The 116,326-nt window shown below is 48.9% G+C and overlaps 7 protein-coding genes across 20 annotated transcripts; 2 read left to right on the plus strand and 5 right to left on the minus strand.

Moving 5' to 3' along the window:
- Positions 1-244: 244 nt before the first annotated feature.
- Positions 245-6,541, minus strand: TRIM65 (tripartite motif containing 65). Of its 3 annotated transcripts, XM_081270921.1 has the most exons (6): positions 5,714-6,536; positions 2,629-2,724; positions 2,157-2,390; positions 1,895-2,072; positions 1,693-1,764; positions 245-1,231 (listed from the first exon to the last, which is right to left on the minus strand). In XM_081270921.1, exons 1-6 carry the CDS (start codon positions 6,113-6,115, stop codon positions 657-659), a joined length of 1,557 nt encoding a protein of 518 aa, XP_081127047.1. In that variant the 5' UTR covers positions 6,116-6,536; the 3' UTR covers positions 245-656. The 3 variants fall into 3 exon arrangements, with proteins under 3 accessions (XP_081127047.1, XP_081127048.1, XP_081127049.1); XM_081270922.1 differs by lacking the exon at positions 1,693-1,764 and having other exon boundaries at positions 5,714-6,541; XM_081270923.1 differs by lacking the exon at positions 2,629-2,724 and having other exon boundaries at positions 5,714-6,535.
- A 1,191-nt stretch (positions 6,542-7,732) lies between these two features.
- MRPL38 (mitochondrial ribosomal protein L38) lies at positions 7,733-12,757 on the minus strand. Its single transcript, XM_081271055.1, has 9 exons — positions 12,599-12,757; positions 12,334-12,513; positions 10,670-10,804; positions 10,387-10,595; positions 9,857-9,929; positions 9,658-9,703; positions 8,540-8,698; positions 8,212-8,348; positions 7,733-8,070 (listed from the first exon to the last, which is right to left on the minus strand). The coding sequence occupies exons 1-9, from the start codon at positions 12,663-12,665 to the stop codon at positions 7,934-7,936; spliced, it is 1,143 nt and encodes a 380-aa protein (XP_081127181.1). The 5' UTR covers positions 12,666-12,757; the 3' UTR covers positions 7,733-7,933.
- Positions 12,758-16,002: 3,245 nt separating this feature from the next.
- Positions 16,003-40,112, minus strand: FBF1 (Fas binding factor 1). Of its 9 annotated transcripts, none has more exons than XM_081271496.1 (29): positions 39,510-40,112; positions 38,717-38,803; positions 37,775-37,802; positions 35,262-35,355; positions 34,201-34,252; positions 33,607-33,657; positions 31,493-31,634; positions 30,818-30,895; positions 30,220-30,339; positions 29,794-29,929; positions 29,532-29,665; positions 28,677-28,779; positions 27,146-27,598; positions 25,932-26,033; positions 25,515-25,603; positions 25,267-25,346; positions 24,319-24,573; positions 24,064-24,164; positions 23,715-23,921; positions 22,545-22,652; positions 22,320-22,459; positions 22,120-22,238; positions 21,539-21,661; positions 21,271-21,456; positions 19,972-20,148; positions 19,764-19,901; positions 19,559-19,676; positions 18,189-18,307; positions 16,003-17,588 (listed from the first exon to the last, which is right to left on the minus strand). In XM_081271496.1, exons 2-29 carry the CDS (start codon positions 38,717-38,719, stop codon positions 17,505-17,507), a joined length of 3,540 nt encoding a protein of 1,179 aa, XP_081127622.1. In that variant the 5' UTR covers positions 38,720-38,803; positions 39,510-40,112; the 3' UTR covers positions 16,003-17,504. The 9 variants fall into 9 exon arrangements, with proteins under 9 accessions (XP_081127622.1, XP_081127623.1, XP_081127624.1 ...); XM_081271497.1 differs by having other exon boundaries at positions 39,475-40,112; XM_081271498.1 differs by having other exon boundaries at positions 39,441-40,112.
- Positions 40,113-44,021: 3,909 nt separating this feature from the next.
- On the minus strand, positions 44,022-68,923 carry ACOX1 (acyl-CoA oxidase 1). Of its 4 annotated transcripts, none has more exons than XM_081271057.1 (14): positions 68,793-68,923; positions 68,194-68,353; positions 54,213-54,373; positions 52,128-52,235; positions 50,053-50,172; positions 49,797-49,912; positions 49,199-49,368; positions 47,298-47,460; positions 46,555-46,745; positions 46,141-46,320; positions 45,910-46,015; positions 45,651-45,794; positions 45,338-45,544; positions 44,022-44,826 (listed from the first exon to the last, which is right to left on the minus strand). In XM_081271057.1, the coding sequence occupies exons 1-14, from the start codon at positions 68,899-68,901 to the stop codon at positions 44,776-44,778; spliced, it is 1,986 nt and encodes a 661-aa protein (XP_081127183.1). In that variant the 5' UTR covers positions 68,902-68,923; the 3' UTR covers positions 44,022-44,775. The 4 variants fall into 4 exon arrangements, with proteins under 4 accessions (XP_081127183.1, XP_081127186.1, XP_081127185.1 ...); XM_081271060.1 differs by lacking the exon at positions 54,213-54,373 and adding an exon at positions 61,663-61,823; XM_081271059.1 differs by lacking the exons at positions 68,194-68,353; positions 68,793-68,923 and adding an exon at positions 61,663-61,792.
- A 207-nt stretch (positions 68,924-69,130) lies between these two features.
- On the plus strand, positions 69,131-87,288 carry TEN1 (TEN1 subunit of CST complex). The gene is made up of 5 exons (XM_081271062.1): positions 69,131-69,269; positions 72,325-72,530; positions 76,725-76,822; positions 79,260-79,417; positions 86,862-87,288. The coding sequence occupies exons 3-5, from the start codon at positions 76,734-76,736 to the stop codon at positions 86,981-86,983; spliced, it is 369 nt and encodes a 122-aa protein (XP_081127188.1). The 5' UTR covers positions 69,131-69,269; positions 72,325-72,530; positions 76,725-76,733; the 3' UTR covers positions 86,984-87,288.
- On the plus strand, positions 87,283-92,538 carry CDK3 (cyclin dependent kinase 3). Its single transcript, XM_081271061.1, has 8 exons — positions 87,283-87,411; positions 87,970-88,095; positions 88,430-88,507; positions 88,578-88,698; positions 88,813-88,983; positions 89,077-89,178; positions 89,458-89,661; positions 91,743-92,538. The coding sequence occupies exons 2-8, from the start codon at positions 87,980-87,982 to the stop codon at positions 91,863-91,865; spliced, it is 915 nt and encodes a 304-aa protein (XP_081127187.1). The 5' UTR covers positions 87,283-87,411; positions 87,970-87,979; the 3' UTR covers positions 91,866-92,538.
- A 183-nt stretch (positions 92,539-92,721) lies between these two features.
- EVPL (envoplakin) lies at positions 92,722-109,643 on the minus strand. Its single transcript, XM_081271056.1, has 22 exons — positions 109,488-109,643; positions 107,097-107,196; positions 106,580-106,734; positions 106,374-106,500; positions 105,465-105,590; positions 105,225-105,263; positions 104,913-105,074; positions 104,725-104,832; positions 104,535-104,630; positions 102,863-102,985; positions 102,383-102,529; positions 101,986-102,140; positions 101,715-101,812; positions 101,303-101,451; positions 99,773-99,951; positions 99,554-99,692; positions 99,233-99,426; positions 98,789-98,939; positions 97,502-97,585; positions 97,292-97,402; positions 97,103-97,195; positions 92,722-96,403 (listed from the first exon to the last, which is right to left on the minus strand). Exons 1-22 carry the CDS (start codon positions 109,610-109,612, stop codon positions 92,957-92,959), a joined length of 6,108 nt encoding a protein of 2,035 aa, XP_081127182.1. The 5' UTR covers positions 109,613-109,643; the 3' UTR covers positions 92,722-92,956.
- Positions 109,644-116,326: the final 6,683 nt, after the last annotated feature.

The following is a 116,326-nucleotide window of genomic DNA, read 5'->3' on the forward strand; positions in this document are numbered from 1 at the left end:
GTTCAGTAATGGGAAAATAAATTTGAGCCATTAGAATGTTTCTTGGAGGGCTGGGGATGTGGCTCAAGTGGTAGCTCGCTCGCCTGGCATGCGTGCGGCCCGGGTTCGATCCTCAGCACCACATACAAACAAAGATGTTGTGCCCGCCGAAAACTAAAAAAAAAAAAAAATAAAGATTAAAAAATTCTCTCTCTCTCTCTCTCTCTGTCTCTCACTCTCTTAAAAAAAAAAAAAAAAAAGAATGTTTCTTGGAGTCATTTGTGGCTCACTTGCCCACGTGCTGACCGATCCTTCCATCTGATGGTCTCCTGGCGGGTAAACTAGGGCTGAGAGATCTTGTTTGGTCCCACATGCTCTCCTGGAAGGCTACACGGGTGCTGCTCGAGTGTGCGAGGCCCAGGTAATGCTAAGAACTAGCTTCTGCTCGGGGATAGGGTCTCCTATTTCACCCCCTTCTGGCCCCTGTTCCCTTCAAAGTAGCTAGAAAAGGAAACTCAGTTGGGGCTCCCCATTGCCTCCCTCTGACTCAACAGAGGCCAACGCCTTGTTGTTTTAGACTCTGGCCTCAGGTCCCCAGGTCAGAGGCTGGCCTGCACCTGGGCATACGAGGCACAGAGGTACCTGTCCATAGCCAAGAGTTCCATCCTGTGCCTTCCTCAGCTGAGACCTGAGCTCTTTTCCTGGGACCCTGGAGGGAGCTCGGCTCCAGGCTGATGGCACAGGGTGAGGGTCCTCCCCTCCAGGAGCCAAAAAACGGGGCAAAGGGGCCGGTTGAAGAGGGCATGGAAGGTGTGCAGGAGCTTAGTCTGCGGCTCCAGGCTGTAGAAAGCAAGGCAGCCTGAGGTCAGGTCCAAATCCATGCCCACCAGCCGCCCAGACAAGCTGGGGAGGCGCTGGACCTCTCCCTTGTGCCAGGCCTGGACGCTATCTTCCTGTATGCAGAGGCCCCAGGACGAGGGTCCACGGCCGATGTTGTCTGTGTGGGCTCCCTGCTTGCGTCGCATCAGTTCTGGGTAGGCGACGCCCAGGGTCACTGAGTGGCCAGAAGTACGCACCTCCCAGTAGTGCCGTCCAGCCTGGAAGCTCTGGGAACACTGCACCTGCCAGAGCTCAAAGTTCCCTGGCCGGGCTGGGCCCTGGGGCTGGCGATGGTGCTTCACCTGCTGGTTCTGGTGGGACAGGAGGAAGTGGCGATTGGCACTATCTGGGTCAAAGGTGAGATTGCGATAATCTGTTGGGGAGAGATGGACAGAAGTAGGTAAAGGTGCCATCCTATCCCCAGGGGCGGGGGGTGAGCAACCACCAAATGTCTGCCAGGCTGAGCACTGGGTGTCTTTGCAGCATTTAATTCTTACTGCTTCTTCGGAGGTGGAATCGTCTATGAGCTCCATTTCATAAGTGAGAAAACTGAGGCTCACGGCTCACAGATAAGCTAACTGGGTATCAAGTGAGAGACGAATCATGATAGATTAATGTCTATGTGATCAGAATCTGTCCTTTAACACTATGCTGGTTGCACCTGCTGCAGGGTGGATGTGGACGTGGTGTGTATCCTGCAATAGGTATGCACGGGAAGGACCAGAGGACAGATGACCCACACAGGGCAGTCACAGCAGGCGCCTGCTGACACGCTCACACGTATGCACAGACATGCATGCACAGTACACACAGACAGGCGTTGGGCCTCCTTACTCTGCCAGAGTTCCTTCCTCAGCGGACACAGCATGCGTGTGCTTGGGACCTGTGCCAGGGGACGCGGGGCCTCTAGGGAACAAAGCAGTATTAGGGGAATGGATGTGGAGGCCAGCAAGGCAGACCCCTGACCTTTTCTGCCTCTTAGTGGGAGGAAGAGCTGGGCCCAGACAGGTAGGGGGAGGTCTGGGGTCAGCCTTACCCACAGGGCCCGAGTCAGCAGCCTTGGCTGGCACTCTGGAGGGGTGCCCCTCTTCCAGGAGAAGGCCACAAAGCAGGCTCAGCAACTCCTTTAGGTCACTCAGCTGCTGGTCTTCATCCCACTGTGGAGGGGTCAGTGGCCCAAGGGGTTCTGGGGGCTCAAAGAGCTGCTGTGACTCCTGAGAGCCCCAGCGAAAACCACAGTGAGCCCAGGTACAAGGGCAGGGAAGCCTGGCCCCGGTCCACTGCCCTCAGGCTGGTACCTGCAAGAAGGTCTGGTCATCCACTTGCTCCAGGAGACCCTGTACCCTGCGGCCATATTGAGCCAGGGCCTCCAGGTGGCTGTGCAGCCGCCGCTCCTCATCCTGGGCCTGTGTCAGTGCCTGTGTCTTGGCAGTCTCGATGCCTCTCAGCGCCACAGCCCTCCGTATCTCCAGGGCCTGCAGCAGGCAGCTGAACTTGCCAGAGACCACCGAGATCAGATTGCAGGCTGAGTTCTGTGTGGGCACAGGAGGAGCATCAGGGTGGCCAGGGCCTGAGCCACGCCAAGGCAGACCTGGGTTCAGGTGTAGGATGCGGAGAACCTCTTCCCCCTGGGGCAGAATCCTGCCTAGGCCCTTACTCCCTGCTGCCAGGAGGTGTTTTCAAGATGGCTCACATATCCAGGGACCATCTGGTGGCTGTCCACAGGACAGTGGGAGGATGTAATGGGATGACCACTGGCAGGCCTCCTACCTGGATCTGGCTGCTTTGTTGCTGCAGCTCCTGGAGCTGGGTCTTGGCCTGAGTGGCCTGCTGCTGGGTGATCTCCAGCTTGGCTCTCAGCTGGGCCTGTGGTGCTCATCCAGGGGATGAACAAGAGAGGGCCAGAATTGGCTGTGAAATCTCCCTGAGACTATCACCACCACCACTAGCAGAAGCTGGGCACCCTCTGCATGCTGCCCAAATCTGGGGTGACCGGAGGGTTAGCACACAGCAGCAGCCTCAGCATAAGCCTAGAAGAGCAAGGTCAAACTCCAGGGAGGCCTGGACAAGGCCTCAGCTTCCACTGTTGCAGATGGTGCACGGGCAGCACAGAAGCCTTGGGTTAAAGACCCAACTTCCAGTTCCTGCTTCACTTTTGCCTCTTGAAGTGTGAGCAAACTGGGGCAGAGCCTCTACCTCTGTGGGCAATAGCCTCTTCTCCACCCGCAAGCAACAGATGGGAGCAATCCTGCTGGTGCAGGAAAACCGTGGGGAAAGGGCATCTGACAACGTACCAGAGCTGTCTGACAAGTGGGTGCTCCGGTGCCTATGGGCCCAAGTGGGAGGGGGACCTCTATTTGGCTGCTCTGATTCCCTTGAGGAACAAAATGTGTTCTCATGGGAACAGGAGACCATGCTGATGCCAGGAGTCCCTGTTCCCTGGCCACTGCTAGGACTGGTTCCTTGTACCTGGTCAAGAACCTTACTACTCGATTCTGCTCCTCCCAGTACTGTTCTGAGGTGGGACCAGTATCCACTGATATGAGGAAACAGGCCCAGAGCGGCTGACAATTTGGTCAGTTCTCAGAGCTTTCTAAGTCTAATACTTGTGGCTTCTGCCCAGACCTTCTGCCTCCAGCATTACAATCCGCTGGGGATGTCCAAAGTGAGGGGACAGTCCCTCTTGGCTCACTCAACCCTCCCTGAAGGACAAGCCTCTGTCCCCTTACCCCTTGGGTATTCTCTCCAGCCACCCCATGGCACTCCCCTTTGCAGTTAAACTCTGCTCCTCTGGACCATGTGCCATTTGGCAGAATCTCCTGCCCTGGCCCTGCTCCTTGTAGCAGTGGTCTCATGGTCTCTGCTGCAGACTTGGGGGCCTAGCTCAGTCTCCTGCGGCTGCCATGAGCAGAAACATCTCACCCTCATTCTCAGTGGCTTCAGCAGCCACATGGATCACCTTCCAACAGCCTTCTTTCCATCTTAGCCACTCACTCCTGTGACCTCATGATAACCCTAGCCCCAGATCCAAAATCTCTATTCCAGGCATTCATTTTCTGACCACCACCTCCTGTCCCTTACTTGTTCCAGCCCATTTGTCCCCCCATCTTCCTACCTTGGCATGCCCCAAGTAGGCAACCCTCTGCCTCCCCGTCCAATGGGCCTCCTGGCCACCATGCACCAGCACCCTGCCGCTCCTTAGAACACCCTCTGTCTGCCCCATCCCCAGATAATTCATTCCAACATCCTCCCTGCTGAAATGGCTATGGGCAAGGGCACCGGACACTAATGGTGTCAACCTGAAAGCCATTTTCATCCTCTTACCTCCTAGCAGCATGGAGCACCCCAGATCACATTCTCCTTCCTGCAACCTACTGTCCCCTGCCACCATGCCAAGCACTCTCCCAGGTAGCTCCTGCTTGGTTTGATCACAGGCAGGGCTTCCCCTATCCTGGGCTCAGCAGAAGACCCCACTCCTTTCCGGGACCATCTTTCTCCTTCTTGTTCAGCTTTCCTTGAGATCGCAACAGATGCCTATGATCCCTCTCCTGGTTTGTCCAACTGGTGTCCCCAGTCCCAAACTCTGCTCTCCACTCACACTTCTCAGCACACTTTAGCCCCAGCACTTGCTCAAGACAGAAACCAAGCCCCACAAGGGACTGTGACTTTTACTCATGGATTTTCTCCCCTGACTTCAGCTTCTCCTTGTCCCTAAATTCCCATTGTGGACCTACCTACTTGGGTCTCACCTCCTGCCCGCTCCACACCCCAATAGGGATCAATCTTCACAAAGCTGAAGTGGGATCTCATTGATCTCCTGTTCCAAGCCTGCAAGGGTTCCCCACCTGGGTTTCTACAGAGAGTGGGCTCCTCACCAGGCCCCACTGCCTCTCATGGTCTGGCCCCTGCTGACCTGGAAGGCCTCCAAGAGTGCCTGTTCTTTCCCACCCACTGACTGTGGCCCAGGCTGCCTGGTCACCTGGATGCTCTTCTCCAGATCCTTCTCCTGGCTGGCACTCCTTCAGCCCTCAAGGGTCACCTAAAGGCCACTTCCCCTCTCTCCTTAAGGCCCCCTTAAGCAGGGTTGCCTTGTTGTCTATTGCAAGGACACACTTTCCTGTAATACAGCTTGCTGTTCAGGGTGTTGCTGGGTTTTTGTATGGATGGATGGAACCTAAAGGCCCTTTAGCACTCAGCTACATCCCTATTCTTTTTATTTTATTTTTAAATTTTTAATATTTATTTTTCAGTTTTCGGCGGATACATCTTTGTTTGTATGTGGTGCTGAGGATTGAACCAAAGCTGCATGCATGCCAGGCGAGCGCGCTACCACTTGAGCCACATCCCCAGCCCTATCCTTTTTATTTCTGAGAAAGGGTCTCAATAAATTGCGGAGGGTCTTACAAAGCTGCAGAACTTGCGATCCTCCTGCATAAGCCTCCTAAGTTGCTGGAATTACAGGTGTGAGCCCTGGTGTTTGACAATATATTTAGGTTTTAATGGGACCTTGACCCCTTAAGTGGATTCTAAGCCTCAGACTTATTTATCAGTATGCTCCCCCTCCCCTCATACTGCAGGGGTTCTGCGCATTTACTGCTGAACACGACATTTAACCAGGGACCGGGAATGGAGTAGGGGTCCACTCTAAATCCCCTGGCTTTGCATTCAACCAACCGGAGGGCTGTATTGAGCAGCTCCGGAGACCTGGTGAGCCCTGGCGAGGGCTGGTTACCCCATAACTAAGTCTGGGTCTGCAGCCTTTGCTTCAGCCGCCCAGCCCAGCCCGCCAGCGCAGCGCCGCGCGTCTGCGAGGTTTCCAGGCCCGGCCCCTCCCGCCCGGTCGCCGCGGCGTCACCTCGCGCTCGCGGCGCTCAGCGTCCAGCAGCGCCCGCTCGTGGAGGTCACAGTCCAGCACGGTGCAGGCGCTGCACACGCAGCGGCCCTCGGTGCGGCAGAAGAGCTCGAGCGGACGCCCGTGGCGCGGGCAGCGCGCCCTAGCGCCGGGGTCCGCACGGGGGTCCGCGCCGGCGCCGGGGCGCAGCAACTCCAGCAGGTCGCTGAGCGCCACGTTGCGGCACAGCTCCGCGCCGTCGGGGAAGGGCTGGCGGCACTCGGGGCACTCTTTCTGACAGCGGCGCCAACAGTCCTGGATGCAGGCTCTACAGAAGTTGTGGCCGCAGGGCAGAGTCGCCGGGTCCCGGTAGAGCCCCAGGCAGATGGCGCAGGTCAGCTTGTCCTCCAGCTGCAGCGCGGCCATGGCGGAGGCAGCAGGAAGGCCGGCCGGCGTCTCTTAAAGGGACCGAGACTGCTGCGGGCGTGGCTACCGCGGGAGGAGCCAGCACCCTGCCCAGGAAGACAACGCACCCACTAGGGCAGGTGCTGGGCACCGCGGGTCAGACCCTTGCGTGGTCCTTCTCTGACCGACAGCCTCCCACTTCCCTAGGCGTAGCCAGGGCTGGAGGTTCTGGGCCAGGGACCATCAAGGAACCTCATGCGAGTAGACCCTCCTTCACCCCCGGCAAGCTTGGGCAGTTAAATAAATTAGACGTGTGGGACCTGATAAGAACCCCAGGGCACAGCTAGAGCCCAATAAATGCTCCCTCCTGAGCGGAGGCGCTGTTGCACTTTTTCCTGGAACTGTGTTCCCAGGCACTTGCCAGATTGGGGCGTCTCCCTTCTCCGGGTTATGAGTAACTTTTTTTTTTTTTTTTTTTTTTTAAGTAAACAGTTAGATGGAAATTTCTGATAACCAAGAAACCAGTAAAGTTTTTTTTTTTTTTCCTTCTCCAAGGGCCCCTTTAGAGGACACCGTCACCCTCTAGATGCTGGGCTTCATATGACCTCCTGTTAGGGTGAGTTCCTGGTCTGGAACTTCAAGCTGTTCTGGATGCCCCCCCCCCTTTTTTAGTTGTCAATGGACCTTTAACTTCTTGCTTTTTATGTGATGCTGAGAATCGAACCCAGTGCCTCACACATGCTAGGCAAGCACTCTACCACTGAGCCACAACCCCAGCCCCTGTACCCCATTTTTATTGGGTAATCCAAACAAACATTTCCCCTGTGGCTGAGCAGAGTAGAAGGGGCCTGAGTACTTGCCCATGGCCACCCTGGGCAATTGTGTGGTCAAGTCAATAGGGTGGTAAGGGGGCGGCCACACTTCCTTTTACCAAGCAAGCCTGACATGCCTGAGATGCAGCACCATGCCCTCTACAGTGATACCGTTATCTTTCTGGAAAAGGTGATAGATTCCCCCCTTGACCTTCTGCAAGACGACCTTTGGGGGGGGGGAAACACCTAGCCATCCAGTGAGCCATCCAGGGTCTTGGTCTGGAGTGGAGATTGGGTCAGAGGTCTCTGCAATGAGTTGCTGCCTTGCCTGGTCAGGTATTACATCCCAGGTATGGGGGCAGGAGTTTGCCACCATGCAGAGGCAGTGATGCTCAGGGCTGGCATAGCTCAAGAGCTTATGGGTATATGAATACATGACCAGTGTAACTCGATATCATGTATAACCCTAAGAAGGGGAAGTCATACTCCATAACTAAAAAGAATTTTAAAAAGGAAAAAAAAAAATGGGGCTGGGGATATATAGCGCAGTTAGTAGAGAGCTTGCCTTGCATGCACAAAGCCCTAGGTTCAATCCCCAGCACTGAAAAAAAAAAAAAAAAAAAAAAGTGGGGGTGGTGGGGAAGAGCTTATGGGACTAACCAAGGCCCACTGCCCATATCTTCTTCTGTGTCTTCTGAAGCCACTGGATCATAGTGCTCTGACCCTATCTGAAGGTGGAGGTGAGAAGAAACCTTCTTCCACCCATGAAGCAGTACAGCTCCACCAGGGAGCTCTGGCTTCTCCTAGAATACAGACCCAGACCAGCAAGAGCAGAAGTCATCTTTATTCACACCCTTCCATTCCCACCTGACAACCTCCTTTGCTCCCAGCCTTGGGCCTGATGGGACAGGCCTATAGAGGAGCTGCCTCAGGCAGGGACCAGAACCCCAGAGCTCAGACCACAGGAGCTGTCTTTCCTGTTCCTGCCAGTCCAGCAGACCCTCCAAAGTGGGTACACTATGACCCCTCAGTAGATGCCATAGGTAGGCTCATGACTGTCCCTATACCGGTCCAGGTAGCGCAGGGGCTGTCGGTGCGGGAAGCGTTTCTGCTTGGGGTGGTAAGGGGGCGGCCGCACAAACTCAAACACGGGCTCCCGCATGTCTGCAAGAAAAGTGAAGGACCCAGGGGTGGACTCCTGCCAGGGACTGCCCACCTGAGGGGCAGCATGCCTGCCAGGAGCCATCTCCAACCAAGGCACACAGGAAAGGTTCATGTGCTCAGGCCCACCTCGCTCCCCCTTACCCAGAAGCTGGTGGAAGGTTTGGGTGACTGAGTCATCCCAGCGGCACTGAAAGAAGGCCAAGCCAGCTGGAGTCATGGCTTCCTGGTGTTTCTTGTAGAAATCAAAAGTGTGGAAGGTCCTCTGGGCCAGCTGGTAGCTGTAAGATGGGGAACATCTGAGAGTGGGAGGGGGCACCAGAGCCCTGCCCCCTCATAGGCAATCTTCCTAGGGTTGGCCTGGTGTACTGTTCTACCAGTCTCAAGGTGTAGGTCAAATGAGGCCAAAGAAAGAGCCACCATCTTGGGGGAGCTGGTCTGAGGTCTGGGACGTGTGTGGGGTACAAATTACCAGGGTGAAGGGCGGGTGTCTTCGGAGAAGTCGATTGGCTTGTCCTGCTTGAAGAGCAGAAAGGCGAAGCGGTGGAAGCCGGTGCCTCGGGCAGGGAAGGGGGGGAGATAAGGACAAGTCTCCTGTCCTTCAGTCACTCTGTTGCCTGGGATGTTGGTTCTGGTTGGAGGGAAGTAGTAATTAACTGCCACTAGGAGATGGCAAGAACACCTTCAGAATGTAAACCTTAGAGGCTGATGTCATTCCCTGTGGGTACAGACCCTGACCAATCTCTAGCAGAGCTCTGTGACCCCCTCAAACATAATGCAAATAGGTGGAGGGAGCAGGAGGGGCCCAGAGGCTGAGGACAAGGCTTCCAGAGACCATAAGGATGACAGCAAGGCCGAGCAGCCCATTTACCAGGACCTGGGAGCCAGGGGGTCTGCCCTAGTCATTCGGGCTGGAAAGCTGCACCACCTTTGGGCTGACTCTCTGAGGCCTGAGGGTCTGGTCACGGAAGAGCTGGCCTGGCCTGGCACTGGGGTGGCAACTTTACCTGCCCAGGTACAACTCTCCAGAGGGTTCTGCTCCACAGGCTGGTAACTGCAGTTGAATGAAACCAGCCTCCCACTTAACTGGCTTTAATTACCCAGAAGTCTCAAAGCTGGGGTCGTCTGCCTGACCTCCCCCTGGCCTAGTGTTCAGAGCCAAGACCCACCAAGAAAATGAAGGGCACACCCGTCTGAATTGCCTGGGGAAGGAAAGCCCAGCGGCTCAAGACTGTTTGGAGATGTCACAACTGCCAGAGGCCTCTCCCAGTTCTTTCCCCCTTAGTCACAGTGCCCCTCAGAGTAGGTAAGAAACATGGTGGCAACATCCCAGTTTTACAGGAAAGGCTGTGGGTTCTGAGATGAAGAGGCTGTGGGAGCCAGCCGACGGCCACTGCTGTTTCCTTCCTTACTCATCTTCAAGGGCCCCTGTGCTTTCAGGAGGCACAGGTGAGAGGTAGGAGGTTAATTCAAAATCCTAATGTTAACCTATGGTGAAGCCAATTCTGAAATCCAGGGGCTGTTCTTTCCAGGCTCCCAGGGCCTCTCTGCAATTCCCTGACCCGCTCCCACTCCCGACCAGATACTCACAGCAGCCAGTGGACGTATTCTGCATCTGGCTCCAGCAGGTGTCCATCTGCATAGAAACACACCTCACTAACCAGGGTCCTGATTCTCCTCCCCTGGAAGGAGGTGATACTGGAGCTCTCCATCTGGTCTTGGCCCAGTGCCCTGACCCAGGGGAGGAAGAAAGGGGAGGAAGGAGGCTCAGTAAACCGCAAACACCTACCCAGATTGGTAAGCAGCAGTGTCCACATGGAACCCTCATCTGCTTCATAGGTCACCTCTGGGGACTGGGCAGCCTGGCAGGGAGAGAACAGGAGAGCTGCCACTCCAACCAAGGATAAGCTGTTACAAACAATTTCTTTCTGGAAGGCTGTAGCTTGAGGGGGGTCTTGCAGAAGGCAGTGTCCATTCTGGCCTAAATCAGGCCTCTTGACAGCTGCTCAGAGGCATGTAGACAAGGATGCTTACAGAAGGAGCCCTGAAGAGTTGTCTGTCGTGAGATCTAAATGCAAAAGGGACCATGTGCCAAGAGACAAGGCCTGGGACTAAACTCTAGACAGTAGCTAGTCCCAGGAATGTGCAAAGATGGAGCTTCTTTTTCCTGTTTTTTATTGTCTTTGTAACTGTTTTGTGTTTCCCAGAAAATAAAAAAGACAGAGAGAACCACAGAACCCCACACCTGGGAGCTGTGATGGTGCAATGGGATGTGTCTGTGTGCACACAGGACTGGGAGAAGGGCACGCTGCGTGGTACCTCAGTTGGAGTCACTTCATTGCCATGGTACACAGGCATCAGGTCCTCTTCGCCCACAGCATAGGCCACACGCAGGGGAACCCAGGGCACGAAAGTGGCACCGTGGAACAGGTCTCGGTAGAGGCCGTAATACTCAGCCAGGCGCTGCTTGTGGTAAGGGCCGCAGGTCCTCTCCCACTCAGCTCGCACAGCCTCCAGGGGGATGCTGGCTGGGAAGGAGTGAGGCCAGTTGGATGCAAGGTGGGGACAGGGACCACCTAGGACCCTTCCTGTCAGGGCTTACCTGTGCGGAGGCGAGCAGCCCGCTCTTCTTCCACATTGGCCCGAAGCTCCCTTAGGACCTGCTTCCGTTCGTGTAACTGTTGGGTCCGGCAGACCTTGGGTGGAGGCAGTCCAATGTCAACTTTGTCTTTGGGATCTGGGGAGGAGTGTGTTGGAGGAAGCAGGATTACATCTCTTGGCTAAACTGCTGCCCCTACCTAGTTCTACTGCTCTGTAGTTCCAGCCTCTGCTGCTGTCCTTCTCTTTGGTTCACAAAACTAAAACACACTGTGCGGTCTGCTTTCCAGATCTGAACAGGGCCCCACTAAACAAAACGATATAAGGTGAAGTTGTGGGGCTGGGGATGTGGCTCAAGCGGTAGTGCACTCGCCTGGCATGCGTGCGGCCCGGGTTCGATCCTCAGCACCACATACCAACAAAGATGTTGTGTCCGCCGAGAACTAAAAAATAAATATTAAAAATTCTCTCTCTCCCCCTCTCTCTTTAAAAAAAAATAAAGCATGGAGACATTTAAAAAAAAAAAAAAAAGGTGAAGTTGTGTTTTCTGATGTCCAAACTAGGTCTCACTGAATCATTTGGGTCATGGAAAATTGAGGCAGATGTCATAATTACAGTTAGGATTCACAGTGGGCTATGGACATGCACCTGTGTCCTTAGTGGAATGAACAGCTGATGTCAGAAGGATCAAAGAAGCACTTCTCACCTTTAATGGGGAGATAAATAGCCTCAGAATTTTGTTAAAATTCAGATTTTGATTCAGGCCCTGCATTTCTTTCTTTTTCTGGGTGGGGGTGGAGGACTGGGTATTGAACCTAAGTAGTCTAACACATCCTGATCCTTTAATTTTTTTTCCTTCAATTTTGAGACAGGGTCTCATTAAATTATGGAGGCCGGTCTCTAACTTCCCATCTTCCTACCCCAACCTTCCAAGTAGCTGGTATTACAGGCCTGAACCACCACACCAGCACACTTTGCCTGCGGTTCTGGTCCCAGAACACAGTTTAAGTAGTAAAGCCCTGGAGAACTTTCAATCTATCACCTTTATCTATTTACATGATAGGCAACCATGTATTTATTGAGCCCTCATTGGGAATGGTATTAGTGTAAAAATTTCTGTATCCTTTAATCCTCATAGAAATTTGGTGACAAAGCCACAATTATTTCATTTTACTCGAAGCTTAGGGACATCATCGAAAGAGGTTGGGCTGCGGTTTAAATCAGGCTATCTAGTATGCCTGTAAGCATCATAAAAACTGCCTCTATAAAAGCTTCCAAAAAAGGATGTGCTCAGTAAGAATGAGTTCTTTAAAGGCTGGATTCCTGTTACCCGGCCCGGGGCTTTAATTTAGCAAGGCACCGCACACCTCGTGCTAGGAACCGTGCGGGTGCAAGGATCCAAAGGTGGGCAAGTCAGGCATGATCTGCAGGGCGCTTGCTAGATGCGGAGACGGGAAAAGAGCACCCAGTGGCCAGAGCTACGTGGAGCACTTTAGGAGCACGGAGAGGAGTCCCAACCCGGAACGATCAGGAAAGGATTTTAGGAGTGGCTATTCTAGAAGCTGGAACTCTGACCCTTGTTGGGGTGCCCATCAGGAGGCTGAAAGGCCAGGACAGGCTCGCCCGGAGCACGCCGGCGGCTCCTCCCCGGAGGTCCAGGGTCCGCACCTGTCTTGTCCCCGAAGTACTCCCAGTAGGTCCGCCACCAGTGCGGGGCCCGCGCCTCCTGCTCCGCCCGGCGTCGGTAGCGGTCGAAGCTCCGGTACTTCTCCAGCCGCTCCAGGTTGCTCACGTCGATGTCCGCGTTGGGCATCGGCCCCAGCGGGGGCGTCCGGCGGCTCAGGGCGGCTGCGGGTGGAGAGCGGGGCGTCACGGGGGCTCCGGCCCGGCCGAGCCCCAGGTCGTCAAGAGCTCCCGGCCCCAGGACCCTTACCCGAGGTGCCGAAGCCTCGCCAGGCCCGCCTCCCGCACAGCGCGGCTCGCCACCAGGGCGCCGCCATCTTCCCACAGGCCGACGCGGACCTTCGGAGCCCGCCCAGCGCCCGCCCCTGAGGCCCCGCCCCGGCGCCGGACTCCTCCCCCTCCGGGGCCGCCTCCGGAAGTGCCCGGGGCCGGCCTGCGGTGAAACGCGAGCGGCCACCAGGGGGCGACGCAGCCTGGCCTTGAACCGCGAACGGGGCTCTCAGCCTCTGCGGCGCTTCCTGCGCTCTGGGGCGCTGGCGGGCGCGGGGACAGTGCTCGCATGGCTTCCGCAGAGCGCTCGGGCTGAAGTTCCCGATGTAAACCTTCGCGTCGCTCTTGTAGTTCCCTCACTTGTGCCAAGAACCAGGTTATAATAGTGCTCACCTCGCTGCTAGGGGGAGGAAATGAATTAACATTTAACAGAATACGTGCTAGGCCTGGATCATCTCCAGCTTGCATTATCCACGCAGCAGCACAAGGGACCTGTTCACCCACACACAGGATCAGGGCTTAGCATTGCTCTGGGATCCAGTTCTAACAAGGTAAAACTTGGTGGCCCAGGTGATATGGACCCTCGTCTACCCCTACCCCAGTCCCTCTGTCCTAGAACAACACAAGTTTCCAGCACAGCACACCGTCTGTTCTTCCACAGTTTGCTCTGCAGGCCACAAAGCCTTTCCACACGCTATCACTTCTGTTTTTACCTCCTCACGTTTCCCTCTGTGGCCTGACTGCCTTGCAGCACCAGTAGAATGGTCCCTCTGGGAAGTCTACCCTGACATCTCAAATGAGGGCTGGTGGCATGGTCAGTTGCTCCGGCACCAGCAGAAGCTTGACCCTCACACTCAGACTGAAGTGGACGCAGGGGTCTCTCCATCCAGTAGGAAGTGGCCATACCTGTTTCCATACATAGCAAACAGCTAAACCTCTCACCATCACTTCTACTTTGCCTAACAGCCTGTACCTGCTGTCTGCTAAGCTCTGAGGGAGATTGACAGGCCAGTAACACCCAGACCTGCTGTTAAGGAGTGGCTGCTGTGAAATTCCCACCGATACACAGTGGAACAGTGTTGGCCCAACTGGATTGTGCGTAGTCACTGTGGTCTCCTTGGCTGTTTTACCTTTTCCTTTTGTTTCTGAATCCTCTTCTATGTGCCTGTAAAGCCACCTGGGTCCTATGCAGGGTCTCCAGCAGCGCTGAGGCTTGCTGCTCAACCAGGTGGCTTGTACTTCCTTTCTTATTCTCTTCCAGCATGGAAGGCCCTAAAGAATGGGACTTACTTAGAATCCAATTATTTGAGGGGCCTAGCATGGATTATCACGTGACAACTTAAAGCATATAATACACGTGAACAACTCTTGAAACTCGAAGCAATGGCTCCACCAATATTTCTCTAACAGGAATTAAGCATTTGGATTATGACCTTGAAGGAAATGTTACAATATTTTCCTCTGGTGCTGGGGATTGAACCCAGGGGCATTATACTCCTGAGCTACACCCCAGCCGTTTTTAAAAATTATGAGACAGGGACTTGCTAAATTGCCCAGGCTGGCTTCAAACTTGTGACCTTCTTCTGCCTTAGCCTCCCAAGTAGCTGAGATTACAGGTGTGTACCACTGTACCCAAAAGGAATTGTTATAGTTGTTAATAGGGTAAGACTGACCAATAGATACTGACTCATGTATGCACTGTATGCAGCCCTCTACAATGTCTGTGGCCTGGGAGAAAGAAATGTATTAATTAGGCTACTTACATAGCAAACAGCTAAATGCTGTTTACAGCAACACTGAGCAGTTCCCAGCACCAAGGAAAGTGTTAGTCAAGTGCCTGTGGGATGTCTCTACTTGGCCATCACAAGAGCACTCTCTCATCATGAGTGACACTGTGGTCACCCAAGTCAGGGATCTCAGGTTCTCCTTGACACGTGACCCATACCCAGGCACCGTATTCCAAAGGGGCACTTCTGTGACCCCTCATGGACATACAGGGTGATCTTGCCCTCTTTTCCCTCCCCCACACCCTTGCAGTATTCTAACACTTTCTCTGTCCCCACTTTGCCCTAGTGTCCACCCCACAGCCACAATGGGTTCTCTAAAATACAAATAAAACTCTTCAGTGAATACTCATTTCCCTGAAGATAAAAAAGTTCAAATACTTTAACAAGATATATAAAGCTGCTGGGTGTGGTGGCACATGCCTATAATACAGCAACTCCAGAGGCTGAAGCAGGGGAATTGTAAATTTAAGACTAGCAATCAAGTAAGGCCCTAAGCAACTTATCTCAAAAAAAAAAAAAAAAAAAAAAAAAAGATGTGGCTTAGTGGTTAAGTGACTCTGGATTCAACCATATTACCAAAACAAAAAGCCATCACCTCTACCTGCTCCCTAGTTCTAAACTCTTGTTACTATATCCTGAAGGCCAGGGTCCTGGGTTGCCCTGCACCACACACCCTGTGTGCTACAATGTCTGTGGTCTGGGAGAAATCTTCCAGTTGACTACAGAAACACCAGCTGCCAGGTGCACACCTGTACTCCTATCTGCTCAGGAGGCTGAGACAGGAGAATTTCGAGTTCAAAGCCAGCCTCAGCAACGGCAAGGCAGGTGCTAAGCAACTCAGTGAGACTCTGTCTCTAAATAAAATACAAAATAGGGCTGGGGATGTGGCTCAGTGGTCAAGTGCCCCTGAATTCAATCCCCAGTACCCAAAAACAAAGCAAACCAAAACAGAAACAACAGCTGTCCCCATAACTGCCCATGGATATACCCCACCTTGACTCCTCTTGCTACATCTGGCTCAGACCTGGTTAGGAGTGTTGTGAGAACTGAATCCTAGGCTTTTACAAGCGATTGGCGGGCACATGATGCTTCCCTCCTCAGGTGGACACCAACTCGGTAAGTGGAGGTAAATAAAGATTTTGTCCTTACAGTGCACTGTGTGGTATGCTTCTCTAGGGGGTGGCAGGAAGGATGTGGCTGAGAGTCTGGGGTTTGGGAATCTGCCTGAGCAGAACTCAAATCCAGGCTCTATTACTATTTGCTGTTACTTTGAGCAGGGTATGTCATCTCCCTGAGTCTCAGGTTCTTCATCTTTTTTCTTTTTCTTTTGAAACAGTGTTTTGCTAAGTTACTGAGGCTGAACTGATCTTGTGATCCTCCACCTCAATTTCCCAAGTTGCTGGAATTATAGGTGTGTGACATTGCACCCAGGTAGTTTCTTCATTTTTCAAAAAAAATATTTTTTTAGTTGCTGATGGACCTTTATTTTATTTGTTTATATATGGTAGAATCAAACCTAGTGCCTCACACATGGTAGGCAGGCTCTCTACTACTGAGCTACAACTTCAGTTCCGGTTTCCTCATTTTGAAGCAGGGATGGTAATACTACCCACTTGAGCTTTCTGTCCTGACAGATTGCAGGTGCTGGAGGGGAAGGACTTGGCCAGAGGAACATGACAAGTTGGCTTTTTATAGGAATGTTTGACTGCTCTGTGAGGCTTGTTTTCCAACAAAGACAAGGGATACAAAACAAAAATGTTCTAAAAAGTAAGTACAAATCCTGATGGGCCTCAGCAAATTCTAAGAATTTAATCATTAAGAACATGACAGTTTATAGGCTGGGGTGAAGCTCGGTGATAGAGCACTTGCCTAGCATTTAAGAGGCCCTGGGTTTATCTCAGCCCCCCCCCCCAATTAAAAATGAAAAATACAATTACTTGGGAGGCTGAAGCAGGAGGATGACAAATTCAAGTTCAGCTTTGGTAACTTAGTAAGACTCTGTCTCAAAATAAAATAAAAGGGCTGGGGATATAGCTCAGTGGTAGAGCTCCCCAGAATTTAATACCCAATACCGTAAATAAGTGAGTAAGAAGAGCATAGTCTAATGTGTTCAAGACCAAAGCTACAAACTGTTGGCAAATAAATTAGGTCCCTCTGAAAGCTGTTCCAAAGAGCAGAGAGCTACAGATGGTACCACTTCTCCCTTGTGTTCTCCTCCTCCGCCCTCCTGCTTACTGGGATGGCTTCCTCTGGGATGCAAGGTGAGGAATTGCTCCTGCACAGAAGCAGTTTTAGCAGCAACTGCAATTTTATTAGTCGACTTGATTTGTCCTGGGTCTGCTGGGTACAATGAGTACCCCTCCAGCTGACCTGGGCACACGGCCTGTACATACGTGGAGGCCAGCAAAGGCGCAGGTGGCAGTAGCAGTGCATGGGGACCCATAGGTCACCTTTCTCCCCTCCAGGGACAGAGGCTCTGGCTGTCTTCCTTCCCTGTCCATTTCCACACCCCCAACATCACCCACAGTTCCCTACTCCTGCTTCTGGTGAGGGCCTAATTGAGGAGGAAGAAGCTGGAGGCCAAAGTTCATGTTGAGCTGGTCAGCCACTTGGGCAGAGCTGAGAATGAGTGGGGGTGGAGTGGCTGGCTGAATCCCAGGAGCTCATCGAACCCTGAGAAGAATCTGGCATGGTGCCCTCCCTGCCCCCACCAGACCTCCCACTCACTTGCCCAGGAGGCCTTTGTCCATGTCCCCATTAGGGAGGGGACCTCTCAGGCAGAGAAGGTAGAAGGCTGTTCATGGTACTTCCCCCAAGAAAACCCCTGCCTCTGAAAAGGCCCAGGCACACAGACCTGAAGTGGCTGCCTATGGTTGAAGATGGTGGAGCTTGCTGCCTCCTCAGACCCTCAGACTGGAGCCAGAAGTCTGTGATGAGGCGCCCTCAGCTCCTGGGGGCTGTTGCACGTCAGAGCCCCAGAGGTGCAGGGCTAGCAAGAGCACACAGGCAGGCTGTCCAGATGGAGGGCTCTGGCAGGCCCGGCAGCGTGGCAAGGGAGAGTCCAGGGTCCAGGTGCTCGCCGAGGGGCACCAGTCCATGTTAAGTGGAATGGGACGTCATGTTGTAGGACGCATTCTTCAGGGCGTTCAAGAAGAACTGCTCATTCTCCAAGAAGTCCCGGTCCTGCCAGGCAGATTCGGAAAAGAGCTCACACTTCCATGCACTGAGAGGGGGGCCAAACAGCCCTCACTTGGGGGCTCCCTCTCCCAGTTATTGGCCGGCTCTGGGGGGCACGGTGGGGGCATGAAAGAGCCCAGGCGTAGAGTGAGGCAGACTTTGGTCTCAGTCCTGGGAGGCCACTTGTTAGCAGTGGAACTGATTTCCAGCACATGACCTCTTGTCTCCGAGCCTCACTTTCCTGTTCTAATCTGGAGATAAGAATCTCTCCCATGTAGAGCTGAGTGTGGGTGAAGTTGCTGATCCACCTAAAGCCTGAGCGTCAAGCCCAGCACATAGGACATGCTCCCTGAGTGGCCACTGCATTCACAGGCTGTCGGGAGGTTTAACTGAGATGACATTTGCCAGCTGTTGCATACAGAACCTGGCCTAGAGCAGAAGCCTCCAAGTTGCATGCCAAGTAGTCTGCCTTCTGAGTCTCCTCCAGGAGTTGGGGTCAGCGCTCCCCAGAGCTGTGACATGCTCCCTGATGCCTCTGCCCCGAGCTGGAGGGACTCTGCATGTCACCACAGTGAATAAGAGGACTCAGGCCCAGTGGACACTCACCTGCTCGGCTGTGTGCTTCAGCAGCACCAATTTGGCCAGGAGCTTCGCAGGGCCCGGGCTGGCCAGCAGCTGGCTGCCCTGAAGGGTGGTGGGGGCGGGAGTCACGAGAGCTGAGAAGGCTGAGGAGGAAGTCAGGGCCAAAGTGTTGGAAGGAAAACAGGGCCGCATGGCTGTACCGCAAGGCCTGCTCACGAGCTGCCCACTAGTGGGACTAGACCGATGTTCACATGGCTCCAACTCTCAAAAGCCTCTAAAAAACACTCATGTGCTCCTATCTGACAAATCTGTTTCTAAGAATTTATTCAAGGGAATCAGTCGGACAAAGGAGCTAAGATGTACAGAGAGGTTTCCAGGGAGGCATTGCTCACCCTAGTGACGGAAACCCTCGGTGTGGAACAGCCTCAGAGTGGAAAGGGACACTGATCAAGAATGTTAAATCACCGACAGGAAGACACATTCCAGACGTGTATCGCTGAGTGTAAAAGCCAGCTTCTAAAACATATTCCCAATTTTGTTTGAAAACATCCATCAGTCTGGAACATCAGGCACCAAAATGTTCTAGTGGTTCCCCTGGACTGGAGACTCGGATTGAGTGTGATATTGTAAAAAGTTTCCCCCTGTATTTCTGACTTATTTCTCTAAAGTTAACATGCATTAATTGTTTAAAAAAATAAATAACAAGATGACTTTAAGACTCAGGCAGCACGGTGGCACACATTTGTAATCCTAGCATCTTGGGAGACTGAGGCAGGAGGATTGCAAGTTTGAGGCCAGCCTCAGCAACTTAGTAAAACCCTGTTTCAAATCAAAACAAACAAAACCCCAGAAAAAAACTAGCACTAGGCACAGTGGTGTACACTAATAATCCCAGTGATTTGAGAGGCTGAAGCAGGAGGATTTGAAGTTTGAGGTCAGCCTCAGCAAGTCAGCAAGGTGGTGCATGCCTGTAATCCCAGTAACTCTGGAGGCTGAGGTAGGAGGATTATAGGTTTGAGGCCAGCCTCAGCAACTTAGTTAGACCTTCTTATTTTTTTTAATATGTATTTTTCAGTTATAGCTGGACACAATACCTTTATTTATGTATTTTTATGTGCTGCTGAGGATCAAACCCAGGGCCTTGCACATGCTACGTGAGCATTCTACCGCTGAGCCATAAACCCAGCCCACAAGACCTTATCTAAAAATAAAAAAGGGCTGGAAATATGGCTCAGTGGTTAAGCAACCCTGGGTTCAAACCCCAGCACCAAAAAAAAAAAAAAAAAAAAAAAAACCATTGCTCTCTCACTTGAGCAGCTGGAGGTTAGCCAGCTCCTCTTCTGCCCCTGCTCTGGGCTGGCAGAGCCCCATTCCTTCCTCGTGGAGCCACTTACCACCCAGGCTGGAGGCTGCTGGGCCCTGGCCTGTTGAGAACAGCCCTGGGAGGCTGGAGGGCAGGTCTTGTCGAGCACGGTCCAGCTGTAGCCTCTGCTGTGCCAAGCTCAGGTGCTCCTGTCCCCAGCCCGAGACAGGAGAACTCAGTGGGGCGAGCAGGCGGCTGGGCATTCGGACAGGAGGAGGGGAAAGGGGGAGCCTTGCCTGATGTACATGCCGCTCCTGCTGCTGCAGCCGCTCCTGCTGCTGCCTAACGGCCTGCAGCCGGGCCTGTTGCTCAGACTGCAACTGTCGGGCCTCCTGCAGCGCTTGCTCACCCTCCTGGTACTTCTTAGAGGCCACCTGCAAGGAGGTTTCAGGGTCAAGGCCAGGGTCAGAAGATGTCCCAAACCCACACACCTTCCAGCCTCACCTGGCTCATGTGCTCCACCTCCTCAGCACGGCGCTGGAGACGCAGGCTGGCAGCTCTGACCCTCTCCTTCTCTTGCTGTAGCTCCTGCCGCTCCCGATCCACAGCCTCCCTCTCAGTTGCCAGCTGCTCCTCCTTGGCCCGGAGCTCACTGGCCCTGACCCTTAGCTCTCCCTGTTCCTGGAAAAGGCAGAATCTTCTCTGCATCCACCTCTTAGGAGCTATAGCAAGCTGTGCAGCACCCGAGGGTCCCCTCTACCTACCCTGCTTCTGGGGCTTCCAGGATGGACCAGAGAAGCATGAGGCCAAGCTGGGGTGCTCCCCAACAAGCTGTATAACTGCAGCAGGTTCACCTCTGAACCTCAGTTTCCTCATTTCTAGACTATTGAAGTCATAGGAGCTAATGAGAATCAAACCCAAGTCCTCTGCCTGCTAGGCAAGCACCACTACACATCCTCAGCCTTTTTTATTTATTTTTATTTTTTATTTTTTGGTATTGGGGATTGAAAAGAGGTACTTTGTCACTGTATCACTGAGCCACATAGCCAGCTCTTTTTGCTTGCTTCTTGTTTGTTTTTTGGGGGTAGTATCAGGGATTGAACTTAGGGCCACTGGGCCACTGAGCCATATCCCCAGCCCTATTTTGTATTTTATTTAGTGACAGGGTCTCACCAAGTTTCTTGGCACCTCACTTTAGCTGAGGCTAGCTCTGAATTCCCGATCCTCCTGTCTCAGCCTCCTGAGTCACTGGGATTACAGGTGTGCACCAGCCCACCCTGCTCCTTTTTGTTTTTTAAGACATGGTCTAAGTTGCTTAGAACCTCACTAACTTGCTGAGGCTGCCCCTGAATTTGTGATCTTCCTGCCTTAGCATCCAGAATCATGGGTATTATGTGTGGCCTTAGCCCTTATTATTTTGAGACAGGGTCTCAGGAAGTTGCCCAGGCTGGCCTTGAACTTGAAATCCTTCCACCTCAGCCTCCTGAGTAGCTGGGATTACAGTCCTACACCACCATGCCAGGTTCTAATGAGAATTAAATGAGGAAAAAAGTGTATAAAATGCCTCTGGGGACGCAAGGGAGTTACTGTGGTGACAATACTTGTTTGACCACTGCACTCTAAGTATGTCATCACTATGCTCTCATTTTGTAAGCCCGAAGCTGACGCACCTAGGAGGAAGGCCACGGCTGCTCTGGAGGCTGCCTCACTCACGCCTGTGGCACTGGGACAGATGCTCTTGCCCAGAGGGCCGACCTCTCAGGGGTCTGTTAGGAGGAGGCTCACCTTCTCCAGCTACCCTACCTTGGCCAGGCTGATGAGAGTGCCCTCCCGCCGGGTGTCCACCTGCAGTGCTCGTTCGGCCTCACGCTCAGCCCGCTCCTTACTCAGCTTCTGCTGCGTGAAGAACTCAGCCCACTCGGCTGCCAGGCGCCGCCTCTCCTCCCCACACTTCTGCATGACGGACTTCTGCTCCTCCAGCAAGGCGCTCTAGATTTGAGGATGAGGGCGTGGTGAGCGTCTTGTCTGGGTGTAATGGTGGGTCAGCAGCTGAGCCTGGTGCTGGACTCACCTTGGCCCTCTCCAGCTCTTCCCTTTCTATGGCGATCTGCTGGGCCAAGACCTTCCTCTGCTCCTCCAGAGCACGCTGCGTGGACTCTGCCTTGGACTGCTCGGCATTCACACGCCAGCGTTCCTGTTATGATCCAGCACAAAGATAGAAAATGTCGGTCCTTTTTAAAGAACAGAGCTTGCTCTTGTATTTGAATGTACATTAGACGTGCAAATGAATCTGTCACAACTAAAGAGGTTAAATGACATTTAGTGACATTGAGTGGGCAAGAGCATCTGTCCCAGTGCCACAGGCGTCATCTGACATGACAGATCTGGGTGACAGGAGGAAAGAAGCACAGTTGGTGGGGGAAGACGTGGAGGGGCCCCAGGGCCAGTGGCCAAGGAATTAAGTGATAGGTGGCCCAGCCAGGGAGACGGTGTGTGTTCAGGTGGGCAGTGCTCAGGGCAGGGCAGAGCTGGGAGACACAGGCAGGAAGGGCAGGAGGAACACTGAGAGGAGATCTGGGCCTGGGCGATTGCAGGACTCAGGAAGCAGGTCAGAGGGCCGACCTCCCAGGGCTCTGGTAGGAGGAGGCTCACCTTCTCCAGCAGCCGGCTCTGCTCACTTAGCCGGGCCTCCATCTTCCCAATGACCTCTTGCAGCCGAGCACGCTCCTCCTCCATGTCCTGCTGCTGCCGGCCCAGCCGCTCCTGCAGTGCTGGGTGGCCCACAGGGCGCTCACTGCCTGCCCTCCTTCCTCCTGAGGGGAGCCTGGGCTACTGAGGTGGGGATAGGGTACCTCGCAGCTGCTCGTCCTGATGCCGGATTCCCAGCTCCCGCTCCTGCGAGGTGGTGAGGTGTGAGGCCTCCACGCGGGAGGACAGCTCATTCAGGCTGCTGGAGAACTTCTCCATCTGCTCGATGATGCCATTCAGGGACCTGGAGGGTGATCCATCAGGGAACCTCAGCCTGCGGAGGCCCAGGCCCGGCCCCTTGGGTGGGCAGTGCTGGGTGGGACACACACCGTGTGTGGGAGGTGGCACTGGTAACTGCATCGATCTCTCGGTCCTTCAGCAACTTCAGTCGCTGCAGCTGCTCCTCATGGTCCTTGCGCATTTCCAGGATGGATGCCCTGAGGAGAGGGTGGCAGAGGCGGTTGGCCCAGGGCCCCTCTAGCAGAACCACACAGACGGGATGTGGGGAGAACACCCTGACAGCTCTTCACAGAAGCAGCCGCCTCTGCGCAGTCCCTCTGCCTCCTCCTCCCCCAGACACTCAGTCTCCATGACTTTCCTTTTTTCCTTTTCATACCAGGGACTGAACCTAGGCATTTTTAACCTAGGTTCAGATGAGCCACATCCCCAAGCCCCTTTTAATTTAACTTATATTTTATTTAGAGACAGGGCCTTGCTAAGTTGCCAAGGCTGGCTTTGAACTTGCAATTCTCCTGCCTCAGCCTCCTGAGCCACTGCGCCCGGCTTCCTGACTCTTCTATCTCATCTGTCCTGGTGCCTCAAGGCCATGTGCACCAAAAGATTCCTCCTATTATTAAGCAAAGTTCACTTTTCACAGAGTAAAAGCTGTGTGCCTAACCCCTGTGTCTGGTCCATAGGGCCAGTCTTGTTTTTTTTTAAAGAGAGAGTGAGAGAGGAGAGAGAGAGAGAAGAGAATTTTTAATATTTATTTTTTAGCTCTCGGCGGACACAACACCTTTGTTGGTATGTGGTGCTGAGGATCGAACCCGGGCCGCACGCATGCCAGGCGAGCGCGCTACGGCTTGAGCCACATCCCCAGCCCCATAGGGCCAGTCTTAACAAGCCTGCTCAGGTACCTTTTCTTGGTTCATTCTCATCCAGAAAGGCAACCAGATCAACACACCAGCAATGATAAGCACAGCTTTCCCACGGTGGAGCTAGTCACTAGTCTCCATGGGAGAGGTGGTGGAGTAACCTAGCTTGGCTGGGTCCTCTGGTGCTTGCTGCTGCTCTGCCCTGCATCCTGGAAGGCTACACTCCTTTGGCTTTTGCCCCTCCTGCCTCAGAAGAAGTGGCACCCCACTCAGGTGGGCCAATAGGCTGGTGTGCTTAGCACTGGTCCTCACCTCAGTGGGCCAAAGGGAAGGACTCAAACCCCATGCAAAGGCTGCAGAGCCACAGCCTGGGGTCACTCCATTATTGCTCTTCTCTGCCCTCACCGCTGTAGCTCCCGAAGCCGCTCCATCTCCTGGTCTTTTTCTTGTGCCGCTGCTGCCAAGCGCCGCTGGTGCTGGGCGGTGAGCTCGGCTCGGGCCTGCTCAGCCTCGTGGCAGTGAGAGAGATACTGAGCTGACAGCTCCTCATTCTCTCTCCGGAGCCGCTCCTCCCGTTGCTGGTATGATGTCTCTAGCATCTTAATGCGGCTTCTGCCAAGAGAATACCCACCAAAGGGCCTTTCTGAGCATATCAGCATGGTCTTGGGGTTCAGTGAAGAGATGCAAGCAGCACTGGGGCAGGACATCAGCCTGGGGAGACCGAGGCAGACCACAGGAAGGAGCTGCTAGGTACCTATGTGCATTCTCAATGAGCTCCAGGTCTGCCTGGTGCCGCTGCTGTAAACTTTCCAGCAGCAGCTGGTGCTGGGTCCGCTCTAGTTCCAGCTTCCGCACCTAGGAGACAGTGGTAAGTCAGCATGCCGCCGGGCGAGAAGTCCTTTGGCGTCTATGCCCCATACCATTTTGTGTCTGTAGTCCTCTTCCCCTCTGGCAAAGCCTCTAGCCCATTACCCCTGGACTCCCCCCACAGATGCCCAATGTCCCTTACCTGAACCTCCAGCTCTGCCAGCCGTGCGTGGCTCTGCAGCAGCTCTGCTTGGAGCTGGGCAGTGCCACTCTGAAGCTGCGCCTGGGCTGCCAGGAGCTGCTTCTGGTATCCCACACTTGGCAGCAGGCTCTGCTCCAGGGGCTCTGGGAACAGGGACTGCAGGGGAGGATGAGAGCTGTCCCATGTCAGGAGCTGAGCTTGGCTACCTCCCGGCCCTCTGCTCACTGGACTTCCTGGCTTTCCCCTCATAGGTGGCTGCAGACAGGGACAAGACCAGGACAAGGTCTTGGAGAGCCCCAGGCCCTGCCACTGAGCATTCAGCAGCATCTCCCCATCCAGCTCTGGTCAGGCAAGTAAGTGTCCCTCTGTCCCCCAAAATGACATTCTCCCCTTGGTATCTCTAGCTTCTGAGACAAGAATCAGTCTTAGCTATGACAGTGGCCCTTTCTGTTGGGCCAGAAACCCAGGTGGCCCACCTATGACACTGGCCCTTACTGTTGGACCAGCCACTAATCTGCTTTCTATAAGCCGCCCCTCACCCACTGTCTTCCAGGAGCACTATCCTGGGTGCCACACCTCCCAGGCCCAGGTGTCAGAGGTGTCTGCCACACCTGGGCAACAGAGCTGGAGGTGTGGTGGGAGGATGGCAGAGATAGAGGAGGCTTTCTAGATGGATGCGGCCCTGCTTTCTGAATGCAGCATTCCTGGCCGTCCCAGCCTGGCTCCCTATCACCTGCAACTCCCTATCGATGCTGGCAGATTCACCCCAACACCACATGGGCATCCTGAGGCTAAAAGTTCAAGAGAGCACTGGTGAGGTGTGCCACAGTGTTCTGGCTGGTACTACGCTGGGCATATCTGACACTGCTTTCCCAGAAGGTTGTCACAGCCAACTCCTGGAGTTGACTTTGAATGTGGATGACTTTGAATGTGGCCTAAGACCTGTACCTGTTTGTCCATGATCCCTACCTTGACAGGTACAGAGAGCCCAGTGGGTTCCTGAGATTTGGGGAAACAAACCGTAGGCTCTGAAAAATAAACCGCAGAGAAATGATCAGGAGGCCCAGAGGAGCCCAGGGCTCTCTGCCTTGCTCTGTTCTGAGAGTCCCTTGTTACTTGGTTTCCAGGGGCCTCAAAGGAGCTCCAGGCTCCTCTTCCTCACCCAGGACTAAAGCCCAAGTAAAGCAGAAACAAACCGGTGCCATAGGGGTCTCCAGAGGCTGTTCTTCTCTTTGGGTCACCTGCAGGGAGGGCCAAGGGAGAGTGGCTCCAACTCTCGAGGGACCTGCAGACACAGGGACAGGGCAAGGTAAATAGTGCTCTATGCAGGACACAGGGAGATAAGGGAAAGGGTGGCAGCAGGAGTCAAGGCGAACTTCAGATAAGTAACTTTTTACTAGGAGAGCAGGATCTGGCTGTGCTGGTGGCTGGTAAAGGAGATGGGGACACAGCCTGCCGCAGATCTGCCATGGGTGGGCCTGACAGAGACACTGAACACTACAGTCAGTGGCCACCTGGGGTCCCAGCATGGCCACCTGCCATCTGTCTATGGGGAAGGAGGCCTGGGCAGGCCCTATTGCCTCACTCCTTCCCAGCCCTGGCTGCCGACATACCCTGTGATGAGGGGCCTGGCAGCTGGTATTTCTTGTTCTGTTGCTCCTGAGGTCCTTCCCACAGCTGCCTGATCAAGCCCCTGAGTGCTGGTGACAGGTTGACTGAGGACAGCACATGTTAAAGGCGAAGGTGACAGAAGGTCCAGGTTAGGCTGGATGACCATGGCCATGGATGAGCTCCCAGTGTGACACTTGTGGCACCCCCTCCTCTTCCTGCTTCTCCTTGGCCTTCTGTTCCCACCCTCATCTTGAGGATTCTCCCAAGACTGAGCTCCGGGAATGTGTGGGCTGCCCTTCCCTTCCAGAACCACCTCCCCACCTTGGTGGCCATAAGGCAGTGACTGTCCATGGACTGACAATGGCACATCACACACACCGCAGTTAAGTTCAAGTTCAAGCCTGTCTCAGTCCACTTAGCTCCATTCAGCCTTAAACCACAGCTCTGCCCAGTCACCCCCAGGACAGCTGCCTGTCAGCTACTTTCATGTTATTCACACCCCTCTCTGGGCTTGCAGGGCAGTAAAGGTCTTTCCTGTTTGGGTCACAGCTCTGCCCTTGGCTTCAGGTCAAAGTCAAAGTTGTCCCCGTCATCACATTCAGCCCAGGGTGTGGTGATGTCCCTGTGCTCTCACACGGCTCTCCAGAGCATCTCCCTGCTTCCTCTGGACTCAGCCCTGCCAGGCCCTTTCATCTTCCTGCCCTCAGAGGTCACTCATACCCTGCCCCACCAGCTGGCTACTCTGTGGCTACCTAGGAACTGTGTCTTGGCCACCACGTCTTCTCAGACATGCCCCAGAGCCGCGACCATCTCTACCCACATGCACTTCAGTCATTTCAGCTGGGCTGACAGAAACACTGACAGTCACACACTGGGCTTCCCTTCCCAGCCAAGAATGCCGTGGACAGGGCCCCTGCTCAGGAGCAGAGGACGGCAGAACCTGCCACCTCAGGGCAGGTCTTCTCCTGCCTGATCCAGTAAGTCCCTACTGCCAAGGCAGGGCGTGTCTATCCATAGCCCCAAGCCCTCTAGCATCCATGCCTGGGCAGGTGAGCAGCCCTCTCTGCTGTGCCCAACAGGAAGAGAAGCAGAGCCGAGAGTGGCCCATGGCATACTGCTGACATCTCCCACAGAGAATGTGGCAGGCGAGATAAGAAAGCTGGCCCTGGAGACCCTGCCTGGGCCTTCTCACAGATACAGCAGCCCAGGCCCGTACCTGGCTGTTCCCACTGAGTTCGGACCCTTATAAGCCTCAGCATGCTCCTCTCTGGCCACACCCTGGGACTTCTTCCTAGACAAGACATGGCTCAGCCAATCCTCCTCCTCTCCCGCCTCAGACTCTCGCAGCTTGGAGGACTGGATGGCTTGGGCAGACAGCCCTGTATTCTCTGCTGGTGGCTTTGACCCTGAGGAGGGCAGCCCAGATGGGGCAGAGTTTGGGTCTAGGGCTGAGTGCTGGCTCACAGGACCAGGTACAGAAGGTGTGGAAATGGCCAAGCCTCCCCGACAGGACTCTCGGGTGGGAGAGGGAGGCAGCAGGTCCAAGTCGTCATCCTTGAGGCCCAACCAGTCAGCTCCTCCCTTCCTGGGGGAGATTGGGCTGGAAGCTGCTGGGGGACTTTGTTTGGTGCCTGGTTCTCCCTTGGGGTCTGGGCCACCTTCTAAGACCCTGTTGCAAGACAGAAAGAGCGGCATCAGGCAGGGGAGGCACCCTGTCCCAACAGCCCCTTGCCAGTCTTTCCCTGTTGTCGGGAGTAGGGGAGGTGGGAGGGTGGACTATGAGGTCCACAGCAAGGAGTCAGAGATGCCCAGCAACTCCGCACAACCAACATGAGGCCCAATGAGCAGGCCCCGGGATTAGCTCCAGGGGCAGGCACTGGCATGCTCTATGCTATTTAAGGATGTGGCTCTGGGTGACGTGCTTGCCTAGCATTCATGAAACTCTAGGTTTGAATCCCAGAGTGGCAAAAAAATAAAAATAAAAAGGAATATTCTGGGACTGAGGGGCTGGGGACAATGAAGCTCAGTAGTAGAGCATGCGCATAGCATACATGAGGCCCTGAATTCCATTCCCAGCACCAAGCGGGGAAAAAACATTCTGGGATTGGGAAGAAAAATCCATGTGGAGTAGTTATGTAGCTGGAAAGAGAGAGACCGACAAGGTCAGGGCAGCAGAGCTGATCTTGTTGAGCCTGGTGAAGGGCAGGACGAAATTCTCTGTACTGTTTTATAACTTTTCTAGAAGTGTGAAATTACTTCAAAATACAGTTTAACATATATACTGACAGAAAAAGAATTCAGACAATTCCATCACTGATTTAATCTTCTGTTAAAAATCAGGAGGCTGGGGCTGGGGATGTGGCTCAAGCGGTAGCGCGCTCGCCTGGCATGCGTGCGGCCCGGGTTCAATCCTCAGCACCACATACCAACAAAGATGTTGTGTCCGCCGAGAACTAAAAAAAATATATATTAAAAAATTCTCTCTCTCTCTCTCTCTCTCTCTCTCCTCTCTCACTCTCTCTTTAAAAAAAAAAAAAAAAAAATCAGGAGGCTGATGGTCAGGGCCAAATCCAGGATTGAGCTTGTCTCCACCCTTCTGCTTGAACTGCTGGGACCAGGCAGCCTTCTCTCCCTTCAGCACCCACAGAGCCTTGCACCCTGCCTCTCCCCACAGGGCTGTCAGGTAGGATGGGAAGAGCTGCAGGGACCTGCCTTTCCAGAGGCTGGCCTCCCCAGGCCCTGCTTACCTGACAGACTGTCGCCGAGACTGTGGACCCTCGGAGGAGCCCACAGTGGGCTGGTAGGCCCCAAAGATGAGGTCCTCATTGTACCAGCTGTCTTCTTCTTTGTCTGTAAAAGAAGGTGCCTGTGACCATGACCTAGAGCAGAGGAACTGGCAGCCCTACATGTAAGAGAAGCAGAGTGGGGTTGCTCTAGAGGAAGCCCTTCGGCCGCATGAGAACATCTGGGGACTGTGGAGACACATGGCCAAGCCCTTAAGGTCAGGCCCAGAATGCTGTGTTTCATAAGAACAAATCTCAACAGATGGCTGGTGGGATGATGCTTTGAGAAACACTGGTCCTGAGAAATTTTTAAGACATGAGCTGCTGCCTATCAAGACAGTCGAGCCAAGTATGGTGGCACATGCCTGTAATCCCTGTGGCTCGGGAGGCTGAGGCAGGAGGATTGAGAGTACAAGGCCAACCTCAGCAAAATCGAGGTGCTAAGCAACTTGGTGAGACCCTGTCTCCAAATAATATAAAAAATAGGGCTGGAATGTGGCTCAGTGGTTGAGTGCCCCTTGAGTTCAATCCCCGGTACCCTAAAAAAAAAAAAGAAAAAAAAAAAAGAAAGAAAGAAAAAAGAGGGTAGAGAAACCAACTTAAATAGTAATTCATAATCAGATAGCATGTACATAAAGCAACAGGATGTTGGACAGGACAAGGGTAAGAGTTATCTCTTGACACTTCTGTCTCCGTTACAGACGTGTTGATCATGTGTATGTGTCATGACAACATGTCATGGTGCCAGTGTGGTAGAGACCAGGTTTAGAGGTGCCTTCCCCTTCCCTCCTGTCCCATCCTGCCCCTTGGCTTCCTCACCCTGTGGTTTCTGATATTTTTTGTCTAGTTTGAACTCTCTGTCTTGTCCGGGACTCGGATGAACTAGGAGTTTTGAGGCTGTGCTTCGACCCAGCAGTTCATCCAGCTTGGAGCGAGCAGGGCGGGGCCCTTCCCTGCAGGATGGGATGTGGGGAAGGAATTTGTGGCAAGGAGGCTCCCAGGGGGACCACACTGTCCCCTCTCTTGAGCTTTTCTTGAGGTGGCACCACAGCCAGGATCCTCCACTCATAATCCTCCTTACTGGTCACCCATCTGTCTCTTCTCTCCCTTGGGGCTGTCTCCGAACCCCAGGGTAGCCATGATGTCGTCCCCATCATCAAACAGCAATTCCTTCTTTCGGATGGGAGTGTCCCCAGGAGTTAGAGGAATACAGGGACCTAGGAGACAGAACCAGGATCCAGGCCTCAGAGACTTCTTGCTCTCTATCATGACTGATGGGCCAGGAGGCGGGTAACAGGTTTACCTGTCTGGTTGGCCTATAGGACCTGACTTCCCCACACTCCTAGGCCCATGCTTCCTGCTCCCTGCTTCTGGAGACTGAGAACCTTTTCTGGACTTGAGACCTGTGGTCCCACCCTGCTGAGATTCCACACCAGAAAGTTCAGTAAAATTGTCTGTTTTCAACAGACTCTGCCCCCAGGATGAGGAACAAGCTCCTCCAACTCACCTTGCTCTCTGACTGGGATGGGACTTCTGTTGGAAGCTGTTTTACTCTCTGTCACAGGTGGCTTCTTGGCAATGTCTTCTTCCTCATCAGAGAGAAGTCCTGCCAATGGGTCTTCCAAGTCTCAGAGCCAAAAGGGAAAGCAGAAGTTAGACTACAGCACTTTGTCCAAGAAAAACAGACCTGGGGCTGGGGCAGCTACCCCAGAATACGAACAAGCTCTTTAGCACTACAGGGTACAGCCCACTGCAGGAGGCTATGACACAGAGACAAAGCTCGCACAGGGGGCGGTGGGCAACTCTGACTCTACTAGCTAGCTGCAGGGGCTCCTGGAAATGTCCCAAAGGGATCAGAAGAGAAGTAGAGCACTGTGTAGATTTTCCTACACTTCAGAAAATCTGCACTTTGATACCTGGTTTCCTTGCAAGTAAGTTCCCCAAATGCCCTGGCCAATACAACCCAGCTCACCCCTCCTCTAGGACTGGCATCAGGACACCAGCTCCTCCTCTGATACACAGACTTGACCTCAGGCAAGCAGCAAGCATTACCCTGGCTACTCTCAAAACCCAGTGTCTAGGAGCAGAACTAGGGTTTCTGGTACCTCCAAAGGAAAGCTTCCTATACTGATGCCCAAAGCTGCTGGGAGAGGTGGTTGGCTGCTTGGTGGCAACTGTGTCCCCTAAAGGAAGAAGAGAGAGAGAAATTGTGGGACTAGGTCTTTCCTGGCTGAGGTCCTCCTCCACACCTTGGACTAGCGACCCTGGGTGGGGGATACTTCATCCTAGGAAGCCTGAGCCCATGGGCACAGGCACAGCCATGGAAGAGTCCATACCCATTCTCACCCAGGCTTCTGGCAGGGAAATGTGGTAAGAGGCCTGCTGTCAGCCCCTTGTCATGAATCACTCCAAACAGACGGGGAGCAGGGATCGGGGAGCAGGGATCGGGGAGCAGGGAGAGGCAGAAGCTACCGTGCAACTTTCCTTTTTAAAAAGAAATTATTATTCTCGAAGGTGCTGGGTATCAAACCTAGGACCTCATGTGTGTCAGGCAAGTGCTCTACCACTGAGCTTCACCCAGACCCCACTTTCCATTTTAACTGGAAAAGCTCCTTGAGGAGCTGCACATGTTGAACTTAGAGGAAATGGAACCACCCCCTACCCACCTAACACACACACAGAGAGGCACAATTAGCCTTGGCCTCTCTGTCCCAAGCTGAAAAAACCCACAGGACATGTGCGTCCTTGTAAGCACCTCTGAGGTACTGTCCTCCACTCACCCTTCTCACCAGCTGCGAGCCTGCTGGCAGGTCTGGGATTGCTAGGCAGCTCCTCTTTCCCAGAACCCTTGGTAGATGTTTTGCCAGAGGCTGGATGAGACCTCTTCAAACCCAGGATATCGGCGTCCATGTCATCTAGATCCTAGACAATAGGACAGTGGGGCACAATGCCTGGGGAGATGCTGTGGTGTGTGCTCAGTGTCCCCCTAAGGTCTGTGTGAAAGGCTTGGCCCCAGAGTGGTGGTCTTAGAAGGTGGGGCCTTGTGCAAAGTCCAAAAGTAACTGCGGACCTTGAAAGGGACTGTGGGACCGCCATTCTCTTTCTTTGCTCCAGTTCCAAATGTGACCATTTGCTCTCACACATGTTCCTGCCATGATGCGCCACCATCTGGCACCCTCACCTCACCTCATTGGAGGCCAAACCAATCCCCGCCTCCACCTCAAACTGGACACTGAGCTTCCAAAACTGTGAGCTAAATAATCCTCTTCTCTTTATAAGTGAGCTGTCTTGGGTACTTTGTTGCAGTAATGTAAAGTTGGTAGTCAGAATGGGAGGAGGGGTGCTAGCTAAGGAGGGGGCAGGCACCTGGGGATGAACTATGGAACAGAGGAAAATAAAACCCTGTTGAGAAAAATAGTGAGTTTGGAAAGAAAATGGAACTGAAGGTGAGCAGAGTGGAGTCAGGGGCCAGGCTCATGGTCTGGGAATAGGAGATTCAAAATCTCCACCAAAAACAGAATCAGAGGACCTGAGGGTCATGCCTGGGACTATGGCCTGCTGAGAGCCAGAGCTGAGTCAGAATGGCCCCTGGCATTTTGGTAATAGTATTGGTTGAGAGGGGAGCCATTAAGATGATGCTGAATTGATTCAATTGTATATTAGACCTTTACTGTCTGCCTGGGGCTCGTTACTTTGGAGTTCTTGTGCTACTCTGGAGTTCTCGCGGGATTCCTGGAGAGTTCGCATTGGTTGGGGTTGGGGAAGTGCCGGAGGAGGGATTTCCGGTTGGTGGTTCCCGGAGGAGCCGCGTGGCGTTCGGGGAGCGTGTGTGGAGTGTGCTGGAGGAGTTCAGAAATAAAGTTTGTTCCTGCTTCAGTGGCTCATGATTTGTGCCCAGCCAGACTGCAGCAATGGCCAGCTGGCCTGGGGGAGAAAAATTTCAGACTGAGGTTAAAGAAGCTGAATCTGGAGCCAAGAAGGGAATGGATGCCAAGTCTTTCGAGCTCTACAGGGATGGAGCCAAAAGCTCGGCCTTCACCCAGAGACTGTGACAAAATGGGGTAAATGGCTGGGCCATGAAGCCTGGAGTCAGAGGGCAGGCTGCTGCTGGCTGTAGGTGAGGGACAACCAAGCCCCAGAGCATTGTGTGATCATATTCTTACACATGGTTCAGAATTTATGTCTTAAGATTCCAGTGTAAAAAGATCAGCTCTGGGCTGGATGTGACGAGAAGGGGATACTAGTTAGCAGGGACGTGGACAGAAAAGGTTAAGAGAAAAAGTTAAGGACAGGTCAAGAATAGGCTTTAGAGGGGACATGATCTCCAGGTGAGTCTCCAGGTGGAGGCTGGCCCCATTTAATCAGAGGCCTGTGGTACAGACTTTCCAGTCTCCATATAGCAGGAAAGCTCATTATATGCAGGGGAGCAAAAGGGCAACAGTTCGGAGGAGAAGGTACTGGGAATGGAATTGACCAAAGTACACGTATGAACCTGTAACAAAGAATCATACTATTATATGTAATTATAATGCATCAATAAAAATTAATTTAAAAGAAGGGTAATAGCTCAGGGGTACCTCTGTTCTTGCACTAGGAGAGGGTCAGAAACACAGGTGGAGCCAAGTGCAGTGGTGCACGCCTATAATCCCAGCTGCTCAGGAGGATCATGAGTTCAAAGCCAGCCTCAGCAACTTAGTGAGACCCTAAGCATTTCAGTGAGACCCTGTCTCTAAGTAAAATAAAAAACAGGGCTAGGGATGTGGCTCAGTGGTTAAGTGCCCCTGGGTTCAATCCCCGGTACCAAAGGAGACATTAGAGGGAGAACACAGCCATGGTATAAGGCAACAGTGCCCCATCCCAGCCCACCCCTGGGGTCTGGGAACTGTTTCCCTACCTTCATGGTCTGCAGCAAGGCCTGTGGGTCTGCCTCTGACACATCGGAAATCTAAGTCCACAGGAGGCAAGGATGCAGATGAGAGGCACATTAGTCAAGGCCCAGTAGCACTAAGGGATCTAGCCCCTGTTACCTTGCTTCTGTGGGAGTAGGTGGCTTAGCAGGGGTACAGCTTGGACAATAGGCATAAACAGAAGGGTCCCTTGCCCTCTACCCTTGGGGCTGTAGTGAAGTTAAACTTGCCCAGCTGTGGAGCCCCGTAAAGTGCTGCCACTTTCTGTTCCTCCCAGTGGAGAGGTCACTTCCATCACAGGACCTGAGCTTTACTGCTTCCCAATCATGTGACCAGACCATGTGGAGCTTCTTACAGGAAGGGCAACATCCAGCTCCCACAGTTGCAAGAGGCCTACCTTCTAGCTCACGGTTCTGGTTGGTCCATGCGGCAGCCCTTGGGCATTGTTTTGCTTTAAGAACAAAGTGACTTTGCCAGGATTTCTACACACTTCTGTGAGAGGCTCCTTGGCCACCATACCAATCTCACTGTTCTCAGGGATAAGCAGAGAGGCTAAGGACTGGGAACTGGGCCAGGCTCACCTCAGCATCAGCTTCTACCAGGGTATCAAAAACATTGTCTTCCAGGAGGGACCTGCAAAGAGATGGGTGCAATCAGCACTAACCCCTCTACCTGGGCAGGTTATTCTAAAAAATGGAGAGTGAGAACTTAGTGATAGAGCATATGGTTTGCACATATGAGGCCTTCAGTTCAATCCCAGCACCACCACCAAAAAAAAAAAAAAAAAAAAAAAAGGGGGGGGGGGCTTAGAGAACTTGGAGAGATTTCTCCAAGAGGACAAATATGCAAAAAGGAATTCATGAGGGCTGGGGATGTGGCTCAAGCGGTAGCGCGCTCGCCTGGCATGCGTGCAGCCCGGGTTCGATCCTCAGCACCACATACCAACAAAGATGTTGTGTCTGCCAAGAACTAAAAAATAAATATTAAAAATTCTCTCTCTCTCTCCCTCTCTCTTCTCTCACTCTCTAAAAAAAAGGAATTCATGAGCACCTAGTGCAGTGATTTTTCTTTCTTTTCTTTCTTTTTTTTTTTTTAAGTGATAGAGACCTTTTAAAACCAAACTGTTAGAAACAAAAGGAGGCTGGGGATGTAGCTCAGAGATACAGCACTTGCCTAGCATGTGTGAGGCACTGGATTTAATCCTCAGCACCACATCAAAATGAATAAAAGACCATCAATACCTATAACTAAAATATTAAAAAAAAAAAAAAAAAGGAAAGAGGAAGACAACTGCTGTAGCTAAAATGAAGGTAGAGGGTGGAGCACAACAAGGTTCCTCCCTTATTGCTCATCTGTCAGGAGAGTGAACACAACTTGAAAATTACTGATCTGGGCCAATCCCCTTATTTTGAGCATAAGAAAATTGAAGCTCAGACAGGTTCAGGAACTGCTCAATTTAACAGATAAGGGACCAGAAGGCTTGGCTTCTGACTTCCAAGTCAGTTCTCCGTCACTCCTCTAGGGCCCTTCAATAACTGGAAGTTAAGGAAAGAGGGTAGAAGTTCCCAACCTCAGCAGCAGGCATGCACCAGTGGGAAGTGGGCTGGATGGGCCACGATCCCCAGGCCGCCCCAGTGCTCACCTTGCTCTGCTCTTTGAAGAAGGGAGCCCCTGAGGTGCACGTGTGGAGCCTCTGGTATGTGAAGTTAGTTCAACAGGCTTCTCAGGTAGTGCCACTGGAACAAGGGACGATAGAAAAGAAGTTGTTCGGTTACAGAGAACCGAGTTGAGATGAAAAGGATGTCAAGTGCCTGCATCCAGCTGTCTCCCTGACCTTCCGAAGGAAAGAAGGACAGTTTGGAGGAAGGAAACTGGTGCCAGAGGCAGGTCTCAGTGCTTACCTTGGGGAAAGGAGTGGTACATTTCCAAGGAAGAAGTCAACCCTAGACATCAGTGTGTGTCACATGAAGGGCTCAACCCAAGCCAAGCCAACTGCACCCCAGGGTTGGCAGAGGGCACCTGACTTTGTGAGTTCTCTTTGCCAAGTGGGGGAGGCTAAGCCTCACTGTCCCCAGTGAACTTTGCCCAACCCAAAGTCCTGCTCCTCAGCACAGCAACACAGACACAAAGGGTAAGGGGCCAGTCTTCAGAATATATCAGGAACTACTACAACTCAACAAGGAAAAGCCAAAGAACCCAGCTAAAAATGGGCAAAGATCTGAACAGACACTTCTCCAGAAAAGGTAAACAAATAGCCAATAAACACCTGAAAAGATGCTTGCCATCATGAGTCACTGGTGACATGCATGTCAAGGCCACCGTGAGATACACACTCTACACTCTCAAGGATGCTTATGAGCAAAAGGGTGGGAAGCACTGGCAAGGACATGGGGAAACCAGAACCCCCTCACGCTGCTGCGGGGAAGACACAAAGACACAACTGCAACAGAAAGCAACTGGTGGTTTCTCAAAGAGCAAAACAGAGTTACCATAAGGCCCAGCAAGTCCACTCCCAGGTTACACTTGAAAGAACTGTAAGTACACACAAAAACCTGTCCACAGTTGTGCACAGCAGCATTATTCATAGTAGCCAAAAATGGAATAACCAAATGTCTTTCACCTGATGAATGTGGTATACCTGCACTACGGACTATTCTCTAGCCATAAAAAGAAACGAGAAGGAGGCTTGGTGGGAGGCTGAGGTAGGAGGATTCCAAATTTAACTGCCAGCCTGGGTAACATAGCGAGAACCTGTCTTAAAATAAAAACTTAAAGGGCTGGGGATGTGGCTCAAGTGGTAGTGCACTTGCCTGGCATGTGCAAGGCACTGGGTTCAATCCTCAACACCACAAAAAGATAAAATAAAGATATTATGTCCACCTAAAACTAAAAAATAAATATTTAAAAAAATAAATAAAAATAAAAACTTAAAAAGCTGAGAATGTTGGGCTAGGGATGTGGCTCAGTGGTAGAGTGTTCACCTAGCATGTGCAAGGCCCTGAGTTCAATCCTCAGCACCCCATAAAAACAAAATAAAGATATTATTGTGTCCAACTACAACTAAAAAATATATTAAAAAAAAAGTTGAGAATGTGGGCTGGGGTTGTAGCTCAGTGGTAGAGCACTTACCTGGCATGTGTGAGGCACTGGGTTCGATCCTCAGCACCGCATATAAACAAACACATAAAATAAAGATGTATCAACAATAAGAAAAAAAAAACTTCAATTAAAATAACTTTCTCAAAGGATGCTGGTGAAGCTTTTCAGTAGAACCTCCTTTCTTTTTTTTTTTTTTTTTTTTTTTTTTTTTTTAAAGAGAGAGTGAGAGGGAGAGAGAGAAAGAGAGAGAGAGAATTTTTTTTTCTTAATATTTATTTTTCAGTTCTCGGCAGACACAACATCTTTGTTGGTATGTGGTGCTGAGAATCGAACCCGGGCCGCACGCATTCGAGGCGAGCGCGCTGCCGCTTGAGCCACATCCCCAGCCCTAGAACCTCCTTTCAACTTGCCTCCCCCAAAACACACTGGCCAACATTCAGTGTTCTGGACTCTGAAAAGTCCAGTATGAGTCTTTGGGAAAAGCATCCAAATTTCTAGGCACATGCAAGCTTCTTTCATGCCAATAGCTTCCTTGTACCTTTCCACCTGACACACCCCCCCTCAGTGGTCTGGACATACCTTCCCTGGCCACTTCCTGAGCGAGCATGTCGGGGAAACCAAGGTCAGAACACTGAATCAGTTCTCCCACTTGGTGAAAGTGCCTTTACCACACTTAACCCCAATCAGGTCGCCTGAATACAGGAGCCAATGAGAAGAATTTCTTCCAAAACCTCATTTCTTTTCTTCTTCTTCTTTTTTTTTTTTTTTTTTTTTTTGGTGGTGTAGGAGAGGGAACCAACACACAAGGCAAGTGCTTTACCACCAAGCTAACCCCCAGCCCCAAAAACCTCATTTCTTATTTATTTCTGAATTTCTCTTAAGAGCCCAAAAGGCAGAATACTGAGTCCCTAGGAGCACACAGGCTGCCTGTGGTCTTAAGGGAGAAACAAGACTCTCACCAAGAACATTTAAACAGACAGGTCTATGTTGTGTTGGTACCAAAGGGAAAAAAAGAGACACACTGGCTTAAGGATGATGTTCCATCTCTCTACTGACCTTTCAGTCCCTTCTTGGTTTTGGATGCCTAAAAATGGGAAAAACAAACAAAGAAACAAATACACATACACATTAACAAAATCAAATGGTGAACTGGTGTTGAAGCTAGAAAAGAAGAATAGTTTTGCTTTAGGAAGAAACACCAGTGGCATTTTCAGACAGAATTTCCTTTATGTTTTCTTGTGTCTGACAATGGACTTATTCAGAACATAGCAAGACCCGCCACTAAGCAGCAGTGGCACCCATAAGTGGACAGAAATTTCTTCTTTTCCCTGATTTCCAAATACCACATGCAAACCCTCACAGCTGGGATACAATATGACTGGAAATGTTTCTTTCTATTCCATGAGCCTGAATCCTCAGTACTACTGATGGTTACTTAAAAAATGCTCCCAGCTGCTGAGTGTGGTGGTGCATGCCTATAATCCCAGAGACCTGGGAAACTGAGACAGGAGGATTACAAGTTTGACTCCAGCCTCAGCAACTTAGTGAGGCCCTAAGCAACTTGGCAAAACCTTGTCTCAAAATATAAATAGATAGATAAATAAGACAGGGGATGTAGTCAGTGGTAAAGTGCCCCTGGGCTAAATCCCCAGTACCAAAAAAAAAAAAAAAAAAAAGAGCTCCCAGTTGGGCTAGGGATGTAGCTCAGTGCTAGAGCTCTAATCTTGGGTATGTGAGGTCCTGGATTCAATTCCTAGTATCACAAAACTAAAAATGCTTCCAGCTGTACATTCAGAAGCTCAGGAGAAAATCTGCTGTAGTTTAAGTCTGCGAACTTGATATCAATGCTTTTTCTTATCACTCTTCTCTGGGGATCACATCCTGGTCCTTGCCATGCATCTCCCAAAGCATTCCATACAGTCAAAATTTGGGGGGCCCAGAGTGGGGTGAAGGGATGGTGTTCACATTCCTACACATCTTCCTATGCCTTTTGCTTACCATATCAGGGATCTTGGGGGCTGCTTGAAGGTCCTTCACAGCACTGTCCAGCTCATCTGAATTCTGCCCACAGCAGGTTCATCCTCCCTGATGAACAAAATTGAAGTGGTTGCTTAAAAACAATGTAGCTTTAACAGAGCTTGACTCCTAGGGTTATCAAGGTTTCTTCCACTTTATACATTCAAGGGGACAAAATCTACTTCCATACATTAGAAGATTCTTATGGGAGGCTGGGAATGGTGCCTGTAATCCCAGCAATTTGGGAGACTGAGGCAAGAGGATTCCAAGTTTGAGGCCATCCTCTACAATTTAGAGAGGGCTTAAGCAACTTGGTGAGAACCTGCATCAAAATTAAATAAATAAACAGGGCCAGGGATGTGGTTCAGTGGTAAAGTGCCTCTGGGTTCAATCCCCAGTAACCACTCCAACCCCCCAAAAAAATTTCCTTATGGGAAAGTGATTCAGATGAGAAGCAAAGTATTCTGGATAATACGTATTCTGAATAATTGAACAAAGTGCAGTGGTCAGTGTCCTTACACTAAAAAAGGATGTGGAAAATAATAGGGACCCACTTCAGAAAGGTGGGTGTCTGGAAAGGTGGCCACTCCCTTCCCAGACAACATTCAAGATTACTTTCTAGACAGCATTGGGCACAAAGCGCAGGCTGTGTTCTCTGGTTACCCCTTGACTCGATTTTCACTGATGGTGGAAGATCTCCCCTCACCTTAGCTGTACCTGGAAGTCTTCCTCAGAATTACCTGTCTCCCTCCAGCTCCTCTTTACGGAAACCCACCTTCGCCACGCCAGGTTAGAAGGAGTCAGAGGCGGTCATGTCTGTTTCCCGGGTGTTGGCCTGTCCTGGTTTTAGAATGTCACGTTTATATATAGGGGTTTGAGACAAAGGCCACTTGGAATGCTTGTGTTTCAGTTTCTTTGCAGTGGCAACTTCAGCGACCCACAGGTCCAAACGCGTTTTGCTCATAACAGGGAGACTTCTGTCCCAGCTTCCCAGGCGGCGGGAATTTTCTAGGAGAGGTTTGTAAAGGCCCAAGGGCTCCAGAGCAGCGTCGCGTCAACCCGTCTACTCGGCCAGGTCCACGTCAGGCATTTTTTTAAGCCCCGAGCCCACCCAAGCCAGAGCCCTTCTCAAGGTCCCTCGTCCGTGACACTGCGTGCTCAAAGCGTCGCCCCCGCGCGCCCAGCCCGTCCCGACCCGAGCACAGCCTGCAACCCCCAAGCCCCTGAGGTCCCTATTACGCGCCGTCCGCTCACAGGCCCGGCCGCGGGGACCTGGTCGGGCCAGAGCCGCTGATTACGGTCTCACTCAGCCCGCCCGACGCAGCCAGGCCTCCCGCTCCCGGCCGCGCCGTCGCCGAGGAGCTTCAGGCAGCGCGAGGCATCCTGGGAGTTGTAGTCCGCGCCCGTTCACCCGAGGACGGAGGCGTCCAGAGTCACGCTTCCCAGCGTGCCCCGCGGCGAGCCCGTCCCGGGCTCCGCGCGTTGCTAGGCGCTGCCAGGCGCTACCAGGACGCCACTTGGGGGAGGGACACTCCCGCTCTCGGCGCTGGGAGGCAGAGCATTCTTTGTCCTGCGCTCTGCGGAGGACTCACTAGTGGCGGGGTAGGGACCTGAGAAACGTGTTGGCGGGTGAATCCTTAAGTAAATTTTGTACTATCCCACGCCCAAAGCTTGAAGGGAAGTGACTGTGACTTTCCTGTTCATTGATCAAAGTTGCGCAGCCAGGATGAAACCCAACAAAAAAGACAAAAACTTTTTGTCTGTGCTTTTTATTAAGGGTTACTCAGTTTCACAAAGCAAAATAGGAGTAGTGGTTTGGCTTACTCTCAGATCAAGCAATACTGGAGGGTCATTGCTATCCCATGATTCCCACTCCCACCCCCACAGGATGGTCAAGCCAGGGTTGAGTACGAATTCCAGCTAAATGCAGATTAAGTAGGAACCAAGATTAAACCAGTCATTTAGTTGAATCCATAGCTACTGGAAATTAGATGTTTACCAACGAGTCAGCAGTCTGAATATTATGTTAATCACACATGTGCTACCTAGAAATCATCTTATGAAACAGTCAACAGTATTGTACCAAAACATTTTTTTGTTTGTTTGTTTGCTGAGAATTCTTGAAATTACTCCTAATTGTCCTTACAGTCCCAAGACAATCAATGGCTCACTTAAATTTAAGGCAAAACAAGGGATGATGCAGTAGCTCAGTGGTGGAGCACTTGTTCAACATGTGTGAGGTCCTGGGTTCCATCCCTAGCACTAGAAAAAAAAATTAGACAAAACATCCTGAACCTTGGGATCTGCAACCAGTAAGTGGTTTGTAACCCTAAAGCAAAACTCATTATATATTCATACTATCTATCATAGATCACATGACTAGGCACTGAAAAATTTTGTGTGGACAATTGTAAGCAGAACCCTACCACCACTATTTTAATTTAATGAAGTAATTTAACTAGAGTAATTTGTTTTAATCATATAAGAATGCAGTACTGAATGCTAGCTGATTTTCAACTGCATCATTTCATGAAAACCATCAAAACTTATCTAAAAAGAATCAACAAGTCTTGGTCTCGGGCTCAATTTCCAAGCATAGTTACTGCTTGAAGACAATCTGTAATTCCAGGTATACCCTCCACATATATAAAAGTTGACTGGTGTTACAGACCATGTGCAACTAATTCACTTCCTTCCTAATAAGATGGATGGGAAGAACTCAGAAAAAGGGGGGGGGGGGAAGAAACTGAGCAGCAATTGTCCAAAGACTTACTGATCCCAGAGAATTCCAGGATGATGGAGAGTTGTATTTCTCCAAAGCATTATATGAAGAATTAAGACCTAACATGTTAGCTTTAGGAACTATAAAATGCCTGCAGATATGTGGAACCTGAAATCATGTGAACATAATTAATATCATAATTAAGCAAATGTCCTTAAGATTAAAGGCCACAAAGGCTTGGGACCAACTTTTTTTTTTTTTTTTTAATATGGAACACTTCACAAGTTTGTGTCGTCCTTGCATAGGGGCCATACTAACTTATATAGTTCCAATTTTAGTATATGTGATGCCAAAGCAAGGACTCAACTGTGCTTGGAGGTCACTAATGTCCAAACATTGAAATACCTTGGCATTCATCTATTGGGGCAATAAATGAGGAAGAAGTTCAATTTCCATCCATTTAAAATAACAAATATCCAGTTAGCGTCAAAATTTCATTTTTAAAAAAGGTTTAGTATTATCTAGTAGAAAAATCTCATTAATAATATTCATTTACATCTGCTACTTGTTCAGTCATTGCTCCTTTCTTGCTCATTCTTAGCATTACCAGGAACTTACAAACCTACATTTAAAATTTCTTCATAAGTTAAACATATTTGTATGGCATGCTTTTCCAATAGTACAAATCAGAGATTTTACTATATTTTTAATCTTTGATTACATTGCACAAAGTTCAAGACAAAAACATTCCAATATTAAGAAAAATACTAGTATCAAATGTCATAGTTAGTTTTAAAATAAAACTCAAGATGCTGAATGAAGATGACTTTGTGGGCCCACAATCTCTGAAATCTGCTAAGACTGATCCCAGCTCTATGTAGCTGGATTAGGTGGGTCAGTTCAGACACCATAAAATGCTGCCTATAAATGTTCACCTGTGAATACAGCATTTTAACACTAATTCTGATATTAACTCCTTTTTTGTGTTTGCTAGGAACTGAACCTAGGGCCTTGCACATGCTAAGCAAGTGCCTCCTCTGAGCTATATCCCCAGCCCTTTTCATTTTCTTATTATTTTAAAAGAGAGAGTGAGAGAATTTTTAATATTTATTTTTTAGTTCTCGGCGGACACAACATCTTTGTTGGTATGTGGTGCTGAGGATCGAACCCGGGTCGCACGCATGCCAGGCGAGCGCGCTACCGCTTGAGCCACATCCCCAGCCCCTCATTTTATTATTTTTAAAAATATTTTTTAAAAACTTAGCAAGACAGGAACTTGCTAAGTTTCTTGAGCAAATGAACCTGCAATTCTCCTGCCTCAGCCTCCCCAGTAGCTGGGATTACAGGCATGCAACATGCCTGGCAATTCTACATTTAACAGGTTAATATGGAGTCATATAATTCATTTCTTAATTTTCCAGAATCTGAATTGTCAATATACAGCCAATGAGTGACAGTGCAACTCTTCAATCGTAACACAATTATCAGTTCTCAGAGAGAAAAAATTAAGGCTGTGTCAATAGACAGTATTTCTGTTGTAACCTAAAAGTCTCACTCATATTACCAGCTCCCGTGGGACAAATTATATGTCAGGTTCATAGAAGGAAATTGTTTCCATTGAATTTATTATCAGAAACTGTCCTAGAAACTTTTTCATGAGTAAGGGATCACAAAAAGCCTTAAAAAAAAAAAAAAAAAGATTAAGTGGTTAGCACAGTGCCCATGCCTATAATCCCAGTTACTTGGGAGGCTGAGGTAGGAGGTTTCAAGTGAGGCCAACCTCAGCAATTTAGCAAGATACTGCCTAAAAATAAAATAAAAATGAAGAGAGCTGGGAATGTAGCTCAGTGTAGAGAGCCCCTGTGTTCAATACCCAGTATTGAAAAAAGAAAAGAAAAAAAAAAATCAAGTGATATTTTTTAACATTGATTTTAAAAAAAATTTCATTAAAAGGTATATGTTTAACCTTTATTTTTATTTTTTAAATTTTTTCAAATATTTATTTTTTAGTTCTCGGCGGATACATCATCTTTGTTTGTATGTGGTGCTGAGGATCAAACCCGGGCCACACGCATGCCAGGCGAGCGCGCTACCGCTTGAGCCACATCCCCAGCCCATATGTTTAACCTTTAAATACAGAATGATTGTGCAAATTAGATTTCAACTGGAAGAACAATTTAGCAACTCATATAAAGCTCCTTGAAACATACAACAAAACCAGATAATAGGAAACAATCTATGGAATTTTCATTTACCCTTTAGTCGTTTCAATTATATTTTCTAAACAAAAATCAGAACACATGGTTTGTATCAAAGGGTTTTTCTGGGTATAAGTGGTGACCTAAGTGAAATTTTCATTTATTTTTCTAATGCCAAACACTTAGTAGCCTCCAAGTATTTTAATGGCTTATGCCTAGAAGACAGAACACAAAATCTGGATTGTCCCAGGAAATCTAGTTAATAAGGTCACCAAAACTACAGCAGTGCCACAGCTGCATGCAGATTCTGCCTATATGTACTCTACTAAGGAATGTTTTCCTCCCTTCTTCAGTACCTCTTTCAGAGGAATGCAAGAGGGAGGGAGGGAGGGAGGGAGGGAGAAGATGAACACACTGACTGAGGCCCCAGCAATGCCCATAACTTTGCTATCTATTCCTTCCCAAGAAGCTGAGGACAAAAAAGAGTCATAGTGGTGATGAATTCTTAACTAGTAAGACAAAGAGGCCTCTTGGAAATGCTAATGTGGGTCAGAAGGGAGCAACACATCAGCAAAGGAAAGAAGCACACATTCACTCGCATTAGGTTTTCTATTATTCCTTTCCCCATCCCACTTCTTCAGTCCTACTTTTTAGCCAGTCCTAGTAGGAGCAACAGGTCATCTAGCAGGAAAGCTTGGAAGGATTTTGCCCCACTTAAAAAGTACTTTTGCTTAAACACACTTAAATAGCCCATGATTCCAGTGATTAGCAATTAAAATTCAAAAAATAATTAAGTACTTAGTAGATAAATTCTAATTATCAAAAGTCATGACCTAACGGGGATCAGCAGCATTACAAATGGAAGTCACACTGCCATTTCTTTAGTTTTTTCTGAATGCTTGAGAAGTCTCTTTCAGTGTTAATTGCACTTTTTTCAATTTAATCTCTGAAATCTGTTCATTATTTTCTTCATTTATAAAAAGAGAAAAAGGGCCAATTTATCATTTGTTCTACAGCTATATGAATGTGATAAAGATTCTGCACAGATGTGTGCCTTGGGTAGGAGAGAGAGATGCACACAGCTGCTTTCTGGAGCCACCGTAACTTGTCCTTCTCACACTTCAGAGCTTGGACTGCAGTGGCTTCAGGTGCTTGTGGTAAGATTCATGGACCTGTAGAGAAAGGAGAGGGCAGAAATACTGTTACAACCTTGCCATATTGCCATGTAAATAGCCTACTTTTAATGAGAAGTTATCTGGGCTTCACTTGGATTCAGATTCAAATTAGGAAGAAAAAAAAAAACCTGAGTCAAATTGAGCAGATATGGACTCGGAAGGCCAAGACAGAAGGATTGTAAGTTCTTGGCAATTTAGCAAGATTCTGTCTCAAAATAAAGTGTTCAATTAGTTATTAAATATTCAAGGAAATTAAAACCCTGTTTATTGTGGGAGTAAACCAGTTCCTTTCTGAATCTGTTGCTCAAATAAAGTGGCCACAGTGCTTTTGGGCTTTCCAGAGGCCTTTTCTACCTCATACTGAAAAAAAGAACTTCAGTGGGCTGGGAGTGTGTCTCAGTGACCTAGTGCTTGCCTTGCTAGCATGCATGAGACCCTGGGTTCCATCTCTAGCCCTACAAAAAAATAAATGAAGAACTTCAGAAGGCAGAAAGAATGTGTTTCTTACCTCTGTTTGGTTCAGTGGGGATTTCTTGGCCCACTCAAATAAGTTTTCATACACATTCCCATCGTAACGGCCAAGAACAGAGCCCAGCGTCACATCCTTAAAATCAAATGCATCAACCAAAGCAACAGCATTGGGGCGAATTATAGTGAGCAACTCCATTATACGCTGATTCACTTGGGTAATCTGAGACCCTGTCATGATGTTCCCCTAAAGTAAACCAAAATAAATACATAAAAATATGTATGTGGACAGAGGTTTATATACAAAAAACTATAATAGATAATAATTATTTTTCTACTTAAAGAATTCTTACCTGAAGGAAATCCCCTGCCTTCTGACTTATTCCATACAGACAATACAAAAGACATAGGTTCCTTAAAACAGCTTGGATGGATTTATCTTGAATTTTGAGGAGTTTTTCAGAAAAGAGCTTAACTACCACATAGTGGCAATGTGCCTAGACAAAAAAGAAAACAGTGTGTGGGGACCTTGGGGAAGACCCCAATACACAGCAACCAGGCCAATAAAGAAAAGTGGGGTGGGCAGAGGGAGGGGAGAGAACTACTACTAACCTCACTTGCTCGAACAAGGTCAACAGAAGTTAGGTTCCATGCTACCTCCTTGCTTTTCCTGTGACTCATTTCATTTCGAAGATTTTTCGCAGCAATGTCCACTAGTCTTTTAAGGAAATGAAGGAAAAGTGGAGAGCTGAGGAAATGATCCACAGTACTCATGCCTTCTCTAATCTACCCTGCCCAGAAGACCCCACAGCTGGGTCTTTGAGCTTCCAGGGGTGAGCTCACCTGGCTGCACGAAGCTTGTATGCTTCTGTCAGGCTGTCTGGACTGTTGATATCCACCACAGTTGGCCAGACTGCCACCTGCTGTGGCTGGATGCGCTGACTGGGCAGGTCATTCAAGTAGGACACCATGCCACACACCAGCTCTCCTGAGTGCACGTGGTCATAGCTTTTCATCAAGAACCTAAAATCACCAGTAGATGTACTTTTAGTAACCCCACTCCTGAAACAGACTGCACCACGTGACAGATGTTTCAGACCTGCTAGACTGACCACAGATAAAAACAGTGAGTCAAGACAGGTGCCAAACTATGTCTTTTGCAAACAAATATACATGCACATGCGTGAGAAAGCATGGCAACAGGAACCCATGGAAAGGACTCAAACCAATAGGAGACATCGTGAATTCAGTTCTCACCTGGCTGTCTGTAGCATCATGACAGTGTTTTCTCCTTCGAAGGTACAGGCTGGGGTGAAAGTGACATAGATATTTGGAATACCACTGCTATGAGAATAGCCATGACCACCACAAGCCATCCGACACTCTTCAATAGCAGCGTTTGCCGTCCAGGTGGTGAAAGCTTTAAGCCCAGCAGTGAGGGCATGAAGCTGGGGGACAAGCACAGTCCGTAAGAACACCTATGGTGCTCAGTGTCTGTGTTCCAATGAGATAACACACACCTTTCTCTAACCCGTCGGTTGCTCTCCAAATTAAGTGAAGCAGCAGTCAGCTGACCGGCCCGAATTAATAACACTCTCACACTCACTTCTGAACATTTGACTTAGCAAAAGTCACCCCTTTTCATGTTCCCTTGACTGACAAATGACCACTGTGGTTCAATACTTATGATACTTAAAAACAAAACCCAAAAAGTTAAAATCATCTTTGTATCTGACCCACTTTCAATCAGTTTAAGTACCAAGAATACGTCATTCTTTTCAGAAAACACCCCGTGTAGTTTCTTCTGGACATTTCCCAACAGGCAAATGTGAAACAGAGGCTGGGGATATAGCTCAGTTGGTAGAGTGCTTGCCTTGCATGTACAAGGCCCTGGGTTCAATCTCCAGCACCAAGAAACAAACAAACAAACAAACACAGTTGTTTTTTAAAAAAATGTGAAACGGAAGGGCACCCACTAGTAAATGAGACTCAACATGTACCTCAGGCAGCTCACTCAGATCTCCCTGGCCGATGCCCTCGTTAATCCGATGGTAGGTTTCCTTCATGTATGCGCCTACAAACTGGAAGGCATAGGCAGTAGCCAGAAGTGGAAAGAGTTTATACTGCTGGGTTTGAAAATCCAAAATCTGTGGTTCTGGTTCACTAAATTACATAGACAAAGAAAAAAAGTAATAAATAAATGCTTAATCAGAAATTGCCATGTGCCAGGTTCTGGTCTAAACACTCTTGAATCACTTATTTATCCTCATAAAGACCCTGCAAAATAGCTGTCGTTATCTTCATTTTACACATAAGAAATAGGTTAAGAATCAGAAGTCACACAGCTAATGAGTGGCAGATCCTCAACTTAAATCTAGTTTCTTTGGTTCTGTAAGACCATGCCCTTAGCTTCTTTTCTGTACCACCACAGATGGACAAAATCTTATAGGTGCAAAAGTCCCATCCATCCTAGTCTTTCCAGTATGACTAAGGAAACCACGCTTCTTGGGCAACACACAAAACCAAAGCTAAATAACCTCATAAAAGGAACGGGATGCCAACAAGGTCCAGCATTCCATATGGTGAATCAGCTATTTTGACCACAATCTTGGAGAAGACCAAATACATAGAGATAAATATTCTGAAGTGTTAAGAATTAATAAAGGTCTGCTCTCTTTCTCTCTTTTTCGAATTTTCTTTTTTTTTAAAGAGAGAGTGAGAGAGGAGAGAGAGAGAGAGAGAGAATTTTTAATATTTATTTATTTTTTTAGTTCTCGGCGGACACAACATCTTTGTTGGTATGTGGTGCTGAGGATCGAACCCGGGCCGCATGCATGCCAGGCGAGCGCACTACCGCTTGAGCTACATCCCCAGCCCTCTAATTTTCTTTATTTTGTTATTTATTTTTATGTGGTGCTGAGGATCGAACCCAGGGCCTCACATGTGCAAGGCAAGCGCTCTACCACTGTGCCACAACCCCAGCCCCAAGATCTGCTCTTATTGGCCTTTTTTTTTTTTTTTTTTTTGTACTGAGGAACGAACTCAGGGGCAGTCAACCACTGAGCCACATCCCCAGCCCTTTTTAGTATTTTATTTAGAGACAGGGTCTCACTGAGTGGCTGAGGCTGGCTTTGAATTCATGATCCTCTTGCCTTAGCATCCTGAGCTGCTGAGATTATAGGCATGTGCCACCACGCCCAGCTCTCATTGGACTCTTTCTGCAGCCCTGGGGTTCAAACCCAGGGTCTCATACATGCTGGGCAAGTGCTCTACCACTGAGCTATACTCTCCAGCTTCAGTTTCTTTATTCTTAAGGGAATCAAGTTTAATGCTACTTCCATTATATACAACTTGTAACCATTATCAGTAATGGTTACATTACTTACTTTCATACTGATTTCAGTGTTTTGAACATATCCTTTATAATACTTCAAATAACATCATTTCTATTTACTTGGAAGGCTAAAAAATAATAAGGCGGGCTCAAGATATTGTTCAGTGGTAAAATCTGGCTTAAAACGCTTGACACCTTGGGTCAGATACCCAACCCTAAGGTGGGGGGCAGCAGTAAGATGGTTATTCTCATCTTTCCTCTCAAAACAAGGAAGTCTAGATACTAAGTAAAAGGCCTAGTACACTGCTACTCTATATTTTTGTTGTTGTTGTTTGTTTGTACTGGGGACTGAGTCCAAGGTCTCATGCAGGGTCTTACTAAGTTGCCCAGGCTGGCCTTAAACTTGCAATCCTCCTGCCTCAGCCTCCTGAGTAATTGCGAATATAGCTATGGGCCATTGTGCCCAGCCACCCTAGCTAATTTTTCACAGCTAATGAATCTTCTCTACTCATATTTAATTCTGATATCTCAATATCAGTACTACACCATCTCAGATGCTATCCTCACCCTGGCTTGATTTCAGACTGATGCCTCACAGCGCTGTAGCGGATGGCAATGGTGCAGGCCTTGGACAGAGACCGAGCTGCTTCTCCCACAAGGAAGGACCTGACGAACACCATGGTCCCATAGGTCAGCTTGTCACTCAGAGGTTTCACATATGTGCCATCAGGTTTCACCTGGAAGAACAATATGGAACTGATGCTTCCTTCTGTGAGCCCAGTGGTAGTTTAATGGTTTTCCAAGTGATGTTCCTGGAACAGCAGCATCAGCAATGACCAGGAAACTTGTCTGAAACAGTACACCTCAGTGCCTACACTGACTCACTAAACCAGAAATTTTGGGGGCAAGGCCTGCGTTTTAACCAGTCCTCTGGATCGTTCTAAAGCATGTAAAAGTTTAAGAACCAGAGTTTAAAAACTAGGTTATGTTCTTCACCCCTGTCGACTGCTCCTGATTTCACTGCCACAATAAAAGAAGCATCAAAAATAAAAACATCATCACTTTATAAAAACATATTATTCTAGCCCATGGTTACCAATGGTTATCAGTAGCCATTACACCCCCATGCTGGGCATCCTGGGCCCTGTTATCTAGCTAAATATACCTGGGCATATTTCATCAGCATATTTTCTCTGGGAATACGATAGTTGTCCATCTTTAGGTAGCCATTGTCCATCTCTTCATAACCAAATTTGGGGCCAATGTCTCCAACAGTAATACCTATAGCAGATGACAGAAAGACATGAGATTCTTGAATCCCTAATGCAACTTCCTGCCTCCTGTTTAGTTGTGCCTTACCCTTTTTGCAAGGCAAGGGCTCAGTTTAATTTTCACCTTGACATCCAATGAACATTCCTTACCTGGCAAGGGCTTGTGGGTCCCAATTTCACGAATAGGTACGATGAAGGCATGTAATCCATAGCACTTCCCCTGAGTAAAGAGTTGGGCAAGAACTATAGCATGATTTGAAGTCTTCCCGACTGCAATATCAAAGAGAACAGGAGACAGTGAGCAGGCAGATGCTCTTATATTTTTAAAAGGTACAAACAGAAGAGTGGACAACAGTGTGTAAAATTAACATAAGCCAGAGCAAGTTGTCTAGACAGCCCCCATTTTTTAAAATATTTTTTAGTTGTTGATGGACCTTTATTTTATTTATTTGTATGTGCTGCTGAGGATCAAACTCAGTGCCTCACACATGCTAGGCAAGTACTCTACCACTGAGCCCCAGCCCCAGCCCCAGACAGCCTTTTTTAAGACAGTCTTCCAACTAGTTTTCAGAAAGAAGTCACTTAAGTTCAGTTATTAAAATTTATTAAATTTTGGCAAAGCAATTCTTCATTTAAAAACAGCTTTATGGGGGCTAGGGATGTGGCTCAAGCGGTAGCGCACTCGCCTGGCATGCATGCGGCCTAGGTTCGATCCTCAGCACCACATATAAACAAAGATGTTGTGTCCGCCGAAAACTAAAAAATAAATATTAAAAAAAATCCTCTCTCTCTCTTTAAAAAAAAAAAAGTAAAAACAGCTTTATGGGGGCTGGGGATGTGGCTCAAGCGGTAGCGCGCTCGCCTGGCATGCGTGCGGCCCGGGTTCGATCCTCAGCACCACATACCAACAAAGATGTTGTGTCTGCCGAGAACTAAAAAATAAATATTAAAAAAAAAAAAATTCTCTCTCTCTCTCTCTCTCCTCTCTCACTCTCTCTTTAAAAAAAAAACAAAAAAAAAAACAGCTTTATGGGGCTGGGGACATGGCTGAAGCGGTAGCATGCTCACCTGGCATGCATAGGGCACTGGGTTTGATCCTCAGCACCACATAAAAATAAAGACGTTGTGTCCACCGAAAAAATAAATATTAAAAAATTCTCTCTCTAAAAAAATAAAAAATAAAAACAGCTTTATTCTACTTATTTCTCACGTATTTACATAAAGAAAATTTTAGGATAACCATCATAATGTTAATTTAAATTACTTCTTTTCTGGGTTTGTAGCTCAGTGGTAGAGGGCTTGCTTAGCACACGTGACATGCTGGGTTCAATCCTCAGTACCACATGATAAACTAAAGGGTATTGTGTCCATTTACAACTACAAATGTAAAATTAATTAATTATAGCACTTCCAGAGATAATATTCATTCTTTTGCATTCTAGTTTTCTTCATATCAAAATATAATGTCACACAGCAAAAATAATGTGAATAATAAAATCCTTCAACCATTGATGCCATCTGACCTATACATCCCAAGATAATAATTCAGAATGAAAAATACTAAAAACAGCTAAGGGGCTGAAGCAGGAGGATCCCAAGTTTAAAGCCAACCTCAGCAACTTAGCAAGACCCTGTTTCAAAATTTAAAGAAATAAAAAGAACTGGGGATGTGGCTTCATGGTAAAGCATTCCTCGGTTCAACTTCCAGTACTTAAAAAAAAAAAAAAAAAATGTATAATAAAAATTTTAAAAATACTCAACTGTTTGGTAAGATAATGTTATTTTATTTATTTTTTAATTTTTTTTTTTAGTTGTAGCTGGACATTAGTTTCATGTTTTACGTAAAGATATGATATATATATTTATTTATTTTTATGAGGTGCTGAGGATTGAACCCAGGGCCTCACATGAGCTAGGTGAGCGCTCCGCCACTGAGCCACAACCCCAGCCCAATATTAAGTTACTTTAAATGATGATGATGGAAAGTATGGTAATATGTGGGAACATCTGATGAAAAACTAAGACAAACAGCATAATAGTCATTTCTGTGCTAAGATGTATAAATATATATAATATGTAACACGAAAGGAAGTTATGAATAGTTTAAAGACTTAAATTTTTTTTTCTGCATTTCAAAATGATATTCTCACATAAGGTCTACATTGCACATATAATCTCATTACAAATCTTCAAAATATCCAATAAATGCTAAAAAATTCACTTACGCCCACCAGGCCACCACTTAATGGAGGTCACCGTAGGACTGTTGAGAATGAACTCTTGGGTTTTGGGGTCATACGTGGCAGTGGTTTCCAAGCCTCGAAGATGAGTTCCTATGGAAAAATTACATTTCCTTTGGATAAACATGTGAAAAAATAGTGGTGCAGGGTAAAACTTCCTGCCCAGTTCATAGCTCTAGTATCTCAGAGAAAAGCAAACCCTAACAACAATACATTTGTAGATGAGTACAAATGGTTGATAATTAATTTCCCATTCTATCAGACAGTTTTCTATAGGCTGAAAAGGTATATATCATGCATGTTCCATTTTTACATCTGATTTAGTTAATTTGTAACATTTCTTTAGACCAACCAAAAGAAAATGCAAAGGAAGCTTGGAACTGTATTTTCCTAAGATTGTAATGTATGATCCTACCAGGGAAGTTTACTGTCCTTTTAAACCCATCAATGAGTTTCAACTATGCAAATTTCCACGATGTGTACTGTGTTTACCACACCACTTCAACATCCTGGAGCTACTTATTACTGAAAATGAGATAATAAGTGACAGGAACAGACAGCTAAAGTTTTTTTTTTTTTTTTTGTAAATTGATAATTTATTTCAGAATGATTGCTAGGATGGAAAATAAGAACTTAAAAAGGTATATTCATTGAAGAAAAAGGCCTTAAAGAGACTTTTAAAATCCTAGCTGGGCCACAAGTACGACAGGGGAAGAGTTCTTAGTTTCATGTTTTACTAAAGATACGATGGGAACTTGTGTTTTAAAGTCTAATACAAATATGCTAAAATTGTGGACTGGGGATATAGCTTAGTTGATAGAGTGCTTGCCTCACATGCACAAGACCCTGGGTTCGATCTCCAGCACCACAAAAAAAAAAAAAAAAAAAAAAAAAAAAAAAAGCTAAAATTCTTTGAAAAGAACCATAGAAAAATGTCCCTGGTGACACTCTAATTAAACTCTACTAAGCAAATACTGAGGACCTTCTACCAAACTACTTGGATAATGCCAGATCTTACTGAATGCTTAAACTAAAATATTTCAAAATTTTCAAGACGAGTAACAGAAATGGCTAGTTTACGTGCAATTCAGTCTTCCCCTGTAGGGGAGTCAAGAACCCAGGCACTTATATTCCTTTCACCAAAGAAACTTTCACAGAAAAAAACAAAAATATACTAAACAGAACAGATAAAGACAAAATGTTTTCAAATGCACAAGGAACTGAATTACTTTGCTGTGCCTCTTATAAAATCCTGTAAACTACTATTCAGCACTGAGTAGTAAAAGGCAACTCTACAGAATTAAGGAATTAAGAGGCAATACAGTAGGTTTCCTGAAATCTCAGAGCAGAAAAAAAGTAGGAAGAACTAAATAAATGGCAAAAGAGACACCAATTCAGAACAAATAAGAGGAACAGCTACTACCTTCAGCCCCATTTAGGTTCATGAAGCAGGGCAGATGAGGGTGGAAAATAAAGAAAGGTGCTATATACCAAGTCTGAAGCCAACAGCCTGAAAGTACAGCTTATCTTTTAATTTTTCTGGTCAAGCCACCTTCAGAACTTTTCTGGATTTACTGAATCAAAATATAAATAACTTCAAGGCATAAAATGTTGCAAATTTTTATTATACTAAGATACTCATTTCCCTCATGCAAGCCAAAGAACATACATACAATTAAATATGTACTTCTGGGATCTGCAAAGGTGCATTAGGGTATCAGCAGTAATCAGATAGTAACAAAGAAAATACATGGGTTCAAATTCTATGTGTAGATTCTATACAACATGAATGAACTTGAAAAATCATTTAGTAAATAAGGCTTAATTTGTCATTCTTGACCTTTTGAATGGGAACCATAAAAAAATTAATCAGAAAATCACAATGATAACATCACTTTAATTTCCATGACCAAATCATTACCTATGTCCAAACCTGGACTCTGCAGAAGGAGCTCTTTTAAATAGCTCGTAGTTGGCTGATGTGCCATTCCTAACAGGAGATGGGCACTCCATACCTGCCCAGCTGGCAGAAGCCCACCCCACCCAGAAGGTAGACTGAACACACTGTACCATGACCCATCTCTGTCTGGGCATAAGTGCCAGTGATCTCCAAATTCCAGGCGGGCATGAAGAAACGCTCCTGCTGTTCCGCAGTGGCCTGGTGAAGCAAGGTGGGTAGGAACATGCCCAAGTGAAGATCCAAAGGCTCAGGTCGCCCTCGGTGCACAAAGCTTCGGAGAAATACCAAGGACGGGCATTTGAAAGAAGCACCATCAGGTGTGAAAGAACCATCAATTTGAACAGATAGAGTGAGGGAAGGAGGAGGGAAAAAAAAAAAAAAAACCTTGGGTAAGTATGAATTAGTCATGTGCACTTCACAAGGATGGGAGCACTGCTGCTTTCTGTATTACTTCACAACTCGCAGGAAATCACCACCTTTCTTAAATTGGCAAGGAGTATAGTAGGGATAGCTGCCAATCCCCAAGTCCATGCAGCACAAAGCCACATGTACAAGGTACCACTCCAGTCCAGCAATTAAATCAAAGTTAACAAAAAATTTGAAAAGGTTGTATGGAATGGAGAATTTAAGTAGAATGAGACTACTCTGATGGAAGAGAAACAGGAGAAAACTGCAATTCCCTCAGAGTAACAATATGATTCCTCCCCACTCAAGTTTTTCCTAGATGCAATTTTAATAATGCTTCTAGGTTGGGATATTTTGGCCCACCTGAAATACAAATTAATACAAAAATTGACAGTGCTCTTCATCCCAATAATTTCAATAATCAAAAAGACATGCAATTTCTAGTGCAGACTACAATAATCACAAATTACAGATCCATGCATAACAAGCGTTCCATTATGATTATTCAGGAATTATCACCAATGATTATAAACATCTTGGTTTTAGTCTTAAATCACTTCTGTGGTCATTTTGTTCCACTTAAAAGTTTGTGTCTCAGATTTCTTTCTAAGAACAGGAACAGTTCTATATGCCTCTGTGTGCTTCAAGTCACTAGCATTCTGTTTCATCTCCAGCTCCCAATTAATCAACTATATATTGTAGCTATTATTCTACTTAATTATCTTAGAAATGAGCTTACACAATATTTCAGGTTTTAAATTTCTCAGTTTGTTCTAAGGTAAGTAGGAAAATAATGATGTCCCATTGCTCAGACAAAGCCTGATCAATGACTTGCAATCAAGTAGATGGGCTTTTAGCTAACCAACCACATAAAAATCAAAGAATGTATGGCACACACCAGTAAATATCCCAGAGACTTGGGAGGGTGAGGCAGGAGGACTGTAAGTTTGAGGCAAGCCTCAGCAACTTAGGTGAGACTCTGTCTCAAAAAATAAAAAAAAGCCTGGATATAGCTCAGTGCTAAAGCATCCCTGGGTTCAATCCCCAGTATAGGAGAAGGGCTATAAGTTGGGTGAGGGGAAAATCAATTGAATTCTTATCTATTAGGATCATTCATATGAAACCCCAAAAAAGAGAAAAATATTTTGTATAAAAGTAACAAAATATTGAAATTTTATTAAGCAACTTAGCTCCTTCCACTGGCACTGAAACCTGGGAGCAGCCTTTCAGTATTGTCATGGGAGGCTATTTTGTGTTACTAGAAATCAGTGATTCTTGGTGAAGGCAAGGCCACAAGGGAGCCCTCATCAGACTCAAGGGGTGCACCTGTGTGGTGTGCTATGGAGTAACACTGAGCACCGAGGGCCACCATGGAATACATGTAAGGCAGCGGGTACAACTACTACAATCAGAAACTGAAGAACACTTTTGGTTAAAAAATGTTTCTCATTAAAATATGATTCAGAAGTAGATAAAATTTAGAAATGCTACAAGGAGAAAGTGATGGGTTTTTTGACTCAAACCAAGTGTTTGTTGTAAAAAGTTGATTTGGTATAATGATTACATATTTCTCTTAACTAATTTATCATAAAATTAAAAAACACCAGCTGAGGTTGGTGGTGCACTGCTGTAATCCCAGCTATTTAAGAAGCTAAAGCAGGGCTCGGGATGTGGCTCAAGCAGTAGCGCGCTCGCCTGGCATGCGTGCGGCCCGAGTTCGATCCTCAGCACCACATACCAACAAAGATGTTGTGTCTGCCGAGAACTAAAAAAGATAAATATTAAAAATTCTCTCTCTCTCTCTCACTCTCTCTTTTATATATATATATATATATATATATATATATATATATATATATATATATATAAATTTCAGTTTTTTGGCAGACACAGCATCTTTGTTGGTATGTGGTGCTGAGGATCGAACCCGGGCCGCACGCATGCCAGGCAAGTACGCTACCGCTTGAGCCACATCCCCAGCCCCTCTCACTCTCTCTTTAAAAAAAAAAATCATAAAAAAAAAGAAGCTAAAGCAGGAGAATAACAAGTCCAAGGCCAGTGTGGACAACTTATAGCGAGACACTGTCTCAAAACAAAATTTTGGAAGGGAGTTGGAAGGGAGTATAGCTCAGTGGTACAGTGCTCATGCATGAGGCCTGGATTCAATCTCCAATAATACAAGAAATGAGAAAACAAAAAACAACAAAGTACCAAGATTATACTGAGAGAAGCACTAGAGTCAGTTCTTTTTACACCGTACACCAAACAGCCTTTCCAGGTCTCTCCTACAAGCTACCAGGATGGAAACCAATACTAAGAGGAAAATAGCTTAATACACGAAAAAAATAAAAATAAAAATAGCATCTCTATGGATAGCATGATTATAATTCTGAAATCAACAAAAACAACAAAATACAGCAAATTATCAACTGAGAAAATCTTTAAGACTACAAACAGAGTGGAAAAAAAATCTACTGAATTCTTATTCATTAGGTTCATTCATATGGAAATGAATGAAAAGAGAAAGACAATTTATAAAAAATAACAAAATACAGGTTGTGGCTCAGCAGTAGAGTGCCTGGCATGTATGAGGCACTGGGTTCGATCCTCAGCACTCCCATAAAAATAAATAAATAATTAAATAAAATGAAGGTAGTGTGTCCAACTACAACTAATAAAAAATTTTTTTTAAATAACAAAATATGGAAAATTTGTTAAGCAACTTAACTCAGGGTATTATAAGATTTATATTTAAGGAAAAAACAATACTTGCCAGGTGCAGTAGCACACACCTGTAATCCCAGTGGCTTGGAAGACTGAGGCAGGAGATCGAAAGTTCAAAGCCAGTCTCAGCAATTTAGCAAGGCCCTAACAAATTAGTGAGAATCTGTCTCAAAATAAAAAATAAAAAGGGCTGGAGATATGGCTCAGTGATTAAGTGCACCTGTGTTCAATCTCCAGTACCAAATAACAACAATAACAACAAAAGACCAAATAAATGTTATTTCTTTTTTACTCAAACATGTATTTTGAGGTAAAAATAGGAGCCTTATCCTATCAGATTTAAAACTATATTAAAAAACAGCAATGAGGGCTGGGATTGTGGCTCAGTGGTAGAGCACTGGCCTCGCACGGGTGGGACAAGGGTTCAATCCTCAGCACCACATAAAAATAAATAAAATAAAGATATTGTGTCCATCTATAACTAAAAAATTTTTAAAAAGAAGTTGCTAAAGATATGGTAAATCGGGCTGGGGTTGTAGCTCAGAGGTAGAGCACTTGCCTACCATGCATGAGGTACTGGGTTTGATCCTCAGCATCACATAAGTAAAATAAAGACACTGTGTCCACCTACAACTAAAAAACAAATATTTAAAAAAATATATATTGTACATTGTTCTGTTGTTTTAGGAAAAGTCTCAAACTATGCATGCAATAAAAACTAGAAAATGTTCATTCCCTTCAAAGCAGTAATTCATTTCTGAGAAAGATATTCCAAAGATAAAACTCCAAAGAATACTGTTTTGCATGTGTGGTGCTGGCAATCAAACCCAGGCACTCTACCACTGAATTATATCCCCAGCATAGAATATAGATCTTTATAAAGTTTATATTATTATCAATAATGGTGGGGAAATTGGAATGACCTAAATACCCAGAGGAAAAAATCTCATAGGAGAATCAACAAAAAGAGAATCATGTGGGAAAAAGAGAACAGAAGACTATCTAGCATGTGGAGAGAAAGTAGTGAAAAGGCAAGGAAAGAGTAGTGACTTACAAAAATCAAGTTCACTACTGGTCTTTACTTTCAAAGGAAAAAAGGTGCTTTATTTAATATTTAAGTATCAATAAGCCAGGCATGATGACATGCACCTGTAATCTCAGCTACTCAGGAGGATTAAGAAGGATTGCAAGCTAGAGGCCAATTTAGCAAGACAACTTAGGCAACCTAGCAAGACCCTATCCCCAAATGAAATTAAAAGAGCTAGGGATGTACCTCAGTGGCAGTGCTTGCCTACCAGGTACAAGGCCCTGAATTCAATCCCCCCAATACCATGAAAAAAAAAAAAAAAAAAGTCATGAAAAAAGTATTAACAGGGCTGGGGATGTGGCTCAAGCGGTAGCTCGCTCCCCTGGCATGCATTCGGCCCAGGTTCGATCCTCAGCACCACATACCAACAAAGATGTTGTGTCTGCCGAAAACTAAAAAATAGATATTAAAAAAAAAAAATTCTCTCTCTTAAAAAAAAAAAAGTATTAACAGTGGAAATTTGCAGATACTGCAACATCATAAAGTTCTACATTCCTAAAATAATAATAGAAAACAAGACAAAGCTGGGAGCGGTGGCACACACCTGTAATTCCAGTGGCAAGGGAGGCTGAGACAAGAAGATTTTGAGTTCAAAGTCAGCCTCAGCAATGGCGAGGCTCTAAGCAATTCAGTGAGACCCTGTCTCTAAGTAAAAAATACAAAATAGGGCTGAGGATGTGGCTCAGTGGTCGAGTGCCCCTGAGTTCAATACCTTGTACCCAAAAAAAAGAAAGAAAGAAAGAAAATAAGGCAAGGGCTGGGGATGTGGCTCAAGAGGTAGCGCGCTCGCCTGGCATGAGTGCGGCCCGGGTTCGATCCTCAGCACCACATACAAAGATGTTGTTGTCTGCCGAGAACTAAATAAATAAATATTTTTAAAAAAAATTCTCTCTCTTTAAAAAAAAAAAAAAAGAATATTGAAATTCTCTCTCTCTCTCTTTAAAAGAAAAGAAAACAAGGCAAAAAGAATCCCCATGAAGAGATCAATGAAGGGCTGGGGATGTGGCTCAAGCGGTAGCGCACTCGCCTGGGATGCGTGCAGCCCGGGTTCCATCCTCAGCACCACATACCAACAAAGATGTTGTGTTCACCGAGAACTAAAATATAAATATTAAAAATTCTCTCTCTCTCACTCCTCTAAAAAAAAAAGAGAGAGAGATCAATGAAGAACTAATATACTAGTAGAATGAATCAGACATTATTACCCTACATGCATATCTGACACGAGGCGTAATTCTATACCATGCACAACCAGAAGAATGATAAGTTATATTCCATTTATGTCAAAATGCATCCTACAGTCATGTATAACTAATTAGAACAAATAAAAAATTTATATATATATATATATATATATATATATATATATATTTTTTTTTTTTTTTTTTTTTTTTTTTTTTTAAAGAACATACTACCCACTTGTGGTCTAAAGATATATGTGTGGTCAGGATGGTAATGCTGGACCAGCTTCCACAGGCTGTCCCTTCAATCCCAGAACCCCAGGTAAGACAGCCCCCTTGGTTCTGGCCTCAGCCTTTAATTAAGACTCATAATCCCACAGAGCAAGTGTGTTCGAGTTTTCTGGCATGTTTTTAGAAGAGGGAGGACATGCTGTGGGAGAAGAGATAAAGTGGTAATGAACTCTTTCTGCAGGTAACTAGACTGCCACCTCCCTGATGCTGACAAACTTTTTATTGCTTGCTTGTTTTTTGGTAGTGGGGATTGAGCCCAGAGTACACTTCCTCAACCTCCAAGACACAGGTGTGAACCACCATGCTAGGCTTACCTACTCTATATGAGGTAATACTGTCCTGTGATACAAATTAACCAACAAAGTAACTGGTTTACTTAGAAAAGAATAGAAGTCAACATAAAACATCAATATAAATTAATAACATCCCAGCAAGAAACAAAACTTAATCTCACAACACTATTCTAAAGTAAACTACAGAGATTAATACAAAATCCGTTTAAACATAAGAAAATACTTATTTGGAAGCAATATAGGAAAGAAAATGTAGCAAATGTAAATAGAACAACATAGAATCTTAGCCCAATTTCTGTTCTCAAATCAGTGAAGTTCAAGTCTTTATTTCTTTCTCCCTCTCTTTGAAATTGAGGGCAAATACACATTTGCAATGTACTTTGTAGAGGCAGAAGTAGTAAACCAATTAGAGAAAGAGAGATCCATTAGCCTCAGGATATTTCACATCTTATGTCACTTATGAAGGATGCTATTAAGTCAATTAAATGCTAAAGTGATATATATGAAAACAAAAAAAAGGGTTTGTACCACAAAGCTACTTCAAGATTATAAGCATTCATGCATGCACGGACACACACACATACACTCTCTCTCTTTCTCTCTCTCTCTCAGAGAGAGGAAGACTGTATAAAGAATGTTATCTTTCTTTCCTCAGGAAATCTTTGATTCTAATTTCAGGATTGGTATCCTGACACCAACGTCTTGAGTGTTTAGTAAGGAGCTTGTAATGTGAACAGAATCTGCAGTCCCCATGGAGGTATTCTGATAACTAACACTTTCCTTAAACCAAGTCATAAATCAAAGAGTAGCCAATTAAAAATTAAACACAAAGTCAAGTTTTCCTGATTCTTACAGCCCTTCCACCTTCCCTTCCATTTTCACAGTGAGATGAGACTGAGCAGGCTCAAATTCAAAACACTCAAACCTGCCAGTGGCTTTATCTATGACATGAACCTATTTCACATTAAGATGACTACTTTTCAGATTACTGAAAGTAGTCAGGCATTTAGGAACAATTTAAGAATTACTGGCAATACAGGGTCCACAGATATGTATGGAAAAATATATGTAAAGACTGTTGGAGTCAGATGAAGAGAACCATGCAATTTTTCTCCTAACTACAGGGTTGCTACTGATCAACGGAAGAGTAAGACGTTTACCTGCCATCACCCTGTATCCATTAAAATCCACATCTAATTTTCTTAAAGCAGAGAGACATATTCCAAATATTACTAACCCTCTGAAGAATTTCCAAAGTTTTTAATAAATGCACCAACATAACAGTGTGCTTTGATACCTTTAAACCACAGCTTTCCAAACTGCTTAGCACTTGTTCACAGGACAATGATAAAAGGTTTTAAGAAATAACACTGAAGGATGTAAACAGGCCAGAGTTTTGGGCCAATTTAGGGGAAAATAAATAACCTAGGAGAAAAAGAGAAGCCAAATTTTTAAGTAACAATTTAAAAATAAAATCCAAAACATCTAGCAGCAGAAAAAAATAAAAATAAAATGGCAGGAGTCACTTTTAAGTGAAGTCCTGAGGTGGATTACCGCGGACCCTCAGATGTGGACTAACCGTGACCCATTTCCGTCTGGGCGTAGGTGCCAATTATCTGGAGTTCTTTAGATGAGTGCAGCCATTTCTCTTGCTGAGCAGTGGTGCCCTGATTCAGCAAGGTAGGAATAAACATGGAGTAATTGAGGCCCACAGGTTCCACAAAATTGACCAATTGTAGTCTACAGGAGAGAAAAGAAAAGGATCTCAGCCTTACTCTAGAAACTGCATCCCTATCACCCAATCCTAACAACCTTATCCCTTAGGATGAAGGTCAGGAAAACTGAAATCCCTTTCTTATTAAATTAAATGTCAATTTTACTATTTTATTACCTAAAAAGTCAACATAAGGATCTGGTGGTATCTCTCTCTCCCTCTGATAATTTCAGGGTCATAATTCTGGTGCTAGGGATTGAAGCTAGGGCCTCACTATGCTAAGCAAAGACTTAACAAGAGCCACACACACCCCCAGACCCCAGAATTCCTTTTTAAATTCTACACTTAATCCCAAACAATTGGTTTTGTTGGTGTTATTCGCTGATTTGATGAGTTGAACTTTTTTTTTTTTTAGTTTTATTTGTTTTTGCATTACTTTCAGGTTTTACTAGTTTGTTTTGAACATCAAAAGAAACTCCATAGAACACTGACTTGCAGAACTGTTAACAAAAGATCTTAAGAATAATTTAAACTATCTTTCCCAAAATGATCTAAGCAAATATACCAGAGAGTAAATGTATATTCCAGAACAGAATTAAAGATGTCTAAAAGTCCCCAGGGTTCATAGATGGGCAATAGGTCATGTGTACAGGTTAAAAACTTACCCAAAGGCCAATGAATATTACCCCAGATTAAGGGAACTCTACATCACACTGAATTCAGCCCTCATCTATCTTCTCATAATACAAATCCATGAAATAGTCAAAATACAAATTACACATACTAGTATGTTTTGGTTATGATGACTTGTAGATTTTCTAGGGGTGTATTTTGTACTTTGACACATCCTAAGAGCTTAAAATACAAAATACATATTATCTTACTGATCTTCATGTGTTCTCAATGAATGACTAGGAAGGCAGTATATCTCAGCCTGTCTAGGAACAGAGTATGAACAAGGCATCAAAGAGTAAGCTGCGGGTCCACTCTAGGGAAGCCCTGAAGCCATCCTACTTCCTTAACAGAAGCAACCGAAAACACAAAATACCCTCTTATTTTTCTATTTTCTAAGTAAATACTGCTCAAATTATCTCATTGTTTTCTATATTATTCAAATCATAAACCAATTAGAAATCAACCACTCTCTGGATAGATGCTCTTAGATATTATTATTATTATTATTATTACTTTTAGGTACTGGCAATTAAACCCTAGAGTGCTCTGCTGCTGAGTCACATACCCATTCCTTTTTATATTTTGAGGCAGGGTCTCACTAAGATGCTAGGGCCTTGCTAAGTTGCTGAGGCTGCAATTTTCCTGCCTCAGCCTCCCAAGTCACTGGGATTACAAAAATGTGCTACCTCACCTGACTAGATACTAATACTTCTATTTAACCAGTGATATAATTCTTACACATCCCACTAGAAGGAATGTACCCAAAGTCGTGTAAAAGTGAATAGAGGTTGCTGGTTAGCATCAGTAAAAAATGTTTTCTCTGCGCCAATGGTTTCAGTCATAAGCTTAGGGTAGAAAATCACATTTCAGGAATGCTAGGGATAAACACTGCCAAATATCCAAGAAATGACTGGCTAGCCAACGTCTTAATAAGCAAATAGAGAAACAAACAAAAACAAAGCCCCAAACTAGTAATATGCCTTTTAGCCCAAACATTGGAGGAAAATAGGAGGATTAAGAATATGCAGAACAGGGAAGTTTATTTCTAAGTACTCTAGTTAAGCAGCAGTTTACTCCTTTATTATGCAAGTTCAATAATGCGGAAAATATACCACATCTCAAGCATTCTACCTCTAAAACCAACCAGTAATTATACCCTTCCCATTTCCTTTCATAAATATATAAAGAAACAAACATATAGAATGTCTGAGAAATAAAAGCAGTAGCTGGACATGGTGGTACATGCCTGAGATTCTACCTACTTAGGAAGCCAATACAGGATTACAACAAATTCAAAGTCAGCCTGAACAACCTACTAAGCCCAGCTTAAAATAAAATTTAAAAAGTGCAGGGGATGTAGTTTAATGGTAGAATGCATGCTTAGCACTTAAAAGACCCTGGGTTCCTTCCCAGTACCACAAGAAAAAAAGAGAGAAGAGCCAGGCACCCATGGCATACATCTGTAATCCCAGCAACTAGGGAAGCCAGCCTCAGCACTTAGCAAGACCTTGTCTCAAAATTTAAAAAAATAGGGCTGGGGCTATAGCTCAGTTGGTAGAGTGCTTGCCTTGCATGCCCAAGGCCCTGGGCTAGATCCCCAGCACCCCCCCACCCCAAAAAAATTAAATAAAAAGATTGGGGATGTGGCTCAATGGTAAAATGTCCCTGAATTCAATCCTCAGTTCCAAAAAAAAAAAAAAAAAGGAAAGAGAAGACAAAAAAGTGGCATGGTAATTTGGGTAAAACTATTAAGGCACTCACATTCCATGAGAGAACCAAAAAGGCCAAATAATTTAGTAAAGTACTCTGAAAATGATACTAATGGGGGCTGGGGTGGTGGCTCAGTGGTAGAGTGCTTGCCTAGCACGTGTGAGGTCCTGGGTTCGATCCTCAGCACCACATAAAAATAAATAAATAAAATAAAGATACTATTTAATAAAGATAAATAAAGGTAAATAAATTAATAAAGATAAATAAAATAAAGATACAACTAAAAATATATTAAAAAATTTAAAAATGACATTAATGCAAAATAATTCGAGAAAATAAAAAATATGGGATACAAAATAAAACTATAAAATATTTTCATTCTTAATAAATATGTTTTTGGGGCCTGGGGATGTGGCTCAAGCGATAGTGCGCTCGCCTGGCATGCGTGCGGCCCTGGTTCGATCCTCAGCACCACATACCAACAAAGATGTTGTGTCCGCCAAGAACTAAAAAATAAATATTAAAAATTCTCTCTCTCTCTCTCCTCTCTCTCTCTCTCTTTAAAATAAATAAATAAATAAATATGTTTTTGTTTCTAGGCATTTAAAATTCAACTCAAGGAGGGATGGGGTGGTAGCTCAGTGGTAGAGTACTCGCCTAGCATGCATGAGGCACTGGGTTCGATCCTCGGCACCACATAAAAACAAACTAATGTATCCACCTAAAAAAAACTAAAGATACATAAATAAATAAATATCTTAAAAAAAATTCAACTCAAGGGCTGGGGATGTGGCTCAAGCAGTGGCGCGCACGCCTGGCATGCGTGCGGCCCGGCTTCGATCCTCAGCACCACATACAAAGATGTTGTGTCCGCTGAAAACTGAAAAAATAAATATTAAAATCCCCCCCCCTCTCTAAAAAAATAAAATAAAATTCAACTCAAGAACAAAATGTGGGGCTGGGGATATAGCATAGTGGTAGAGCACTTGCCCAGCATGCACAAGGCCCTGAGTCCCATCCCCGGCACAATAGAAAAAAAAAAAAGGGGGTGGGGCTAGGGAATATTAGTGCACCCCTGAGTTCAATTCTCAGTACTGAAAAACAACTTAAAAACTGAATGTGTTAAATGATGTTTAATTCCATCTGACAATGGTTTTTAAGGAGCCAGCTTTAATTAATTCTTTATTTTTATTTCTGGGGTGCTAGGGTGAACTCAGGCCTTCACAGATGCTGAGCACGCACTCTACCCCTGGGCTGCACCCACAGCCACTGGGAACCAGCTTTGAAAACCTAGGAAGGTTAACAAAAAACTGATCCTCATTAGAATTTTAAATAACTCTTAAGAATATTTTACAGTTGTCTTTTCATAGCAAACAGCATAAAGACAAAGTTACAGGAAAGATTAGTAAAACATTTCTCCAAGCAGCAAAGCCTAGAGGAAACAGTTCTTTGTTGAAATTGGAAAATCTTAAAAAAGTATTTTACCAATATTAAGTCAGCTTCAAAATAGGCTCTTTGAAGTTTTATTTTGTGATAGGAGCTCTGGCTTATTTGATCTCAGGCAGTAACTGCCGAAACTAATTTCCAATCTAATTTATGATCTCCCTGTCATAGCCTAGGGACACTGGGAGGATACCAAAGGGTTGTTAAAGTTGATACTTTAATATTTCAGGTGAAAAGTGATACACAAAAATAGCTGACTGGAGTCCACAGGCTCTTTAGCCAACACAAAAACTTTATTCTAGTTCCTGTGACTTCACTTATGTTTGGTTACACACCACAAACTACCAAGTTACAATGTACACCAATTCTGAAAGTGGCTACATCAACCACTTAAAAAACTAAAACTACCCCAAATTTCTATTCTTTTTTTGGTTCTGGGGATTGAACCCAGGAGCATTTTACCACTGAACTCCATTTCCTGCCCTTTTTATTTTGAGACAGAGTCTGAGGGTGGCCTCAAACTAGCAGTCCTCCTGCCTCAGTCTCTTGAGCCTCTGGGATTATAGGCATGAGCTGGGATTACAGAGGTGCACAATCTTAACTAATTTTTAAAAGTTTACAAACTCAATCTCAGGTCATTTGGTAACAATTTAGAATTTACTCTCCCTCAATATCCTCACAGCCATGAGTCACAAACCTCAGAAACAAAAATGAGTAATTGGCAATTGGTGAATACTCCAATTTGTGTTACCAAAAATAAAAAATTTTGAAAAACAAATTGAATGGAATTCTGGGCAAAGTGTTAAGGGCCAGAGTAGGTGATTTCATCTTCATAATAACTAAGCCAAGTTGAAAATCGATGCTAAATGCCTTAGAGAAAGTAGTATAGGGGAGCATTACTACACAAAGGTAGAACTTGTAACATGTTTCATATATCTTCATGTTTTTATATATAATCATTTTTTTAAATTAGGTATACATGACAGAATGCACTTTGATACATCATATATAGCAGGGTATAACTTCTCATTCTTCTGGTTATACATGATGTAGAATCCCACTGATCATATAGTTATATATATGTACATAGGATAATTATGTCTTGATTCATTCTACTATAATTCATCCCCCATAACCCCTCCTCTCCCCTCACCCCATTATGAAATCTAAAGTAATTGTATTCTTCCTTACCCCCACTCCATTATGAATCAGCATCTGCATATCAGAGAAAATGTTAGGATTTTGGTTTTTGGGGATGGTATATCTTCATTCTTGAAAATACAACATTCACAAAATTTAACTTACTTATTTTTTGGTACCAGGGACTGAACTGAGGGGTACTTAACTACTAAGCTGCACCCCCAGTTATTTTTTATTTTGAGACAAGGTTTCAATAAGCTACTTATGGCCTCACCAAATTATGGAGGCTAGCTTTGAACTTGCAATCCTCCTGCCTCAGTCTCCCAAGTCACTGGGATTACAGGTATGCACCACTGCACTCAGCTTTTTCACTTATTTTTATGCAGTGCTGTGGATTGAACCCAGGGTCTTGTGCATATGCTAGGCAAGCCTCTACCATGAGCTACACTCCCAGCCCCAAATTTAATCTTTACTGATGAAAATATTGGAGTTCCTCTAAAACACAGAAACTTAAAAAAGAAGATTCCCAGAAATAAATGAGACATGTAAGAGATGCTATAGACCAAAACAATCTGATACTGGAGTGTTAATTTAGGTTAAGCCCAAAACTCCATATTTCTTTTTTTTTTTTAATATTTTTTTAGTTGTAGATGGACACAATCTTTATTTTAATTTATTTATTTTTATGTGGTGCTGAGGATGGAACCCAGGACCTCATGCATGCAAGGTAAGTGCTCTACCACTGAGCTACAACCCCAGCCCCATATTTCTTTATCTAATTAAAAAACCAAAGCAAGTGCAATGAAAACAGGTGGTCTGAGAAAAAGATACTCTCCTCCAGCACTAGGACCAAGGCAGATTTTTCTGCACAAGACAACCATTTAAACCTGTCACTAGATTCAACAATGCTAGGTTCTTAGAATACTTCACATTCATTCTGAGGTTAGACTAATGTTCTTCTTCCATCCTCATAGTTCTCATTATTTTAAACTCAAGAACTACACTATCTTATAAAAATAAAATGCTATTACTACAAAATACTTCAACATTTGGTTTCGCAACTGAAAACCTTTCCAAACTCAGAAATTTAGTAGGTCTCCTTCTTAGAAAGAGCAACCTCTTCCTGCATTTAAATCACTCCAAATTGAGATGCTAGTGAAAGAATTTGAAAAATAAAAGATTCTTGAGATTGAATTCTTGAGAATGAAAACTCTCTTTTTATTACCCGCATTCTACAAACATGTCATCTCACTAAAAAGCTTAGATACAAAAGTAACCTCATTATTTTCCACAGGTTCAACTTTCAATAGGCACGAAACTATGCCTGTGTGGGCCTTCACATGCCAAGTACGATGATAAAAGGCTTAAAGAGTCCGCAGCTGTCAAGTCTGGGCTAACAATTCTTGCCCTGTGCTAAGGTATACTTACTTTTTAAACCACATGATTTCGTCAGGATCTGCGATGCCAAACTCCCTCAGCTTCTTCACCATGCTAGCACTCTTCTTGACAGCCACCTCGTAACGCTGGCTGCGAGTGAGGAAGTTATAGTCTTCATGCTGGAAGTCTGGGTCGTTCATAATCAGGTTCTCTACAAGGGAGTTAAAGGACATCAAGAGGAAGATAGACATTTCTTCCCCAAGCCCCGCCCCCCGGTACAGGGGATTGAACCCAAGGTCGGTCTGACACTGAGCAGCACCACGGCCCTTTTTAAAGAAAAAATTGAGACCGGGTCTTGCTAAATTGCTGAGGCTGCCCTCGAACTTGCGATCCTCCTGCCTGAGCCTCCCGGGTAGCTGGGATTACAGGCGTGCGCCACCGCGCCCCCAGCGAAATCCACCCTCCTTCATTGACTGCAGGTCTGAATCGCGAGCACAGCTCGGGAAGGGCGAGACCCCCAACCCCTGTCATGGGCCGTCCCTCCAAGTGGGAGTCTCAGCTCTCCCGAAGCCCCACAGCGCCACCGACTCCTCTTCGAGGGGGTCTCAGCCTTGCTTGCGAGAGAACGGAGGCCAGCCCGCCGCCCTCACCGATCTCGCGACGGCGCCGGGTTTTCTCGGGGCTGCCGTCCAGGATGTGTGTGATCAGCTCGGGGTTGAAGGTGGCGGCGGCCCGCTCCCTGCGCAGGTCCGGGTTCATGGTGTCGGCCGGTGTCGGAGACGAGGCAGTAGTGGTGCTGGCAGAAGCGACACTGTCCGCAGCTCTAGCGCCGGCTGGGCTCTAAGAGCAGTCCCAGGACGTCGCGAGTCCCCGCCCCGCCGGGCCCGGCCCGCCCCTTCTTCCTCACTGCCCTCTGCGCGTGACCCCGGGCGCCCGTGCCGGGACCGCCCGCAAAGCGGACGAATCCCCTGCTCCCGACCCCTGGCCAAGAGGACCCAGGTGAAAGGTCAGCAGATTGCCCGGGGCGTGAAGGGGGAGCCAGGTGCTTTCGGTATCGCGCCTCTCTTGCGTCTCGTGATCGCGCGGAGCGGAAATAGGGACCTGAGGCCCGGGGACACCGTGAACAGGTTGGCTGGGGATTTGGGAGGGGGCGGGACAACACGACAGAGGTCTGCGTCTGCGCTCTGACACTCGTTTGCCCCGCACTTCCGGATCCTTTTGCTAAACCGTCCCCGGAAACAGTGGAAGGACGGGACTCAGGGGCCTATGGGCGGAGAAAGTGTGGGAGGTCTTTGGGTAATTGTAGGGGGAAGACCTAGGTTTTTCCCAGAATCTTCCCAGACTGGAGAAAAAGGAATGGGAACAAAGTTCTATTAAAATAATGGTGTGCTTGGGCCAGCGTGGGCTGTAGAGGTCTGGGTGCAGATTTACAGAGGTTCCCTATGAGATAGGCATGCTTCTCTTGAGACCTGCCTTTGAGGATAGATTTTATGTGTGTGTGTGCGCGCGTGCCGCACTGGAGAGTGAACCCAGGAGCGCTCTTACAACTGAGCTACATCCCCAGCCTTTATTTATTTTGAGACCGGGTCTTTCAGAGGCTGGTCTTGTACTTGTGACCCTCCTGCTTCAGCCTTCCCAGTCTCTGGGATTACATGTCTGCATCACCCGTCAGGCCAGAGTTTTTGTTGTTGTTTCCCTAAACTGAAGGGCGGTTCTTAGAGATCTTGGCATCCAGACTTTTTTGTTTGTGCTATCATCGTCAAAAAGTGTGCCTAAAAATCATAGGATTCAGGCTGGGGATATAGCTCAGTTGGTAGAGTGCTTGCCTTGAATGCACAAGGCCCTGGGTTCAATACCCCGCACCCCCCCAAAAAAAATCATAGGATTCATAAGACTTCCCCATCCTCAGAAGCAACCACTTTTCACTTTTAGTTAATATTGCTCAAAAGATTACTAAATTAAATACTTAAATTATTTCTGGCCAGGCGCAGCTTGGGAGGCTGAGGCAGGAGGATTGCAAGTTCAAAGCCAACCCCAGCAACTTAGTGAAGCACTAAGCAACTCAGTGAGACCCTGTCTTCAAGTAAAATACAAAATAGGGCTGGGGATGTGGGTCTGTGGTCAAGTGCCTCTGAGTTCAATCCTTGGTACTCCAACCAAAAAAAAAATTATTTCTGCATTTATTTTAGTTACCTTTTGAGGTCATGCCATGATAAGATGTAGCACACTACACAAATCCTTTACCTCTCCCTAATTTGATTTTGTAAATTTCGACATACTTAAGTTTTTGCAGTACAGTACTGGCATTCACCTTGGATACAAATTATAAGGAGGCTCTAGAGCCAATACTAAAGATGAATAATTTTTAAATGCAGTTTGTTTATGTGTTTGCTGGCAATATGGAACCCAGGGCCTCCAGCATACTAAGCAAGTGCTCTACCATATATTCCCAGCTATATTCCCAGCCCCACAATCAAAATGAAGAAAACCCCCACCATGAACAAAATATCAAAATGCTGAATGAAGACAAGATAATTGTTGCTGATGGTTTCTTTTTCTCCGGGCCCAGTATACCTGGGCAAGGCACTGTTAACTGAGGTTAATGGGTGTAATGCACCCCCTCCTCCACTAAACATTATTTTGCCAAGTTACTGTGGATTTTATTACTCCTGCCAAAAGTTGGTACTCCGTTGCTGGTTATGGTGGCAACTCGGAAGGCTGAAGCAGGAAGATCACAGCTTAGAGGCCAACCTCAGCCATTTTACTGAGCCCCTGAGTAGCTTTGTGAAACCCTGTCTCAAAATAAAAAAACAAAAAAAGGGGGCTGGAGCTGTAGCTCAGTGGTAGAGTATCCCTGGGATCAATCCCCAGTACAAAAAAAGAAAAAAGAAAAGAAAAAGCTGGCACTACAAATATAACTAAAACAAGCTGTTGATAAGATAAAGCTCAGTTTATTGCTTACTGGGTAAAAGGGAATCACTATCTGGCAAGACTTTGGCAGTGTCTCAGAGGGGATGGTAAGGTCAAAATTTATTGAGAATTGAACGATTGGTTTAAGATGGGTCTTTCAATTTTGGGTCTTGATTATGAGTGGGCAAGAACCATAGTCTAAGCTGGGGAAAGTGGTGCACACCTGTAATCCCAGTGGCTCAGGAGGCTGAGGCAGGAGGATTGCAAGTTCAAAGCCAGCCTTAGCAAAAGTAAGGTGCTAAGCAACTTAGTGAGATCCTGCCTCTAAATAAAATACAAAACAAAGCTGGGGATATGGCTCAGTGGTTGAGTACCCCTGAGTTCAATCTCTGATACAAAAAAAAAAAAAAAAAGAACTATAGTCTAAAGTGATTGGAGACAGCAAGTCAAGGAAATTGAATGAATCTCAGTGCACAGAATGGCTATTGAGCTCCAGCCATTTGCTGGGTAGACAGTTCAGAAAAGTAAAGAAATGCCAAGGAATATAGAGTTCTGGCAGAGCCCTGTAGGATAGCTTTGGTTCTCAGTGTCCAGACTGTCTGTGGGGACAGGTGGTTTTGGTTTTCGCTTTTCTCTTATTTTTTTTTAATTTTTTATTTTTTTTAGAGAGAGAGAGAGAGAATTTTTAAATATTTATTTATTTTTTTTTTAGTTTTTTCGGCAGACACAACATCTTTGTTGGTATGTGGTGCTGAGGATCGAACCCGGGCCGCACGCACGCCGGACCCTTACAATACCAACAAAGATGTTGTGTCTGCCAAGAACTAAAAAGTAAATATTAAAAATAAAAAAAAATTCTCTCCTCCCTCTCTCTCTCTCTCTCTCTCTCTCTCTCTCTATCTCTCTCTCTCTTAAAAAAAAAAAAAAATTACAGGAGGCCACAATTCTGACTCCTGCACTGGGACCCAGCAGGCCAGTCCAAATATTGAGATGGAGTCACCCATGTTACCTGACCATCTGAAATCGGGAGAATGAGGTCAACAGCCAAATTTCCCAAACAGGCCAATAGCATGACACTGAGATTCCCTCTGCCTTAATCCTTAGGTCCCTTAATCACTTAATCCTTACAAAAAATAACCTTGAAGTTGACCTGTCAGCTATTTTGTTCTGTCTCCCTGTCCCTGCCTTAGGAGGACGGTGACTTTGGAATGACCAGTCCTTTCTGCTCTTCGTCTCTTTTCCCAGCCCTTCTCTGCTTCTCTCTCTCTGCAGCCCACCTCTGCTGCCCACCTCTGCTGCCCAGCCCCTTGGAACACTTATTATGTGCCATGGAATGCAGTGTTGCCTGGTTCTAGAATGGAAAATAAAGCCGGTTGACACCTTCACACTGTAGTAGTTTTGCCCTTCGCCACTCTGGATGTGACGATGACAGTTACCCAGCATTTAGTAGAGTAGCTTCGTTGGAGAGCTGGATCCTGGTGAGCTTTGTCTTTTTATTGTGAAATATTTTTGAACTTATACAAGAATTGGAGAATAAAGTTAATCAACATACCTTTCACCTAGATCTACTAGTTAACTTTTTGCCACAGCTGCTGGGCCAACTCTTGTTGACTTGCTTTTGCTTCCTGAACCATTTGAGAAAACAAGATGGAAATCCTGATCCTTACTCGTAAGAACCCATGTTTATTTCCTAAGAGCAAGGTCACCCACAGAACAGTTGCCAAGATAATTTAACATCAATACAATACTGTTGGGCTGGGGATATGGCTCAAGCGGTAGCGCGCTCGCCTGGCGTGCGTGCGTGCGTGCGGCCCGGGTTCCATCCTCAGCACCACATACAAACAAAGATGTTGCATCCACCGATAACTAAAAAATAAATATTAAAATTCTCTCTCTCTCCCTCTCTCACTGTCTCTTTAAAAAAAATACAATACTGTTATCTAATCTGCAATCTTAGAAATGGTTTTACAATTGTCCAGTAATGACCTTTACCACGATTTTTTTTCCTCCAGCCTAAGGTCCAGTGCAGCATTATAAATGATATTCAGTGGTCTTCATTTCCTACGGATGTTGTAACAAAGTGCTACAGACTGGGGGGGCTTATACAGACTGGGGGGGCTTAAACAGCAGAAGTCACTGTCTCAGTTCTAGAGGCCAGGAGTCTGGAATCAAGCTGTCCAGAGTGGGTTCCCCTGAGGCTGTGAGGGAGAATCTGTTCCAGACCTCACCTTTAAAAGGCTTCCAATGATGTGATTTTGTGTGTGTGTGTGTGTGTATGTGTGTGGGGCTAGGATTTGAACCCGGGGCCTCAGGCAGGCCAGACAAGCACTTACAACTGCGCTACATCCTCAGCCCCAGTGTCTGGTGATTTGTGGGCAATCCTTGGCATCCCTTGGCCTGTATTCACATCACCCTCTCTGCTTTGATTTTCAATTGACCTTCTCCTTAAATTGTGTCTGTTTCTATATCCAGATTGTCCCTTTTTTATGACACCACTCATGTTGGGTTAGGACCATCCTGAGGACCTCTGCAAAGACCTGTCTCACATGAAGGGCACATTCGGAGGTCCTGAGAGTTCTCCACTGGGTCTTTTTGGGAAGACGCAGTGCAGTCCACAGTGGTTGTCATGTTGTTGTCATCTCTTAGCTGAGCGCTCTGTCTGCTGTGACTGTTGTGCTTCAGAATTACAATAAGCTTGTTTCCCACAGTGTCCTCAATTCAGTCGTGGCTGTTATTCCTTACAGTCAGGTGACACATAGGCAGGAATACAACAGAAGTGACATGCCTTCTCAGTATTTATCAGGAGGTCCACAACAGCTGTATTTGCTAAGGTTCTCCACTGTGAAGTGCATCCCTTTTCCCTTTGTAATTAATAAGGAGTCTGCAGGGAGACACATCGAGTCTATTTCTTATCAGACTTTTGTAGTATTTTTTAGCATCCATTGACAATTTGTCCCCAAATCTGTCTTTATTGTAGTGATTACAAAATTTTTTTTAATATTTATTTTTTAGTTATAAATGGACACAGTGTCTTTATTTTATTTTTATGTGGTGCTGAGGATCAAACGCAGAATCTCATGCATTCTAGGCGAGCGCTCTACTTCTGAGCCACAACCCCAGCCCATTACAAAATTTTTAAAAGCTGGGCATGATGGTGCACATGTGTAATCCCAGCTACTTGGGAGGCTGAGGTACGAGGATTATAGGTTTGAGGCCAGCCTGGGCAACGTAGTGAGACCCTGTCTCGAAATAAAAATTAAGGGGTCTGGGTTGTGGCTCAGTGGTAGAGTGCTTGCCTAGCACGCATGCAGCACTGGGTTCGATCCTCAGCACCACATAAAAATAAAATATAGTATCCACCTAAAACTAAAAGAATTAATATTTTTTTAAAAAAATCAAGAAGGACAGGGGATGTAACTCAGTGGCAAAGCACCTGGGATCAATCCCAGTACCAAAAACAGGGCTGGGATGTCAAAGTGCTTGCCTCCAATACGTGAAGCCCTAGATTTGATCCCCAGTTCCAAAACAGAAAAGAAAACAAAACAAAAAAAAGACCCCAGTGCCAAAAATATAAACAAACAAACAAACAAATAAATGCAGGCACAGGGCACTCTCTCTTTCTGCAGATAGTCCACATTCTCCCTTGAATGTGTATTCTTTACTTTATTCCAAAGGTGTCTCTCAAGATTGCCCCAATTCTTTGAATACGTATCTACTTTCCTAAATCAAACTCTGTGTGTGCTGGGGCTGGGGCTCAGTGATAGAGTGCCTAACAAGTGTGACGCCTTGGGTTCAATCCTCAGCACAACATAAAAATAAATAAATAAAATAAAGATATTATGTCTATCTACAAAAAAAATAATAAAATAACAGTACTGGGATTTGAACCCAAGAGATTTTACTCCTGAGCTATAGCCTATTCCACTTTTTTTTTCCCCAGGTCTGGGGACTGAACCCAGAGGGTCTCTATCACTGAGCTATGTACCCAGCCCTTTTAAAATTTTATTTTATTTTTTAGTTTTTCTTTTGATCCAGGCTCTCAGTAAGCTGCCAGGCTAAGACCCTCCCGCCTGTTCTCCCAAGTGGATGGAATTATAGGTGTGTGCCACCACAGCCACCATGTGTCATCTTTTTGCTGGACTGAAGGGGATTGTCCCCCATGACCCCTCACGGACCATTGCTCTGTTTTTTCTCTCCTTGGTTATTTTTTGTTTTCTTTCGATTTTTGCTTCTTGGTCATGCCAGAGGTGATTAGGGGGCTGTTTCATGTCTAGTGACCGACAGTTCTGCTCACTGGCCACAGCAATTCACGACACACACATTTAGGGGGATGGGGCCAGCTGAGACTCAGCCCGTGGCTCCTGAACTGTACAAACCAAGCCTGCTCTTGGCAGCTTCTCAAAATGTCCGTTGCACATTGACTTGCAACACTGCCCAATGACCTCCTTGTAAATCATACCAATTGTGCAAGATTCTAGGTTATATTTAACTTCTGGACTGAGGCTGTGTCATCTGTTTTCTATGTGTTTTTAGGGTTATTTCATTATCGTCTATCTTTATTCCTATCTCTATGTGCTTGTCCTGTCCAGGAATAGTTGAAAGCTCTTGCTTTCAGGACTCTTTTGTCATTGAACAATTAATTATCCCTGAATCCCTAGTTCTCTCACATTTTATTTTATTTTATGATACTGGGGATTGAACCCAGGGGCGCTCTATCACTGAGCCCATCCCTAGCGCTCTATTTTTTTTTTTTTCCTAATTTTGAGACAAGATCTTGCTAAATTGCTGAAGCTGGCCTTGGATTTCGATCCTCCTGCCTCAGCCTCCCAAGTTGCTGGGATTATAGGCATGTGCCACCAGGCCCAGCCCGTTCTTGAATATTTGAGAGGAAACCTAGTATAAGGAAAATTGTTATAGCTACAACAGACATCGTCTAGCCCGTGAAGCTGGAAGTGCTGTCTGTTCCTTTACAGACCCATGCTTTTGGGCATTGCTGGGAATGGGTTGCATTGAGATTGGAGTAAGAAGCAGTACTTCTCCATATGGTCTGTGTGTGTGTGTGTGTGTGTGTTATGTGCATTAATAACATATCAAAAGAATTTTTTTAGTACCAGGGAATGAATCCAGGGGTGCTTAATCACTGAGCCACATCCCCAGCCCCCTCCCTTTTAATGAAATTGATATTTATTTGTTTGTTTATTTTGGGGGATACATGGGGATTGAACTCGGCACCACTCAACCACTGAGCCACATCCCCAGGCCTATCTTGTATTTTATTTAGAGTCAGGGTCTCACAGAGTTTTTCAGTGCCTTGCTTTTGCTGAGGCTGGCTTTGAACTTGCAATCCTCCTGCCTCAGCCTCCAAAGCGACTGGGATTACAGACGTGCGCCACCACGCCTAGCCTCCCCAGCCTTTTTTATTTTGAAACAGGGTCTTGCTAAGTTGCTGATGCTGACTTTGAACTTGTGGTCCTCCTGCTCCTCCTCTCAAGTTGCTGGGATTACTGGTGTGCACCACCAAGCCGAGCTCAAAACTGTTTTCAATTGTATCTCTCTCCCGACTAGAGCTAGTCTTCCAGGTGTTATTGCCGGTCTTGTGCATCTCTGGGTCTGTCTTGTGTTTTGCTTGGTTTATCAGGAACCTTCAAAAAATCTATCCTATTTGGTTACAGGAACCAACAATGCTGCCCAAACCTGGGATCTATTACTTCCCCTGGGAGGTCAGTGCTGGCCAGGTTCCTGATGGGGGCATCCTGAGAACATATGGCAGGTGAGAAAGGTGGTCTTGTCACATGGTGGGAGGGGGAATGTTTAAATGGTTTCCCCCCTGAAAATAAAGCAATTAGAGTAGTTTTATATAGTTTTGTCTAATTATGAAAAATGCTAAAAATGAATATGTATTCGTTGTAAACATATAGGGAGTCCAGAAAAGAGTAAAGAAAGCAAAATCACAATCCCATTGTCCAGATAACTACTGCTAACATTTTGTGATTATCTTTCTACACTTTTTCATGTTCATATGTATATACATACATCTGGGTGGCCAATATATGTATGTACATGTATACTCTGTTGGTTGCATATTCTGTATAATAAATCACTCTCAAATATAGTGCCTTAGCTGGGCACAGTGGTGCATGCTGTCATCCCAGCAGCTCGGGAGGCTGAAGCAGGAGGATCCCAAGTTCAAGGCCAGTCTCAGCAATTTAGCAAGGCCCTAGACAACTTAATGAGATCCTGTTTCAAAATTAAAAAAAAAAAAATTTATAGGCTGTTGGTTGTAGCTCAGTGGTAAAGCACCCCTGGGTTAAATCTCCAGTAACCCCCACGCCAAAAAACCACAAATGTTTATTATCTCACAGTTAGTGTGGGTCAGAAATTCAAGGGTGGCTTAACTGGGTGGGTCTGGCTCAGGTCTCTCATGAGATTGCAGCCCAGATAATGGCCACAGGTGCCATTTGTCCCTTGATGGACTAGAGGATCCACTTCCAAGGTGACTCATTCACTTGGCTGGCAAATTATTGCTGGCTCCTGGCAGGAACACTCAGCCCGGGACAATGTGGCTTTCTCCATAGGGCTGAGTGAGGCTGTCTCTAACAGCTGTCTCTCCCAGAATGAGCGATCCAAGAGACAGAGCAAGGTGGAGGCCACCAAGTATTTATGACAGAGTCAGAAGTCACTCTCCCTCATTCCTGCAGAATCCGCTGGTTACCCACATCAGCCCTATTCAGCATGGCAGGGCACTGCATGAGGATGTGGGTCCCAGGAAATGCAATTCAATGGGGCCCATCCTGGGATATATGTGTACACATCTGAGGACATATTTTAGCCTAGATGAGGTTCTGTGGTGTTTCTATATTGTACCATTTATGCACTTACATAGCTGCATGTGCTAGACGTGCTTTCATGTCACGTGTATAAATCTACCTCATCTAAATATACCCTCACGCATGGCATAACATGCGGGTCAACAAGAGATTTTATATGACAATGGTCCCATAAGATTAAAATGGAGCTGGGTACAGTGAGTGGCACATGCCTGTAATCCCAGCTACTTGGGAGGCTGAGGCAGGAGGATCAGAAATTCAAGGCCAGCTACAACAATTTAGCAAGACCCTGATTCTAAAAACAAAATAAAACAAAAAAAGGACTAAGGATGTAGCCCAATGGTAAAGCACCCCTGGGCTCAGTCCCCAGAACCACACACACACACACAATCAAAAAAAAAAAAAAAAGATTATATTGGAGTAATGGAGCCAAAAAATTATGATTACCTCATATTTTTAAAAATATTCTTAGTTGCAGATGAACATATTATCTTTATTTGTTTATTTTTATGTGGTGCCGGGGATTGAACCCAGGGCCTCACGCATGCTAGGCAAGAGCTCTACCACTGAGCCAGTACCCCAGCCTCTCACCTCATATTTTTACTGTACCTTTTCTATGTCTAGATATGTTTAGGTCCACAAATACTTTTGGGTTACAATTGCCTACATGTTCCACACAGTAATATGTGATTCGGGTTTGTAGCCCAGGAACAATAATCTGTTCAACATAGTGTGGTAGGCAGCCACCTGGGTTTGTATAAGTGTGCCCTAGGCTGATTGCATAGTGATAAAATTGCCCAGCAACTCACTTCTCAGAGCATATCCTGTTGTTAGGTGAGCATGACTATGCCATAATTCATTTAGCCTTTTCTCTAATGGTTTTTGAAAAATATCAATTTAATTCAGTGGGTAAAGGACAATTGTTTCAAAAAATGGTGCTGGAATCACCAGATATTTTTATGGGAGAAAACCAATTTGATCCCTACCTCACAACATACAAAAGAATAATAATTTGCACTGTATCACAGAAATATAAGCTGAAATCATGAAATGTCCAGAAATAACCAAGAACGCATCTTCACAATGTCCTTGTGATCAGCAGAAATCTCAGCTAAGACACAGAAAGTGGAAAACATACAAGAAAAAAAAAAAAGCAACTACATTGGATAGCAACAAAATTAAATTACAAAATACCATTAAGAAAATTTAAAACAAAAGGAAGAAACTTAAATGAAAGTCATCTCCTGGTCTACAACGTAGACTGAAACACTTGTTGTTTCTAGTTTTTTCTTGGGTGCATTGAAGGTGGATGTGGATTTCCCCAGGTTTATCTGTGGCGGTTCCACGGATAGAAACGATCTCGCTTCCTCCGCTCTCCAGGTTGTGCCTCTATGACGTGACCCAGTCCAGGGTGACCCTGAGGGCTCAGCACGGATCTGATCAGCACCAGGTTCTTGTCTGTACCAAGCTGGTGGAGCCGTTCCAGCCCCAGGTGGGCTCCTTGTACGTGGTCCTTGGGGAGCTCGAGCACGAGGAGGGTAAGCTTCGGCCTCATGCTGCATTCTACTCTGGGTTCTGAGTTGGGGCACTTTGGGGTGAGTCAGGAAGTAGGAGGTAGGCTTGTGATGGGGTGCCTCATTAGGGTCAGCATTCCTTCCAAATCAGTCCACAAAGTCAAGGACTCTTGGGAGACAGATAGGAGACTCAGAGTGGATCCGCCATGTGGTGCCAAGTCAAAGAGAGGGACTGTGGAGAAGTGAGAAAGAGGAGAGAGAAGCCATTATTATTATTATTATTATTTATTTATTTATTTATTTGGTATCAGGGATTAAACCCAGGGGCGCTTAACAACTGAGCTACATCCCCAGCCCCTTTTTTGTATTTTATTAGAGTCAGGGTCTCACTGAGTTTCTTAGGGCCTCGCTAAGTTGTTGAGGCTGGCTTTAAACTTGTAATCCTCCTGCCTCAGCCTCTGGAACCACTGGGATTATAGGAGAAGCCACAAATTTCTGAAGGCTACAACGTGCCCAGGCCTGATTTGAGGTGGATTCTGTCTTTTTGACTCTGCCCACCAGCCCTTAATTTGAGTCTTATTGCTATTTCATAAACAAGAAAACCAAGGCTTGGAAATGATAGGGATGTAATAATCGGCTAGGAAGTCAGTGTAACAGAGAGAACAAAAGAAAAAAGAGTAAGAAAGAATGCTGCAGATAACATTTTCCTGCACTATCTTTAAGGGTTTTGTTGCTGTAGTAGTACTGGGGATTGAACCCAGGGGCACTTGACCACTGAGCCACATCCTCAGCCCTTTTCATTTTACTTTGAGACAGCATCTGGGTAAATTGTCCAGGCTGGCCTTGAATTTGGCAATCCTCCTGCCTCAGCCTCCTGAGTAGCTGAGATTACAGGATGCATCCTATGTCACCACAACCAACTAATCTTTGTCTCTTTTCTGACTTTTTTCTTCAGTGCAGTTTCCTCAAGTAGAACTTATAGTTTAAAAGATACAAATATTATCTTGATTTATACTTCCTGAAAGTCACAATAGTGTTTTAACTCTGGATTAAATACATCAGAGAAAAAAGTAATCAAATGGTACTTACTTTAATTATATTTGACTTAATAAAAGTTAATCTTTGTTAGGCTTAAGCCTTTGAGCTCACAGGGTTCCTGCCCTCATAATTGATTGAGGAGAGTTATGGGAGGAGCAGGGGTGAGCACAAAGAGGCTTTGCATAAAAGATCTCCACCCTTGCCCTGCGGATAATCCTGAGAGCTCTCTGGACCCCAGGGTCCATGTTTGGAAACCAATTGCAAATATAGGTGAGGGTTGAGTGCAGAGTTGGGATTTTTTGTGGATGTAAAATGGGGTGGTGGGGCTGGGGATGTGGCTCAAGCAGTATCGCGCTCGCCTGGCATGTGTGCGGCCCAGGTTCGATCCTCAGCACCACATACAAAGATGTTGTGTCTGCCAATAACTAAAAAATAAATATTAAAATTCTCTCTCTCTCTCTCTCTCTCTCTCTCTCTCTCTCTCTCTCTCCCCCTCTCTCTTGAAAAAAATAAAATAAAATAAAATGGAGTGGGACCTTTAACAAATAAAGCCAACTGTGTTTATTTATTTATTATTATTTGCGTGCACTGCTGGGGATCAAACCAAGGCCCTCCTACATGCTAAGTACACTCTGTCCCACTGAGCTTCACCCCCAGCCCTCTTTTATTTTTTTTAAATTTTTTTTTTTAAAGAGAGAGTGAGAGAGGAGAGAGAGAGAGAGAATTTTTAATATTTATTTTTTAGTTCTCAGCGGACACAACATCTTTGTTGGTATGTGGTGCTGAGGATCGAACCCGGGCCGCATGCATGCCAGGCGAGCGCGCTACCGCTTGAGCCACATCCCCAGCCCCCCAGCCCTCTTTTAAAATTTATTTTTACTTTGTTTTTTATTTTATTGCAGCACTGGTCATTGAACCCAGCGGCACTCAACCACTGAACCACATGCTCAGCCCTTTTTTATATTTTATTTAGAGGCGGGGTCTCACTGAGTTGCTTAGGACCTTGCTTAAGTTGCTGAGGCTGACTTTGAGTTGGCCATCCTCCTGCCTCAGCCTCCCAAGCTGCTGGGATTATAGGCATACATCACCTCACCCCAGCCCTTTTTATTTTTTATTTGAGACAGGGTCTTGGTAAACTGCCCAGGCTGGCCTTAAACTTGTGCCTCAGCCTCCTGAGTCATTGGGATTATAGGGGTGTGCCACTGTGCTCAAAATCCAGGTTTATTTTGTTTTAATTATTATTGTTTTTTTCAATACTGGGGATTGAATCCAGGGGTGCTTTACCACTGGGCTACATCCTAGTCCTTTTTATTTTTTAAATTAGACAAGGGTTTGCTAAATTGCTGAGGCTGGCCTGCCGAGGTTTCAGCGTGCCACCACGTCTGGCCATGTTTTCTTTTTAAGATCCCTGATGAAATAATAAATCCAGGCAACAATCATTGCTGGCTGCTAAAACCATTAGGTAAAGATTGACATGTATGTTGTCATAACGGAAGGAGAAGCCCATCAATCCAGCGTTGCAGGACCCGGATCAGTGAAGTACCAAGTGCTTCCCGGGGGTCACACCACAGGAACAGCACCCCATCTGAAGCACCCTTGTAAAACAGAAACAAAAGCCCTGAATGTAACAAAGCCCCAGGCAGAGAAGGAAGCGCCTCAGGGGGCACAGGCTTGTAGATTGTGTCTCACTTTTTGCATCACCACTTGCTCAAGGGAGTTGCCCTAGGCGTGTTGCACTTACTCACAGCTGGCTCTAGGAACTCATTAAAGAAAGGATGAGGAGGTGTGTGGGTTGAGTGTGGCCCTGGCCGCCCTCACCTCTAACCTGGGCAGAGTAGACACCCTATGGCTGCTTTAAACCTCCCTGGGCCAGGTCCAAAGTCCTGTGGGGAGACAAAGGTCAATCAAACATAGACCTGCTTTGTGTCCAGGTTGAGGGATCTGGGGACAAAGGAGAGGCCACTTAAAACCCCCTTCCTGACAGTTTTGCACCTAGAGCTAGCTAAGAGACTGAAAAGATGAAGCCAGCCATGTGATCAGTGCCCGGGTCTGACAGTGTCTGTGGGCACTGTGCAGGGGCTCAGGGGTCCCTGTCCAGGTTTGGAGGTGCTAGGACATACCTTCTCCTGTCTGGAGGTTCCTCCTTTATTGGCTGAACCCAGAGGTTTAGGGACTGAACCCAGAGGTTCTTTACCACTGAGCTATGTCCCTAGACTTCTTATTTATTTGTTTGTTTGTTTGTTTGTACCAGGGATTGAACTCAGGGGCACTCGACCACTGAGCCACATCCCCAGCCTTATTTTGTATTTTATTAGCCAGGGTCTCACTGAGATGCTTAGCGCCTCGCTAAGTTGCTGGGGCTGGTTTTGAACTCGCAATCCTCTTGCCTCAGCCTCCTGAGCCGCTGAGATTACAGGCGTGGGTCTTGTGTCCAGCTCCTTTTTATTTTTCATTTTGAGACAAGGGTTTGCTAACTTGATGGGTCTGGCCTTGAACTTGTGATCCTCCCACCTCCACTTGCAGAGAAGCTGGAATTACAGGTGCGTGCCACCACACCCAGCTTTTTGTTTTAAGTATTTTTAATTGACTCATGGTAATTATATGTATTTATGAGGTGCACTGACACATTTCAGGATAGGTATCAATGTGTAATGATCAGACCAGGGTAGCTGACATACTCCTCACCTCAAGCGTTTAACCTTTCTTTGAGATGGGATATTCAAAATCCTCTCTACCAGCTATGCTGAAACACACAGATGTCATCAGCCATAGTGACCCCATGAAGCTCTAGGAGCTGTCTGAGCCAGGTGCACCGGGAGCTCTCAGCCTGGACCCCACACGTGCTTACTTACTTGAATCCCACTGTTCTTGTTCTTCCCTTGGCCCTCTTCCCTGCACTGGGAAACTTCCTGTTGTGCCCTCCGAAGCCTTCCTTTTCCGACCCCTTATTATGCTCTTGCCTTTGCTGAAACCTGGCTTTTCCCCAGGCCCGCAGCCCTCGCCCTGGGGCCTGTTCAGGCTCCCACGACACACACCCCACAAAACCCAGAGGTGGGGCCAGATCCTGCAGGCTCGGCAGGTCCGTGGAGCCACCCCTGTCCCTCTCCTGCTGCCAGCCAGTTGCGCCACCCTTCACCTCTGCTCCAGATCCGCCTGGCACGCCCACCCCCTCCTGCACCGTGGACCTGGTCTTTGCCTGTGGCTCTACCTCTGCCACCGAAACTTTGCTCTCGGTGCCTTCCTGCCCTTTGCTCCCTTCCACAGCTTTGCTCTTTGGCCGGCCAGGACCCGTGGACCCGGGACTCCGGGGTGTGCTCCCGCCTCTCTCCCCACTTTTCTGGCAGAGGTTTCAGCCCTTGCCTTCTGTCATTCCTGCCTAATGACACCCACCCTCCCTGATGATGAGTGCAGATCAAGGCCCCCGTGGACGTGGACGGGGGCGCCCTGCTTTCAGCACCCCTTCTCTCTCTGGGCCCCTCCACACTGCCTGGAAGTCCCTCCAGATGTCCTGGTCCGCCTCCTCCCCAGCTTCCCCTCCCTTCCCATCTCTCCAGTTACCTCTCCTTTTATGCCCCAGCTGATGGAGGCCACAGCAGCAGCCCCCTCCTCAAATTATACACACCCCTCCGTAGCCCCTTCCCTCCAGGCTGAGCAGAAGAGGGGTTCCTCCTTACCAGGGCGCCATTGGGCTGGGCTCCGGGGCCTACCCTAAAGTCAGTTAAGATCATTAAACTTTTTTTTTTTTTTTTTTTTTTTTTTTGGTACTGGAGATTGAACCCAGGGACAAAGATCATTAAACTTAAAACAAAGAGGCATCTCCTAGCCTAGCCACCTTCCTTCCCTTCAAATTCACTTCCTCTGTGACACCTATTTCCCTGTCCCCCTCCCACATCCCAGCCCACTGCATTCTGTATTTTGCAACCTTCTTTGTTCTCAGTTCTTTATCTTTGCAAGGAGAAATTCCCCTGAGTGACCATTTCTCCAGCTATGTGAGTCATGAGCTCTTCCCTTCTCCCACACCACAGGCTTCTGCAAGCACCCTTCTTTTCATTCTGTTTACTCTGGGCTTTTGCAGATGGATAACATTTTGCCCAGTTTGTCCCTGTGTTTATCATAAAGCTCACTTCCTTAGTTAATGCTTTTTTTTTTTTAATGGTATTGAGGATTGAAACCAGAGGTGCTTTACCACTGAGCTATGCAAACAGCTCATTTTTTTGTTTTTAAAGAGAGTGAGAGAGGAGAGAGAGAGAGAGAGAGAGAGAGAGAGAGAGAGAGAGAGAGAGAGAGAATTTTTACTATTTATTTTTTAGTTCTCGGCGGACACAACATCTTTGTTGGTATGTGGTGCTGAGGATCGAACCCGGGCCGCACGCATGCCAGGCGAGCGCTACTGCTTGAGCCATATCTCCAACCCAAACAGCTCATTTTTTATTTCTTAATTTTGAGACAGGGTCTCACTCAATTGCAGAGGCTGGCTCCTCCTGCCTTAGCTTCGTGGGTCGCTGGGATTACAGGTGTGACCACTACACCCCCACAAGTTAATACATTTTCTCATTCACAGGAGAAGCAACATATCTTGCAATATAGATACAGAAGTCTGGGTTTCCCAGGGAGGAAATAGCTGCTAGGCATACGCTATGGAAAATTCTATGAAATTTAGGCAGATTCCTAAGAAAATCTTCATACAGGAAGTATGGAAATATTTGATATAGGATCCTATTTTGAGTTTTGTTTTTCAGTGATGAGATGGAATCCAGGGCCTGAACGCACACCAATCAAGCACTCTGCCACTGAATATACCCCTTGCCCTTATTTTGAAAATTTTAACAATGCCAACTGTGCTCTGATTTTGTTCTTGTTCTGCCTGGTTGTCCTGAACACCTGCAGCTGCCTTGTGGGCTGTGTGTGTCCTGAGAGGGCCAGGCTCTCATTGTCTAGTAAAGATTAGGCAGGCTAGGCACTGACCTGTAATCCCAGCAACTCTGGAGGCTGAGGCAGGAGGATCACAAGCTTGAAACCAGGTTCAACAGCTTAGTGAGACCCTGACCCAAAATTTAAATAAATACATAAGCAAAATAAAAAGAGCTGGGGATGTAGCCCAGTGGTAGAGTGCCCCTGAGTTCAATCCCCAGTTCCACCAAAACAAAACAAAACAAAACAAAAAACAGGAAATAGGAAAATAATATTGTTTGATTGATCAGGGTAGATACCAGACTGAAGAGGCCTGTGTGGTGAGAATCAATGACCTACACCCATCAGTAGACCCAGATTTTGTAATGCACCCGCATGTGCATGCTGGGGATAGAAACCAGGGCCTCAGGCGATTGCTCTACCCTGAGATACATCCCCAAACTGCACCCATGCCTCCCTTGACTGCGCCCAGCGCTGGGCTGATGGAAGCTGATACAGGCAACCTCACGGCCCCTCTTAGACAGTGGACACTGAATTCTCCCCCAGGCAGTGTTAAATGGATAAGTGGCCTGAACTGGAAAGAAGAGTAGGCTTGTCTTTATCTAATAATCAGAGAGTTTCTGTGCATCAAAAGAAGACAGAATAATGTCCCGGAACATTGAATGTGTTTATTAAAGTGTCCAAAGAGCAGAGAGAACACAAGTATTTTTTTTTTCTTTTTCTTTTTTTTGGTATTAAGGGGTTGAATGCTGGGGTACTTTACGGCTGAGCTATATCCCCAACCCTTTTTATTTTTTATTTTGAGATGATTTCACTAACATGCGGAGGACCTCTCTAAATTGCTGAGGCTGGCCTTGAACTTGGGATCCTTCTGTCTTAGCCTCCCAAGTCTCTGGGATTACAGGTGTAAGCTACTGGTCCACCTGAAAATAGATGGGCATCTGTTAGTGTAAACCCCAGTGCCCTTCCTGTGTGCTGTCACCTGAACATTGATATTAAGTATCAGGTCACCACTGCATGTGTTAGTAGCTCCAAGTCTCATTCTGGGTTGGGTGACTTGCCCCTCTCAGGACCATCTTGCCTTGAACTCAGTCCCTTGTATTTACTAAACGTGAGTTTCTCTTTGCCTGGTCTCCAGTTGCCAGGTACCAAGGAGGCCTTTTCCTTGGGACCCATGGAGAGCTAGGATGGTGATGGGACTCCTCCTTGACCCTGGGCACTTGGGAACAAAGGAGGCCAAGGAATTATGTGGCAAAGGTGGGAAGTCGAGGGTCCATCTTCCAGAACCCACCTCCCCAAATATGGAACGTTCAGGATGCTGGCTAAGTTCCAGGGGTGTGCTATGTGCATGTGAGCCCACAGTTCTGAGGCCCAAGAGGACAAATTGCCAGCGTTGCACATGCCATCTGTCTTGTCTCCACCTCTGGCTGTCAAAACTCAGGACCCAGCAAGTGGAAATCCCCAGAAGCATGGGTTGGGTGTATCCTAGTCACTGCCAGTGTCCTGGTGTTTCTTTCAGACGGTGGTTACGTGGTGAAGGCCCGGCTGCTGACCTGTGTGGAAGGGATAAATCTGCCTTCCTTAGAACAAGCCATCCTGGAGCAGCGGCTCTACCAGCAAGAGAGAGGCAGCAGCCAATAGGAAGTGAGGACGCCAGCAGCCCCCCAACTACTCCTGAGGCCAAACCTTTGAGCTGCCAGAGCCACTGCAGAAGTGTAGACGCTTCCCCGAATGATAGCGTCTGACTGGAGCCAGAGAGTAGAGGGGCAGGGTGGCCAATCCAGCCTCTTCCTCTATGTTGGGATTGTTCTAGAAATGAGAGCCTAGGAGCAGGTGTCAAGGTCTGACACCCCTACCCTCCAGGAGGCTCCAGACAGTGGCGCTCCAAGGCCCTGGGGCTATGCCTCGTGTGGGGTCACAGAGGGTTCCAGAAGATCCTCCTGAATAAAGGCCCAGTGGGCATGACCTCTCCGTGTGTGCCTGTGGTGTTGTGCTGGAAGGGACCAGGAGGGGGAGCTGCGGAGCAGGCAACCCACATGGCAGTGAGGCTGCAGCCGCTCAGGCTTCTGGTGAATTCTGGGCTGGGTGTCTGAGGGGAGGGTTTGGGGGACCAGGAGCCAGGTGGGGGGCCCAGAACTCACAGGGATTGCCCCTGCCAAGGTTCTGCCCTCAAAGGAGGCTAAACATGGCCAAACAGGCCCAGCCTAGGCCCTGGCCCTTGACCATGTGGCCTAGAGTAGGACTATGGCTTCAGAAGCCCTCCCTAACCTGTGACCTCTGCCTCCCACTGTCCTTCATCCCTGGCAGCCCTTCTGGGCAGTCTTGTGCTCCCAGAACCTGGGCTTGGCTGGGCTGACACAGGGGCTTAGGCAGAAGTAGTTTGGGCCCTCCTGCATTCCGTAGCCAGGCACTGGGCAAAAGGTCTGGGGCTGCGTAGTGTCCCAGCGAGGGGCAACGCCATCCCTGAGACAGGTTCCCAAGCAGAATGGGCAGTGTGCGGGGGGGGGGGGGGGGGGGCAGGGACACAGGCTGGGGCTGGGCAGGGTGTTACATGGAGGCGGGAGGCGGGCAGCAGGGTGCCGTGCACAGGGTGTGAATGCCGGGGTATCGTCTCTCTTCCTGGACAGCTTTGCGGACATGGATGTGTTCCAGAAGGTAGAGAAGATTGGAGAGGGCACCTATGGGGTGGTTTATAAGGCCAAGAACAAGGAGACTGGGCAGCTTGTGGCACTCAAGAAGATCAGGCTGGATTTGTGAGTGCTGGGATGATGGGAATCCCTGCCCCGTGCCCAGCAACCCACCGCCTGGGAGCTCCCCTTCCATGTCCTCAATTCAAGGGTTCACGCTCAACCCCTTTTCCAGGTGTTGTCCAGTCATACTGCCACCATGGTGCAGCCCTTGTCCTCGTCCCTACTCCCTGTCCCCTGGTCAGTCTTTGCCCTGGCACTGCTGTGTGAAGCTTGAGGTGTTCAGGGTGCCCATCTCAGGACAGGTCATCCTTGTGGGAGTGAGGACCACAGAAGTGGATCCCTCTGGCAAGAAATGACTCCTGCTCTTACCCATTGGCTCTGCCCACCTTTCCGGCAGGGAAATGGAGGGGGTCCCCAGCACTGCCATCAGGGAGATCTCCCTGCTCAAAGAACTGAAGCACCCCAACATTGTCAGGTGAGCTGGGGAAGGAGCCGGGGAAGGCAGTACCAGGAAGATGGCGTCCTGACTTCCATCTCCCTGCCAGGCTGCTGGATGTGGTGCACAGCGAGAAGAAGCTGTACCTGGTGTTCGAGTTCCTCAGCCAGGACCTGAAGAAGTACATGGACTCCATGCCAGTCTCAGAGCTCCCCCTGCACTTAGTTAAGGTGCCAAGGAACAGACAGAAGGGCAAGGCGGCCACACATATACACACACACGCCCCGCCCCGGCCCTGCACCAGCCATCTAGGCTCAGGGGGCTCCTCCTGCTCCTTTCTGCAGAGCTACCTCTTCCAGCTACTGCAGGGAGTGAATTTCTGCCACTCTCATCGGGTCATCCACCGAGACCTGAAGCCCCAGAATCTGCTCATCAATGAGTTTGGAGCCCTCAAGCTGGCCGACTTTGGCCTGGCTCGAGCCTTCGGGGTGCCCCTGCGCACCTACACCCATGAGGTAGAGTGAGGGACAAGGGGAGGGAACGGAACGACAGGATGGTTTGTGCTCTCAGCCACCCTGAATTATGCTATTTCTTTCTTGACTCCACAGGTGGTGACACTATGGTATCGTGCCCCGGAGATCCTCTTGGGCAGCAAGTTTTATTCCACAGCTGTGGATGTCTGGAGCACTGGTTGCATCTTTGCAGAGATGGTAGAGAGACAGAGACAAGCCTGGTCCCAAGGAGGCATAGGCAGTGTCCTATGGGGTGGTGGCGGGGCTCACTGATACCCCTGTTAGAGGTGGATTGAGGGGTGGCTAGGACTGGCTACAGGACCAGGAACCCAGCTTTATTCAGAAAAGGCTGGAACTGTTAGCACAGCCCTGGGAATGACATCCTAAAGTTTCCTCCCTGGTTCTGGCCATTTCTCTGGCGTTGGATTCATTATGACACTTTGTCAAACACACACCTTCTCTTCTTCCCTTTTCCAGATGACTCGTAAAGCACTGTTTCCCGGTGACTCTGAAATTGACCAACTATTTCGTATCTTTCGCACCCTGGGGACACCCAGTGAAGCCACATGGCCAGGGGTCACCCAGCTGCCTGACTATAAGGGCAGCTTCCCCAAGTGGACCAGGAAGGAATTGGAGGAAATTGTGCCTAATCTGGAGCCCAAGGGCAAGGATCTGCTCATGGTAGGTCCTGGTGGGCAAGAAACGCCTCCTAGCCCCAGAATCTGCTCCAACCAGACTGTCTCTTTTGTTAACCAGCCTCTTATGTAACCCTCTTCTTTTATGGGGTGTGTGTATATTACTGGGAATTGAACCCAGGACCTTGCATACATGCTAGGCAAGTGCTCTGCCACTGAAATGTATTCCTAGCCCTTTTTTTGAGACAGGGCCTCACTAAGAGGCTGGCCTCAAACTTGTAGTCCTCCTGCCAGCCTTCCAAGTAGCTGGGATAACCCTCATTCTTCCTTTTTTGGGGTGAGGTGGTGGCAGTATGGAGGACTGAACCCAGGGGCACTTTACCATTGAGCTATATTCCCAGTCCTTTCTATTTTATTTATTTATTTATTTTTAGTTGTGGGTGGACACAATACCTTTATTTTATTTATTTTTATGTGGTTCCAGGGATTGAACCCAGTGCCTCATGCATGCTAGGCAAGCACTCTACCACTGAGCCCCAACCCCAGCCCCCTTTCTATTTTTTTCTTTAATTTTTAAATTTTTTGTAGATGGACAGCATGCCTTTATTTTGTTTATTTTTATGTGGTGCTGACAATCAAACCCAGTATCTTACACATGCTAGGCAAGCACTCTGCCGTTGAGCTACAGTCCTAGCCCTCTTTCCATTTTTTGAGAAGTTGCTAAGGCTTGTCTCAAACTTCCGGTCCTCCTGCCTCAGCTCAGATTTTAAGTGTGCGCTACTGTGCCCAGCAACCCTCACTCTTTCTGAGTCCAGGCTGGTCTCCTTCCTGGCCCTTGTACACACCTGGCTTGTCCCAGGCCGTATTGATTGTTCCATCTAGAGGCCTCTTTGTGATAAGTCCAAGGTTCACCTTCCCGTTAAAACCTTCTCTCCTCTAGTTGAGCTTTTTCCTTAGGCCACAGCACTTGTTGCTTCCCCTAGTTGGCTTGTGTGTTTTTTTTGTTCTGGGGGTCCTGGGGATTGAGCCCAGAGCCTGCTCAGGCTAGGCGAGCACTCTACACTGAGCCACATCCCAGCCCTGCCTCGCGTTGCGTTTTGGATCACTCCCTCTGCGGACCTCACTGCTAATGTCAGTTGCCTGCTACCCCGGGGGGGGGGGGGGGCACCCCTCCTCCTGCGGTGGTATTCCCCCAGTGCCCTCACAAGGCTGTTCGGAACAGACTGTTTCCTGCTGCCTGGGACCCTGCCACTGTCCTCGCTTATCCTTCTTATAGCACCACCTTGACCCTTGGACTGGCCAGAGTGCCCAGAGGCCTCCTCAGCCAAAGCCATCCCTGCTTGACCACAACCTCTGAGCCACTTTTTGTTGTTGTTGTTTTTCGGTGCTGGGGTCAAACCAGGGCCTCATACATGCTAGGCCAACATTCTACCATCAGGTTACATCCCCAGCCCTTTCTTATTTATTTTGAGACAGAGTCTTACTAACTTGCCAGAATAACCTTGGACTTGAATCCTGCCTCAGCCCCCAAAGCTGCTATAGGCACACACCACTGGTCCCAGCCTCGAGCTGCTTTTCTGTCTACTCTGGTGGAGTCAAGAGGAAGGCAGTTCATCTTCAGGCTGCGTGTCCAGCTCTCCAGAAGTCTGTGCATATTATCCACCAGGACACCACTGGCTTCCTCCACCCTGGCTTCCCCGTGACGTGGGTTTAGAGACTCCACGGTCCCTTGTCTTGTTACCTCCTCCTTCCCTCTCCTTCTGCTCTTTGTATTCCTGCTCCACCTCAAGTATGCCCAAACCTGAGGTTGGGGGCCTGCTCACCCACACCCGGGACACGCCTGTGTTCTCAGCCAGAAGTAGGCTGGGACCTGGAAGTCTCAGCAAGGAAGGGGCATGACTGGGCTTCAGTTGCCTGAAGGAGACTGTTGACTCATAAGGCTGGAGCAGAACTAACCCTTTGTCCCTAGATTCTGGGAGTGTCCAGAACTGGCTCCAGAGCTAGGAGGCAAGTGGCTTCATGTGGTTCTGGGCCTGGGCCCTCTAGCTGGGGCCTGGGAGGGGAATTTCTCTCCCCGGTCTGGCCGCACCCAGGCTCAACCCCTTTACGCCTCTTCTCTCCTCCCAGCAACTCCTGCAGTATGACCCCAGCCGGAGGATCTCGGCCAAGGCCGCTCTTGCCCACCCATACTTCTCATCCCCTGAGCCCTCCCCGGCCTCCCAGTGTGTGCTGGAGGGTTTCTGCCGCTGAGAACATTGAGGCCCAGCACCTCAATCTGTCTGCCTCCCACGCACCTCCCAAGAGAACAAACCTGGGGAGAGGGCAAAGCTCTAAGGAATTTTGATCAGCCATCAGTGGGCTGAGTTTGGGTTAGTCCTGCCAGCAGGTTAGCAAGTCTGTGTTGTTTGTTGGGTTCGACGGTCCTTTTCAAAATAGAAGAGCAGATGCTCCATGCATGGTGGGGTACGTTTGATCCCCAGTCCCCTGGCACTGGAACAACAGGTGCCAAGTGGAGCGCAGGAAGCCTGCCCGGAGCTGCAGGCAGTGAGCTCCAGGGGTCCCCCAGGCCCTTCACCTGACCTAGCTGCAGTGGCAGAACCAGCACCCCCCACCCCAACTGGATGAAAGGGAGCCCCCTGCTGGTGTTTTTGGATTTAAAGTGTTTGCAGGAGAAGTTAAAGTTCCATTTGGGAATCCCAAGTTAAACAGGAGGGGTGAGTAGGGGAGAGGGACAGTTTCCTGACCCCCAAAGAGGTCTGGACACTTGTGGCTGTTCTAAGTAGTTGTCATGCCACTGAAGATACTGAAGTTAGTTTTCTTTGACAAATGTGAAATAAATGTGACACATTCCTAAGTTTTCTGGCATTTTTCTGCTCTGGGGACACCCGGGCTTGCTGGCAAGGGGAGAGTGTTCTCCTGCAATCTCTTTCTATGGTCTCCCACTGCACCCCTGCCCAAAATCCAAGGAGCCACCCCACTCCATGAACACCCTGTTGACCAGCAGGCAAGCTGGGCATGTCCATGCCCTGACCCAGGGAAGGACCTAAGCAAAGTCTGCCCTGCATGCAAACCCAGACACGTCGACTTACATCCCCAAATGTGAGCACACAGGGCCCTGGGAGAGTTCATTTATTGGAAGCACTGGGCAGGGGAGGAGGAGGAGGGAAGAGCTGAGCTGCTAATCTGGTCTGGGAGAGGATGGATAGACACAGAGGTTGGGGGGGACCAAATACCAGGAACCTTTGAGTAATAAGCTGTCTGTAGGCGGGGAAGAGCTGCTGCCTGGGATTAGGCTGCTGTGGGGAAGGGGCAGGCACCCGCCCCTGGCTGCTGGGGGGCCATCAGCGCACGCAGGAGTGTGGCAGGCTGGGGGAGGGCGTGCGGTAGCAGCGGTACCCCTCCAGCGTAGCTGGGAGCAGCAGCAGGCCACTCAGTGGATCTTTACGGCAGCGCCCCATGGCCTCCTTGTAGCTCAGCCGCTCCTTAGAGATGGGGTCTGTCAAATCCTTCTCATAGCTGGACTCGTCCTGCAGGAGTTGGGCCAGGTCTTCAGTGATCATTCCACAGACCACAGCCTGTGGGACGGGGATGCGGCCCGTCCTCTTGGGGTCAATGAGCCCCCCAGTCAGGTGTTGTACCCGCAGGTGCGGAAGCACACTCTCCTGGGGCATCCAGCCCTTCTGGATGGCCTCACCCACCGACAGCCTCTTCTTGGTAACAGGATCTTCAATGCCGGTGAAGGCCTTCTGGGCATTGAGCAGCCGCTGCGTGGAGGTGTTCTCAATCAGCCCCCTCTCCAAGGCCTTGTGCACAGAGTAGCGCTCGCGGCTAAGGAGATCCACGATGCCCCCTGTGGCCGCCTGGGCCTCCAGCAGCTTCTGCCCAGTGATGGGGTCCAGCATGTTCTTGGCCACAGCGGTCTTGATGCTGCATTTGTTATCTGTGGTTGTGTCGTAGACCCCAGCGATGGGAAAGCTGTCATCTGTGAGCCCCAAAGAGAAACTGGGGGAGAAGAAAGCAGAGCTTTGGGGAGCTGGGGAGCCGAGTGGGGACTTGGAGATGATGGAGCCAATGGAGAGTGAGGAGGAGGGCTTGGTCTCCCCTGCCACCAGCAGGGCGAACTCGGAAATGGGGAGGCGGCCGTCCTTGTACAGATGGTACTCCTCCTTGGAGATGCGGCGACAGCGCAGGGCGGCCTCGATGGAGTACTGCTTCCCGCTCTTTTGGTCCAGGAGCACAGACTCCTCCCCACAGGGGCCCACGGTGGTGACCTCCTCCCAGTCACACTCCAGCTCCTGCAGCTGGAGGTACTGGCCCCGGTCAATGATGCCCCTCTTGTAGGCCTCGTATGGGGACATGTCGTTTCCCGTCTCAGGTTCCAAGATGCAGATCTTGGTGGAAAGGTTGGTCTCTCGCGTCTGGGTCTCCTGGCTGAGCTCCTCCCGAGTGACCTTGGTGTGCAGGTCCCGGAGGGCCCTCTCCTTCTCATAGATCTGGTCCTTCTCGTGGAGGATGGCTGCCTCCAGCTGCGCCAGTGCCTGGCCTCTCTGGGCTGCCTTCTGCCGCTCGCCCTCTGTCTTCTGGCTGAGCAGCTTGGCCTCCTCCTGCAGTTGCAGCACCTTCTGCTGCTTCTGTCGCTCCAGCTCCCGCAGCTCCTGCTGCAACCGCCCACATTCCTGGCCAGCCTGGTCCCGGGCCTTCTGCAGCTGGGCCTCCTCCTGGGACCAGGTCCTTCTCAGGGCCTCAGCCTTGTCAATCCGCTCGCGCAAGCGCCACACCTCGTCCTCTCGGCCCTGGCGGGCTGCACGCTCTCGGTTGAGCTTCTCCCACACCAGGGCCCGCTCACCTTCCAGCACCCGGTCCTTCTCCACCCTGATCACTTCCTTATAAATGGTCTTCTCCTGTGATTTTGTTTGCTGAAGGACATCGATCTGGACCTGCAGGCTCTTGCACTCCCGATTCAGCTCTGTCACCCGCATCTTCTCCTGGTCCAAGTCCCGCCGCAGGGCTTCCGTGGACCTCTCCAGATCTGGGTCCTTCTCCAGCTTGACCACTTCCTCCATGATGATCTTCTCCTGCACTGCAGGAGGCCGCTTCTCCAGCTCCTGGATCCTCAGGGTCAGCTGCCGCAGCTCCTTCTCGGCAGCCAGCTTCTTGCTGCGGTCCTCCTGGAAGCTGAGCAGACCCTCCTTCTCCTCCACGCTGGCCCGCAGCTGCTGCACCTCCCGCTCCAGCTGCCGCCGGCGGCCCACCTCCTCATCCAGGCTGCGGCTCAGCCGGCTGTGGTCCTCATGTAGCTTCGGGTCCTTCTGGGTGACCACCACCTCCTGCACCACCACCTTCTCCTCGGGCCGCCTCCTCTCCAGCAGCAGGTACTTGTTCTGCAGCTCATAGACCACGGCCTCCGTGGCCCGTCTCTTCTGGGCTGCTTCCCGCACCTCCTGGCGGAGTCTCTGGGCCTCCTTCTCCAGCACTGGATCCTTCTCGTGGCGCACCACCTCCTTGTTCACCATCTTGGTCTCCACCTTGGACCGCTCCCGCTTCCACTCATCCCGTTCCCCCCGCAGCCGGATGAGCTGCTCCTGGCAGCGCCCGTTGGCATTGACCAGCTCGTTGAGCTGAGCCTTGAGGCGGTCGATCTCACGCAGCACTTCCGGGCTCCTCTCATGCCTCACCACCTCCTGGGTCACCTCCTTGTACTCTACCACGGGCTTCTGGGCCCGCAGGACCTCCAGGTCAGGCAGCAGCCTCTCCACCTCCTTCTCCACGCTGCTCCTCTTGCCAGCCACCTCCTGCAGCTCGGCTCTGAGCCGTGTGATCTGCTGCTCTGTGTCTGGGTCCACCTGGAAGATCTCATTGACCCGTTCCTGGAGCTGCACCTTGGGCTTCTGCTTCTCTACCACACTATACTTGCCCTGCAGGTCCCTCAGTTCCCGGGCCAACATGGCATTCTTGTTCCTCTCCTCCTCAAGGAGGCTTCTCAGCCTGGTGGACTCTTTGAGAAGGGCTGGATCCTGCTCCACCTTCTTCACCTCCTTCACGATGACCTTGGGCTCCACCGAGCTGATCGTCCGCTCCAGGTCTTCTATGCGAGCCTGTAGCTTGGCTGTGGCCTCCTGTGCCAGCTTCCTCTGTGCAGCGGCATCCTCAATCTGCAGCCTCAGAGCCTCGGCTGCCTTGACCATTTCCAGATCCTTCTCCACCTTGACCACTTCTTTCACCACCACCTTCTCTTTCACATTCACCTCCTTCTGCTCAAGGGCCAGCAGCTCCTTCTTAAGCTCCTCCAGCTGGGCTGAGATGACAGTGTTCTCCCCCCGCAGATGCTGGATCTCTCTGCCCAGCTGAACCGCCTGGCTGTCCAGGCTGGGGTCTCTCTCGATTTGGGTGACCTCCTTGGTCAGCAGGTGAGGAGGCTGTATGGTCCTCCTTTTGCTCTCTAGCTGGGCCACTTTCTGGGCCACTGCCTCCAGGTTTGCCTGCAGCCCAGCCCTCCTCTTGCTCTCCTCCTCCACCTGGGCCTTCACCCTGGACAGGCTGCTCTCCATCTGGGGGTCCCGGTAGAACTCCACCAGTTCCTTCTCCTCCAGCCTCTCCACGGGCCTCTGGGTCTTCAGCTGCAGCAGCTGCTGCCTCTGCTGCTCCAGCTCATGCTGCACCTGAGCCACCCGCTTCCTCTCCTCCTCCAGCTGGGACTTCAGGGCCTCTGACTCCCTCCCTGCTTGGGCTGAGCACTCAGACCCCTGCTGCGCATCACCTGTCACCTGGATATCCTCACTGAGCTCCTTCTGCAGAGGGAGAAGAAGAAGGGAGAATACTGGGAGAAAGAAATAGGCATCCCATTTTTCTATACCCTGTCCTTGAGATCAGAGACATACAGCCCCCCTCCCCACCACACACACACTTCCTGAGACTTCCATTAGCTCCTGAGGTGGGACTGAAGACCTGAGATGCTTGGTGCAGGATTTTGAGACCTAGTCAATGCCATGATGTTAGGAAGCAAGCAGGGTCAGGCCAAGTGTGACTGGTACTCCCTCTGAACCTTTCCCCTGCCTCTTCCATCAGGCTCCCAGAAGGGGCCCTTCCTACTCTAGCTCCCACTGGTGTACAGATCAGGGAGCAGAAGACTAGCAGGCCACCAGGAGCCACAGAGAGTGCCTGGCTCCTGCTCTACCAGGGATGGAGACCTAGGTGGCCTGCTGCCATTGTGACTGGATCCAACGATAAAGAGTCTGTGAGGATTTTCTCTGCTCTCTGGGGTTAGAGGTCATGTCCCTATCAGAGAACTGCCCAGTGGCTAAGCTGTGACTGCATCGAAGGACATCTGCAGAGCCTAAATCGAAAGGATACCAGCCTGTTAGAGCCACTCGAGGGAAGCTGGCGGCTGAGCCTGCCAGGGGCTACAGGCTGCAGGGAAAGAGGAAGGGAAGACAGCGGGGTTACTGTCTCTCTCTGTAGTGAGGATAGAGGGGCCTTCATCTCTGTACCTTCTCTAGCATCTTTCTGGCAAACTCCAGCTGGTGTAGCTGCTGCTGGTGTGCAGCTGTGACCTCAGTATAGGCCTTGGCCAGGCTCTTCTCCTGGACAGAGCAAAAGGAGAGAGGGAAGGCAGGAGTCAGCTCCTGCCTCAGAGGCTGCACAGCTGGTGCTAGGGAACCCACCGAGTCCAATCTCACCTGGGCCTCGATGCTTTTCTGCAGGGGGGTCACTCTGGGTCTCTTGGGGGCAGACACTGCCAGGGTGGGCTCCAGGGAGCCATGGTAGGTGTCTGCGTGCAGCTCATAGTCCTGAGCAGGGAGGAAAGTCAGTGGGGAGGCCGGGCATGGGGGAACGGGATGGGAAGAGGGGGGGAGGCAGGGGGAATAAGGGATGAGCTGACGGCTTACCTGGAGAGCTGCCTGCAAGTCCTGGGAAAGGCGGGCTACTGTGGCCCTGTCCCGCTCGCGGCCCTGGATCTCTTGCATCAGCCTCTGCCAGGGAGGAGGTGAGAGTCAGGGAGGCTAGAAAACTCTCTCACCTGGCTTTTCCACCAGTCCAGGCCTCCAGGGCCACAGGCAGCCAGTGCAGCCAGGGAAGAGGGGACAGGGAGAGCAGCTGGGAGACCTGAGAAGTCGCTCCTTTCCTTGACATTCTTCTCTCTGACCTTCCTCCCTCCTCTCCTGGGCAGTATTTCTTTTTCCTGCCTGGCATCCCTCAGAATTCTGTCATGGCTCAGTGGCTCTAGCAGCGTGGCCACAGCGTGCGGCAGAACTAACCTGCCTGCGTGCCCAGTTACTCGGCAGCTCTGGGGGTACCTGAGAAGGTGTGTTTTAGACAAGCTTTTGGGTGACACTGCTGCTACAGGCTGGGGACCTCCCTTTGAGAGCCCTGCTCTGCCACAATCACTCTTAACCCTGGCTGCCCCCTTTATTTACCTGGGAACTTAAAAACAAAGATACTGAATCTCTGGCCCCAACAATTCAACTAAATTGTCCTGGTCCCACTCACTCTCAACTGCACTTCTGCCCTGGCCCCTCAGGGCCTCTCTGTCGCTGTTCCCATCCCCTCTTTGCCATTCTTCACTTGGCGCCACAGACAACTCACAAATGTCCATCCAAGGGCACCCCTCCCAGGGCCTCTGGATGCTGCAGAGTAGAATCCAGCCTCCTTCCCAAGCCTGGAAAGTCTGCTCTTCCTCTGCCCATGAGCCCCCTCCTTTCGCCCGCATGCTGTGACCTTTGTGAGGGACAGTTCTCCCCTACTTATTCCTCAGGTCTCAGCTTAGGAACTGGTTCCTTCTGCACTGCTTGTTCACACCCCCATGAATGTCCACCAGGGGGCTCCCACAGCACTCTGACTTGGGCTGCACCAGCTTTCCCCAAGAGACTGTGAGCTGCCCCCTCACCCCTGGTTCATTGCCACTGACCCTGTGGTCAGAGATGGGCTAAGTGGGTGGGGCGCTGCAGGTGGGGGTTGGGGGAGGGCCAAGGCCTTTGCTCAGCTTTGAGGCCTTGGTGTGCTTTTGACCCTTGGCCACTAGGGGGCAACACATGCACCGGCAGTCCTGGCCAGGGAGGTGGAGGTGGCTTGAGACACTCAATAGCTCTGGGCAGGCCCCACCCCCACCCCCCCACCCACCCCCACCCACCCCCACTCCCCGCCCGCCCTGGCCCCAGCCCCAGCCCCAGCCCCACCTTCTGTGCTTGAAGCTTGTAGGTGATCTGGCTGGGCCCGTCATTGGGTGACACCTGGTTGTGGGGCAGGTGCTCCAGCCAGGAGCTTAGGTTGTCTCTGCAGTTCTTGAACTGCTGGTAGGTAAGGCTGGCATCCTGCAACGTCTTCTCCCTGCAGGACAAGGTCCAGGGCAGAGGTGAGAGTTGTCCTCTGGGGAGGCTGTTGGTGTTCCTTCCTGGGACAGGTCAGCTGTGTGTGAGCTGCCAGGAAGATCCCCTACTCTCTGTCCCCTGTGCTGGGGCTGGGAATTGAGATGAAATGGATAGTCTCTGCTGGCACGGCTCAGGATGTTAAGTGCTGTTATTATCCCATGTTAAAGACGGGGAAACGGCTTGTGCCTGGGTTCTGCAACAGCCTGTGTATCATGGGTGTCACGCCTGTGCCCTGAGGACCCAGCCACTCACCGCAGGTCTACCTGGTCCCCCACAGCGTAGTAGCGGTCGGTGAGTGCCCGCACCTGGCGCTGCTGGTGGGGCAGGTCTTGGCAAAACTCCTGGAAGTGGTTCTGCAGCGCACTGCACGTGTGCGTGGCGGCCTTCAGCTGGCGGTGCAACCCCAGCACGCAGGCCTGCTGCTCCAGCAGCTCCCTCCTCTGGCGCTGCAGGGAGGACATGGCACCACACACCCTCAAGATTAGTGAGCCGCGTGTCCACCTTCTCTGACTTCCAAATGCTTGGTCAGGCTGTGCCCCCACTCCAGTCAGGATGCTGCCCATCAGTCCCTACCTGCAGCTCGCTGATCCTCTCCTGCAGAGCCCGGGGCCCGTCAGGGATGGGGCCCTCCTGCACCAGGGTGGACTCAAACCCTCTGATAATCCTGTCTGCATCTTGGATCTGCTGCTCCAGACCCTGGGCAGCCTCGGCTCTGCCGCAGGAGAGGGGAGGGTCAGATGCCTTCTCGGCCACGCCCTGCTGCCCACCAACCATCTTTCCCTGCGCACTCACTTCTCCCCGTAGAGGGTGCACAGAACCTGCACATCCCTGTACTTGTTCTTGACGTTGTTGAGGACCACAGGTAGCTGCAGAGCAGCTGAGCCCACAGGCTGTGCAGACAGAAGTGCCTCACACTCCTGCTGGGCGGCCTCCTTCTCGGCTCCCAGGCACTGCAGGCGCTGAACCATGTCCTGGAGGGGAGGGCAGGCTCAGTGATCTCTGCACCCATGCGGGCAGGAGAATGTGGTGGGTACAAGCCTGGGCTCAGGCGGGCCCCACTAGGCCCCTTGGTGATGGCTGATCGCAGGCCCACCTCTCTGACACTCGGTTTCTTTATCTATGGAATGATTGACGGGAGAATGAAATGGGCACTCCACAGCAACAGCAAGGACACAGTTGCCTCTTGCCATCTTCATGTCTCTGTTCTGCTCACAGAACATGCAGGTCCTCACCCTGTTGCTCCAGGATCAGGCCACCAAAGCCCTGGCTCTGTCCACTTGGGGTCACCAGTTAGTCACTCAACTAGTTCCATAAATCGTGACTTGGCGCCAACTCGACAGTCCAGTCCAACAAAACTTCTTTTCGCCCCCAACACTGTTGAAGTGGCAGGTGCGAGGACTTCAAAACCCAATGACCTATTTTGGTGACAGCTTCAGCTATCAGAAACATTGAGGACAGCCATGCCCAGGAAGCATCCAGTGAGACCCCTGCCATCCGGTGTCCTTCCCCTCTTCACAGGTGCCTTACCCAGAAGACCCCAGTGAACACCAACTCTCATTTCTCCATCCAGAGTGGCCTCCCAGCCCAACCTGCAGCACTGAGCCCCATGCCTGCCCCCTCGGGAAGCCCCTCCTGCCCACCCCTCCACCCCCTGCTGAACTGCAGCCTTCAAACACCCACGCTGTGTCATCGAAGGGAAACAACAGGTTGCACAACAACGTGAACAGCATGGTTCACATTTTTTAAAACCAAATACAAATGATACAATATATTTGAACAGAAACCGGTTTGGAAGGATAACCAGACCATGGCCCTTGGGCATGGGGAGGGGCAGCTTCTACTCGAGGCACTTTGGGGATGTTGAGTTCACCGGTAGAGAACACGGTCTTCTCTGGTAATGATGTTTACCCAACACTGCTGCCTCTCCAGGAGAAACAGCCCCCTGAGATGCCCAGGCTTTCTTGCTGCTCTCAGGACCTTCATCTGAGGACCTCCTGGGGGCAGGGCCTCTGCTCTGGCCCCTGCTAGAAACTTCCTGGGCATTACCACCCTTCATCCTAGGACAACCAGATGAAATGGGCCGTACTGTGCTTATTCCAGGGATGAGGAAATGAAGGCGCAAAGGTGACTTGCTCAAGGTGACAGTGCACACTGGTGGAGGAGCCAGGATGGAACCCTCTTGTCTGAGCTCTGGACTTTGTACTTTCCTCTCCCACCTTGGACCCCAGTAGCTGTTCTGTACTTGTCTTTTCACCCTAAAGTGTGTGCACCCCAGGGCAGGGCTACTTCGGATCCCAGAAGCCCTGCTGGCTGCTCACCCACCTTGTGGCTGTGGATACGGCCCTCCAGGTCCTCCAGTGGAGCAGTACGCTTCAGCGGGGTTCGGGCCCAGGCCAGCACCTGCTTCTCTATCTGCTCCAGGTTCTTATCTAGCTGGGTCATCTGGGTCAGGAGCTTCTGGGCCTCTGGAGCTGTGGGCAGAAATGCTGGTGAGGGTCCGGGGCCTACCTCATGTCTGCCTGTGAGAGGCCCTCCCTGGATGTCCATGGAGTGTCTGGGAACAGCCTAATTAAGGGAAGGACAGCCCCAAAGATGTGACAGAGAGGAGATGGAATCCTAGAGCAGATGTTCTGAATCCAGGGCCACCCCCCACCCATCACAGTCCCCTTCTAGAAGTGACCAAAGTAGGAATTTACTTTCCCAACAACCCTACCTGCTGGCCAGCCCCTAGTACCCTGCTGGCCAGGCCCTGACGGCTCCTCAGCACTGGCCTTCAGGCTGCTCTGCACTGTGGCAAGCTTCTGCTTCAGGGCCTGCAGCTCCAAAGCCAGGCTGGAAGGAAGAGGAGATCAGAAAACGACGACCGTCATGGCTCTTGCCTTCCCCACCTGGCATTCAGTGCTTCAGGGAAAGGCACACTTGGGCAGGGGTCTGTGGGCAGTGACCTTGGGAACACAGGGCCTGGTCTGGGAATCCTGCTCCCAAGTAGCCCTGGGCAGACCCACCTGGAGGCCCTGGCCACAGCTTCAGGGTCTGGTGCTGGGATGTAGAAGCAGGCGGCTGGGGCACTCTTGGTGTCCCCACCAGGGCCCTGCACAACCCAGGTGTGTGGGTCAGTGTTGTCCATCAGCATGTACCTATCTCCTCGCTGAAGCTGCACCTGGGAGGACAGGTTGGGAGGGGCTCATGCAAGCTCAGAGGCAAGGGCTGTCAAGTGACCAAAGTCAAAATAGATAGGGGCAAAGGACAGGAAGAGCAGCTGGAACAGGAGTAGGAGATGGGGGTGGGACAGATCGGAGGTGGGCCTTGGCCTGGGGAGTTGGGAGGCAGAGGGCCGTGCAGGGTGGGGTGGGTAGTGGCAGAGGCAGAAGTCAGTCCAGCCAGGGCAGGCAGAGCTCATACTTCTTCCGAGTCCCAGTCGCAGATGCTGTCCACGTGCAGGGGCTGCTTGGATGGGGTCCTGCGCTTTGGCAGAGGGGCGACCTCTTGGCTCTTTTGCTGCAGTTTCCCAATGGCCCTCTCGGCCATGGCCAGCTGCTTCTCTTCTGCCTGCCAGGGGACCAGGCAGTGGGGGCTCAAGCCAGATTGCACTAGAGGCCACCTACCCCATAGCTGCCCCCCAAGAGGATCGGGGCCTGGCCTTCATCATCATAGGGTCCTAACATACTGGAGTAAAAGGAGCCCCACCAGGGGCCCCGCTGTGGGATCTGCTGGTTGCGGGTGTGGGAAGTGCTAGGCTACCCAGGCCTTCAGAGTGGAAGCTGGAGAGCTTTCTCAGGGTTTGGGGCATGACTAGGAACCTGGGTGGAGAGAAGTGGGGCCCAAAAAGACAAGCAGGACAATTTGCAGAGTAGGGTACTATGGCCTGGTGGGCTGTCTCACCTCCAGCTGTCGCACCAGCTCTATGGGGGACCCAGAGGGGCCCAAGGCAGGGCTGTACTTGCTGTCCAAGTTGGAGCTGAGTTTCACCAGGGTCTGGCTGACAGAGTCGGCCTCTTCCTGGAACTGAGGTCATCGAGTTGTCAAGGGCAGAGCCAGGAGCAACTGGCTGCCCAGTGACACTGCAAGCCATCTCAGTGTAACAGGGATAAAAGAAAACCAGGCTAAACCCAGACCAGCTGCTCTCAAACCAGCTAAACAAACCAGACTCACTCCCAACTGGCCCCCCAAAAAACCACTCCATCTACCCAGGCAATGGAACCTTTTTACTTATTTTTATTTTATCATTATTATTAATTATCATTGGTACTGGGGATTGAACCCAGGGATACTCTACTACTGAGCTACAGCCCCAGTCCTTTTTATTTTGAGACAGGGTCATACTATGTGGCCCAGGCTGGCCTCAAACTTTCTATCCTCCTGCCTGAGCCTCCCAAACTGTTGGAATTACAGACATGCACTACCACACCCAGCAGCAGGACCTGGAGAGTGTGCAAATGGGCACTTTTTGTTCACTGAATTTAATTTTTTTAAAGCATGTCATTAAACTCTTGGTTTTGTGTTTCCTGCACAGGTGAGGGCCTCCTCACCTGCCATCCTCTGATACCTGTGGTCCTTCTGGCTGGAATGGGGTGTTTGGATTGGGCTTATCCCAATAAGCTGGAGTGTATTTAAAAAAGCACCCATGGTCAGATGACACCATGGAATTACTGTCAATGGGTATTGTCATACTGGTATTGTAGTTACATAGGAAAATATCTTTCAACACAAAGGAAACAAGAAAACTCCTGGGGTTTGTCTCTGTCAAAAGTCCATGAAAGGGGGCAACCCATACTGGTCCCCTCTCACCCTGAAGGAGCTGTGTCTTTTTTCTTCTCACTTGAATAAATCCTATTTTTTTAATATTTATTTTTTAGTTATAGGTGAGCACAATATCTTCATTTTACTTTTATGTGGTGCTGAAGATTGAACCCAGTACCTCACACATGGTAGGCAAGCACTCTACCACTGAGCCACAACCCCAGCCCCAAATCCTATTCTTTTATGGTAAAAAAAAAAAAAAAATGCTTGAAAGGGTTGGGGAAGTAGCTCAGAGGTAGAGTGCTTGCCTAGTAAGCTTGAGGCTCTGGGTTCTAGCCCCAGCACCACACACACACACACACACACACACACACACACACACAGTGTATGAAATATTTTGGGTGGAAATGATAATAACAAAGAAAATCTCAGCTGCCTGTTATCAGTGTCTCAGCCCTTTTTCATTATTATCCCAGTAAAGGGCTTTTTTAGACATTTTTAAAAATTCCCCCACCATCCCTGAATTTTTAATATTTCGGATTTGCTGCCCGTCTGTGCACTGCTGTATGTAGGATCTGTGCTTTTTGCATTGGCATTGAGAGTGTTCAAATATTTTTCACCTTTAAGAACCAATTTTGACACTCCCCTACCCACCCCCCACCCCTGTCCCAAGGCAATATTACCCCGTCAGAAAGGACATTATTTCGCCTCACGGTTCTTTTTGGCGGTGCCCGGCCTCTCCGGAGGCAGGTGTTCTTGGTGCCCTCCAGGCACCTGGGGCCTGCAGCTCCTGATGCCCTGGCTGCAGACTCACCTTGCGGTAGTCTTCCACGTGCTGCAGCTGGTTCTCCTGGCAGATGCACAGGTTCAAGAAGTTCTGCCACTCCACCTTCAGGGCCTCCTGGTGGACCTACAAGACCGCACCAAGTGCTCGACCACGCCCCACCCCAGCTCTCCATCCCGCTGATTGGGGGAGCACCGGGCCGTGGGCGGGGCTTCCCCACCTGGATGGGCCCCACCGCCGGGTGCCCGAGCTCCACCATGCGCTCGCCGTCGTCCTCCAGCTGGTTCACGCTCATCTCCTGCTCCAGCAACTTGTGTTGCTTGAAGTGCTGGGGGCAGGCGGGGTCGCAGGCAGTGAGCACCAGGTCGGCCCTGGCCACCCCCACCGCCCTGGCCTCTCCCTGCCGACCTCGTACTCCCGTCGCACGCCCACTGGGTCAGCCATGAGGTCACTCCAGTCCTGCTGCAGGATGCTGCGCTGCTGCTCCGCCAGGGCGCTCAGCTGCCTCGTGCAGCCCTGCAGGTGCGTGTACAGGCTGCCCAGGCTCTGCCCGCGCCACGAGGCCGCCTTCTGTGCTCAGGACCAGCAGCCGCGAGAGGGGAGAGAAAGGGGTGGCAACGGAAGCCATCAGGCGCCCAGAAACACTGACCCTTTCAAGGGTTCAGGGTGCCAGCCCCTGCTCACCCCTGCACCCTGCCCCTGGCCCTTCCTCCTGCTCACCAGTAGGTCTTGGTATTGGTTCCTGATGTTGGCTGCGTCCTGAGTCAACCAGAAAGAGAAACACAGGGCCAATAAGAGGCAGGTGCAGAAGGTAGTACCCTACATCTGGGCCAGCCATCCCTGCCCCCTCTGCCACCCCGCCCCCCCAAAGGGCCAGCAGATCTAGCCCTGCTCTGACGGGAGAAAGTGGGGCTGGGGCTGGGGCTGGACTGGGATTCCTGCCTGGCGCAGCTCACCCACCGGCCCCACCAGTGTCCGTAGCTGCTGCCCATAAGCCTCGATCTCCCTCTGCAGAATGTTGTGCTCTGCAACCTGCTGCTCCAGCTCCCCCATGCCTGGCCCGTACTGGCCCTCGCAGACCTGCTTCTGCAGAAGAGACAGCCACTCAGTGCTGGTGGCATAGTCCTGCCAGCAGGGCCCTGTTGGAGGGGGAGTCCAAAGAACCCTCACACACAGCACCTCCCACCCTCCCTGAATCCTTATTGGGAGACATAGTGTGGATCATTTGGGCAGAAGGTGGACAGCCAGGTGAGCATCCTGGATAAATGGGCAAGGGGACATGCCATTCTCTAGTGCCACCATGACCACAGTCCCTGAATCCCCCTGGTTCCAGGCTCAGCCTCTGAAGCCTCCCTACTCTGCCCTGCCTCTTCTGTAGTCCCAATCTCAATGCCTACTGCTTAGACACCCCCAGCCAAACTCTGGGACCCTCAGCACACCCTGATCACCCAGGTGCTTTCCTCGCGTCCCTTCATTGTCATCATGACACCCCTACTACAGCCTCAAAGCACAACTCCTCACCTGGAGATTGGAGATCAGGGTGACCTGTGACCTGGTGGTACCCACCTGCCCAGAAAACCCCACTTTCCATTACATCCAGGCCACCTCCTAGCAGGAGCCTTTTTTCCTTCCTTCTGGAATATCCTCACCACTGACCCAGCTAAGTTCTCTCACCGCTCTTGTGCCCTGTTCTGCGGGAAGACAACCCTGACTGCACTGTCTGCTCTGCTGGCTCCTCCTAGACCCTGAGCCATCTCTAAGTCCAAAGTCAGGCCCAGGACAAATGTCATTCTGTCTTGCTCTCTGACTGAGCCAAGGTGTGATTTTGAGCTCTTCAAGGACATCTCAAACATTGGGGGAGCCCCTGACCTGTTTCTCCTCCAGCACACGTGCCCAGTCGACCCTGGGCCCCACATGGGTGGGCAGCACTATCTTCTCGTACAGGGCGCGGTACTCGGCACACTCCTGGGTCACACGCTCATGCAGTTGCTTGATGCTGCCAAGGATCGGCCGGCAGGTCAGGCTGGGCCGGGCCTTCCCCAGTGCTCCCACCTCTGTCCGTGAGCCCCACTCACTCCTGCTCCATTTCCTCGGCCTGTGGGTGCTTGAGCCGCCAGGCCTTGTCCACGTCCAGGAAGAGGTCTTTAAGCAGCACCTCTGCTTCCTTCAGGTTGCAGCCAGTCTCCTGCTGGTGCTGCAGGGCCTGGTTCTGCTCACTCCTCAGCCGGTCCTGGGAACAGCAAACAGGCTCACCGAGGCCCAGAGTCCACGTCCTCCCCACTTGTCCCTGCTGACCTCATTGCCAGCTTGAGCCTCAGCTCTGGGACCCCAGCTACACTGGCCCAGCAGGCCAGGGATGCGGGGCAGGTGGCAAAAACATGAGGGGAGGCTCGTCGCCTCCCTTTGTCCCCAAAGTAGGGAACACAGAAGAGAAGAAGGTTGAGTCCTGTCTCCAGCAGTGTTGGGGAGCAGGCAGTGAGGACTAGGGTGTCTGTCTCACCTTCACTATCACAGAGATCACCCAAGGGACTGCCAGGCAAGACATTGGGCTCCCCATGCCACCCGATCTGCTGGCTACTGCATGCGCCTCACCTGCTGCAGCTTCTTCTGGGTCTCTAGGATGTCCCTTTCCACCTGGTCAGCATTGGCTTGCATGCGGGAGATGAGCATAGACAGTTCCTGGGTGGCAGCCCTGGTGGATGGGGGGACAGAGCGTAGCATGGGGGGGAAGGTTCCTGTGTGCCTCACCAGGTACAGCCCCTACCCTTCCACAGTCAAGCTGTGTGGCCTGAATGGAGGAGTCTTTGACTGGAGGACTCTGAGATAGATCTGGGGACAGGGTGAGGACACTATTCCTCATGAGGATTCAGAAAGTGAGAGTCCCAGGGGTGTGTGGTGCTGTGGAGAGGTTGGACCAGCTTCTTCCAGCTGGCCTGGCAGTGAGGTTCCCACCACGCCTAGCTGCCTGCCAGGTTGCTGGGTGGGTGGCCCGTTAATACCTGAGACAGCTTGACTGGGCCCATGGAGGAGCAGTGGGTTGGCTGGGGTAAGGGGGCAGTGCACACCCTCCACCCCAACCCCTCCACTCCACCTGTCTCCCTCCACCCCATCCTGCCCTTCAAGGGGCTTTGCCAGGGTCAAGGTTTTAGAAACCACCTAGAGGAGCCACACAATACTGAGGCAGGAGGCCAAGACATGGATGAGGCACCCCAATACTCTCCAGACTCAGGAGTTCCAAGTCAGAATTGGGACCTGACTTGCTGTGGGTCACAAAGTCAGAAACAGACGGTAACTCTGCTGCTTAGGTCCCAGGGTTCTTTTCCATGCTTTAATTTAGCAGTCTCTACAGAGCTCCCGCTGCATACATTTATTCAGAAGACTCTATAGAGCTCTTAGTGTATGCTTCACTCACTCTGAGGGTCAGAGGGTCAGAGAGTCAAATAGACCTAAGAAAAGGCCAAGTGGTCCAAGCTTTATGAACGTGGAGTCCTGTAGTCTTCACTGAGCTGGGACTTGAATCAAAGGCCAAAGGAAAGGGGGCTTCAGACAGAAGGGCAGTGCCAGTGAAGACAAAGCAGTCCAAAAGAAATCTAGGGTCAAGGAAGCCCAGGATATATAGCTCAGGAAGTAGAGTGCTTGCCTCACATGCACAAGGGCCGGGGTTCAATCCCTAGCACCACCAAAAAAGAAAGGAAAGAAAGAAAGAAAGAAATCTATGATCAAGTAAGAAAGTCTGGGTTTTTGATCCCCAGTACCATCAAAAAAACAAAAAAGTTATTCAAGCTCTCTGCCTGAGATTCTTACTTGTAAAGTGAGATTTTAATAATATCTTTCACACAGGGTTACTGTGTTAAAAGAATTAACTCAACAGAAACACCAGTACAGAGCCTAGGGCAGTCAGCACACAGTACATGTCAATTTTATTGCACAAGAATGTAAGCACTTTGAAGGCAGGGCCCCTCAGCTCTGTTTACAGCAGCACTCCAAGACCCTACAAGTGTCCTGGCACATCGTGGGTGCTGCATTAACAGACTGCACATGAGTGGAATGAGGAGCCCACTTTCGGGTCTGCAGCCAGAGCCAGTAGGACCCTGTGGATGGAGCTGCCCAGGGCAGCAACACACTGTTCAGGAGAGTCCTGTCCTCAGGTCTAGTCTCATGGGAGGGCTGTTCCCACAAGAAGTTGCTCACTCCACCCTGGGCTGGACTCAGGTGCCCCAGGGAGGACAGGTCACTCCAGTAAGAGCCTTAACGGCTGTCTTTCCTGGTCCGCCCAGACGCCGGCCTCCATGTCAGCTCCATGATCCCAATCAGGGTAATGGGCATCCTCACCCCAGTCTTTCATCCCTGCTCTTATCTTGATGCCATGGCACCCTGACACCTGGAATGTGTGGGAGGGTGCCACCTCCACCTGCAGAGGGGCTGAGGCCAGAGAGCAGGAAAAACACAGCCAAGCCTGTCTGAAGAGAGCTGGGTGACATGAGGGAGGCACAGCACCCCCTCCCCACATCCACATGGAAAGGAACCCCCAACTCTTTATCTACTCTCAAGGCCCCAGCTGAGAACCCTGGGGAAAGATGCAGCTTAGGTGCAGATATCCTGCCCTCTCACCTAAGAGGGAGAGATGCCCTCTGTCTACCAGCACCCAGGTCCCAAGGGTCATCCCAGCCAAATGGAACCCTGGGGTCCGAGCCCTGGGCTGAAGCCAGGCTCTCATGCCTCCCAGCAGAAGAAAGCGGCTTGTCTGGCCCCTGTCCAGCACTCTCCCTCAGGCCTCCCTGGAGATGGTGGGGAGCCCCAGGCCACCCGCTGCTTCCTTCGAGGGCTGCAGTTGGCCAGAAGCTCCTGAAGCAGGAAAAGCCCCCAGGCCTCCGGACGCCAAATACCAGCGCTGGGCTTCTGCACTCCAAGCTGCTCGCCAGGTGGCTGGGAACACCTGGGGTTCGCACCGCCCAACCCCACATCAACCCGCGCCCTGCTCACCGGCTGTGCTTGCTGGGGGATCCCTTGGGCGATCCCTTGGCTGGCGATCCCTTGGGGGACCCCTTGGCTGGGGACCCCTTGGGGGACCACTTTCCATGGGAGCCTTTGCTCAGCCCCTTGAACATGGTCGTAAAGGCAGGTGCCGGCTCGGGCTGGGCTCGCCGACGCGGGAAGAGAGCGGGCGGCGGCGCGCGTCCTGGCTGGCTGCTGGCCGGGCTGTGGCGAGGCGGCCCCGCCGGGGCAGGTAGTTTCTGGGAGGCCCCGCCCCGCAGGTGAGCAGGAGCGCCCTGCCCTGCCGCCGCGCATGCCCCGCCGCGGCCGCTGCGCTCCCGCACGACCAGTCTGGGAGGAAAGGGCGAGGCCCAGGGGGCGGGGCGGGGCGGCCAGCGCCGACTCCCACGGAGGCCGGGACCTGTTACACCCACGCGCCCCGGGGGAGTGCGCGGCGACACACCCAGATGGGGAAACAGCCGGGCGGGCGGCGCGGCGCAGAGACGGCACTCATGCAGGCGCGGGCCCAGCGGCGAGCCCCGGCCCCAGAGCTGGGTGAACCAACTCCCCCGCCAGCGCAGAGGCCCCGCTATCACCCGGGCCCCAGGCACCGCGCCGCCCGCCAGCCCAGGGCTTGGCGCTCTGTCCCCGAATGGGGCAGCTGGGTATCATCCGCCCCACAAAATGGCACAAGGAACATTTTTTAAAGTTCTTACCACCAGGACACGCCTTTGAGTCCTGCTGCCCCATTGTTGTGGCTGGGTTGGGGTCCATCTGTCCATGGCTCCGGAGTCATAGGCATCAACACGGGCATGGCTGACCCCTCATAAGAGTCTCAAGTTAGCTCCAGAAAGGCCCTGAGGCCTCTGGACACTCTCCCAAGCGCCACCACAGTTGGCCAGCTGTGATGCTAGGCCCAACCCCAAGACAAGCTGACCCACTAGGCTTGGGCTTCCTCCTGGACCTCCTTCCCTGTCCCCTCCATGGAAGTGGTCCTGGTGTCTTCTACCATGTCAGCTGAGTGGCCAACGGTGAGGCTGGTTTGTAGTCTCCCATCCCATTCCTCCCCCACACCGCTGGTCAGGCACTCTTGTTACTGGCCCAGCTCCAAGCCCCTCCTATAGATGTGGTCATTTTCTTTTCTTTTTTTCTTTCTTTCTTTATTTTTATTTTTTAAAAAGAGAGTGAGAGAGAGGGAGAGAGAGAGAGAGAGAGAGAGAGAGAGAGAGAGAGAGAGAGAATTTTTAATATTTATTTTTTAGTTCTCGGCGGACACAACATCTTTGTTGGTATGTGGTGCTGAGGATCGAACCCGGGCCGCACGCATGCCAGGGGAGCTACCACTTGAGCCACATCCCCAGCCCGTCTTTTCTTTTTTTAATCTTTTGTAGTTGTAGATGAACAACATGCCTTTATTTTGTTTGTTTATATGTGGTGCTAAGTGCCGCAGGCATGATAGGCAAGTGCTCTGTCACTGAGCTACAGCCCTAGCCCCCGTCATTTTCATTCTAAGAACCACAGAGTTTGGGTTTGGAAGGAGGGCTGGAGGAAGAGCAAGGGTCAGGTACACAGTCATGCTGGTTTGGGAGCTGGGACATCCTGTCAGGAGAGGAAGGGCAGACGGAGGAGACCAGGGATGAAGGCTGATCCAGGTTAGATGCTCCAGTGGGACAGAAGAGGCCTGAGTCTCTTTTGATGAGGTCCAACTTACTTATTTTTTGGTACTGGAGAATGAAGTCAGGGCCTGGCCCATCCTAGGAAAGTCTCTACAACTGAGCTACATCCTCAGCCTGTCTCATTTAGCTCAGTGTCTCATGGACAAGCCACTGAACTTGGCCCTGGAGAGGGAACCAAGGAGTCCCCAGTTCCTGAGGAGAGGGTTGGCAGTGAGCAGGATGGGAGGGCCTAGGGAGGCCTGCCAGAACAAGTAGCAACAGGAACCAAGGTGGCTTATGCTCCTGGCAAAGTGTGATTAGCGAGATGGTGCCAGAGATGGCACATCACTCAGCTTGCACCCTAGCCCCCATCCCAGCCCCACTTTCTTTAGTCTTGGAGAGCATCTTCCTGTGTGTGTGTGTGTGTGTGTGTGTGTGTGTGTGTGTTGCTGGGGATTGAACCCAGGGCCTTGTGCATGAGAGGCAACACTCTACCAACTGAGCTGTATCCCCCGCCTGAGCATCTTCCTTATAACCACTAGTGGCACACCTGCAATCCATTTTCTCAGAAGGGGCCATTCATTCGTCTAAATGACAGCAGGGTGCAGAGGCCAACCCGTTCCACCCTTGACATTAGGCCCTTCCTGGGAGGTGGTGGCTATAGGGGTTCTGTGGGGGGGATGTCTAGACTTCAGCCGAAGTCAGGACTGTCTGAGCTTCGGCACTCTCTGCAGAAGCTCTCCTGGTGATAAATGAGCACTTACAGGGGCCCTCACCTGCCCAGGGATCAAGCACTAACTGATTCACTGCTGGAAAAACAAGAGCTGACTTCCTGGCATGACTGTCTCCTGCCAGATCAAATCAGACTGGCTCTCCAGATGAGGGCTTCAGGGCAGGAACACACGGACACTGAGGTGACTCATCACTATGGGATGCTCCTGCTCAAATGGCAGTGACCCTGACCCCAAGAATAAATCACAGGAGAAAGAATATGGACACACACACACACACACACACACACACAGGCATAGCTGTATTTATGCTTCATCTGTGGCCTATCACCCTCGTTACATTTAGAAGGCCAGCATGGAATTGCCTTCACCAAGATTCTTAATGTCCCACAGTCACCACAAGCCCTATTGTGTGTCAGTTGGGCATCTGAAGGTGCCTGGCCCAAACTGATATGGGAAAAGAACATAAATGTCTCACTGTTTTTAAATATTTATTTTTTAGTTATCAGTGTACACAATACATTTATTTTTACATGATGCTGAGGGTCAAATCCAGTGCCTCATGCATACTAGGCAAGTGCTCTTCCTCTGAACCACAACCCCAGCCCCTCATTATTAATTTTTATACTGATTACATGTTGCAATATTTTGGGTATATTCAGTTAAATGAAATGCATTCTTAATTTGACCTGTTGTTTTTTCTTTTTAAAATGTGGTTTCTTGGTCTGGTGAATGTGGCTCAGGGATAGAGCACTTGCCTGTTGTGCATGAGGCCCTGGGTTCAATCCCTAGCACCATGGGGTGGGGTGGGGGGATGTAGCCACTTGCCAGGCGTGGTGGCACAGACCTTTAACCCTAGCCACTCCAAAGCCTAAGGCAGGAGGATTGTAAGCTTGAGGCTGGCCTTAGAAACTTAGCAAGATTCTGGCTCAAAATATAAAAACTAAAGGGCTGGGGCTCAGTGGTAGAATGCCCCTGGATTCAATCCCAGTACCACAAAAATAAATAAATAAATATGGCTATTAGGAAATTAACAAAATACAGGGAAGACCTGCCTTTGTCGTTCATGATAGAATTCTGAGACTCTGACCTGTCAGCTGGACAGGGTGACTCCTTCCAGCTTCCTCAGGTCTTGGCCCTGGTGCATCTCCTCTCATCTGGCTTCTTGTCCTTCCCTTGCTTTTCATGGCTTCCTCTTCCATGGACTGAGAGATTTGAGATCAGGATTCCCTACTTTTAGTCGCAGCTGGCTTACGTCCCTAGCCTGGAGCTCCACACAGATCATGGGCCTGCGGTCTGAGCAGACTGAGAGCAGCATAGCTCCCAGCACCTGAGGCTGCCACGCACAGCTTGGAACACAGGCAGCTAGGCCACACAGCCAGGCCACAGGGTGGCACTTGGTGAGCATGCCTGGGCTTAAGTCCTTAGCTGTCCACTTTCCCCGACAGTTCAGGGGGCCCTGATGAAGCAGATGGTGGCAGTTCTCTTGTCCTGGGATCATTAGGCTGCTCCCTGATGAGGACAGGCTCTGCTTTTTCAGGAAATTGCTATTTGTACTCTGCCAACAGACCCTTGGACCCAGGCTAAATAGCCTCCCCTTCCTTATGCCCCTTGACCCTCTGAGGAGCAGAGTGCCTGCACCAGCTGGGCCTAGAGAGGACAGGCAAGTGGCAGGGAAATATGAGGGCTTGGCCACCTTCCACTTGCACAGTCTCAAGGCTGGGGTAGAGGCCGAGGCCCCAGGAATCTGCAGGGTTGTCTGGAGGAGACTCTTCTGGATGTGAATTTGATCAACAGTCTGATAAAAAAGAAATGCTGAAGGTCCGCTGGAGAGAAGCAAAGGCTATGTGGCTCTCCTAACCAGAGCAGCCAGGAGGGAAAGTGCTGGCTGTTCCTTTGGAACCTTTTACAGGGAGGACCTAGAAGCAGCATCTAAAAACCAAACCCCAAAACACAAACCTGCCTGCGTCGAGAATAGGACTCATACTAATGGCCAGAGAACACAATGGGGACACTGAAAGTCCCCAAATCCAAAGCTGCTTGGCATATCTGTTGCTCCCCATGAATGATCCCCTTCACAGGCCTTGAGCCCCAGAGGCCAGCCTGCGATCACCTGTAGGACCAGTGCAGGTACAGCATACACCTCCCTCCCACAATGTGTAACACACCCCACTGCCCACCCCAGGGGCCTGGCCCTCCCAGGCTTGCTCAGGAACTGCTGGATCTCTGGGCCTCCTCAAGTTACCCTTGGGCTCAGGGCCTCTGGTACCTTTATGGCAGATCTTAATCAATAGGTCTGGGGCCTGTGGGCTCTGCAGCTGATAGCCCTGTCAGCTGAGCCACAGCAGCAGGGTGCTGGCACACCTGCTGGGTGCACTGCTCTGTTCATAAAACAGACATACATAAAACAGACATACATAAAACAGACATTCAAACCTGCAGACAAACCTAACAGTCTTCATGGCTGAGGGGAGGCTTGCTTAACCTGTCTTCATCGCCAGGAAATTGGAAAGGCCTAAGTCTATCTACCTGTTGTCCTAACAGCTTTGTTTAGACTTAGCAGGACTCTGCTCAGAAGCCAGAAGGGGAGCCGGGTGTGGTAGCACACACCTGCAATCCCAGCCACTCAGGAGGCTGAGGCAAGAGGATTGCAAATTTGAGACCAATCTCAGCAATTTAGTGAGACCCTGTTTCAAAAGATGGGCGAGGAATGTAGCTCAGTGGTAGAGCTCTCTGGGTTTAAGCCCTAGTACTTAAAAACAACAACAACAACAACAAAAAAAAAACGGGAAAAGAAAAGGTGGCAGAAGGGGAAGGGTGGGTCCGAGTGCGAGGGCCTCTTAGTGCATTGCTTACCAACTCACTTTGGATCCTGGGCCTGGACCATCTGGGGGCCTCTCCTTGCTATCAGTTTACAGTGAGGAAATGTCTATGCATCTTCCTCCCAGAGTAAGAAACAGATGCCCCTGCCCTGTAGGTGCGAGGAGTCTTCTCAGAAGCTGAGCAAGTTGGGTAGGGCCAACAGGCCTGGGACGGTGGTGCCCAGTGGGATTCTGCTCTCCCTGCTATTGCTCTTCTGGGGACTTTGGAGAAGTTGCTGGTGGCCAGGCAACCATTCTCCATTCCCAAATGGATAGAGCTACCAGTGCTTGACTCTCATGGAATCTATTGTCACTAGATTGCTTCTTGTCACAAGATCCCTGGGAACAGTTCAGCCTACTGGCAAGGCTGTGGTTCTCTGCCAAGCAGCGAGCATTCATTCAAGTATAGGCGAGCATGAGAACATCGTCACAGTAAATGGGGTTGAACACAATCACCCGCTGCAAACAGGCACCTTGCAGAAACTCTTCCAACAGTGAACATTGGCTTGCAAAGGGATGGCTGAGAAAATAAAGTGGTCCTGAATTCCTTGAAGATCTCTACAGGTCTCAGCTGCTCAGCAGACAGATGGTCTCAGATAGGGCTGTTAAGCAGAAATGAGAATCCTGCCTGCAAAGCCAGGCCCACACAAAACACCAGGCTACAAGTTGAGACCAGTCTTTTTAACAGTTTGAAAAGGACTGCCTGCCAGCCTGCCACAGAGAGGGCCCCAACCACTGCCCCTTCCCACACCTGGCAGCCCAGCAGCACCCGCTGCATAAGCATCTTTAACATCAACAGATTCGCTGGTGGTGTCAGGGTGCAGGCTGCTTCCAATCTATTCTCTTTGCTTGAACATCAATAAATTTTACAGCTAAATCTGCTTTCCATCTCCTTTGTAGCAACAAGTGTCTTTTAAAAAAAATAGAACTAACACATATTTTTGCTATCTTTGGATATTTTCCTAGACCTCTGAATGTTCCAAGCGTTTCAAGGCTGCAGACAGCAATGTGCTGTCTGGAACCGTGACTGATTTTATGTGTATGTAATTAATGATGCCTTGCATGTGAGAAATTCACATTGCCACAGTGATGACAGAGAACAGAGCACACTCCTCATACTCCAAACCCCAGGCATCAGCCTTCCTCTCCTGGAGAAGCAGAGGCCACCAGGAAAAATCCAGCTGTGGTGCAGGGCCATTGTGGGACAAGGGGCATGCTGTCATCACAGGCTATCACCTTGCAGCCATGGTGAGATGCTCAGGTGGCTACAGAGGAAGGAGTTGGGAACCAAGCCCAGCAGTGTTTCACTTCATCAATGTGTCCAAGAATTTATACTGACTTACTGTAAAACCAGAGAGGAGACAGTGCATCAAACCAGTGCATGGAGAGTGGAAAAACCCAGAGATGCTCAGGATTTCTTGCGCCTCCTTTTATTGCTCCAAACAGAACCCTGGGCTGGCCTCCAATGTCCCTTCAGATGGAGACCATCGCAATCGCAGAAAGGAAAACAGAAACTGTTACTGCAGCAGACCCGGGGGTGGGGAGTGGGGGGTGGGTTAAAATAGACTGAGTAGCTTCTCTGTGGAGCTCCTCCTGTCTTG

This window comes from Spermophilus citellus (genome assembly GCF_964194105.1).
Source record: "Spermophilus citellus genome assembly, chromosome: 17".
NCBI lineage: Eukaryota > Metazoa > Chordata > Mammalia > Rodentia > Sciuridae > Spermophilus > Spermophilus citellus.

Bases quoted from the DNA above. Each gene is read 5' to 3' on its own strand.
- TRIM65 (XM_081270921.1), bottom strand. From the start codon at position 6,115: ATGGCCGCGCTGCAGCTGGAGGACAAGCTGACCTGCGCCATCTGCCTG. The intron at 2,725-5,713 runs GTGACGCCGCGG...TGAGCACCACAG, and splicing joins CTGAGCGCCGCGAGCGCGAG to GCCCAGCTGAGAGCCAAGCT. The intron at 2,073-2,156 runs GTACCAGCCTGA...TGGGGCTCTCAG, and splicing joins ATGACCAGACCTTCTTGCAG to GAGTCACAGCAGCTCTTTGA.
- MRPL38 (XM_081271055.1), bottom strand. From the start codon at position 12,665: ATGGCGGCGCCCTGGTGGCGAGCCGCGCTGTGCGGGAGGCGGGCCTGG. The intron at 10,805-12,333 runs GTGCGGACCCTG...ACTCCTCCCCAG, and splicing joins GTACTTCGGGGACAAGACAG to ATCCCAAAGACAAAGTTGAC. The intron at 9,930-10,386 runs GTACCACGCAGC...TCTCCCTGCCAG, and splicing joins ATGAAGTGACTCCAACTGAG to GCTGCCCAGTCCCCAGAGGT.
- FBF1 (XM_081271496.1), bottom strand. The intron at 29,666-29,793 runs GTAAGGAGGATT...CCCATCCTGCAG, and splicing joins AAGAGACAGATGGGTGACCA to GGAAGGGCCCCGCCCTGCTC. The intron at 19,902-19,971 runs GTGAGGCTGGAA...ACCTCCTTGCAG, and splicing joins AGGTGGAGCACATGAGCCAG to GTGGCCTCTAAGAAGTACCA.
- ACOX1 (XM_081271057.1), bottom strand. From the start codon at position 68,901: ATGAACCCGGACCTGCGCAGGGAGCGGGCCGCCGCCACCTTCAACCCC. The intron at 46,016-46,140 runs GTGAGCTCACCC...TTTCCTTAAAAG, and splicing joins TACAAGCTTCGTGCAGCCAG to ACTAGTGGACATTGCTGCGA. The intron at 45,545-45,650 runs GTAAGAATTCTT...GGTTTACTTTAG, and splicing joins AGGCAGGGGATTTCCTTCAG to GGGAACATCATGACAGGGTC.
- TEN1 (XM_081271062.1), top strand. From the start codon at position 76,734: ATGCTGCCCAAACCTGGGATCTATTACTTCCCCTGGGAGGTCAGTGCT. The intron at 76,823-79,259 runs GTGAGAAAGGTG...TCCGCTCTCCAG, and splicing joins ATCCTGAGAACATATGGCAG to GTTGTGCCTCTATGACGTGA. The intron at 79,418-86,861 runs GTAAGCTTCGGC...TGTTTCTTTCAG, and splicing joins GGAGCTCGAGCACGAGGAGG to ACGGTGGTTACGTGGTGAAG.
- CDK3 (XM_081271061.1), top strand. From the start codon at position 87,980: ATGGATGTGTTCCAGAAGGTAGAGAAGATTGGAGAGGGCACCTATGGG. The intron at 88,508-88,577 runs GTGAGCTGGGGA...TCTCCCTGCCAG, and splicing joins AAGCACCCCAACATTGTCAG to GCTGCTGGATGTGGTGCACA. The intron at 89,179-89,457 runs GTAGAGAGACAG...TCCCTTTTCCAG, and splicing joins GTTGCATCTTTGCAGAGATG to ATGACTCGTAAAGCACTGTT.
- EVPL (XM_081271056.1), bottom strand. From the start codon at position 109,612: ATGTTCAAGGGGCTGAGCAAAGGCTCCCATGGAAAGTGGTCCCCCAAG. The intron at 102,986-104,534 runs GTGAGTCTGCAG...CGATGACCTCAG, and splicing joins ACGTGGAAGACTACCGCAAG to TTCCAGGAAGAGGCCGACTC. The intron at 97,403-97,501 runs GTAAGCCGTCAG...CTCCCTGCTCAG, and splicing joins ACTTGCAGGCAGCTCTCCAG to GACTATGAGCTGCACGCAGA.